The sequence below is a fragment of the Notamacropus eugenii genome, chromosome 5 (genome assembly GCF_028372415.1).
Source record: "Notamacropus eugenii isolate mMacEug1 chromosome 5, mMacEug1.pri_v2, whole genome shotgun sequence".
Taxonomy (NCBI): Eukaryota; Metazoa; Chordata; class Mammalia; order Diprotodontia; family Macropodidae; genus Notamacropus; species Notamacropus eugenii.
The window spans coordinates 151266055-151410233 of record NC_092876.1 but is presented as its reverse complement, the minus strand read 5'-3'; the positions used below and the strand labels follow the sequence as shown (position 1 = coordinate 151410233).

Genomic DNA, 144179 nt, shown 5'->3' with positions numbered 1-144179 from the left:
TTTGCAATCATTCCCCCACCAATCATCCCATTTGCTGTATTTCCCCACTTCAAAACACTCTTTTTAGCACAGCTAGGTTCATTTTTCACATTGTATGGTATTTATGACAGTCTACAGATGAGGAATACAATTCAAATTTCATAGCATAGCATTCAAAAGCCTCTATACTTTGGCTCCAACAAATCTTTAAAACTTTATATGGACTCTATTTTAAAGCGAAACAGGACACCTGACTGTTCCACATCTACATTCTATACACTGCCACCTACATACTTGTGATGTATACCATTGCTTTGACACTTTATCACGTTCCCCATCCACCTTCACCCTGCTAAAATTTTACCAGTTCATCAAGTCCCAACTCATATTTCCACCTTTTAAAAGCAATCAAGAACAAAAAGAATTGTTTTCTGTTTCTCTTGAAATATCTATAGAAATTTCTATTTCTCTATCCTTCCATCATACAGGTTCATAAACTTTGAGTCATTCTCTCCTTTTCACTTTCTATCATTCCCCATGACAAGAGCAACTGATTGGGTAATCAGTTCCTAAGAACTATCAATTACACCTTCTCAACATTTATCATATTTTTGCTCTTTTCTCCATTCACACAGCCACCTCCCTACTCCAGGGTCTCATTAGCTTTGACCTAAATTATTGTTGCAATAGCCTTCTAATGGAGCTCAAAATCCTCTGCTCCCCAATCTGTCTTCCATAGAACTGCCAAAATGATATGCCTAAAGCATAGGTCTGCCAATAGCATTCACCTGCTCAAGAAGCTCCAGTGATTCTTACTGTCTCTTGCATAAAAGTTCAGACTGATTTGTTTGCCTTTTATTGCCATTCACAGTCCAGCTCTGAATTAACTTTCCAAACAAATTTCACAATACTCCCTTGGACACTATCTGTTCCAGACAATCTGGCTTACTTTGCTATTCTCCAGACACAATATTCTATCGTTGCCTGTGAAAGAAGGCTAGTTTTGGCATGTACCTGGATCACCTAAGATAGAGTGGCTCACAGGGGAGGTCACTAGACATCTGCTTCTGGGAGCCAGAAGAACTGGTACATCCTGGACAGTCTGCTAGTCTACCACATGATTGGGGATAGCCTCTTTTCCTTGACTACTTAACCAAAAGTATCTATCTTTAAAATTATTTGACTGAGGCAGTCTATATCATGCATCTAGCAGTGAAGGACTCATTCACTCAGAGCAGGTGACACCATGTGGTAAGGGGTGAAGGAATCCTAAGCAAGATCTTAAGTGATCCAGGCATATGAAACACTCTATTATAAAAAGTATCACCTCTGGGGTGAAAAAGAAAACCTTCAGTTTGATGTTCAAAATCTTTCATAACCTATCCTCCTACATCCCTTTCCAGGTTTCTTACTCTTTACTTCCTGTCACGTATTCCTCAATCCAGTGACACTGTTCTCCTTTCTGTTCCTCAAAGAAGACGTTCCATCTCTTAATTTCTTACTTTTTCTCTGGTCATCCATCCCCCACATCTGAAATTCTCTCCTTCTTCAACTCTGTGTACTGGATTCCCTGGCTTCCTTCAAGGCCCAAATAAATTCCCAGTTTCTATAGGAAATCTTTTCCAATTCTTCTTCATTCCATTGCTTTCCTTCTATTTATTATATCCCATTTATTCTGTCTGTAGTTTGTGTGTGTGTATGTGTGAATAGATAGGTTTCTATACTTATCTACACACATGTATTTGTATGTATATACATATGTATATGTAGATATGTGTGTATACACACACACACATATATACATATATATATTTGCAGATGACAAGAAATAATTTACTTGTCCCCCTCATTAGACTGTAAGCTTCTTGAGGGTAAGGAGAACTGTCTTTTACCTCTTTTTGTATCCCAAAGAATAAAGTGGCTTCCTAATAAATGATTATTGACTGACTGATTTAAAGTTTATCTCTCATGTCTACAATTCTTTCCATTTTTACCTTTACCTCTTGGATTCTTTATGTTGCGCTAAAGCTCGGCTCAGATGTTCCTTCCTATGCCAGGCTTTTCTTGATCCTTCAATGACTTGGTGCTCTGCCTATGGAAATTATACGGTATTTGTTTGTCCATGTATATATTCCATCCCCATTCTATAATGTGCACTGCCAATGAAATGACTATTTGTTTTTTTCTTGCTTTGTATCTGGAGTTTGAGACCTAGCAAATGCTTAATAAATGCTTACTGAATTGAATCATATGTTCCATCAACCATGAAGAAACTTTTCCTTTCCTAACTTCCCCTGAAGCTTCATTGATACCTGTCTTAGGCACTCACTCGTGCTATATTATGTATTGCTATTATCTATGCACAAGCCTTCTTTGTCCTACTACAAGGCTGTATGCTACTTGGCTCTAATGGGAGGATTTTAATTATTGTAATGCTTTTCTTTGTGATAAGAATGGTGCTCTACATATAATATGTGTTTAATAATTATTCATCAAACATATGTATGAATTTGAGCATGGGACATTAAATGCAGTCTGCTATCCTGCCAATGCAAGAGTTATTTCATTGAATGTGTGGTGAGATTTGCAACATCATCCTGACTACTCAGAAAACAAATCAAAAAGGAGGCCTTTCTCATGAACCTGAAATTACATGAAGATATTCAAGTGAAAGGACAAGATGTCATGGACGGTATTATAAAAGGATCCTTTTCAAAGAAACAGAAAATTACCAAAAGTATATATTACCAGGTCAATAGTAACTATTCTCATTTAAGGTAACAACAACAATAATATAACTTGTATTTATATGCTGCTTTTTGGTTTGGAAAACACTTTACATATATTATCTCATTTGATCTCCACAATAACTCTCAGACGTAAGTACAGTTGAGGAAACTGGGGCCAAGAGAGAGTAAGTGACTTGCCCAGGGTCCTAGAGCTAATAGGTATCTAAGGCAAGATTTAAACACAAGGTTTTCTGACTCTTGGCCTGGCGTTCTATTCACAGTACCACATTAGTTGCTTTATTATCTGCAATGACTGTAAAAAATTTTCCTTTCAGTAATTTTCTGACTCTTTTTTAGATATCTACTTCTTAGATGGAAAATGTCATTATCTTTTTGTGTTCCTCAGTGTCTCTCTCCATGATCTATATCTTTATCTTATCTTATCTATCTCTCTCTCTCTCTCTCTCTCTCTCTCTCTCTCTCTCTATCTATCTATCTATCTATCTATCTATCTATCTATCTATCTATCTATCTATCTATCTATCTATCTATCTATCTATCTGTCTACCTGTCTACCTATCTATCCATCTATCTATCTATCTATCTATCTATCTATCTATCTATCTATCTATCTATCTATCTATCTATCTATTTATCTATCTATCTATCTGTCTATCTGTCTACCTGTCTACCTATCTATCCATCTATCCATCTATCCATCTATCTTTCTATCTATCTATCTATCTATCTATCTATCTATCTATCTATCTATCTATCTGTCTGTCTATCTATCTATCATCTATCTGTCTATCTATCTGTCTGTCTGTCTGTCTATCTGTCTATCTATCATCTATCTCTATTCCTGCTGTTTAGACTTGTGATTCCATTGATTTAGAGAACTCCCTGAGTGATATCTCCATTCATAACTGCATATCAACAACTCTTCTGTGACTTATACTGTTAGACAGTTGCCTGGTATAGGAGAAAGTAATTAGCTTGTATTAGAAGTAGGATTTGAACTCAGGCCTTCTGAAGCCAAGGCCAGTTCTCTTTCCCCTATAGCTGCTGCTTCTCACATCATAAATTCTAGGTGCTAATAATATTATAAGAATGAAAGTATAAATGCATTTTGATTTCCAAACTGTGTGTATGTATTGTGGATGGTCATGTACATGTATGAAAATGTTTGTATATGCATATTATTCCGATACAAATTTCTTTCAAAACTGCTGTTCAAAAAAGGGAGTTTCCATTGATTTTTAAATTTTAAAATATTTTTACTGCTTTTAAACTTATAGAATAAAACAAGGACTTACATTACAGTACAATAAAAAAGATGATTACACATGAATCTGAAAATCTACCATACACAAATTACTATTCTTTGCAAATATACAGAAAAATTATCATGTAAATTTTTCTTTTATTTTTCCTTCCCCCCTTGAGATGGCTACCATTAATACATACATGTTCACATACACATACAAACTATATATATATATATATATACATATATATATATATATATACATAGAAATATATACACACATACACATGTGTGTGTGTGTGTGTGTGTGTGTGTGTGTGTGTGTGGTGTAAAATGATTCTATACATACTTCTATCAGTTCTTCCTCTGGGTGCAGATAGTCCTTTTCTTCATATGTTTTTTATAGTTAATTTGAGTATTTATAATAGATAACAAATTATTCTCTCCAAGTCAGTTTGCTGTAAACTATATACAAAGTTCTTTTGGTTCTGCTCATTGCAATCTTCATTATTTTATGTAAGTCTTGACATTTAAAAAATCATTAAACTTATTTCTTATAGCACAGGAGGATTTCTTTTTTGTTCATTTTTTAAAAAAATATTTTCAGTTTTCAACATTCACTTCCACAAAATTTTGAATTTCAAATTTTTCCCATCTATCTCCTCCCACCCCAGGACAGTTTGTATCTGGATTACTCTTTCCTTCAATCTGCCCTCCTTTCAATCACCCCCCCCCCATCCCTCTCTCTTATCTTTTCCTGTAGGACAAGATAGAGTTCTATACCCTGTTGCCTATATATCTTTTTCCTAGTTGCATGTAAAAATAATTTTTACATTCGTTTTTAAAGCTGAGTTCCACATTCTCTCCCTTCCTTTCTCTCTACCCACCCTCATTGAGAAAGCAAATAATTCCATATAGGTTATATGTGTGTAGTCATGGAAAACACCACCATAACAGTCATGTTGTGAGAGACTAAATATATTTCTCTCTATCCTGTCCCACCCTCCATTCATTCTATTCTCTCCTTTGACCTGTCCCTCTACAAAAGTGTTTTCTTCTGATTACCCCTTCCCTCAATCTGCTATTCCTTCTATTATCCTCCTCTCTTATCCCCTTCCCCTCTGCTTTCCTGTAGGGTAAGATGAATTTCCACACCAAGTAAGTGTGTATGTTATTCCCTCCTGAAGCCATATCTGATGAGAGTAAGGCTCACATTCCCTCTCACCTTCCCTCTCTTCTCCCCTATTGTAAAAGTTTTTTCTTGTCTCTTTTATGTGAGATGATTTACTACATTCTACCTCTTCTTTTTTCCTTCTGACAGTTCATTCTTCTCAGGACTTAATTTTATTTTTTGGATACTATCTCTTCAAATTCAGCTCATCCTGTTCTCTCTCTCTCTCTCTCTCTCTCTCTCTCTCTCTCTCTCTCTCTCTCTCTCTGTATACACACACACACACACACACTATATATATATGTATATACATGTATACTTATGTATATACATATATACATATCTATATATACACATACATATTCATATGCATATACCTACACACACACATATACATACACACATCTGTATATAATACCGAGAAATATCTCATGAGTTACAAATATCATCCTTCCATGTAGGAATGTATACAGTTCAACTTTAATGAGTCCCTTATGGTATCTCTTTACAGTTTACTTTTTCATGCTTCTATTGATTCTTGTATTTGAAAGTCAAATTTTCTATTTAGCTCTGGTGTTTTCAACAAGAATTCTTGAAATCCTTTATCTCATTAAAATTTCTTTTTTTTTTCTCTTGAAGTATTATACTCAGTTTTGCTGAGTAGATGATTCTTGGTTTTAATCTTAGCTCCCTTGAGCTCTGGAATATCATATTCCAAGCCCTCCAAGACCTTAGTGTAGAAACTGTTAATTTTTTGTTTTCTTTATTGTGCTTCCACAATACTTAAATTACTTCTTTCTGACTGCTTGTAATATTTTCTCCTTGATCTGGTACCTCTGGAATTTGGCTACAATATTTCTAAGAGTTTTCCTTTTGGGATCTCTTTCATGTGGTGATCAGTGGATTCTTTCCATCTTGATTTTACCTTCTGGTTCTAGAATATCAAGGCAGTTTTCCTTGATAATTTCTTGAAAGATTGTAAGGGGCACTGACCGCCACACCATCTGGGACACTACACTGACAGACATCAGGTAAACTGAGTCCAGAGCAGGGAAGGGTGAACAAGATGGCACTGGAAGGGACGGCCCCACCCCTGGCTTGTTTGTGTCACTATAGTTCCAGCTTGTGTTCATTTGGGTTTGTTTGTGTGTGTTACCATGGTTCACTGGGCTAGCTGGCAAAGACTATATATTCAGAGTGCTTGCTTGAATAAATCGGAGTTGCTTCACTGACCTGCTCTGCCACCTCATTCTTTTACTCGCGAGCTCCACAGGATGACGAGCAGCCTGCTGGCCAGGCATAAGACTTGCTCCTCTTGGTAAGCTATGCCGTCACCATAGCAAAAGATGATGTTTAGACTCTTTTCTGATCATGACTTTTATGTAGTTCAATAATTTTAAAATTATATTTTCTGGATACATTTGCCACATCAGTTGGTTTTGTTTTGTTTTTTCCAATGAGATACTTCACATTTTATTCTATTTTTTTTTCATTTTGGGGGTTTTATTTTATGATAACTAGATTTCTTACAGTCATTAGCTACCATCTGCTCCATTCTAATTTTGTAGGAAATATTTTCTTCGTTGAACTTTTGGACCACTTTTTCCATTTGACTCATTCTGCTATTTAAGGCATTCTTCTTCTCATTTGCTTTTTGGACTGCTTTTGTCATTTGGGTTAGTCTCATTTTAAAGGTGTTATTTTCTTCGGCATTTTTGGGGTCTTCTTTAGCAAGTTGTTGACTCGTTTTCATGACTTTCTTGTATCATTCTCCTTTCTCTTCCCAATTTTTCCTCTACTTCTCTTACTTGATTTTCAAAATCCTTTTTGAACTCTTCCATGACCTGAAATCAATTCATAATTTTCCTGGAGGCTGTGGATACAGAAGTTTTGGCTTTATTGCCTTCTTCTGATTGTATGTTTTAATCTTCCTCGTGATCAATGATGTAATAAAATACCTTTTCACTAAGAAAATATCTATACTTTGTTTATTTCCCTCCATTTGGTAATTTTTTGAACCAGTTACTTGACTTTTGAGCTCTTTGTTAAGTGGAGGGCTCCAGAAGCAACTTCTCCTTCAGCAGTGGCTGCCACCACCCTGGGGTTGTGGCTGTGACTGTGACTGTGGTTGTGGCTAGGGTTAGGGCCAGGCCTGGGCCTGGACCATGCTTCCCTTTCACCAGGTGATAGACCTTTCCCTCTGACTTCTATGCTGTCTTTGGCATTTGTGAGTTGTGAAGTCTGGAAATTGTTGTCAGTGATTCAGTTCCCTAAAAGGCCTGCTCCAGTTCTTGTGGGTTTGGCTTGGCTCACACTGAATTATGCTCCATTCTCAACCTGGTGCTATAGACCCTTTCTGTTGACTTGCCAGATTGTCTTGGACTGGAAATTTGCTTTATTCTGTCACTTGTGGCTTCTGCTGGTCTAGAATTTGTTTAAGGTCATTTTTTTACAGATTTTTAAGGGGTTTGTGGGGAGACCTCAAGCAGGTCCCCATTTCTACTCTGACACTGTGACTCTATCCCCGGTACAGGAGTATTACATCACAATTATATACCACAATTTTTTCGCCATTCCCCAACTGATAATTGTCCCTAATTTTCAGTTCTTTGCCACCACAATAAAAGCTGCTATATACATTTTAGAACACATAGGTTTCTTTCTCCTTTTCCCTAATAATTTGTCTGAATTAAAAAAAAAAAATCACTAAATCTTTTGTATTTTCTTACTCATGATAAAAAAAGTAGATAGCACTCTATTTTTTCAATTTGTAGTTGTTACTACAAATTGCTTATTATAATTGTTATTGTATATTATTCAGAAATATTTGCAAAGTAAAGAAATTTATCTCTTTATACTTATGGAAAACAGGACAAAATGAAGCATTTTGTTGCTTGTATTCCTGCTATACTATCAGTAGTGGTCATAATAGGAAGCTGTATTGTACTAGGTTTCTTAAGAATTTCCTTAGAGATCTCAGTCTATAAATTTGCTTTGGAGAGCCCATTGCACAGTGTCTCCTGGGAATGGCCCCTAACTTGGTGATGATGTTGGTGACTGCTGAATTATGCAGTTTTAGAGCTAAAAGAGTCTACAGAGCAGAAATCATTTTCCCAAATCCTCTCATTTACAGTTGAAAAGTTGAGGCCCAGAAGGACTTATCCAAGGTCACTTAGATACATCTTGGCGGAATCAGGGTTAGAACAGAGGTCTTTTGACTTCTAGAGCCATGCTCTTTCCATTATGCCAGGCTGCTTATCCAGACCCTCCATTTTTTTTTTCTGGTAATGAAACTGTCATATTAACTAGTGGAGTGATTTAATCTCTTTATTCCATTCTCATTTTAATCTACATTACATACAGAATGGTTGTTTGGTTAAAGATTCCTCTGTATCTGCTCCTTTGTCTCCTTTATGAAGAACAAAACAAACCAAAACAAAACAGCAATGCTAGTCACATAGTTTTGTTTGTATGTCTGTTTTCCTTACCAGAACTCGTTTGTGCAATAGGCCAGTTGGCCTGTGGGAGTACAAACACATATGAATATCTTAGCACCTGTGGCACAAGAGGTAACTCTTAGAAAGTTACCTGAGGTATGTGAAGGTGAAGTAACTTATCCAAGGTCATAAAGCTGAGTTAGCTAATGTAAGATTTGAGCCCAGTTATCCCTGAGTCCAAGCACAACACTTGATCCACTATACCTGGCTTTCCATGTCTTTTGAAAAGATGGATAAAATCTAGCACATTAAGTGTTCTAAAAATTTCACTTTAGTTTGATACTATCTTTGGTTGACTATGGTATTAAAAATGAATTTATAATGTGCAAATCAACCTGTCTTTACTGTATGATTATTCTTTCACTTTCATTAAAATCCCTTATCCTCTGGGCTGAAATCAACAAGGTCAACAAAAAGGCAAAGAAGAAACATGATGAAATTTCCCAATTTTCCCAAATCTGCTTAATGTGTCTGTCTGAACCACACAGCTTGCATACTTCTCTAGGTTTCCATGTCTTTGAGAAGTATTGATCCTGGAATAAAATACAAGTGACAGATTTCTCCACCCATAAAACCATGCTTTGCAAAACAAAGCAGCTTAAGACACATTTTTCATCACCAAACCATGCCAACATTGAATACACATGAAGAAAAATCATTATAGGACAGAACAATTTTGTCACACTTTCTCAGCTCTAATGAGTTAATCTAGTCAAAGAGAAGTCAATAGTGTGAACTTGAAAATTTTGCTACTGATTTTTTTCTCCTATGTGGAACAAAACTTACTAGGTACCATAAAAAGAAGAGAGAAACCCTATGCCTAATTTTAGATTTTGGACTATCTGTTTAGATCTTAAACAAGTCACCTAACTTCCCTGAGCCAAAGCTTCTTCATCCCCAGTTCTAACATTCTAAAAGTCAATGGATCAGCAATTTTCTAACAGTATTTTTGTTTGTTTTGAATAATGACCATCCATGACTATGTCATGGATAGAGAACTAACCTTGAAGTCAAGAAGATTTGAGCTCAAAGTATCACCTCTCACTGTATGACTTTGGGTAAATCATTTAAGACTACAAATTGCAAAACAATTCTTGGACTGCATTGGTACAGGAAATTTCCTCATGTAGTGTTTAATATAGCTATAAAATCATCATTCCACACTATTACTACTACTACTTCTTCTCTGCCTCCTCCTTCTTCTCCTTCATCTTCTTCTTCTCCTCCTCTTCCTCCTCCTCCTCCTCCTCCTCCTCCTACTCCTTCTTCTTCTTCTTCTTCTTCTTCTTCTTCTTCTTCTTCTTCTTCTCCTCCTCCTCCTCCTCCTCCTCCTCCTCCTCCTCCTCCTCCTTCTTCTCATCTCCTCAAGGTCTGTCATACCATGAGAGGGGAAGGAAGTGGCAAAGTAGGGGAATATTATGGTGATGTACAGTAGAGATATCATGTGTTCTTAGATTCTGATGGTAGGTGCAAAGCCCAATATTTATTAATCACAAATAAAAAATGTCTGTAATTCCCCTTGTAGAAATGCTTTAGAACAGATGTGATTGACCACTAAAAAAAATCAAATCACAAGACTGTGAAATGAAATGAAAGCATGAACAATTGCATTATTTGGCAGTATTATCTCAAAAAGTGATTGCAATCTTATCTTACCAGTGGTAGGCTAAGGTTGATGATAGTTTTTTTTTTTGTTTTGTTAACAGAACACTAAGGATCAAGCCACATGTATATTACTGATCAGTAGATGGCAATCATAAAAAATAAGTGAACCTTAGAGCCAATATTGAATGCAATATGAGAGAAAATTGGGAAACTTCTAAAATCTAACAAAGAAAAAGTTAAGGTGTCACAGGTCATTGAAAACTAAAAAAAATTATACCTAATTAAAAAGAATAATACCTAAAACCTAAGACATACCCAAAAATGAAAATAGCACCAAAATTGTAAGTTATTTTGTAAAGGAAGTGAGAATATGTAGCCTGGAATGCCCAAAAACTCTTTTTGAGTCTGATGGCATGACTGCAATTATGTGTTTTTAATTGTTTTTAGTTGTATCTAACTCTTTGTAACTTCTTTTGATGTTTTCTTGGTAAAGAAACTTGAATGAGTTGTCATTTTTTTTCTCCAGTTCATTTTACAGATCAAGAAACTAAGGCAAACAAGGTTAAGTGACTTCTTAGAGTCACAAGGCTAGTAAGTGTCTGAGTGGATTTGAACTTAGGTCTTTCTGACTCCATGTCCAGAGAGCCCAGGCTCTCTCAACTGCACCACCTAGGTGACCTTACCAATTGAAACCTAAAGAAAATAATTCAGAAACGAATATGCTGTAACTATCATGAATGATCACATTGTCCTACAGAATTTGATTGGAAAAAAAATGTATTTACATCATTTTATAGTTGGAGAGAGAGAGAGAGAGAGAGAGAGAGAGAGAGAGAGAGAGAGAGAGAGAGAGAGAGACATTTACTAAGGGCTTACAGTGTGCCAGGTACTATGCTATTGTGCTGGAAATATAAATTCTCTTAAACAACAAAAAAGAAAATTCCTACTCTCAGAGAGCTTATATTCTAATAGAGGAAAACAACATGAAACAGAAGTAGAAACTAGAATGAGTAGAGGGGTGCTAACATGAGGCAAAGGTAGAAAAGTCTAGTGGGTCAGCAGTGCAGTTTGGAGATAACTTCATTGAACTGCATTGACCAGGTCACTTCAAGAAATCACAATCCCACCAATCAGAGGAGGTGGCTATGGGAGCAGAATCATCTTCAGGTTGAGAAGGCTGATGGCAAGGGGGTGAAAAGATCAGGAAAGTCAGAAAGGGTGCAGTGAGACACATTTATGACCCATAACAGGAAAAGGGAGGTATCTAATTTTCAGGATTGTGAAACAATAAAATTATACAGTGTATTTAAAGTATACTGCTTCCTTTAAAATACTATGTAAATGTCACTTATAATTCAGTAATTATTCTGAAAAATTCCTAGTAGAAATCTTGTATAATGAATGTGAAGCCTCAGAGTTATCTGTTAACAAGTTTGTACTTTTAGCAAAATGGAAGTTATTTCTCATTGAGCGACTTTTTAATATAAAGGATCATTTTTCTACGGAAATCTTTTTTTTTTTTTAAATTAGCCTACATCTATAGTAAAAAATTGACTCAGACTGTTTATTAGATGGTCAAATACTGAAGCTGAAGTACTTTGGCCACATAAAAATAAGACAAGACTCATTAGTAAAAGATTGATATTGGGAAAGATTGAAGGCAAAGGGAGAAAGGGACAGCAGAAGATGAGATGGATAGATAGTGTCACAGAAGCAATGAACATGAGGTTGCACAGACTTTAGGAAACAGTGGGGGAGAGGAGAGCCTGATGTGGTACAAGCTGTGAGGTTACGAAGAGTCAGACAGGATTGAACGGCTAAACAGCAGCAATAATGATAATGGCAATTTCACTCCCTTAGGACAATTTCACACAGACGTAGACACATGTGCATACATGCATGTCAGTTAAAACCTCTTGTATTTTAAAATCTGTCAGTACTTTCAGGCATGACAATAAAAGTAAATGTGAAGCCAATAGTTATTTCATTGTTATTGTTGTTGCTGGGTTTTTTGTTTGCTTGCTTTTCTATATTCACACCATGTAAAGTTACTTCCTTTAAGACACAATTCAGGTACCTTCTCTTACTGGAAACTTTGCATCATCTCTATGATGGTTTTTATTGTTCCATCCTCCAAGTATATATCTGGTTCACTTGTCACAGACCCCCAGCCCTATCCCAACTCACATAGAATATAAGGTCCATGAAGGTATGGGCTGTTTTTTTTTCTTTCCATCTTTATATCCTTATATCTAAATACACCTATTATAGTGTATTTAACATTTAACTTAGGTATTTGATAAATGCTTTATGGATTTGAATTGAAAGGAATTTGATCTTCAAAGTAACCTTGGAGACTACATATTCACAGAGCCAAATAATATACTGAAAAGTGACCAATTTGTCTCATACTGCTTATTGGGTGCTATGTGGGTTTGAAGTGTTGCTTGACTAGCCTAGAAGCAGACACAAAATATGGTACCTGCCTACACCTACACCTACCTACCAGTGTTGTTTGGAGGACCAAATGAAATAATAATTATAAATCACTTAGCTAAAAGTACCTATTAGGTGGTAGGTGCTATTATTAACCTCCATTTTACAGATGAGGAAACTGAGTGAACAGAGGTTAAGTGATTTGCACAAGGTCACACAGCTAGTAAGTGTTTGAGTCTGAATTTGAGGTCTTCCTAACTGTAGGCCTAGTGTTCTATTCACTGTAGCACCTACCTGCCTTGGAAAAAGGAAAAGTCTTCTTAACTTGGCATACCTTATTTTGATATTTGGTATTTTGATATAATCATCTTTTTTAATCCTATGTATTTTATTTTATTTTTTTTTTGTATTAAAGAAATTCTATGAAGAAGATCTATAGGCTTTACCAGTCTGTCAGTAGAGTCTTTGACTTAAAAATAGGTAAAGAACTCCAGTATTAGACCATCTCTAAGATCCCCTTTAGTCCTAACATCCTGATTCTATAAATATGGGGTACTGGTGGATAGGATTTGGGAAAAGTGATCTAAGAATGGAGAAGATAAATTTTTAAGCAACTGTACTTTGTTTCTGTTGGCTGAGTGCCTAACTGTGAAATGCACTTGACTACGATTGTCTAGTGCTACGATAAGAGCTGGAGACTCATATTCATTATCTTTCCAGTTCAAATGAATAGAACAGAGGAAGGCACAAAGGTACTCCAGTAGTTTGTGATTATAGTGTAATATGCCTTGAAGCCATGTATCTAAAATCAGAATCCCCAAATTGTAATACCATAATTATTCTTTTTTACTGTAGTCCCTTAAGATATGGGTTACTTAAGATAGGAGTTACTGAGGGAAAAGGCAGTCTTAAGACAGCAATGGAATTTTAAACAAATCAGAAATATTCTTTAAGCCTTCCGACTGTCCTTAAATTAGAACTAGAGAATATCAAAATTGAAAAATAGAAAAGCACACAGCAAGTACATAGGATGCCATGATTTTCAAGTACATCTACTGTGAAATATCGGGAATTATTTTAAATACTTGAATGACAAATATTCATTTTGCTCTGAATTCATTAATATTTTATGTGTATACCTCAGTAACTTGCTAATTAACCAGAAATCCTCTCCTGGTGGCAGGGTACAGGGACTACTGTCATTTGCTTTAGTTCCTTTCTCTGTAGATTCTTTGATAATCAGTTTCAGCTCAGATGGAATTATTATCCATTAGTTTAGAATGTGGATAATTACAATGATTATTACGATGGTAACAGCAATTCACAATATATAATATGTTAAATGGGCTATAAGGCAGTCCCTTTGGTCTTCTCAGAGTAGCTGCACACCTCTCCATCCAGACCAGTTTCTATTCCAGAACTTTTCTTCTCTCTTTATGTCACCCATCTTCTTAGTAGTGGAGACTATTTCACAGTTTACTAAAAAAAAAAAAAAAAAAGGCTTCATGTCATGATTCTTCTTTTCACTTCTATACCTCAGGTCACCTCAACAACGTAACCTACTTTCTTGTCCCATATTCTTATTTCAGAAGATGAAGTTGTCTATCTTGCCAAGAATTCTGATGCTACTCCCAGCCACTATATCTTCTGGCAGCTTCCCTTGTAATTCATATCACCTTCCTTTGTTTGTTTTAGCATTCAATCTCTCCTTATTCACAACTCCTTCTTTACTGACTATAAACAGTCCTGGATGTCTCTGAACCTCAAAAAATGTAAAGCCAGATGACACTGAAAAAATTATAAGAAAAGCAAAAAACTGGGGGAAAAATTTGCAACATATCTCTTATAGACTTCATCTTTCAAATATACAGAGAACTAAGTCAAATTTATAAAAAGTACAAATCATTCCCCAACTGATGATTGGTCAAAGGATCTGAAGAGGCAGTTTTCAGAAAAAGAAATCAAAGCTATCCATAGACCTATAAAATATGCTCAAAATCACAATTGATTCAAGAAGTACAGATTAAAACAACTCTGAGGTACCATCTCACAACTATCAGAATGACATATGTGAAAAAAGGAAAATGCTGCATATTGGAGGGGGTATGGCAAAACTGGGACACTAATGCACAGTTAGTAGAATTGTGAACTGATCCAAGCATTCTGGAGAGCAGTTTGGAACTATGCCCAAAGACAAACACACTGCATACCCTTTGACTCCAAAATACCACTGCTAGGTCTATATTCCAAAGAGATTATAAAAACGTGAAAGGACACGTATTTACAAAAATATTTATAGCATCTCTTTTTGTGGTGGCAAAAAATTAGAACTTGAGGGGATGTCTATCAATTGGGGCATGACTAAACAAGCTGTGATTTATGATTGTAATTGAATATTATTGTGCTGTAATAAATGACAAGCAGGATGATTTCAGAAAAATAAAACCTGGAAAGACACATTAACTGATGCATAGTGAAATAGATAGAACCAGGAGAACACTATGCACAACAACAGCAATATTGTTCGAAGAAGAATTGTGAATGACTTAGCTATTCTCAGGAAGAAAATGATCCAAGACAATCCAAAAGGACTAAAAATGAAGTATGCTATCTGCCTCCAGAGAAAGAACTGATATTGATCGAATACAGACTTAAGCATCCTTTTTTTACTTTCATTTTTTTTCTTTATTTGAGTCTTCTTATACAAAATGACTGATATAGAAATATTTTCCAAGATTGTATATATATAATCCATATCTGATTTCTTACTATCTCAAAGAGGGGGGATGGGAGGGTAAAAGAGGAGGGGTAGAATTTAAATTAAATTAAATTAAACTTAAAAAAAAATACTTTGGGGTGAGGAGGCACTGTCCCAAGCTTTAAGCATATTCATGCTACTGTTTTTAGAGCTAGTCCAGTGCGGGGGATGGGGTGTGGAGGTGGGGGAAGATGTCCATAAGTTTTAGGTGCTTTCAATGTCAGGTGACCTAGGGAAAGGTATTGTCCCTGCTCTCCTAGTCTGGGCTCTGGTCTTTAGCCAGAAAAGGCCCCTTCCACAAGTGCCTTTCTCTGTCTTGGAACTGACACCAGGGTCCCTGTTCCCTTACAACTGACCACAAATACTCTTTTCAGCCCTGGTTCTATAAGGCAGGACTACATATGGTCAATAGTTCCCAATCAGCTCCAGGCTGACCTTTTTGCGAGCAAATGGCATCCTCTAATCTCTTTCTGACCAGTTGCCAATGCCCTTATGCTCTCTGGGTTGAGAGTTCCTGAAGCTGCTGCAGCTGTTCTTGTACCAACCTCCAAGGCCTGGTGCTACTGCTGCCCCACTCTGCTCCTACCCAAAATGAGTTCTGGCCTGACCTCCACTTTGGTGTCACAGACTCTTCTCCCTGCCTCTTATGTTGTGTTAGACAGGAGCAATGTGTCACACCACCTTTTGTTGGCTCTGCCTCTCCAAAATTTTATTTGAGGTCTTATTTTAAAGTTGTTTGCAGAAGAATGTTTAGAGTTTACCTGGGTTGCCACCTATCCTTGTTCCTCCCTCCAGTAAAACTCTTTCTTCTGTACCATAAAGCATCACCTTTCCTTTCCATAATTTCTGGGAGAGTTATATGTGTCTGCACGTATGCATGTACGTATGTATGTTTGCTTATACATATATGAAAGAGTGAAAGAGACAGATACATAGAAACAGAGAGAGACAGAGATATAAACAGAAAAGGAGGGTGGAAAAGTGGAAGAGATAATTTTTTTCTTATTGATCATATATTCTTTTCACAGCTCTGTGAGGTAGATGAAATCTTATGGGCACCTGCATTAGAATCAATAAGACTCTGGTACAAATCTTACCTCAGATGCTTATTAGCTATATGGCAAACCATTTAATGCCTCTTGGACTCATCTTCCTTATTAAAAAAAGATGGTATTGGATTTGATGGTCCTTTATAGCTCTAAACTATTACCTATTCTTTGACCTCTATGCTCTATAAACTCCAAAACCTTCTTCTTTTCACCTAGGACATTTTCAACTTTTGGCCTCAGATGATTCCATTAATACAGCATGAAGGTCATTTTTAGAAAATGATCACATTGTGTATCAAAAATCACTGACCACAAAACCACCACATCAAACACCTCCACCTCCATATACCAAAAAAAAAAAAAAAAAAAAGACAACCATATCTAACTGGTGGTCTATTCACCATTCAATCAATATTATAATGCTATAAAATAATTTGGGCAGTCTCTTGTAATTGATCATCAAAGTATACAGGATGTCTTGTATCAATCATGTAACATCATAGTATATAAAGCATTTAGCTTTGTCTGTTTTTAGGTCACTAATTTTACTTTTGTTAATATCATTCAGACCTTTTGCCTATAACCATATGTTATTATGCTTGCAAATTGTTTAAATGTATTTATATTTTCCAAAGAAACACTTTATGAAGAGAATTCATATTTGGTTTCAAACTGAATTTTTGTATAAACATACCAGTAACTGATAATAAACAATAATGAGTAAGAATTTCCATGTAAGGAGGTAAATTTTATCTTGCAAATATCACTGTGACTTGTGTGATGTGAGTTACTTATTGAAAAATGTCAATATAGATAAAAAGAATGGAGAAGAGGCATTATATATTTCAGCAAGACATGCACCTATGCTTAAATCAACAGACTGATGGGGGAAGGTGTTAGGCACATTAGTGAATAATGGCGTAAGAAGCAAAAAAAAAATAATAATGATATGGTAGGACTATACTAGAGATCACTCAGCCAGAGGGAGAAAATAGGTGATGATTCCCAGGAGCAGAGAATAAAACTCTCAAGGAGGTATGATGCAGCAGTGATGGGGAACTCTACCTGCCTAAATCTGTTCCAGTCCTCTCTTTTAAATGTAGAACATGTTAATTCCTGACTATTCTTGCTGTTAATTTAATTCTTCTAAAAATAGAGGTAGGGCTACGTAGAAACCTGAATCACTGAAATAGTTGATCACTGAAATAGAAATGATATGAACCCTGGTACATTGTGAACCTGGAATTTTGTAGTTTCTGATAGTTAAAAAGGCAGAGTATTGGGAATAGTCTAATCTACAACCTTGATTTTAAGAAATATAGTGCAAAAATTCAGAGAAAGGATAAATAGCATTCTCTAGACTGAAATTCTGCAACATGTGAACTTAAGAGGAATAAGATGTTCTCAAGGGTCAAAATTCTGATGACAACTGATTTCTGACAAGGAATGAGAGGGGGAGCTGTTCAGAGATTTATACATAGGCTAAATAACTCAACTGTTCAATCAGAATTTGAAATATCCGTGAAAAGAAGATGGGACTGAGAAAAAGAAACTGAGATTGGATGTATGTTACAGAGACATGAGCACTGGCTATTAAATAAGAGAACTTGGATTCAGTTCTGATAATGCTGCATGTTACATGTGTGATGTTGGGACTTTATGATCTCTAAGGTATCTTTCCACATCAAATGAAAGATTCTATTGTATATGATCCTATAAAAAGTATACCATGCTTCTAAGCAATAGTCCCAGAAGCACTAAAGCTATTGACAGATCAAGGCTTGCAACAAATTCTAAAAACAACAAAATTGTACTTTTAAAGATATTCTGTTTTCAAGAAGGCCAGAGAAGAGTTAGGACACTTTCATAGGATGGTTGGAATGTTGATAATAGATGACAAGGAAAAAGTATAAACTACTGATTTGTTTTTGTTTTCTATACCAACGACAATTATTTTTAGATTGAGACAGATATTTTAAAAATATTGGATGGAAAATTTATATTCAGTGAATGTGAAGAGAAAGTAAGGGCTCCTAGATTTTCTCCATGAATTAAAGTTACCAGATCTCAATAAACCTCTTTCAATATTTTTTGAAAGAACCACTTTAGACATAGGGAAACTAGGCTTTAGCAAGACTATTGGCAAATTTATCCTGATATTCTCATGAATAAGTCATAGAGACATGGTATGGATGCCAGTATAGTACATATACTAAATCAAAGAGAGTAGTACAGTGGATAGAATGTTAGACATGTTAGTTCAAATACTCCCTCAATACAACTTAATCTCTGTCTGCCTCAGTTTCCTCTACTGCAAAAAGGGAATGATAATAGTTCCTACCTCCCAGTATTGTTGTAAAGATTAAATGAGGTAATTTTTTGTAAGGGTGTGAAGTGCTTGACACATAGTGGATGCTTAGCAAATGCATATTTCCTTCTTTCTTTCCTTCCTAGTGAATAGAGTTTTAAATTTTGGTAAAAGGAAGACCTGGGCTTTTAATCCTGTATCCAACACTAGATGTCTGGCATTGGATAAATCACAACCTCTCTGAACTTTAAAGGGCTTCATAAAGACCTTTGTTAGGTCCACTCACAAAGACAAAGTGATAATTTCTAGATGATATTGCTATTAGTATCCATTTCTGATGAATACATTAGAAGAAGTGTATTACAGATCGAAAGATGTGAAAGAGGGTTGTCAGGAAGGTGAAGTAAGTGGTAGCTATGACATCTAAGAATGGAATGAAGGAACCGTTCATATTTAGTCTTTAGAATATTTGGGAACATAATAGCTATATTTAAATATTTGAAGAGATGTTACAACGGAAAAAAAAAGAACAGTGGGCAGAACGTGCAAAAAGACAAAATTAATTTTAAGATAAGGGATATGTATGTATGTATGTATGTATGTATGCGGGAAGACTAGATAATAATCAGAGCTAGTCAAAAAATAATAGGATCCTTGAGATTATTGTTCATGTGTGGGTAGTTCCAAATATATGTATGTATACATGTATGCATGCACATATATATACATACATGTATATATAGAAACACATATATGCATATATGTGTGTCAGTTTCTTTTTCTCATGTTTTGTGAAATTGTGAGGGATTGGATGATGAGATTATGCCACCATGATCATTTCTTGAACACAAGTCACATATAATTGTATTGGAAATTACAACTATGTGAATATCCAGTGCCTAGATGTTCATTCTGTTCTGTAGCAATATTGATTAAACCCTCCAATTGCTGGGTTAAAAAATAGTTTCTTCAGTTTACAGAAGAAAATAATTTTGTGAAAAAAAAAACAATGAGTCACCTGAACCTGAATGTGCTCAAAGAATAATTTTAACCTCTGTTTCCATGTAGAATATTTTATAATTAGCTGTATTAGTCATGGTATTTTAATGAACATTTGGTTATCTCAATATAACGAAAATGTTTGGCTATAACACTGAGCTGCGCTGAGAGTCAGGAGAGTGGAGGTCCAGCCTCTGCTTTTGCCCTGAGGGATTTAGGGTTAATTTATTCATCGCACCCTGGAGTTCAGAGCAATTTGGATTAGATGACTTCTAAGGTCTCTTCCAGCCCAAACCCTCAAAGAATCTGTGAGTTTGAAGAATTATTAATGACCCTTTTTCCCCATCTTTAATTATCAATGAACCCCTTTCCCCCACCTTTGACCTATCAGGCTTTATTTAAAGGCTACTGCACTGGGGCTCATGATATATTTCAACGTGTGATGGCCTGAGAGCCAGAATGGAGGTTTGGGACTCTTTGTTACTGAGCAACATTAGCTATCTCTGAAATTTCTGTACATAAAGGTAATTGAAACGTTTAAATGTATTGTGTCCATCTGAGCTACATCAAGAAAGGCTGCAAGAACAAAATGCATCAGCCGCCAAGCTAGCTACAGGATGAGAACCTGAATCAATAGCATAGGTAACTCAATTACCACTTAACAAATTGCATCTAAGGCACTCTGAAAAGAAAGAACCAGGCTATAGAGTCTAACTTAGATTTTCAGTTGAAACTGCAGTGTGATTGTGGAGGAGGTGAGAGCATTACAGGGGCTGAATGAGGTGGTCAGAGATATCCACTCTACCAGGATGCCTGCTTTCTTACTCATCCTCATTTCATTATTCTGCTTATCTTTCTGCATTATTTCCTGTGCTAAAAACTAGTGCAGCCCTCTTCATAATTGTGGACCCTACCAAGGATCAGTGGGATAAAGTCAAAACTCAAAAGTATTTCTATCCTAGAGTTTGATAGCCAGCCTCTGTCAGACCATTTAATTTTCTTTAACTTTTATGTCTGAAATAGTAAAATAAGTTGAATCACTCTGACCTTCAAAGGGAGTGGTTAAGACAAATTGATTGTGAAAACTTTTAAATCATTAAGTCCTATGCTGTTGCCCTGCCTGGGTAATTCAGTACATGATACAGTGGAGCCTCTAGGGAATCAGTCATTTATAAGAAACATGTTTCATCTAAACATGTCCTCTTCATTTCGGGCATCCTCATTATAAGCTATTAAATAACTTTTAGGGGAAATTCTGCCAAGGAACATCATCACTTATTAAGTCCATTCACAAAGATAAAGTGCTAATTTCTAGATGATACTGTTATAATTCAACCAATCCATTTTCTTACTCTTAAGGTTTCTTTGTTAGTTAGAAGAAGATGTTTTAAATTACCCGGACCCCCATATAGTAACCATGCTGATTTCACATTTCATGGGCATCGGTTTACTTGTCTACTGCACTTAGTCCCTTCTCGCTTGCTTCTACGTACGCATGTGATGGTCAGACAGTTAGATCTCTCTGGTCTTTATTTCTCTGCTTGTATTTTCTCTGTTTAAATGAAATTAAAGTAATTGTTGACCCCTCAGAAGTTGCTTTCCTTTTAGAAAAACAGATCTAAGAACCTGTGCAGCAGGTCCTCCTGTGCATGCCAGGGTGCTTAATGCTACACATTTCTGTTTCAAAGGGCATAGGGACTCGACCTTGTGATTTTTTATTACAGGGAACTCCCAGATGATGGAACTCCTATCAATGTAGGTCTCCACCTTCAGGCTTCTTTGATACCAAGTGTGGATTTCTCTCCACAGTACCACATCTGCTGAGGTATCTTGTCCCACTCACTGATCTTAGCAGGTCATAAACTCAGATATCATGAAAGAGTAGAAAAAACCCAAAAGAGCATCTGGATTAACATTTACCTACTATCTATCATTCATCCATACGTCTCTTCTTTTTCTCAGGAAGATGCATCTTACAGACCTCATGCTTTTCATTCTATCCACTATGGCACCTAGAACTGATACTGACTTTGTGTAAATCTCTTTTTAAACTGAATGTTACAATCCATACTTTGCTTGAGTGAGAAATACTCAGAGAGCTCTTATGCATTCAGTATACCTTGCCTTGAGGTTATATTTTTAAGAGAAAAGAAGACAACTGCATCTTTAAATTAAGATGGAACAGTTGGAAACCACTGATTAAATAAATAATTGCAATTCTCTTTAGGGTACAAAAATATCACAGTCTTTATGGAGAGTTTAAGAAATTTCCAAAAATGTTTTATTTTTACTCAGAGGCTAATTGAATCACAACAAATTATATTCAAATTGTGTGTCTATGCCTAGGCACATACCTATGTATGCATGTTTTTATATTTATGACATGTACACATACTTATTTACACAAATATGTAGGTATATATGTATACACATATGGGTATATTATTTGCATCTCTGCACATATACATACAAATAGGTGTATACTTATATACATACTTTAGTGACAGTGATTGTGATAGTTATAGCTCTCTCTATATACATTTATGTCCACACTTGCATCTATGTCAGTTTCTGCTAGAGAGAGTCACAGTATTGCCATGTATACAGAGCTGGCTCCAGGATTCAGACCAAGACGATCTTGGTTCAAGTACTTTATCTGACCCACAAGGACTGTGTGATCAAGGAAATTCAGTGCCTCAGACATCTCTCTTAAGACCATAAATTATATATCTGATTCCATTCTGCATTTGTCGGCAGTATTTCCTTACTAGGAGTTCCTTATATGCATAAAATCAGATAGCATCTAAAAGAAAAATCTCTCTGTCTCTCTCTGTCTCTGTCTTTCTGTCTCTGTCTCTGTCTGTCTGTTTCTCTCTCTCTCTCTTTCTCCTTCTGTGTATGTGTGTGCCTCTCTTTGTGTCTCTCCCTTTTTCTCCCTGTCTTTCTGTCTTCCTGAGTCTCTGTCTCCCTGTCTCTCCCTGTGTCTCCTCAACCCTCTGTCTCTTTGTCTCCCTGTGTCTCTCTCTCACATGTCTCTCTCTTTCGATTAGAAATGTTGTTGTGTGAGAGCTATAAATTCCCTGTGCAAAAGACATTTAAGACCTAGAACTGTTTCTTAGGAGCACTCTTGTCCTGTAAAAAAATGAGTACAAATAAGTCTGTACAGTTTCTACAGAGTGGAAATAGAATACTGTCATTATCTTTTAATGGTCATTGATGCAAATTGTATCCTACTTGTAGATTCAAAATCTTTTTGCTGATTCAGATACAAAGCTGACATGTCTTTGGAGGAAAAAGTGAACAACTGAATGTTTCCTTGGCTAGCTTAATTTAGACTCTGCTGATAAAAAACCATTACCCATGTTGAAAATTTTTGGAACATTTCCCAGCCTGAATGGTTATCTATAAATTAATAAAGTTACGTATTGGCTTGTGTGTGTGGGGAAAATGTGTCAGGTCCTATAGCAGGTAATGGAAATAGCATCTGTAAAAGCCTTAAGGTGCTGTGAAAAAGGCAACCGATGGCATGGTGTGAACTGGAGAGGTAAACCTCCAGCCATCTAGGGTGAACATAACTAAGTGAATAACGAACCCATAGAAAAATCTCCCCTTCTGCCAAGACAGTGGCAGAAATACCAAGCAGTTAAATAGTTACTATTTTCTCTTTGTATCTTTTAGTAACCAACTTCATAAAGTTGTCAGACCACATCTTTAGCATTAGTCAAAGCCTGCTTAGCATAAATTAAAAAGTGAATAAAAGTCTGGAACTGAGTCTTAGATCTCACAGGTAAGGTAAAGAGTAGAAAAATAGGAAAAGTGAAAGGAACAGGGATCACTTAGTTTTTGGAGGAAAAGGCTGAAAAATGAGACAATATTTCCCCAAGTAAACACACTTCATTTTCCATTACTTTCAGATACTTAAAACATATACATTATTTTTGACTTAAGAAATGTACACAAAGGCTCCCCCTCTTATTTGTTCAATTGTTGTTATGCAGTCGCTTCAGTTGTGTCCAACATTTTTGGCACCATTTAGGGTTTTCTTGGCAAAGACATTGGAATGGTTTGCCTTTTCCTTCTCTAGCTCATTCTACAGGTGAAAAACCGAGGCATATAGGGTTAAGTGACTTGATCAGGGTGACACAGCTAGTGTCTGAGGCCAGATTTGAACTTAGTGTTTCTGACACTAAGCCTGGTGCTCTGACAACTGTGTCACTTAGCTGTCCATTATTTGTTCAATAAACGATTTTAAAGCAGTTACTATTTACCCAGTCCTAATTGGATGAAATAGAAATTTCATTTCTGTCCTTTAAATGTTTATAACTTAATTGGGAAGACAAGACACATACATGTAAAGGAGAAATATACACACATATGTATGTATGCATACTTGCACATACTTATATGGTACATCACTGGTAAATAGGCTGATGGAAAGAAGGGACTGTGCTTGAGATCTTGAAGCTTGAACATAGCACATATGATTTAATGGAGCTCTGATTCAAGGTAATCATCGTTACAGGTTTAGCCAGTGTAGAAAAGAAACATGGAAGCAAATCTTGAATTGGCTGCTGGGATGTTAAAGAAGCTCAACATCTGTTAACCATAAAAATAATAAATGACATCATCTATGGAAAGTACTTTGCAAATTTAAAGCACTATAAGAATTTCAGTTATCATTATAATAATTATTATAACTTATGTCACACTTAAATACTTTTCTTTCAGCAAATACCCATATACAAATTGCTCTTAAATGTTGAATCCTAGTGAAATAATATCAGACAAGAATAAAAAAAGAGAAATGGAATATATTATTTCTTGTAAAATACTATAGTTTATACTTCCCAGTTCGTTTGCTTACTTCTTCATTTATTTATCTTAGAATCTTAGATTTGGAGTTGGAAGAGCATTATAGATGAGCTAGTCCAATCCCCTAATTTTATACTTGAGGAAATTGAGTTCCAGAGATTTGATCAATGTGTTCAAGGCCATAAAAGTGATAAGTATCTTTTCTTTCCCTATTCTTTTAGGCCCAGGATACATCCATTTTCTTGATTAGCTTAGGATATGTCAGATGAAGAGGAGAGGGTTGTTTGGGTGGGTCTGATTGCTCTCTATTATTTGGAAATAGAACCAAAAACACTACAGAAAACCAGTGGGAAGGATAAAAAATAAAAATTGGTCCAAAAATTGGAAGAAATGGAATGAAGCATTAAATATAATGTTGTTCTTTCTTTAGACTTAATGGTAAAAAAATAGGAAAATGGTATTGACCAGACCAGTAATAAGTGATCTGAAACAGCTGATAGAAACAAGATTAACAATGGAATTTGCAAGGATCCCAAATGGGTTTTGGCCATAAAAATATCTTCAAATGTTTTTTTTTTTTCTTCTGTTAAGATTCAAAAGCTAATCACTACATTAACCAGAACCCCTTGACCAAATCTCATTCTTCCACATTCCTTGGAGCCAGAAACCTGGCTTTGTATCAATAGTGACAATGAAATTATTGCAGACTTTATGGCTGTAATTCATATGCTTCTGGGGTAGGCAGACTTTCCATCAGTCTGAAGTTGCTTGACCATAATAGAAAATGACTGCATAATTTCTCTTTTGAAATCTCTCTTCACCTCACTGGACACATATAACTTCAACCCTCTCTGCCCAATTCTGAACAGTGCAGGAAGAGTCATCTAGAAATTCTCACCAAGCTGGAAAATGTCAAGTACATTTAATTTTATGTTTGACAGTTTATGGACAGAGCGGTTCATGTCATTTGTCTTTCCTTAATGTGAAAACTTTTCTACTTGTTAATAGGTGGACCTCCATTAAAGAGATCAGCTTTATGACTTCTTTTCAGCTAAAGGTGCACTTTGGGGGCTAAATTACTTTTCCTGTTGAGTAGCCAGGTAATTTTTTCTGTCATGTCTTTCTTATTGGAAACGCATAAGACAATATCTCTTATAGTCATTTTCTGTTTCAACCTTTGTCTGGCATTATTATTGTGCTACCCAAGAAATCCAGGGTTTGGTTGATCACTTTCCCATTCTGCTAGACTTCTTTAGAGGTCAGCAACCACAAACGTTTAGAAAATGTGCTCTAGCTGAGTTCTCTGAGCCTCCTTACCAATATAAAGGCTTCAGCAGTAAATACATATTGTTGACAAGGAAATGTAAAACTCTGCTAAAGTTCAGAGGAGGCAGATACATTTTAGAATATTTAGTGTGTAAAGAGACAGTGGGAAGATTTTAGACCAAAGAAAAGACCAGAAAGAGAGTCCATTGTACAGATGAGATTGGGAAATTCTATACTTGACATGACAAAGCAACAGTACCATAGTTGGATGAAAACTGATCAGTTCTGATATTTGATGATTTTATGGACATGCATTTTTATAATTTCAAGCAATTGAATTAAATTCAGTTTAGTTTCACAAGTATGTATTAAGCACATGTTACATACTCAGTACTGGGGGATACAAAGAAGAAGTGAGTCTAGTCTTTGTCCTTGTCAACAGGGAAACACAACTTCATGAAACTTACATGAAAACTGGGTTTATTACAAGAGAAAGGAATATATGTGTGGAATCCAAAGAGTTCACAATTCATACAGAAGTTTACCTCTAATGGGTCATGGCATGGGAAGGGAAGGGTACAGTAATGGTGTGAAAAGAACAAAAAAAGCCACCTTCTTTTACCTTAGTAACTGCTAGACCATGAAGAAAGGTTGGTCTCCTTATTTACCAGGGTCCCAGCTGCACAAACCTAGTGCAGACTGTCTGACACCTGTCTTGATTCCCAAGGACACACAGGGAGTTCAGTTTTGGATGCCAACAACAAATTGTGTCAGTTGGAGGAGGTTGGTGTCCTATACATATTCAGGGCTTCCTGTGTGCTCTGGGTCTAGTGTTTCTGGGACACATAGCAACTCAAAAAGACAAGTCGAGGAGACCTTTTAACGTTCCTTAATACCCTAGAGGCAATTGTGTGACACAGTGGATAAGAGTCCTAGATTTGGATTCAAGAAGGCTTGAGTTCATTTGTGGTTTCTAACACATACTCAATGTTCAACCCTGGAAAAGTCATTTAACCTCCATATGATTCATTTTCACCATCTGAAAAAATGGGGATAATAATAGTACTTGCCTTCCTGGATTGTTGTGAGGATCAAATTAGAAAACATATGTAAAGCACTTTGCACATCTTGTGTATAAATACCAGCTAGCCAACTTACGTTTTACTGGGGTAGAGGGATGTTGAGGAGGGAACACATACATAGAAATGTACAAAGAAATGTAAACAAAATAAATACAAATAATTTTGGAAGAGGAAGAGCCTTAGCAATTTGGGACATTGGAGGCAATGACATCTGACTTGAATTTTTAAGGGACATAGATATTCCAAGAGGTAGGCATAAGGATGGAAAATATTCCTGACACTGTGGAAAGCCAATGCAAAGAGATATAGGTAGAAAATAGAAGGGGTAGGGTGGAATACTATCTAAAAGATGCCATGGATAGGGATCAATATGAACACAAAAATAATCTCCAGTGTGTTTCTGTTGTTATTTGTTTTACATACAAGAAAATTTTGTGTCTCTGATTTCTAAAAATGATGGAGAAGAAATTAACCCTAGCCATTATGTTAGTACCTTACAATCTCTGACACCCTTCACTGCACAAATAAGATCTGGGTAACAGACTCCTTAGAAACCCTAAGAGGCTACATTCAAATTACAGCTTTGCCAAGGAACCCTGGTAGTTCCTTAATATTGACTGTCAGCCTGTTTAAAACTCCTTTCTCACTGAAAGAAAGATTATACTGCCTCAAATTCTGTACAGTGTACTATTCTACAAAACCATTCTACCTCCATTATTGATGTTTAGAATTTTAAGTGAAACACTTATGAGTTACCACCAGCCACTCAATTATACTACCTGACATCTGGTTATCCAACAGTCTGATTAGTATTTCTGTGAGATTTATAACTTACAAAAGCCTGGGATGCAATATTTCCACCTGCTGTCTGTGTCTTCTCTGTGGGTTTCCTTATTTACCTAAATGCAGCTCACATTTTGAGGATTACTTGCAGATCCTTTGATCATAAAAAGCAACAATACTGAATTACTTGAAAGGTTTTCTATCTCTATCTCTGTCTCTATGTCTGTGTCTCTTTGTATTTCTTTGTCTCTTCTCTCTCTCTCTCTCTCTCTCTCTCTCTCTCTCTCTCTCTCTCTCTCTCTCTCTCTCTCTTCTCTCTCTCTCTCTCTCTTCCTCTTTCTTTCTCTCTACCCCCCTCTCTCTCCCTTCTGTTCATTTATTCTCTCCCTCTTTCTTAAGAAAGGAAGCTATCTTAGCAACAAAATTTGAAGAGTATGCATGAGTTTATGGTATCATGGGACCATAGATGTAGAGCTGGGAAATGTCTTATAGGTCATTCAGTCTAATCCCTTAATTTCATAGATAAGGGAACTGAACTAAAGGGAGACTGAGAGCATTCCTCAATATCTTCAAGGAGAACTGGGATTTAAACTCAGGTACTATAACTGAAGATCCATGAACTTGATTACAATTAGTTAATTTATTACTGTGATCAACTAATATTTTCAACATGTTAACAGGATACGTTCAATGGTATGAGAGATCAGTCAGTCAGTTATCAAGCATTTATTAAATGCCTACTATGTTCCAGGTGTGTTTTAAGCACCCACACATACACAAAGAGAAAACCAAATCTTGCTCTCAAGAAGTTTCCAGTCTAACATGACATGGTAAAAATAGCAATGACATGGAGTTAGAAAATCTCTATTCAAGTCTCAGTTCTACTATTCGTTATTGCCATGACTTTGGACAAGTCTGTTAATTTATCCAAGCCTCATTTTAATTTCTAAAATTAGGAAAGCAACATTTATACTATCTACTTTATGGGATTGTTGCAAAAAAATTTTTAGTTTTACAAAGTTCATTCAAATGGGAATTATTTATTATTTTTGCCAAAAAATATCTATTTACATAAATTATTAAAATCATTCCTATTTTGTTGAGTCAAACTTCATTGAATGGTATAATTTTAACCAATGGAGGAAGCAGAATAAAGTGAAAAATCTGCTGAATTTGGAATCAAAGGACTAGCATTTGAACTTTAGCCTTTATTTACAACCTGTTTGAACAACTTCCTTAACTTTTCTGAGCCTTCATTTCTCCACCAGTAAAATGAGATGATAGGATTTCATGACCTGTAAAGTCCCTTATATTTCCATATCAATGATTCATAATGAGTATAAATGAAAAAAATACATTTATCTAGACTGGTTACTCTTAAATTAAGGCTGCTCTTTTATCAACCATCAACCTTATGTATATTTACTGGATAAACAGTTAGGTGAGTCTGTCCCTCAATCTTTCAGTCTAGAAAAGCAAAATTCAGCTACAACCTGGGGATGGTGAAGACTCAAAAAACTGGCTCAATAATGGCAACCTGTTCTTATCAGTGATAGGGTTGGTAAATATTTGATTTTGGAGTTAAATGAGTTGAAAACCTGCCATGGATCTGCTCAGGCTTTGGAGTGGAGAAATAGCCAATCAACAATTACTGTTTTCTTTTACAGAATATGTATATCTGTTAACTGTTTAAATACACATGAAACTGCTAATACAAGAATCTTTGGCATGCAGAATATTCCCTCTATCAAATGAGTTCTTTCATTTAACTATTTGTCATTAAGTGAGCTCTATCAGTGGAACTCATGGAAAACCTGAAGTTACTATGGAAACAGATGGTGGAGGGGTGTCAAATCTCAGGGGAGACCCCTAAAAGTACAAGCCTCGTTTTTATTCTTTAGGACTCCTTGCTTCACTAGCTCATTTCCACATAAATGTTTGGAGAGTGATATTGCCAATGTATGCTGCAGGGCTTATTTTTCCATCAAAACCCTAGCAATTTACTCCCAAGTAAACACCATCAAGCGCCATTCACTTAGGCAAGCCCTGATGATTCTAATTGCCTCTTCCTAAGTATTTTATATTGTTTGTACGAAATAGCTTTGCTTTGCCTTCAAACAGTCAGTTCAATGACAGCTGCAGTAAGTGTCTCTCTTACTATTTAGTGTCAGGTGCATTCTTGTAGCTTTCCTGTTTCCCCTTTTGAAGCTTAATTACCTCATTCTCCAGCCTTTAATATTTACATTACACATCTGTGTTCCAGTTGTACACAATGGAAAGAAGGCACCTGGATTCTCTGCTTTGGGTTAATTCCTCAACTTTCCTCCACACTACCTCCTTTACTCCTACTCTTATTGCTGAAGAATTTTCTATGCATGTACAAAAGAAGTCATTTAATTTAAAAGAAGCTGAAGGTACCTAGAAATGAGAGGTATTGACTCTGACAAGATGCATGGGTACAATTGAGTAAAAAGCACATCAGTAGAATTCACTGGCAGAGAAACTAAAGCAAAGTTAACAAAGCCAAGAATCAAAGGATTTCATAGCTTTTTGTCTTGTCCAGCTTACACTCCTCTGGAAAACAAAAATCTGCTCTCTACCGTACTCAATAAGTGATTGCTTCATTTATAGTTGAAGATCTGACAAGAGGGGAAATCAACTACCTATGAAGGTATCCCAATGATTTTAGTTAACTCTAATTATAAGGAAGATTTTCTTCACATCTTGCCTGTTACTTCTTTGCAACTTTCACTTGTTGCTCCTAGTTCTGCCCCTGGGGATGAAGAGGACAAATCCAATCTCTTTTCTTTATGATAAAATTTCAAGTGTTAGAAATAGATATTATCTGTACATTGAATTTCTTTAGACTCACCATTTCTAATTCCTTTAATTGATATTCATATGTCTTGAAGTTGAGGTTAATCACCATTTGGGTTGCCCTCCTCTAGACACTCTCTCCAATTTAGCAATAACCTTTCTGAACTACAACACCCAGAAGTGCATACAATACTTTAAATGTGGTCTGAGTGGGGCAAAGTACAGGGGGCTATCACTTCATAATAATCAAATGTTGTGCTTTTCTTAGTGCAACACAAGATTGCGTTGGTCAAATCATACATGTTGTTGACTCATTCAGCATGAAGTCAATTAATATGCTAGTCCTTTCTCAGGGAAAACAAATAAACAAAGGAAACCCAAAACTGCTTTTTAATCGTGTTTCATAAAATGGTATATTTATGGTGTTTATATCTTTTTAAATCTAAGTGTAAACTTTATATATTTTTTCCTATTTAATTTCATCTCATTAGGTTAGGTCCAATGTACTAATTTGTCAGGGTCTTTCTGGATCATGATTCTCTCACCCAGTGTATTAGCTCTCTCTTCCATCTTTGAGTCAGTGGCAATTTTGATGGGGATACTATTTCTTTATTTATTTATCAAAGATACTGGCAAAATATTTTGAACAGCACAGGGAAAATCACAGATTGCCTATCCCATTGGAGACCTCCTGTTAAACTGACAACAAATTATTGTTTTGTCATTGTTTAGTCATGTTTCAGATTGTTTTTGCATTTGCATTTAATTTTTTTTAACGGTTTATATAATTTATTTATTTTCAGTTTTCAACATCCACTTCAAGATTCTGAATTCCAAATTTTCTCCCTATATCTCCTGTCCCTCCACCCCAGGACAGTGTGCACTCTACCCACCCCTTTCTCCCATCTGCCTTCCCTTCTATTACCCCCACCTTCTCTCATCCTCTGCCCTCTATTTTCCTGTAGGGCAAGATAGATTTATATATGCCATTGCTGGTACATCTTACTTCCCAGTTGCATGCAAAAACAATTTTTATCATTAATTTTTAAAACTTTACATCCCACATTCTCTCCCTTCCTATTTCCCCATCTACCCTCATTAAGAAAGTAAACAATTCAATATAGCTCATAGCCCTGCAGTCATGTAAAATATCTCCATAACCATCATGCTACAAAAGATTAACCACATTTCCCTCTGTCCCATCCTGCTCTCCATTTACTCCATTCTCTCCCTTGACCTGTCTCCCCACAATAGTGTTTGCTCCAGCCTGGCAGTTCATCCGCTATACCAGGTAGCTGCCCTAACAAGTTATTAAAGATTACTGAAGAGAGTACTCCGTCCTCGCCTCCCCCCCCCCCCGAGAGACTAGCAACATTACTTTTTGGGGTTCCAGTGGCAGGAACCTCTCAAACCCCAAGGGATTACAATGTCTCTTCTCTAATGATATTAGCTCTAGTCCTCAAGCCAGTGTGATTCCTTCTGCCAACCTATCATAAACCAGAGGTAACTTGTGACATAGTTCCATTTAAACAATTAATATCAATTAGTTTTTCTAAAGGGATATTTATTTTCAAGATATGGAAGGAAAGGAAGTCTGAATATTTACTCCAATACAATCAAAAGATATTTTTCTTGATACCATATCTGACCCTGAGTAGAACAGGACAACAAAATTTTTATATAGTATCAGTTTCACTAGGATTGTGTTAGTCCTTTGCTGCTGAAGAAGACCATGCCATCAAAGAAATGATGACATGACTTGCATTTGACTTTTTTCTGAGTGAGGGAGGGCTGTGCAGGTCACTTCTCCTACAGAGTCATCCAAATCCATTGACCAGACATTCATCATGATCACTGGAGATGACCCAGGATACACAGGGAGACCTTGGGCCAAGGACTCTGCAGGTACTCATCTAGGGTGAGGCAACATCCATTCACCAAATAGACCTGTTTAAGAAGTAGTCAAAGCATAGGCCTTTTAATAAGGCCAAGAAAAGGAAAAGTATCAGGCTGGGAGGGAAACAGCAACAGTCACTATTAAGTCTATAATCAAATAGGTGCTAAATGAGACCTTTTCTTGGTGTCAGTCTATGGCCTGAAAATCACTTCTGAAATCCCTGACCCTTACAGTTGAGTTAATTGACTTAAAAATTTGACTTGAATTTGATGCGTAGGTCTTAGAAACTCATGTGGTCATGGTCTCCAATCTCATTCATCTAAAGCAAAAGCAAAAAATCCAAGGTCAAGAACTGAGACCCATATTCTTGAATCACATATCAGTCTTGGATGCCCAGGATTCATGACCATTTTCCTTATAGCATAGTCTCTCTTCCCTTAAAGGAATGTTGAGAGGTGGAAGAAAGTTAGCCAAAGTGAAGGATGAGAAACTAGTCAGATGGTATATTTTAATTTACCCTCAGTATATGTGGCTACAGAGTCAAATAAAAAGAGCTTCCCTTTATCATGTAGTTGAAGCACCAAACCAATCAGTTAAAGACCATCTTTACATACTCTAAATTTCTCCCAGGTCCTTCTATTATAGAAGAAGCTAGGTGGAACAGTGGATAGGGTGGTGGGCCAGGAGTCAAGAAGACTCATCTTCCTGATTTATCTGGCCTCAGACTCTTACTAACTATGTGACTCTGGGCACTTAACCCTGTTTGTTTCAGTTTCTCAAGGGTAAAATGAGCTGTAGAAGGAAATGCCAAATTACTCCAGAATTTTTGCCAAGAAACCCAAACGGACTCATGCAACATTGGACATGGGTGGGAATGACTGAACAACAACAACAACAACAAACAACGACAAAGAAAACTACAATGACAATACAACAATAGCACCAATAACAAGACACATCATCATAACTCTTCTTGAAACAGGCAACCAGCTTCATACTCCCTATATACAAGACTTTGCCTTTGAATATCTCTCAAATACCCCTTATTCTCTACTCTGATACTCACAACACTACGGTACAAGTCTGTATTATCTCTAGTCTAAACTATTACAGTCATCTGTTGGTTTTCCTGCCTGCCATAATTCTTTCTGAATTCTAGTCTGTCCTCCATTCAGTACACAAAAATATTTTTTCTAAATCACTGGTTAGATAATGTCACTCCAATACTTTAGAAACTCCAATGGCTCACTGTCACCTCCAAGATTAAATATAAAATCTTTATTTGTCATTGAAAGACCTTAATAAATTAGTACCCCACCTCCACCAATGTCAATAACATAGCCAACAAAACAATAGCACCATATAATTGGTTCAACAGTTTGAGAAAAACAGCTTTGGACAAAATAAAATATTCATTCTTGTTAAAACACTAGAAAGCATGGGAATAAATGGAGCTTTCCTTAAAATCATAAGTAGTACCTATCTGAAATTATCAGCAAGTGTTATCTGTAATGGAAATGTTAGATGCCTTTCAGGAGAGAGGGAAGGATGCCAAGCACGCCCACTATTATTTAATGTTGTAGTAGAAATGCTGAGCATAGTAATAAGAGAAAAAAGGTAAACTGAAATAATTCGAACAGACAATGACAAAACAAATCTATCAGTCTTTATAGATATGATGGTATACTTGGAGAATCCTAGAGAATCAACTAGGAAAAAACTAGTGAAATATTTAATAACTTTAACAAAGTTGTAGGGTGCAAAATAAATCCACATAAATTATTAGCATTTCTATGTAATACCAGCAAAGTTCAGCAGTAAGAGATAGAAAGTGAAATTCCAGTTAAAGTAACTGTAGACAATATAAAATACTTGGGAGTCTACCTGCCAAGACAAACCCAGGAAATACATAAGCATAATTACAAAAACGTTTCCACACAAATGAAATCAGGTATGAAAAACTGGGAAAAAATTAATTACTCATAGATAGGCTGATACAGTGGGCAGTTAGGCAGCACAGTGGATAGAACACTGGAATTGGAATCAGAAGACTCATCTTCATGAGTTCAAATCCTGCCCAAGACATTTACCATCTCTGTGATCCTGTGTAGGTTACTTAACCCTATTTGCTTCAGTTCCTTGTTTGTAAAATGAGTTGCAGAAAGAAATGTCAAACCACTCCACTATCTTTGCCAAGAAAGCTTCAAAATGGGATCATGAAGTGTTGAATGCAATGAAAATGGCTGAACCACAACAAGACTGGACCAATATACCTAAATTAATTTTCTTATTCAGTGCCATACCAATCAAACCACCAAATTTCTATTTAAAGAGTTAAAAAGATAAGAAAATTCATCTGGGAGAACAGATAGTCAAGGATATCAAGGGAATTAATGAAAAAAAATGTGAGGGAAGGTGACCTAGTCATACTAGATCTCACAGTGTAGCACATAGCAGTAATTATCAGAACAATCTGTAACTGATAAGAGACAAAATGGAGAATCTCTGAAATAGGCTGGATGCATAATAGAGAGCAGGTTATTACCATAGTAATCTACTGTTGATAAATGAAAAAAAAAGTTCCAGTTTTTATGACAAGAATTATTTGAGAAAAATCACTGAGAAAACTGGAAAGTAGTTGGGGCAGGAACTCAGTATCAATCAGCATCTCATACTATATACCAAGATGAGGTCATAATGGGAACATCATTTATACATAAATAAATAACATAAATAAAATTAAAAAAACATAACATAAATAAATTAGGGGATCATATAATAGTTTACCTACTGGATGGAGAGAGGAAGAATTTTTGACCAAATGATGTAAAAAGCAATCATGAACATATTACATTAAATTTGAAAGGTTTTTTTTTCACATAATCTAATCCAGTGCATCCAGGACTAGAAAAAAAAAAGGGAAACTATGGAATATTACAGTAAATTTCTCTTATAAAGGGCTTATTTCTCAAAATTGTAGAAAACTAAGTCAAATTTGTGAGAATAACAGTTATTCCCCACTTGATAAATGGGATAAGGGTAAGAATAGACAGTTTTCAGATGATATAATCAAGGGTATCAATAGATATATGAAAAAAGCCTCTAACCACTCTTACTTGGAGAAATTAAAATTAAAACAATTCTAAGTTACTATCTCACACCTAATAGTTTGACTAATATGACAGAAAAGGAAAACAACAAATGTTGGAGGGGATGTGGGAAACCTGGGACACTAATGCACTGTTGGTAGAGTTGTGAACTGATATAAACATTCTGGAGTAGAATTTGGAACTAAACCCAAAGGGTTATAAAACTGCATATCCTTTACCCAGCAACAGCAATACTTGGCCTGTATTTCATGAAGATTAAAAAAGTAAACTTGACCTATATGTAAAAAAGTATTTATAGCAGCTCTTTTTGTTGGGTCAGATTATTGAAAATCGTGGTGGTGTCAATAATTTGGGTGATGGCTGAACAAGTTGTGGTATATAATTGGGATAGACACTATTATATTAAAAGAAAGGATTAGAAGGGTGCTTTCAGAAAAGCCTTGAAAAACTTACATAAACTAATTGAAAATGAAGTGAGCAGAATGAGAAGACCATTATAACAATATCAAAAATATTGTGCAATGATTAACTGTGAATTACTTAGCTATTATTACCAAAACAAAGATCTAAGATAATTCTAAAGGACTTAAGATGAAAATGACATTCACTTCTAGAAAAAGAACTGAAAGCCTGAAGAAAGATTGAAGCACTCTTTTTTAAACTTCTGTCTGTGTGTGACTTTTCTTTTTTTTTGTTTTTTTTCTTTTTTTTTTAATTTAACTTTTAACACTCATTTCAACAAAATTTTGGGTTCCAAATTTTCTCCCCTTTTGTCGCCTCCCTCCCCAAAACACTGAGCATTCTAATTGCTCCTATCACCAATCTGCTCTCTCTTCTATCTTCCCTCTCTGCCCTTGTCTCCATCTTCTTTTTTGTCTTGTAGGGCCAGATAACTTTCTATACCCCTTTACCTGTATTTCTTATCTCCTAGTGGCAAGAACAGTACTAGACAGTTGTTCCTAAAACTTTGAGTTCCAACTTCTTTAGCTCCCTCCCTCCCCACCCATTCCCTTTGGAAGGCAGGCAATTCAATATAGGCCAAATCTGTGTAGTTTTGCAAATGACTTCCATAATAGTCGTGTTGTATAAGACTGACTATATTTCCCTCCATCCTATCCTGTCCTCCATTACTTCTGTTCTCTCTTTTTATCCTGTCCCTCCCCATGAGTGTCGACCTCAAATTGCTCCCTCCTCCCCATGCCCCACCATCCATCATCCCCCCCACCCTGCTTATCTCCTTATCCCCCAATTTCCTATATTGTAAGATAGGTTTTCATACCAAAATGAGTGTGCATTTTATTCCTTCCTTTAGTGGAATGTGATTTGAGTAAACTTCATGTTTTTCTCTCACCTCCCCTCTTTATCCCTCCACTAATAAGTCTTTTGCTTGCCTCTTTTATGAGAGATAATTTGCCCCATACCATTTCTCCCTTTCTCCTCCCAATATTTTTCTCTCTCACTGCTTGATTTCATTTTTTCAAAATATGATCCCATCCTCTTCAATTCACTCTGTGCACTCTGTCTCTATGTGTGTGTGCATGTGTGTGTGCATGTGTGTATGTGTAATCCCACCCAGTACCCAGATACTGAAAAGTTTCAAGAGTTACAAATATTGTCTTTCCATGTAGGAATGTAAACAGTTCAACTTTAGTAAGTCCCTTATGATTTCTCTTTGCTGTTTACCTTTTCATGCTTCTGTTCATTCTTCTGTTTGAAAGTCAAATTTTCTTTTCAGCTCTGGTCTTTCCATCAAGAATGCTTGAAAGTCCTCTATTTCATTGAAAGACCAATTTTCCCCCTGAAGTATTATACTCAGTTTTGTTGGGTAGGTGATTCTTGGTTTTAGTCCTAGTTCCTTTGACTTCTGGAATATCGTATTCCATGCCCTTCGATCCCTTAATGTAGAAGCTGCTAGATCTTGTGTTGTCCTGATTGTATTTCCACAATATTTGAATTGTTTCTTTCTAGTTGCTTGAAATATTTTCTCCTTGACCAGGGAACTCTGGAATTTGGCCACAATATTCTTAGGAGTGTCTCTTTTTGGATCTCTTTCAGGAGGTGATTGGTGGATTCTTTCAACATTTATTTTCCCCTCTGGTTCTAGAATCTCAGGGCAGTTTTCCTTGATAATTTCATGAAAGATGATGTCTAGGCTCTTTTTTTGATCATGGCTTTCAGGTAGTCCCATAATTTTAAAATTGTCTCTCCTGGATCTATTTTCCAGGTCAGTTGTTTTTCCAATGAGATATTTCACATTATCTTCCATTTTTTCATTCTTTTGGTTTTGTTTTGTGATTTCTTGGTTTCTCATAAAGTCATTAGCCTCCATCTATTCCATTCTAATTTTGAAAGAACAATTTTCTTCAGTGAGCTTTTGAACCTCCTTTTCCATTTGGCTAATTCTGCTTTTGAAAGCATTCTTCTCCTCATTGGCTTTTTGAACCTCTTTTGCTAATTGAGTTAGGCTATTTTTCAAGGTGTTATTTTCTTCAGCATTTTTTTGGGTCTCCTTTAGCAGGGTTCTGACCTGCTGTTCATGCTTTGCTTGCATGTCTCTCATTTCTCTTCCCAGCTTTTCCTCCACCTCTCTAATTTGATTTTCAAAATCTTTTTTGAGCTCTTCCATGGCCTGAGCCCACTGAGTGGGCTGGGATACTGAAGCCTTGATTCTGTGTCTTTCCCTGATGGTAAGCATTGTTCTTCCTCATCAGAAAGGAAGGGAGGAAATGCCTGTTCACCAAGAAAGTAACCTTCTATAGTCTTATTTCTTTTCTCTTTTCTGGGCATTTTCCCAGCCAGTGACTTGACTTCTGAATATTCTCTTCACACCCACTTTGCCTCCAAATCCACCCAGCCAGCACTTGGGTTCTGAGATTCAAATGCTGCTTCCCAGCCTCAGGGCTTTGGGCAGTAGCAGGGCTGCTATTCAGTGTGAGATCAAGTTCAGGTGCTGAGGTAGGGGCAGGGCCGCCTCACAGTCTCTGTTCCCTCAGGGATTTTATGCCGAGACCTTCAACAATGGATCCAGGCTCCTGCCTGCTTGGGGAGCCCTGGTCTGCTCCCACCTCTGCTGCTGCCTCCCAAGGGGGCCTGAGTTATGGGGGCATCCCACTCCCCTCTCTATCTGCCAAAGAGACCCTCTCAACGACCCCCATCACCGGTGGGTTGAGGGACCCGCTCAGCTGCTGGAGATTCTGTCCCTGAAGCCTGCTCAGATCTGCTCCTCTCGGCACCAGGTGGCCAACACAGGGCTGGGCTCAGCTCCATGTCCACAGTGCGACGGACTTTTTGTGAGAGGTTTGCAGGGCTCTCTGGAACAGAAATCTCCTCTGCTCCACTGTTCTGTGGCCTCTGCTGCCCCAGAATTCGCCAGGGGTTCTTTTTTACAGATGTTCTATGGGTTGTGGGTTCTGAGCTATTATGTGCGTCTTTCTACTCTGCCATCTTGGCTCCGCCCCCTGTGTGTGACCTTTCTTTCACAATACTTCTATTATGGAAATATGTTTTCCTTAACTATACATGTATGACCCATATCAAATTGCTTGCCTTCTCAATGAGGGAAAGGAAAGGATTTTGAATTCAATTATTTAAATGAATGTTAAAATTTGTTTTTGCATGTAATTGAGAAAATAAAATGTAAAACATTAAATAATTATTCAGGGTTGCACAAACAGGAAGGACTAGACACCAAATAATTCCCCACACAAGTTAACAAGAGGGGAGAGGGAACCAGTACTCAACTCATCCCTCTCATACAGAGCATTAGTTGAGCAGTAGAATACATACTAAGTGCAATTTTGATTGAAAAATTACTGGACAAAAAAAATAACTCATGCTGCAGCATAGTCAAGATCTAACTCTTATGCAGAAGCACACTGCTCTTGCAGTACAATGGGAGAAAGATCTGGCCCTTGGCAAGAGATTTTAGATACTGTTTCTGACCAACTTGGTTATTTCCTAAAACCAAGACTAAAATATACATAAACAGAAGGAAATCCCTAATAAATTTAATAAATATTATGTGAAGACAAAATTTCAGATGAAGAAAAAATGATAATAATCGAAATGCCAAGTTTCATAGAAAAACATAATGGATTAACTACAAAGATGCCAAGAGCAGAAGGCTGAAATAAGAAAACAACTGAAATAGGTGATAAAGAATGAGACTAGCACACATGGAAAAATAATAAACACCTTAGTGTAGAAAGTAGAAATCCTTTCCTAAGTTGTAGACACTGTGGAAAAAATAGAATTGCAAGAGAATTTAAAGATTCAAGGAGACAACAAAAGTTAGAGAAATCAGTAAAAGACTAAAAAATAGGATACATGCAATTTCTACCATTGAATAAGTAGACGTTGAAAATAGAATAACAAAAGATAATTTAAGACACATTAGAATGCCTAAAACATTACCGTAAAAAACTTCAAAAGCTATGTCATGTGTGACTATTTCATTAAGAACAACTGCTCAGAAGTATTAAAATGAGAGGGCAAATTTAAATTAAAAAAAAAATCACAGGTGACATTACACAACAACCCCCAGTGAACTTACAGAGAAATGTGAAAGCTACAATCTAGAGTTTCCAAATAAAATCAAAAGCAAAACAAAACAAAATAAAAATAAACAAGAAAAGCAGCTAGATAAAAATAAATCTAATACCTAAGAACCACAGTCTGACTCACACAGAATTATTTGACAATTAATCTAATGAAAAGGAAAAGTAGGAGTGCAATACACCAAAGGGAAGAGAAAGAAGATTATAACCAAAAAACAGTGTCTTATAATATTGAGTATCATTTTACAGAGGAGAAAAATGGATTTCATCAGACTAGAGACACTCAAGAACTCTTAACATAACCAGAACTGGGTAGAATATTCAAAAGGCAAACATAAGACATTAGGAAAACCTGCAAACACAAATACACTAAAAAAAATATAATAAAGGAGGTAAGTGATAATCACACTCTTATACCCTATGAAAATAGAAGTGGTCATTTTTGTTTCAAGATCCCACTGTATTCTGCAGTAAAGGAAGGAGAAAAGAAAGACAAACTAAGAAAACTGATCTAGTTTGCCCTATTTTATTTGCTTTAAGAGATAAAGAAAAAGGGAAGGAAAAGAAATACACCAGAGGAAACATGAGGAAGAAGAAAGAGGAATGTTCTACTTCATATCATTGAAGGTGTGATTATTGCAATGGCCTCCTAATTAGGCTCCACACTTATATCTGTCCATTTCAGATTATCCTGCTCATAACTGCCAAGGTGGTTTTTCTTAATAAAATCATGTCACTTCCTTACTCAACTCCACTGGATTCCTATTACCTCTAACATAAAATATAAATTCCTCCATTTTACCTTTAAAGCAAAATTCTAGCAAATCTAATCTTACAACCTTGCTCTAAACTGTGTTCCTAGGCTAATTGTCCATTATTTCCCTTACTGTACTCTATGGTCCAACCCAAATGGTCTTCTATTTCTCACATAGCACCTTGCATCCCATCTCAGCACTTTGGACTAATTGATATCCATGCCCCAAATACACTCATACCATATAGAATCCTCAAAAAATCTCTCCATTCCTTCAAATCACAGCTTAACCTTCACCTTCTATGTGGTCTTGCTTCATTGCCCCAACTACTCATCCATTCTCTCTCTAAGTACTTTGTATTTAATTACTTTGTATCTTTTCTTTCTCTCTCTCTCCTTGGAATATTAGATCTTCACAACTTTGGGTTATTTCATTTATTGCATTTATATCCCTAGTTCATGATATAATACTTGGCACATAGTAGGTGCTTAATAAATCTTCATTGACTGATTTATCAGGGCACAAAAAAGTCACAAAAATGAAATATATTTTATTAACAACAATACAACAAAATATAATTAATAAATTTTATTTGAAGACAGGATTCAGATTTACATAGAGACTATTCCTAAACAATGTGTGAATCAAACAACAACAAATCTAAGAACAGTAAATAAGTTTACCAAAGAATAATGAAAAAGAAGCAAAGCAACAAAAGTTTTTGATATTGCCAAAATACACCATAGGGAAAAATTCATATCTCTAAACACTTTCATCAATCAAAGTGAGAAAAAAAAAACCAATGAAGAAATCAGTTAGATATACAGTTAACAAAGGTAGGGGGAAAATAAAAATCCTTAAGCAAATACAAAGTAAAACTGAAATTTGAAGGACAGATTGAAATGAAAATCATAAATTAATTGGAAAGTTTTTTAAGCAACAAAGAAAAATCATCATTTATTATTTTTATAGAAAGGAAAACCAATTTACCCAAGTCAAGAACTAATTGCAAGTGATGAAGGCAAAATAAAAGGAATGAGTAGAAATCATTTTGTCCCATTATATGCCAATTAAATGGATAACTTAAATGCAGTAGATGAACACTTATGAAAATATCCAATAATCAAAATAACAGAACAATAAAAATAATGTAAATAACCTAATCTAAGAAAAGGATATTAAATAAGTCATAAATAAACTCATGAACAGGAGAAAAACAGGCCCATATGGCTTTTACCATTTAATTCTATTAAACATTCCAAGAGTGCCACTCCAATATTACAAAAATCATTTGCAAAAATAAAGAAGTGCTACCAAACTCCTTCTTTAAAATTAATGAGTATGAGAACAAATTTGGGATAGATTAAGAAGGTCCCCCACAAAAAATCCAATCTTTTCACAAGGTCTTTAATACATAAATGAAAAAAACAGATGATAGAAAGATAGAGAAATGGAAAGATAGTAAGATAGACTGATAGACAGTTTACTACATGCTAAGCATTGTACTAAATTCTAGGAACACTCAGAATTGAAGATAGTCCCTGCTCTGAACGAGCTTACATTTTATTTAGGGTAGATAACACACAGAAAAGCAAGGTGGCCAGGGAAAGATATTTTGATTAGAATGGTAAGATACTAAATGGAGCAATAATGGGCTAGACTGGCACATTCTCCCCAAGAACAGTGAAAGAGTTGCTTTACTATAGTTCAAGAACCAGAAAGAGGACAGCAGTGATAGAAAGTGTGTGGCACCAAGACATGGAATGAGAATATGACTGGGGAGAGAAGTGAAACATGATTGGTTTCAAGCCCAGATATAGTTGGGTGATTAAGGGAACCATTAACCAGAAAAGTGGGGATCAGGATGGGAGTTTCCAGTAGCTGAAGGTTAAATCCTCCAGGTCATGGATTCTGGTCTGCAGGATGAAGTGGCTAGAAAGAAAGGGAGATGGAGTTATGCGTAAATTGAATAAAGTATATGTAAAAAGAAGAACAACATATTAAAAAAAAGATTATTTATTCTGACAAGTTGATTTTATGGTGGGAATACAACATTGTTTCAACTTTATGAAAATTTTAAACATTGATGACCACATAAATAAAAAAAAAAACAAATTCTTATAGTTGCATCTGATAATGAATGGGAGGAGGTTTGGTGGGTTTTTTTGGACATAATACAACATTTACTTATGTTAAGTACCCTGAAAAACAAAGAAATAAATGTATTTCCTAAATGTGATAACCATTATGTATAATATTAACCTGTAGTGAAGGAGAAGTACTAGAAGCTTTTCCACTGAGATCAGGAAGAAGTCAAGGATTTTCATAGTCACAAGAATTATTTAATAGAATTACAGAAAAGTTAGTTATGACAATAAAATGATAAATAAGAAATTGATGAAATTAGCATAGACAAAGAGAAGCAGTAATATGATATCCATTTATAAACAATATGATAGTTTATTTAGAGAAACTCAGTTTCAACTAAAATAAAAAGATGTAAATTAAAAAAATATAAAATAAATTCATAAAATTATCAATCTTTAGGAATTTGGCTTTAAAAAATCCACCTAGTGTTTTTAAAAAAGAAATTCCATTCAATATAACTATAAAACCTCAAGGAATTAAAAGTATTAATAAAAACTGTGAAAATTTTATTTAACTGGAGAATTATTGATTGTTCATGGTTGGGGTACATAACAATGATACTATCTAAGTTACTTACAGTTTTATTGCCTTATGAACTATTAGGACATTCCTTTATAGAAGTATACAATGTAATATAATAATTAGAGGAATCTAAAGGTCAAGAGACTTAATGGAGTTGATGAAAATATAAGAATGAAGGGATCTAGCAATATCAGATCTCAAACCATTAAAAAAAGCAATTATCAAAACCATTTTTACTGCTTAAAAAATATAAAAATGTTGATCAATAATTAGGTAAATAAAACATCTCCAGGTTGTCTCAGAAAATAATGCCATATGACAATTCAATACTACCTGCCAAAAAGCTAAGGAATTAAGGACTGTGCTTAAACTTCAATATTAACACAAGGGAGACTATCAACCTTCTAATCTCTACTTTTAGCAGGAGACGTCCTTCCATTCCCTAGTACTCTGCTTAGACTACTCCTATGCTTCTTACTATCCCCATCCTGACTGCTAAAAAACAAAACCTTCTCCCTAATCTCAACTTCCTTCTCCCTCATTCAACTCTACTAATCCAATGCCCCTTTCCAAATTGACCTGTTTATTTCATTGTGCACTTTGGAATTCTTATTCCATCTTCAACAAGCTTCCTTTCATTTTAGTAGTCTTCCAGACTTGCTTCTCTACCTTCTGCGATCTTTAAGACCTGAGACACAACTCTCTTCATGACACCGCATTCCTGGCCATTCTTTCCAATACTTTCTGAACCTTCTCTTACTCCCTCTTTTTTCACTGTTTATGCTGAGTGAGTCAGAAAACTCCTAGATTCTCATTGCTACTTCTAGACTCTGCCATAACCAAGAAAATTGTCCTCCTTTTAGTTTCATTATCTTAATTTAAAATCCAGTTCAGGTACTAGTGACTATTAATTGCCAACCTCAAGAATGTTCTTTCACCTTTATCTGTAATTCAGCTTTTGGCCCATAGGATCCTTCCCTACCCAAATTTCTTATTTCATGATATCATATTGATATTCCCTCAATAACCAAGTTCCTTAAATTATTCAGGTCCCATGATCTACTCCTCCAGTTCTTTCCTGCTACACATAAGGCTGGTCAAACTCTTTATCTGGCAGTCACTCACAGCTGTTCCAATTTCACATTCAAAAACTCTGAATTTCCTTTATCTGATGTATAGATATAGATATAGATAGATAGATAGATAGATAGATAGATAGATAGATTGATAGATAGATAGATAGATTTCCCTTCATTAGAATATAAATTCCTGTCAAACATATGTGGTCTTCCTTTTCTAATTGATCTCCTAGTGTTTAAAATGCTTGGCATGCATATAATAATTTTCAATCATTATTTCTAAATTGACATTTAAAACACATCTCATTTTGAAAAATGCTCTCAAGGCAAAGCCAGCCTTTATCAAGAAGTTTTCATTTTTTTCTCCCTTTAGACATAAAAATATCTTTACTTTACCAATTTGCCCATTTCTCATGGGCCAATTTCAGTGACCAACAGGAATTTATTAAATACTTTCTATGGGCCAAGAACTATGATAAACACTAGGGAAAAAAGCAAAGATAAAAACTCAGATCCTGCTTCCAAAGAAACTACCTTCTAAGGAGGAAACAACATACAAAAAATAATGCCCATATAAGACATATACAGTATAAATGGAGAGTGATGCCTATAATACTTCCAATATTGTGGAAAATCTACATCATTCTCTGAAGCACTTAATATTGATCTCTACCTGACAAACGTTTTGATTAAAAGGACCACAGATTTCATAAATCCTTTCTATTACATTCTTTAGGGCCTAGATGACTTTTCTTTAGCACAAATCTCTATTAATCTATCCAAATAAAAGTGGCTTCCTATCTCCTAACTTTGGTTAGCAATTATTAGCTACTTAATTCACTTGATGATGAATCATTTCTGTTTTATATAATAAGATAATGTCTGAAAGACTTAAAACATGGCATAACTGCTGGCTGTTATTGCCATCCAATGAATTTTAATATTATTTAAATATTTTATTGTTCTTTCACTTCCCATATATTTGTATCCTGTCTTTCATACTTAGGTTCTCACAACATTTTGGAAAGCTTGCACTATGGGAAAATACAATGTAACACACACACAATATATATACAACCATACAACACCTACTTTGTTTTCCTCATCGATTGCAAATATTCCGTATTCTCTTAGAAATCGATGTAAAATAAATTTCTGAAGGTGAACCTGGTTGCCCCATATTAGCTTTTAAAAAAATTTAAAATGTTTATTTTGTTAAATATTTCCAAATTATATATAAAAATTAATAATAATATTTTTAATATGATACCCATTCTCTCTCCCCCTGCCATCTTCTCTCCTTGAGAGGGCAAGTAATTTGTCATTACTTATATATGTGAATTAATGTAAAATCTATTTTCATATTAGCCATAAACCAAGAGAAAACACATAAAATAAAACAATAGAAATAGAGTAAAAGAATGTGTACTTCAGTATATATTCAGAGTTCATAAGTTCTCTCTCTGCAGGTAAATAGTATTTTTCACCATGGGACCTTTGCAATTGTCTGGATGAAAGTAGCTAAATCTTTCACAGGTGATCATCCTTGATATTCTGATCATTGCACAATATTGCTGCTACTTTGTACAGTGTTCTTCTGATCCGCTCATTTCACTTTATATCAGATTATATATGATCTTTCCAGCTTTTTCTGAAACCACTCTATTCATCATTTCTTAGAGCACAGTGGTATTTCATCATTTACATACTACAACTTATTCAACGATTACCCAATTGATAGGCATCCCTTTGATTTCCAGTTCTTTACTACTACAAATAGAGTTGCTATATAGATATTTTTGTGTGGGCAAATAATTCCATTTCCCTTTTATTTGATGTCTTTGAGAAACATACATAGTTTAATTTCAGACAAGTAACTGAATTTAGGTTTTTTTGACTCCAGATCCAGGACTCTCTCCATTGTATAACCTACTTTTTATGTTTTTCTTTTAGTTTAAACTTTTATCAATAACCTCAACTTCTAGTAGCAACTTCTCTTATTTTAAGACAAACTGATATATTGATTCAATTTACCATGTCCTTTGTCCACAACCTGGTTACTAAGTAGGAGGAATTATGCTTCCTCATTAGTGTTCAAGAACCAGGATTGGTATTTGAATTTATATCAGTTCATGTAACTTCCCATAGTTCTCTGAATTACTCATATTTGTAATTTCTTACTGCTTAATAATATTTCTTTACGTTCACATATGATAGTTTGTTCAGGCATTCATTGATCAATGGCAATCATTTTATCCTGAAGCCTTTGCTACCATCAAAAGTCCTGCCATTAATAGTTTGGCATATTAGACCTTTCTTTTGGCCTTTTATATTCTTGTGTTGTTTTATAGTGAGATCCCTGGGTCTAAGGTTATTGATAGTTTATAAACTTTTCTGACAATTCCAAGCAATTTCCTATAATGGTTGAGCTAATTCTCCACTATACCAATAGCATTTTAATGGTCTGCCTTCCTATAGACCCTCTAAGATGTGTGTTTTAAAGAATGCTTTTGTAAGCATAACTGCAATGCCATCTCTGATGTGTATTATTAAATGGGCCAGCTATAATTTAAAACCATTTTGCAAAAATAGCCTGACTAGTTGATAGATAAATATAGTATAATGACACCTTAGAAAAGTTGTTTAGATTGGCTGGTTATTGTTTCCCCATAGCAGAAAAAGTGTGAATGATTTGTCCCTTATCTATTTATGTAGATGAAACAATTACCTTTTCTTAACAATAGCATTTGATTTACTCATCTATTCCAATCCCCTAAAAAAAAGCAATTTGTGTACATGACAAAATGCATAAAGTGTGACCAGGTATATAATATTCCAGAGGAGAACACAGATATGATGCTGCTGTACTAAACTCTATTTCTGCCATGAGACAGATGTCTGGAGGTGTTTATCAATAGAAAGGTCACTGAAAGTCACGAAAATCAGAACAGTTTGCCTGTTTGCATAAATTAACCTGCAAAAACCTTACAAACACTTTTTTTATAGGTCAAAATGTGGTCTTGGGCACGTTTGTACATGGCATGGCATCTGTTCTTGTATGAGCTATTGGATGCTTTTCCTTGAGGAAATGATTATATTCCTATTGATAGATAATGCATAACTGGCAAGATGATACCCCATGAATAGTCTATAATCCATTAATTTCAGAGATTAAGATCTACAGAATTTATGTCAAAATTTGCGGCAACTAAACAGTTTAAATAAATATTCATGCACTTTATGTTTAGCTTCATTACCATGATGGAGTCTGGGCTATCTACTTATAGTAACTAATAGGGTAAAACACTTGAAAATAGTCAACAAGTTGCATTGATGAGTCCAAAGATTTTGTGCTCTTAACTCTAACTAGGTATTTGTTTTTAGTTCGGTATATTGTATATATTATCCTAGGAAGGTCCATCAATACCCTCTGGAAACTAGTTTTTATGAGGGATAATTATCACTACTTCTCACATAAATGGCAGTACGACTATACTAGATATGGGTTCAACTAACTGAATGACAAAATAAATTACTTTCTCATAATTTAGTATTGGGAGGAGACACAAATGGGAAGGAATTGATCAGGTTAATATAGCTTTCATTCAATTCAGTTTTTGGAATTATAACAATAACTGATGAGTTCATGGATTGCTCAGAATTATTAAGTATATATTAACCTTCTCAAGTGTACCAGTCAAAGAGAATTACACTTTTTGCTATAGTTGTGTTAGGAAATAAATTGACATTAAAAATAAGCATGAATGTTTATCATTCCACAGAAAGTGTATTCTAACCTGTTTTATGACTTTTAGTTTAGTCAGAGTGTTCTCTGATTAAACAATTATCCTCTGTCACAATGATTTCGATGTTAAGAGCTAGTAGCTAACTTCGTGACTTTTGACGAGTCACTTCACCGGATCTGTCTTACATTCCTTATCATTCAAATGAGGGGGAAGAGGGTAGTAATAGATGACCTCAAAGTTTTCTTTCAACTCTATGTCTAAAAAAGTATAAATGAAACCACCTAATTATATTAGTTCTAAAAGAAAAAAATCATTAGATTATGTTTTTCTAATGAGTATAAATATGAGGTAGAATTTCATTTATTCAGTGTGTGTTCGTCCTTTGTTGCCGAAGAAGACCATGCCATCAGAGAAATGATGGCATGACTTGCACTTAACTTTGTTTTGAGTGAGGGAGGGCTGTGCAAGGTCACCAGCCTCACTTCCCCTCCAGAGCCATCTGAATCCAGTGACCAGATATTCATCAGGATGACTGGAGATGACCCAGGATGAGGCAGTTGGGGTTAAGTGACTTGTCCAAGGACACACAGCTAGTGAGGGTCAAGTGTCTGAGGTGAGATTTGAACTCAGGTCCTTCTGACTCCTGCACTGGTGCTCTACCCGCTGCACCATCTAGCTGCCCCCATTTATTTAGTAATTTAGCTTGTAATGCTCAATTTTTTTTTCAATGAAAAAATTACCTGTTTAAATATTTTGCAATATAGAGAAACGGAATGGTGAAATGGTGATTGCACTTTCAGGATGAATCAACAACTTGACAAAATAATGTTTTAGCAAATAGACCAGAAATAAGAAAACCCAATGACTGCAGCATAGATTTTTAAATTACTTTCTTTTCTACTCAAGATCCATACTGATGTATTTATTTAGCTATTGCTATATATTGAGAACAGTGTTAAATATTGTGGAGTACCAATACAAAGTAAGGACAGAATTTATTAAAATTGATGTATTTACTGTTATGTTTCCTCTCAAATTTACTGAAAATATAAAATCTATGAATAGTCATGTCTCCAAGGAGCAAATAAATTGTTAAGAATAAATTTAATTTGTTTAACTCTAATAACTAGGTGAATGAAAATTCAAACAATTTTCAGGTAATATTTTATAATTTCCAAACTGGCAAAAATAATTAAAAACCTTACATTTTATTGTTGTTTGGGTAGAGGATTAAGAAATATTCTGGAGCTGTAAATATGTGAAAAATCTTTTCTAATGAAACCTGGCAATGTACAATGAAATATTACAAAACCCCATATTCTTTGAGTCCATTGATGCCATTACTAGTACTATATACCAATACTGATATTAAAATGATTCAAGTATCTATTAAGTGCTTACTGTGTGCTAGGTATTGTCCTAAATGTTAGGGACATGAACCACAGAAATAAAAGAATCCCTGCCCTCAAAGAACTTCCATTTGAATGGAGAAAAAACACATTCAGAAACAATGTATATAGAATACATATAACATGAGTACATGGTCATTTGGGGGAGAGGATGCTCTAACAGCTGAGAGGATTAAGAAAAACTTCATTAAGAAGGCCTACTGGACAAAAATGACAACCTGAATTGGAGGCATACTTACTCTAAAAAATCTGAAGTTCACATCAATCAATCAGGATAATGATTTAAAAAGCCCATAAGAAACAAAATAAGTTCCTTCCTCAATTTCAGAACTGTACAAAAGACCAGTCATAAGTCCAAGGGCAGGAAAATGGAACCTTGAACTCTATACAAGGTTAATATTCTATTGTGTTCAGAATTGGTCAGGGGCACTTATGGTATATAAGGCTCTGTGACCAGAAGAAGAAGAGTGGACAACTTCCCTGAGAAAGCCCCAAGTTGATCAGAAAACCCCAAAGAGGACCTGCTAAGCCTTTGGGAACAGACATACATACTGATCAATATGGTTCCACAGCATGAGACTTGGAGACTCTATGCTTAGTGACTTTGAGGTCTCTAAAATGCTTGAGGTGGCCCTGATGATTTGATACTTTCAGTCTCAAAAATTGAGAGGGTGTGTGGTCAAATGCTTGCAGGTGGAGTCCCAGGTAAGAATTTTGGAGAACAGGGTGACAACTAGTAAGGCTGATCACTGCATTCCAAAAGTTCAAGGGCAAATTATCAAAGTAAAGCTGAGGGTATGAGTGTATTAAAGAAAACACTATCTAGCATGAAAAATTGTTAAAAATTCAATCCCTTAACAAATGTGATCAAAGACCTGTGGGAAAAGAAAGAGATTTTCCAAAAAAATACTACATGAATATCTGGATAAAATGCAGTAAGATATAAAGCATGAAAGAAAAACTCTATAGGAAAGAATTAGCAGAATAAGAAGCTTAGCAGAAAAAGTGATAAACCTTACTCAAGAAATGGAATCACTGAAAAGAGTTTGAATAATGTCTTAGATGCTGACTAGGTATATTTCTGTAGGCAAATGATTGAAAAATTCTGAGTTATATTTCCCTTCTCTTTAAAATTGAATATAATACCAGCTCCTATTTCACAGCATTTTTGTGAGATGCAAATGTGTATCGTGTTCTGTCAGATGATATAAATATGTATTAATGAAATAAACCATCATCATCATCATCATCATCATCATCATCATCATCATCATCATCACCATCATTTATTGACATTTTCACATTGAATATTTTTTCTCATGCCAAAAAAGACTATTAAGCCTTTGTAGGATTGGAATTCCTGGATTTGCATAACCACAAACCCAATGCCAACACCTTGCAAATTAAAATGATTTAGTAAATATTTATTGTTGTCATTGATGAATAAATTGTATAGATTTGTAAATAAAGTCCCATTCAATGGACATATGGATTTCTATTCAGTGAGTTCCAAAACTGTCCTGATAGAATCAGCAACGCATCCCAGGTTACCATGGGAATCAGTGTCAAAACTAAGATTGAAACTGATTCTCTAACGCATACCTATATCATTATATTGAGCTTGCTTCCATGACTACGTCCACAGCCCTTTTTTTCTCCTCAGAGGCAGCAATTTGGCTAATTTAATCTCTTCTATATATTCTTTTCAGTTTGAAAAATGAAGCCCCTTTCTTTGATATAATAATACTTCTAAACTGTCACAGGCATTTAGTAGAAGCCTAATACCCTTTTCTCAGGCTTATTACAAAATTCAGACTAGACAGGATAGAAATTGCTTGACTTATGATCTATTTTGTTCTTGAAATAGAGAATGATTTTCCTGGTCATTGTCTAGATTACAAATTTGGATAGTTTCTTTGTTTTCCCAGAGTAGCAACTACAATTCTAAGGACCGAATAAAGGCTTAAGGTGTCAACACCAATTGGAGCAGAAGCAGGTTACAATAGCTTATAATGTTTGCCTATTCTCAACCTAAAGAGTTGTTGGAGTAACACTCTGAATAGTAGGTTTGAAATATAAGCTTTTTAAAACATTGGTTGAACCACATCTTATTTGCATTCTTAGAGTTATTATTTCTGGAAAAAAACAAATCATGGTAACTCAAAGATTTAAAATTATATTCCATATATTTTGGTGGCAATGTAAAGAAAGAGGAATTTAATCCAGCCTCTGCTGCTTGGATATGCTACAACTATTGTTTTCATTTATGAATTTTAAAAGTAAAGATGCTTTAAAGAGAATTTTCCTAATACTAGAATATATTATTGAATTTTGGAAAACTCTCACAGGATACTTAGATGAGAGACTGAGAATGGAAATTGACCTCAGAGGCTACCTAAGCCACCTACTTCTTTCAAAGATTGAATAAACTATGGTCTAGGGATTTTGTGTAACTTCCACAGAGTCACAAGGTATCCCAGATTCTTTGATTCCAGATTCAGTGCTCTACCTACTGTACAATTCCTACCTATGGAAAGAAAAAATTTATCTGAAGCTATTAAAAACATATTTAATAGAAAAATAACATTACAACAAGACAGAAGTGAACATATATCATAAAAGAATTATCTAGGAGGAATTCTGGATATAATCCCTAAGCCTAAATCAGTATCCCAGAATTTCAGAGATGGAAGGGACCATAGCGGCCATCTAGTCTAACGTATACCAGAAAATGAATATCTAGTACAGTATACCTGGCCATTGTTCATCCTCTTTCTGCTTAGAGAATTTAGATGATGGAAACTGCACAACTTTCTTTGGTTACCCATTTCCCTTTGGATAGCTTTATTTATTAATAATTTTTTTCCTTTACTTAATACAAATATGTCTCTTTGAAACTTCCGCCCAGTGATCATGGTTCTGCCATATGTATCTAGTCAGGCCAAGTCTCATCATTTACTGCTGAGAGTTTTTTCCCCAATACTTGAAGACAGCTGTCTTGGCCATCCTGTCTTTCTCCCTCACTCTTTGCCTAAACCTGACCCCCCTTTTCTTCCAACTAAACATCCCAGGTTTCTTCAACTGATTCTCACGTAACACAGACTCAAAGCTCTTTACCATGCTGGTTGACCTCCTCTAGTCATTTCCTAGCTTATCAATGTCCATCTTAAACTATGGCACCAAGAACTGAAAATAATTCTCAAGATGTTTTCTGACTGTAGGGACTATTATCTGTTGATTCCTGAAGACTATGCTTCTCAAAGCAGCCCAAGGTTTTATCAGCTTTTTTTGTGTCTCATCATGGTGTTAACTCAGATTTACCCTACAGTCACTAAGTACTCCAGATTTTTTTTAAAAGAAAATGACTGTGTCACTCTGTTCTCCAATTGTACCTTTAAAGCATTTTTTTCAGCTGAACTACTAATATTTATATTTTTCCCTCATTGAATTTGATCTCATTACGTTGGGTCCAATGCTCTAGATCATGAATGTCTTTTTCGGATTCTGATTCTATCATCCAATGTGTTAGGTGTCTCTTCTCACTTCCTATAACCTCTGAAGTTAATAAATATTGCTTCAATTCTTTTATCCAAATCATAAATAAAATGTGAAATAACACAGGATAGAATAGTGATCCTATGGTCACTCCACTTCAGAACTCCTTCAAGTTATTATTAAACCAATTAAAAAAAAAAACAATCTAGATTCTGATTTTGACCATTCAAACAGTTTTGAACCCTAGTTGTCCTACTTTCTAAGACATATCTCTACTTTAGTATGGAGTCTTATGAGAGCTCATTAGCTATTAACTAGGTCATTTGCATACTATATGAAACATCCACATATAGCCTACTTTAGCTATTTTATGACATCACAGGAGTCTAAAACATCTTTGATAGTTCCTCATTACCTACTGAATCAAGTCCAAATTCTTCCTTTCCAGCCTGCTGCTACTCTAATCCCCTATATGATCTGATCAAACAAAATTCAACTAATGAATATTTCACACCAAAAACCTACCTTGATTTTTTTCCATTTATTCCTCTTCTTCTGTTCAAAAAGGTTCTCAAGTCTAGACCCAATAGTCAAAATCCAGTAAAAGATAACTCAAATTATAGCTTATGTAGGTAACTTTTCCAGATCTTCCTAGCTGAATTATTGACTTTTCCTTCTGAATCGTTATAATACTTCTATTTTTTACTTGTCTTATGTCACTTACTCATTACTGTACCATGTTAGAATTATTTCTGGAAGAGAAAATTTTCCTTGTTAGATTTTTAGTTCCCTAAGGGCATTGGTCATATTTTCATCTGCCTTCTCCATGCAATGGCTCACCCATTGATTTGATCACAGTAGACATTCAAATATTTGTTCAATAAATGACCAAATGAATGAATTGATTAATGGTTCAGATCAAATTCCTATTTTATTATAATCAAACAGAAATAACATTCAAGGAAAATCATTTTAGGAACTAAACTATTGTGGTTATCATGTATAATTTTTTTTCTGTCCCAATGTTTCTAACAATGATAGACTAAACTCTCTAAAATTCAATAGTTTAAAACAAGTATTAGCTTTTCATGACAGAATGCATATCTATCTACTCATACAGATATATGGACATATATTTATTCATATATAATATAATTATATATGTACATACATGTATATAAACATATATCCATATATGTATATACAAATAGATATATTATGTATAAATATGCTATATGCCTATATAAAAGTTAAATAGAATTTAGTGTTTTAAACACAAGTATTGTCTTTACATCATGACATGGAAGAGTATCTAGATGCTTGCCTTGGATCCAGGGAGACCTGGGTTCAGGTGTTTTCTCTAACACATATTAGTTATGTGACCATGAACAAGACATTAACCTTCTAAGTGACTTAAGCAATTAATTTTAAACTATATGTAGAATTCTAGTTTCCTCATCTGATGAAAGGAATTTCCATACCAGCTATATCTCTAGACTGATAATCATATAACGGTACACCCCATGCACATGCATGCATATTCATACGTATATACCTACATACACACATACATATATATACGCACATGAATATATGTATATATGCATGTGTGTGTTTGTGTGTGTATAAATATAAGAACAGCAATTGCTTTTCCCTACCACTTGCAATCTTAGAGCCTGGTTTAGGGCAAATGGCTTACCTAGGGTCACACTCTCCTTAATTGAAAAAGATAGGTTATGAATTCATATTTTCATAGTTCCAAGGTAATCTTTTATATGCTATGCCACAGAAATTCAGTTACAGGATACTCTTTCAAATGAAATTTAAGAGATTAGTAAAAGTCCTACTTCTTTGAGAAGTTCACTGTTTTCTCCTTTATCCTACCTTTTTCCTAATCATTAATATAATAAAATAGGGTTTAATGATACCTATGGTTGTATTAATTCATCATGTTTCCATGCTTTTATCAAAATGACGAATCCATTCATCACTACCTATAGAAGGACATCTATACCTTGGGAGAATAGCTTGCCAGGGCAAAGAAAGAAAATCATTATCTGATAGACAGCCCTGTCTAATCATGAATCTCTTCAAACTTACCTAGGCTTGGTGTTCTCTGAGAAATTAATTGTCTTCAAACTTTAAAATTTTCCTCTTGCAAGGAATTGTTGTCTCCTAAGCATAAAGTGTTCTTCCACCTCACCTCCACTTAGTAGCTTCCCTAACTTCCTTCAAGAATCTTCTCAAAACCAACTTTCTGCCATTCCATTTCAGCTACACAGAGATAATCATACTCTTGATCATGTTATTACCCCAAGTTTTATACTCTCAAGTTTTCTACTTCCATGTTCTTGAACTGTGAAGTTCTTGGATCATTCTGTTCTCTTCCTTACAACTCCTATCATGGTTCTCCTCTCCACCCATAAACTCCAACTTATCACACCTCAATTCATTCCAAGTACTCTCTCTTAAAGTAGTTACATCCTCCTTTTTTCCGATCTCAACCTCTTGGTGAACCCGTTCATTGCTACACATACTCTTTACTTGAGTCCCTTAACCTCTTATTCCAGTACTGATTATGACTTGGCAAGTTCTAATTTTGCATTACTTATATGATACACCACTATCGTATGTTGTTCCCAGTCACATGCTGCTTGATGAATAAGACATGAAATGCTTATGAATCCCAACTTTCAGGGTGAAAAACCTGAAAGAAGCTTGGCACAGCAGACTTCCAGAGAGGCTAATTATTATAATGGCAGAGGACTGACAATCTCACTTATGGAAAATAAGGAGTTCAAACAGAAATTTGCAGTGACTTTTATGGATATTTCGGTATTTGCATTTCTGCCAAAACACTGTGACCATTATTGGTGCTGAAAGTTCAGACCTGTCTTCTTCCTAGAAGAGACCATTAAGGGATGCTACTAAAACAATGAAGAAAAGGGTATTTAAAGAGATTTACACAGATTCAGAGCGAACATATTCAATACTTTGAGAAAATGGAAGCAAGAGAAGTTTGTAAGTGAGGAAACAAAAAGACTAGTACGATTTTGTAATCATAGTATCAGAAGCCCTAAAGTTTGGCAAAAGGATATTTGAGCAAAGAAACCAAATAATGTATCTGCTTCAAGTCAGCTCAGAAGAAATACTTCTTGGCTGTCCTTGTACCATGTTAGGCACTGGGGAATTTTTTTGGGGGGTGGCATTAGCACTTTTTTCATCCTCTAGGCTGTCATTTCATTGGTAGAGAGAAATCTCAGAAGATAACCTTTCTCAACTAGATTGGAGCTTTTATCCATAACTTGTGTTCCTTGAGTGTTTTCTTGCACAAAGTTATATGATTTGCCCAGTGTCCTAAAACCAAAATTTGTCAGAGGCTGGATTTTAACCCAAGTATTTCTGACTATGAAGTTAAAAAAAAGTTAGCATCGATGTCACACAATCTCTCAGAATCTGGGTATATTAAAACAGACTAAAAAAAATCATTCATACTCTCAGAGAGCTTAATATGATAAGTAAAAATGTTATTTCAAATAAATAGCCCAAGTATAGGCATTCTGTGATATTTCAGAATATTTCCTTAAATCATCTGCCCTAATGTCAGGCAGGCTTCTTTATAGAAAATAAAAATTTGGAATCCTTCCTATTTAATGAGAACATGACAAACAAAAATTAACTGTATTGTGAGTGTATGTGTATGTCTTCTTCTACCCTTCAGCACCTAGAAAAGAAATGGGGGGGGGAGGGTGTGAAGAAAGGGAAGGGGAAGAAATGCCCTGAATCTTAAAATGTTCCTAACAAAATGTTGCTAAGAAAAAATAGTTTGAATCTTAAAATCTGAGGCCTCTTGGCATGAGGAAGCATTCCTGAGGCCCACAATGTACATTCTTGAGGTTATTCTGGAGTACAAAATCCTCAATCTGGTATCTTGTATAAATAATCATCTGATTCATTTGAGAACAAAAAAAAATAGCTACTTGACATCTGAAATGATGGCTTAAAATTTTTAATTTGTAGATTGCCAAGACCATGTAAGGGCAACTGATTAGGGCTTTTCAAATTGGCAAGCTATGGTTGTCAGGGTTTATTGCACTATGTGTGACCCAAATAGGATATTTGTAGTAGGGTGACATAGAGAGCATGGCAGGAAATGCACAGACATTGCATTCTTTAGTTTGCTTCACAAATGGCATTTATAGTTCACAAGGCTTTAAAACCTTCTGGTATTTTTCAGCTTGACTTGAAGAAGGGAGATTATTCTTTATTTCTGTGAGAAATAATGAATAAATACGTTAACTGCTAAATTCTCATCTGACAAGAGAAGTTAATCACCTGTCCTCTACAATCAGAGGACAGATTTTCACAACCATGCCTTAAAACCAATGTGGCTATAAAGTAAACAATCTATGCATAATGTTTGCTTATGGTCCTCTCTTAACTTTACCTTGAATTAGAGTGATAGGCTATGATAAAGTTGAGAGATACAGAGAGCTAGGGTGAAGTGAAAATGAGATAACAGACAAAAGAGTTGGAAATTAATAGGTGTTATGTTAAATCCTGGGTGTTACAATGTTTCTTTGATCATTAGCCAATGAGTCAATATGTAATCAACTGCATAAAATACTTACTTCTCAAACCCCTCCTTATGTGCTAGGCACTGTGATAACCACTGAGAAATGCAAAAAACAACCTATCCTCAAAGAGTTCACAGTCTAATGGGGGAGATTGCAAACAAATAAACATATATGAAGAAGCTATATACAGAATAAATAGGAACTAATTAAAAGAGAGAAGGCATTAGAATTTAAAAAGAAAAGACTGAGAGAAGTTTTCAATAAAAGATAAGACTTTTGCCCAGAAGTAAAAGGAAACCAAGGAAACTAAGAGATAGAGATAAGGAGGAAGAAAATCTCAGGCATTGGGGACAGCCAGAGAAAATGTCCACAGTCAAGAGACAGAATATCTTATTTGTACATCAGTATGGAGGCCAGTGTCACTGGATTGAAGAATGGGTGTGGGGGAAAGAGAGGAGGAATACAAGACTAGTATGAGGGCTAGAAATGTGTGTGGGGAAGGGTAGGTTATGTTCAAGGTCAAGGAATGACCTTGAACAACAAACAAAGGATTTTATTTATTTTTATTCTGGAAATAGGGATAGGGAGCCTGTAGCTTTTATTGACCATCAGAGTGACATATTTGGACTTGTGCTTTAGGAAAATCACTTTGGCAGATGAATGGATGATGGATATCAGCAGACCTTCACTACAGTTGTGGCAGAGGAGAAGGGGTATATTCAAGAGATGTTGCAAAGGTGAAATTGACAGGCTTTGGCAGTATCTTGGATATGAGGTAGGGAATGATGAAAGATAATGAGGAATCCAAGATGATTCTTCTATTGTGAGCCTAAGGGAGTGATAGGATGGTGTTGTCCTTTATAGTAATATGGAAAGTAGAAAGGGGCAGAGTTTAGGAGGAAAGATTATGGGTTTTGCTTATGTTGAGTTTGAGATATCTACAGGACATTGAGCTTGTGATGCCTGCAGGACATTTCATGAAGTGATATTGCAGTTCAGTAGTGAGGTTAGGGCAGTATGGATATATCTAAGAATCATAAGTATGATGATAATAAATGCATGAAAGCTGATTAAATCACCAAGAATAGAAGTATAGAAGGGAAGTAGAAGAAAGCCTATCACAGAATCTTGTGAGACACTTATGATTAGAGAGCATGATCTGGATGAGTAGCCAGTGAAGAAAACTGAGTTAGAGTAGTCAGAGATGTTAGAGCTGAACTAGGAGAGAACAGTGCCACAAAACTTAGAAAGAACTTCTAGGAGAAAAGGATGATAGAAAATGTCAAAGGATGTGGACAGGTCAAGAATGAGGACAGAGAAAAGTTCATTTGATTTGACAATTAGGAGATCATTGACAGTTTTGGAGAGATCAGTTTTGGTGGAGTGAGGAGATCAGAAGTTGGATTGTAGGGGTTTAAGAAGAGAAAGAAGGGAAAGAAGTGGAGGCATTGACTGCAAATTGCTTTTTTCTACAAGTTTTGCCACAAAGGGCAGAAGGCATATAAAATCATAAGGGATAGAAGGATCAAGTGAGGGGATATTTTGAGGATAGAGAAGACATGAGCATATTTGTAGACAGCAGAGAGTGATCCAGTAGACAAGGAGAGATTGAAGATATGTGAGAAAGTGGGATTGACAGAAATAAAATTATCTTGGAAAAGTTGTGATGGAATGGGATTACGTATACAGGTAGAGGAGTTTCCCTTGGCAAGGAATAGGTCCAATTCTTCATGTTAGAAGTTGGTGAAGGAAAAAATACTTGGGGAAGATATTTGAATGATATGGGAAGAAGAAGAGGGAACAACAGAATTCTTGGCAAATTCTGTTTTTATGTGAGCTATCGGACAAGGTTCTCAGCTAAGAAGATGACTGGAAGGGAGCCTTGATGGATAACTTGAAAATGGATGCAAAGTTTTGGAAGAGCTACTATGGAAAGTGGAAAAGTATGTTCATAAGGGAGATTTAGGACTGCCTAGCTGCATTGATAACTCAGGTGAAATAGGGTAAGAAAAATGTTAGTGTATACAACCAGAGCAATGGCTTGATTTGATTTTCTTTACCTATGTTCAGCAAGCATGTAAGAAGGAGCCAAAAAAGTAGACTATGGAAGTGAGTCAAGGCTGAGAATTGGGAGAGAGCAACCAATGATATGATAAGGAGGTCAAAATCTCCAGAGAAAGGAACATTATAGAATAGAACTGGTTGCCCAGAGGGTCAAGATAGGGAAAAGAGGAAAAAATGTCTAGTTTGGGATCATTGGCCTGGGAGATAATTGATCACTGTGACTGAAGGTCACAATGTGGATGAAGAGTTTGGTATGGGAAGGCAGAGAAGATGGGAAGCCAGCAGATTCTGGTTGGAGAGGGGAATTTAAGACATCTTGAACATGGGAATGGTAAGTTTGTGGGAGATGGTAAAATCAAAGGTATGACCATCTTTGCATATAGCTGAGTTGGATTCAGGTTATGAGAAGTGACTGGGTTGAGGAACTGAACATTCTTTATATGTATTGCACTTTAGTAGTTGAGGAAAGAACGATTATATGTCATGCACTGAACTTATCAAAGAAGAAAAGGGAGTGTCCTGCGTGTCTGTAGATAAGAACTGCCAGGATTTTCATTGGGTAGATGTGGAATATATCCTCCAGAAAAGGACAGGTTATTGAATGACAGAGGTAGGGGAGAAACATTCAAGGGTCAGTATGGAACAAGATATAGACCAACTCTTCTGTTTCAACCAACCTAGTTATCCTTCAGCTTTCTCATTAAATTCAAAGTCAGCAAATATCATTCAAAAATCCACTAGACATACTGTGTTTAATCAATTTCTCCTTTGCTAAGGATGCTAATCAAATTCTCCCTTGCTCCTCTAACAAGTACCCCCAGTTAATGGCTACAACATTCATTTTAGCTTTCTCCAAGTAGACTTCTGGGCCATAGTCTTTGAAGTTCTCTTCCTATTAATAAGGCTGTATCAGAAATTAATGAAGGCTCAGATAATTTTCCAGGATTATATTCTTTCGTATGTATTTTCTATGAGCATTTTAAATATTTAGACTGTTTTCTATAGTCTCCTTTCTTCCCCTCAGTTAAGTTGTCATCTAATCTATTCTCAGAAACTGATTTTAGGGGTGGAGTCAAGATAGTAGAGTAAAAATGTACACCTACTCCAGCTTTCTCCCCATAGCTCATAAAACACTTATAAAAAATTACCCTAAACAAATTCTAGAGCAGCAGAAGCTGCAAAACAACAGAATGAAAGAGATTTCCAGTCCAAGACAGCCTGGAAGCCTGACAGGAAAGGTCTATTGCGCCAGGCTCAGAGCAGAACACAGCCCATGGAGTCCAGTCCAGCCTTGGTCATACAGCACAGCAGGGACAGACCTCAGGGGGCAGAATTCCCAGCAGCAGCTGGGGTTCCCAGATTATTCAACCCACAAATGCCAAAAGCAGATTCAAAGGTCAGTGAGAAAGCACTTTCACCTGGGTGAGAAAGGAATACAGTCTGGCCCCAGCAGCCCCAGGGCAGCAGCGCTCATTGCAAAAGATCATCCATTTTAGGAGTTCTCAGCCTAAAGGCCTGGGGGAATTGCAAGACTGATCTGGATCTCAGCCCTGAGTGGCAGTCCTGGGATGAGGAGAAACTCTGGTGTGGTGGAGTTGATGGAGGTTCTGGAGAGAGAATTCTATTAACAGATCCTGGGCAGAAAAGCCTGCGGTTGCTCACAGACCAACGTGCAGGACAGGAGAGGAATAATTTCTTATCCCTTGGTTGTGCCACCTTGAAGGAACTGAGAAATTACAGATCCCTGGAGTACACCCTACTCTTGACAAAGAACTCAAAATCAAGTAACTGGCTGGAAAAATGCCCCCAAAAGGGAAAAAAAAATAAGACTATAGAGAGTTACTTTCTTGGTGAAGAGGTATTTTCTTCCACGCCTTTGGATAAGGAAAGACAATTGTTACCATGAGAGGAAGACATAAAAGTCAAGGCTTCTACAACCAAAACCTCCAAAATATATATGCAAAGATCTCAGGCAATGGAAGAGCTCAAAAAGGATTTTGAAAATTAAGTAAGAGAGGTGGAAGAAAAATTGGGAAGAGAAATGAAAGTGATGCAAGAAAATTGTGAAAAGTGAGTCAACAGTTTGCTAAAGGAGACCCAAAAAAATGCTGAAGAAAATAACACCTTTAAAAATAGACTAACCCAATTGGAAAAAGAGGTCCACAAAGCCAACAATGAGAAGAATCCTATAAAAAACAGAATTAGATAAATGGAAAATGACATTCAAAAGCTCACTGAAGAAATAGTTATAAAAATTAGAATGGAGCAGATGGAAGCTAATGACTTTAGGAGAAACCAAGAAATTACAAAACAAAACAAAAAGAATGAAAAAATTGAAGGCAATGTGAAATATCTCATTGGAAAAACAAGTGACTTTGAAAATAAATCCAGGAGAGACAATTAAAAAATTATGGAACAACCTTAAAACCACAATCAAAAAAAGAGTCTAGATATAATCTTCCATGAAATTATCAAGGAGAACTGCCCTGATATTCTAGAACCAGAGGGTAAAATAAATATTGAAAGGATCTCCTGAAAGAGAGACAAAAAGAAAAACTCCAAGGAATATTGTAGTGAAATTCCACACTTCCCAGGTTAAGGAGAAACTATTGCAAACAGCCAGAAAGAAACTATGCAAGTATTGTGGAAATATAATCAGGATAACACAAGATCTAGCAGCTTTACATTAAGGGATCAAAGGGCTTGCAATATGATATTCCAGAAGTCAGAAGAACTAAGATTAAAACCAAGAATCACCTACCTAGAAAAACTGAGTATAATACGTCAGAGGAAAAAATGGTCATTCAATGACATAGAGAACTTTCAAGCATTTTTTATGAAAAGACTAGAGCTGAATAGAAAATTTGACTTTCAAACACCAGAATCCAGAGAAGCCTGAAAAGGTAAACAGGAAAAAAAATCTTAGGAGACTTACTAATGTTGAACTATTTACATTCGTGCATGGAAAGATAATATTTGTAATTCTTGAGACTTTTCTCAGTATTTGGGTAGTTGGAGGGTTTATATACATGTAGACAGAAGGCACAGGGTGAATTGAATAGGAAGGAATGATATCTAAAAAAAAAAATTAAGGGATAAGAGAAGAATATATTGGGAGGAGAAAGGAAGAAATGGAATGGGGTAAATTATCTCTCATAATAGAGGCAAGAGAAAGCTTTGTCAATTGAGAGGGAAAAAGGGGAGGTTAGAAGGAAAAGGTGAAGCTTACTTATCACATTTGGCTCAAGGTGTGAATAACATGCATACTCAATTTGGTATGAAAATCTATTTAACTCTACAGGAAAGTAGGGGAGAAGCAGATAAGTTGGGTGTGGGGGGAATGATAGATGGGAGGAGGGAGTAATTAGAAGTAAACACTTTTGGGGAGGGACAAGTTCAAAAGAGAATATAATAAACGGGGGGCAGAATAGGAAGGAAGGAAATATAGGTAGTCTATCACAACATGGCTATTATGAAAGTCTTTTGCATAACCACACATGTACAGCCTCTACTAAATAACTTACCTTCTCAATGGGGATGAGTGGGGAGGGAGGAAGGGAGAGAAGTTGGAACTCAAAGTTTTAGGAACGAATGTTGAGAATTGTTTTTGCATGCAACTGTGAAACAAGAAATACAGGTAATGAGATATAGAAATCTATCTTGTCCTACAAGAAAAGAGAGAAGATGGGGATAAGGGAAGGGAGGGGTGTGATAGAAAGGAGGGCAGGTTTGGGGACAGTGTAATCAGAATGAACGATGTCTTGGAATGGGGGGAGGGGAAAGATGGTGAGAAAATTTGGAAGTCAAAATCTTATGGAAATGAATGTTGGAAAATAAAAATAAATTAATAAATAAAATTTAAAAAAATAAACAAAAATTACAAACTGATTTTAGTTCTCAGAACTTATGCCACATCAGCTACTCAGGACCCTCTATTTTAACTTCTTCATCATTCTTCCCTGTTTTATAGTACAAGAGAGAGTTCTGGGTTTGGATTCAGAGGACCTGGGTTAATTTATTAACTCTTTAACTGATTATATTTGGAACTTATAGTTAACCTCTCCATGCCTCACTTTTCTTATCTAAAAATGAAGAGATTTGACCAGATGGTCCTTCCTATGGTCCTTTGACTGTGATCTTTTGAGGCAGGTGATCACATGGTGGCCAGAAGAAATGATACAAGGACCCTCTCAAGGTCTATCTCAAGAACTTTGGATTTGACTGTGCAACATGGGAGACACTGACACAGGACTGCTCAGCATGGCATGCCCACATAAGAAAAGGTGAGGTGCCCTTTGAGCAAAGCAGAATTGAGATAGCACAAAGTAAATGCAGGATGCACAAATTTGGGATATCCACCCCAAATATTCAAATGGATTATCTGTGCCCAATTTGTGGTAGAGCATTCCGAGCTCATATTGGTTTGATCAGTCACAGTCAGACACACTGAAATTTCACTTTACAACGGTGATGTCACTTGGTCATCTTCAAAGAGGAAGGACAACAACCAATCAACCAACTAAATTGTACTGAACTAAGCTACTAGCTGAAGAATGAATTCTCTTTACAACTTTCCAGAATTCTGCTCACATTTCTACTGGTTAACATATCTCCAATAACAGAAGTCTTTATGGGTATTATCTCACACAGTAGTAAATTAAATCTAAGCCCAGAATCAATCATAAAAGCTCTCTTTCTTTTGTGTCTTGGTAAATGTCTACTTTAAACTAGATTTTAGAAGGACTGCATTCTACTGTAGGCCTAATACTTAGGACTCAGTCATGTGAGCTCTCATAAGCTCACTTTCTACAAATGTAAAATGGGAGTAATACCTGCCATGGCAAAGCCTTGGGGGAAAGGAAGACAGAAAAAAATTAAATAGGGGGAAAAGTATCTTTCACCTGATGGCCAGGCTTCTACTAGTGAGCCTCAGTATGCTTAGCTGGCCTGGCCATGCAACAACAGGTAGATAACCTGCATTAGCTTGGTCTCCACTGGCATAGTCTTGGGAGTTCTACATCACCTTGATGCTCTGACAAGGCTGAAGTTCCTTCTAACTCATAGTCTCTGTGATTCTACAAGACATTATTATTACTTATCATGTGTGTACATATCAGTTGTCTACCTATGATACAATAGCCTCCCTAGTCTTGTGTTTTAGTTTTTAAATAGTTTAAATATAAGATGAAAAAGAAAAAGAAATCTGTAAAACCTGAAAAATTATCAAAAACATAGAATTAATTGATCAAAATTAGTAAACATTTAATAACATTTAATTAATTAGCAAACATTTATTAACATTTATTTATTTACACATGAGCTGATGGTGCGTACTATATAGACAAAGACAAAAATCAGATAGCTTCCAATATGAGTGGGATATATACTATGTTGCAAAGATAACAAATTCTCATTTTCATTTGTTGAGTTTTATATGGCTATAGAACATACAACTTTAGATGTATAATAAGAACTTGATGATGTGGAACTAAATATCAAGTGATAGACTGGGATTGGTGTAATAGGAGTTAAAAAGCTTCCCTGCCCATTAATAGGCCTCAGGTGGTGCTACTGAGAGAGGCTTGATTGAGGGAGACTTGTTTTGTATGGGGGCCCACACCTTCTGCTGATGGCTAAGGAGGTACTAGGTCATGAGGAGTTGTGTCCTCTTGCTCTGAAAAGAGTATATATACTCTGGGTTGAAGTTTTGTTTTGGGGCTTAATTTTTGGAGGAAGTTTCCTGTGCCAGATGTGACTCTGGGCAACCCTTTTAAGAAGCCCCCCAGTTTTGAAAACCCAGATGTTGGTACATCTCTCTCTGGTAATGATATATGTATTGCTTATGGTCAGCCATTTGGAAGCCCTGTATGTTGGTCATGCTTGTATATTCTGTTGGACTATGTGTTTGATTAAAGTAGATTATTGACCCCTCAAAATTTGCTTTCCATTTAGAAAAGCAGATCTAAGAACCTGTACAACAGGTCCTCCTGTGTATGTCAGGGTCCTTGCTGTTACATAAAGGTCTGGGAATTGTCATAAGAAATGATAGTTGAACTTATGAGATTGAAGGAATTCACCAAGTGGAGGGAGAGGGAGAGGGAGAGGGAGAGGGAAAAGGAGAGGAAGCGAGAGGGAGAGGGAAAAGAAGAGGAAGAGGGAGGGAAAGAGCCCTGGGGATACACACATATTTGAGCGAGAAAGAGGATGATGTGCACAAAACTTTTATTTTTGGAAGCAATCAGGGTTGCCCAGAATCACACAGCTAGTAAAAGATATTTTTATGCAGTCTTCTCACCAAATATAAGGTATGATTATAAAATGTGACTTAAATATACATCTGCATATATGCACGCATAGATGTGAATGTATATATGCATATATATGTGAGTGCATGTGTGTGTGTTTGTATGTATGATGATAGATGAGGGAAATAGAGACAAAGAGACAAATGAAGGAGGAGGAAGAAGACAAAGAGAAAGAGAAAAGCAGTACACCATTTACAATTCTCTATGGCCACAACTAGCATAATTGAAACCACCAAACCACCAAGGCATCAAACAGGCAGGTAACACTATCTGTAAGAAGTATTATTACTGTAAGGAGGGGATGAATAACTCACAATAGATGTGCCAGGTGGTGAAAGAACTGGGGCTGATGTCTTGTATGTTTCCTTCATCTATTGATCCAGGGCTGCAATGAAGCTTACTGTGTTTTGGTGGGAGAAGAAGAGACCTTTCTCATTCCAGTAATCCACAGATAACAGAAAATAGGTAATGACTGAGCAGTAATATATGTGTCCTGACAAAGTTTAGCACATGGATCATTCATATTCAAAGGCACATGAGATTTTTCTCCCCAACCAGTTGAAGCAAACTGTAATCCCTTATAGCTATAAAGTAGATGTAAAGAGATTTATCCCTCCATTACCAATGATAGATGGTCATTTCAAGGCAATTCTTATAGAAACCTGTCCCCTAAGCCAATGAAATGTGATTGATAGATGGGTGTAGTTGATCTCTAGTGGGTCTTCACTTAAGAATTAGTATTTTGTTCAATTAGATTGATTCAGCAAATCTACTCAAGGGAATAGTTGGTATTATTTAGAGTGTCTTGTGTCAGAAAGCACATGTAGTACATGTGTCCTAGTTCTAGCTAGCAGGGGATGGAGCTAATGAGAATGAATGGGTTTCTACTTTTGGCATGATCAATAGGCTAGTTCTTTATTAACGTTAATCAAGATTGTATGAACAATAATAAGGAAGATGCAAAGGGAAGGAAATGAGGACACATCCCTGACAACTGGGTCCCTATTCTTTATTTCCCTTTAGTCTGATCTGCATTTTTTTATAGCTGCTTTAAGCATCATGATGTGCATTGGAGCAATGTCCATTCCAGCTAATAAAGTTTGGATATCATATTAAATGTCACCTGCTTTTACAAACAGCCATCCCAATGTTTTCATTCTTTTCCAACTTTCTCATTAGGAAATGAGTTTTCTCTTTAGAAACAATATCTCCCTACCAAAGTGTCCACCTGGGAAGACAAATGGAAATGAAATTGAATGAAATAAAACCTCATTAACTAGAACCAAAGGATCAGAGATTTAGATATGTAAGGGAATTTATAACTCAACTTCTCTATCATGTTAAGTGAGGAAACTGAGGACCCAAGAGATAAAGTTATTTACCAAGCTTATGTAGGTGATAAATAGTAGAACCAGGAGTGAAACACAGATCCTCTGACATGAAATCCTCCCCACTCTTAGACTATATCCCACTGCTTCTGTTGTGTTACTCTTACTAAGACCTAAGTAGTTTAACTACTGTGCTCCATCCTAGCCCTAAACAAATGAACATCAGTGAAGTCACTTGGCACCATAAGTCATACAGTACTGATCTTTATTGACAAAGCTTCTTTTCATAAAGTATGTCATTATGGTGAGAGGTGACATTCAGGTTAAGGGATAGAAGTTCTGCAAGGAGTAGGGTTTGTTTTGTCAATTAGCACCCTGGCTCCCAACATCGACCACTTCCCCCTGTAAGTAAAATCTCATTCTAAAACTCACTAAAATGCCGTCCTTGCTTCTAAGTGAGCAACGTTCCATTTTTTTGGTTTTTTATGAGACTGGTTGCAGCTACACATGAATATAATGCCCCTTCCAGGTTTAAAGGACAGCCTGCGTCCCCACGTAACTCAGTGATGTGGTGAAGAAGAAAGACATGGGAGGCGGGAGAAGATAGGCCAACTCTGTTTATTGATCCGAGGGTCAGGGAATATAGACAGAAACTGCAAGTCTACATGACATCCTGTTCATCTGCTGTCCTAGAAATTTGGTCAATCTTATTGTCTTTAAAGACTGTTAGCCTAGAGGGCATCTATTTTACATATCCTTTGTATTCTGTAGTTCTCTTGTTTGTCTCACAGAGACGGCAACTTCCGGGGGGCATGGAGAGTCATTCTAGATGCTAATGAACACAATCTCAAAGAACAGTTTCCTCAAGGTCTATCCTGAACTTGTCAACCGCACTCCATCCTGGCCCTCAACATCCAGGCTAAACTCATTGATTTTAATCTCATCATAATGCTACTCACCCAAGCTTTGATTGACACTACCTCCCTTAGCCTTCTCTCCCCTCTACTTGGAGGGCTAGAGCACCAAATTCCTTCTAAATGACTTCTTTTACAAAGGGCAAAAACTGAGGTCTCAGGTTGCTCTACTTTGCATCAGCTGCTTTGCTTAGTTTCAGCTCCACAGAATAAGATTTCCTGCTGTTTACTCCCTGCAGTCCCATTCTCCTCCACCTGCTTTCTAACACTTTCCTGCCTGCGTTTGTGTTTTGTCACTCTCCATCTCATTGTGAGCTCCTTGAGGGCAGCTTCAGTCTTTTTATTAGTTGCAGCCAGTGCTTATCCCACTGCCAGGTGCTTAATAAATATTTATTGGATTGGATACCTAGAAGACAATCTTACCCATTTCTATGACATTTTGGAGAATGCGAATCTTAACTTTCTCCAAGAAGGTCTCCTTTTTTAGAATTATTTCATCGCAAAGCCAATAGCCCATAAATTTTATCTGAATTGGTTTGTGTGTGCAAGCATAGATGCCATGTTCTTCCATTGTAAGAGAAGTGGGTTGATGTGGGGGTGATCTGCTAGCTCAGTGGGCATAAAATGATTATCAATAGCAAAATAGTAACTGTTGATGTTTCCCATCCAGCCTGATGTCTTTCTTTTTCTTGACCTCATTAAAGGGGCCATACCCTGGCTACTTCTTAAACAGATCTATTCAATAAATGGGCTTTGCCTCACCCTAAATGAGTGCCTGCCAAGACCTTGGCCTAAAGGGCCCAAGATCTCCCAGTGCATCCTGGGTCATCTCTAGTCATCCTGAGGAATATCAGGTCTCTGGATTCAGATGGCTCTGGACGAGAAATGAGGCTGGTGCCCTGCACAGTCCTCCCTCACTTAAAACAAAGTCAAGTGTAATTCATGTTATCATTTCTCTGATGGCATAGTCTTCTTTGGCAACTAAGGATGAACACAACAACAGAAGATTTCCCCCCTGCTCCCCAGTTAAAAAGAACATATTTAACTGGACCAACCTGAGACTACTATTGCCTATAGGATGTAATATTTTTGATTACAGATAATGAGCTCCTTTTTTCAGGAAAACATGTCGAACATGCCACCACTACTCTTGATTTGATACCTAAACCATCTGCCTGTTTTCTGAAAGCACGTGAATCCCAGATTTCCTCTTGGACAGTGCTTAAAATCAGGTATTCGGCAGACATTTAGAGTAATTGAGGTGGAATATGATTTCCCTTGGAGCTTACATTAGAGTCTCCAGTCTGATCCTCATCAAACAGGATGTGCAAGTAATTGCCTTCTGAGAAAGAAGAATAACATGTCCAAGGAAGAAAGCAACAATCCCAACAACAATAGCCACAAATATCTCCATGGTTTTTTCATTTCATCAAGCAAAGTATAAGGGCCATATCGAGTCAATTTTAGGTTTATTCTTGTACTTCATTATCGACAAATACAAAGCTAGGGGTTCTTAAGCTTGTTTTAAATTTTTTTGCAACCCTATTATTAGAGTTTTATGGGAGGTCTTTTCAGAGACCTTTGGAATATTATTTGTATGAATACCTTTGATATTCAATCTACAGTCCTAGAAATGCATATTTGAAGTAGCAAGCTTTTCTTAGACAACTGCTACTAGGAGCTCAAAGAACTGAAGATATTACAAGGTAGTCCTTGCACTCACAGGGATTATAGTCAGTAAGCAAGATACTCCACAAACAGAAATAACTGTATTTTATGAGATGTGAACTGATAAATGTACTAGACAGGTAAACAAAATGTTATGTGAAATCTGAGGAGAAGGTTAATAGCGAACTAGAAGTTTTTACAGAAGATATGACATTCAAATTGTCCTGGAAAAGATGTGTAAGAATTGGATAAGCAACTCATGAGACTATTCCAGGTACTGGGAGCAGAGTAAGCAAAGGCGCTGAAGTGGGAAAATATAGCTCCCAAGTCCGATTGGATAGAAAAAGAACCTATCATGTGGAGCTCATTGTGAGATATACATTTTCTGCTCTCAGTATTTATACCATGATATGAATACAAAATAAAATAAATATAATACAAATTAGTATGTGATGTGGATACTTCACTAAGAATTATTTTTTGCAGTACAAACTACCTCATGACATGAACAGATCTCTCATCAGTACTCCTAGGCAGAAAACTTGGGAGAATGCACCTTGAAATTAATATTTACTTTAAAAGGGTTGTAAGATTATTTGATCAGTCATTTCACTCACATTCAACTCTCTGTGACCCCATTTGGGGTTTTCTTAACAAATATACTGCAAGGGTTTGCTATTTCCTTCTCCAGATCATTTTATAAATGAGGAACCAAGGCAGAGTCAAGTGACTTCCCCAGGGTCACATGGCTACTAAGTGTCTGAGGCCAGATTTGAACTAAGGAAGATGAGTCTTCCTGACTTCAGGCCCAGAACTCTATCAACTCTTTCACCTATCTGCCCTGTACAACTATATAAACCATAAATTTCAAGGGCAATAAATTAATTATTGGGACCACTACAAGGAAAAAGCTAATTGTAAGCATAAATTCCTAATGATTATTCCTCCTATTCCTATCCCTAATCTGATCCCTGCTGGCACCCTAGCCCCAACAAAATACTGTTATAGGTTGCTGCTTCTGAGTTAAATGAAATGTTAATGTCACTGATCACCAACAGTTACATGAATGATTTTGATAAGTTATCGGGCACATTTCTGCAGATGAAATGAAAACTAATTAATGAGGCTATCCATGTGATCGTGGACTTAGGTCTTTGGAGATTCTGTAATCAGTTGTGTTCATGGAGTCACAGAATCTTGGCATTGGAAAAACGCTTAAAGATGATCAAATCTAACCTTATACAGCAGGCAGAAAACCCCTCATCTGCATCCATGGTTAATAGGTCATTCAGCCTGCTGGAACAGCAAAGTTAGCTATTTTACAAGGCATGCACAAACCACGTGCATTGGTCTTGTGATTATGTGATTATGTGTGTATGTATAGAGAGTGGATGAATGGTATTAGCAAATATTTGTTCAATGTCCTACACTGAATATACACATCCATATATATGTGTGTATATATACTCATATATACATATATAATAGATATTGGATGCATGCATACAATGTATATTTTATACACATGTGTGGACCATATATATATATATATATATGTATATATTGCATTGTATTATGAATTTAATGATCATCAAAAGTGCATAAATTCAATGTGCAAAAAGGAAGAGATTATGTAAGAAACAATGAGTTTCCATTTTATGCAATTTGTTAAAAGAAATGTAAATATTAAATTTAACAAGGAGTAGCAAATTCACTCTATTTATATTATATTCTTTCTGTTTCCTGCTGTGCATTTCAGAACGATTTATTGATGCTCTTTTTTCTTTATGCATCACTACCCATTTATACACCCCCTAACCTCTAAGCAGAATCCCTCCCTCATAATACATAAGTATAGTCAAAAAAGACAAATCAACACATTGGTTATGCCTGAGAATGCATGTCTGATTCTGTATCTGAAATCATCAGCTCTCTGCCATGAGGTGGGAGGGATGCTTCATCATCAGGCTTTTGAAATCATGATTACAGACCATCATTTTTTAGACAGCTTACATTGTTAGAAAGTTCTGCTGTGCATGGAGCCAAATTCTGCCTTCCTTGAACTCTCACCCACTGGTCCTTAGTCTGACCTCTGAAGTTACATAGAAAAAAATTTAGTTCTTCCACATCAAAGCTTCTCAAGTACTTCAGCACAGTTTACCTCACCATAAAGCAGGTCTTGTAACTTTTTCTCTTCTTAGAACAAAGTTAAGTGGAAGTCAGAGAATTCTAAAACTGAAAGGGAATGAGAGAGATTAATTCATGTACCTTCATATTCACAGATGTGGAAACTGAGGCTCAGAAAGGTCAAACAAATAGTAAATCGCAGGACCAAGATTCGAACCCAGAATTTTTAGCTATAAATGCAATCTTGGATCCATTATTCTATTGCTACCTTTCATACCACAGCATATGCAATAAGATTCAGTTCAATTATCTAATAAGGACCTACTTGCTGTAGAGAGGTATGAGAGAGGATAAAAATGAAATGTGTATATGTGTACATACTACATATATGTGTATATATGTATAAACATATATATATATATATGCATAAACATACACACACACACACTATATAAGAGGTAGCTTCAAGGAGGGAATGCATTCAACACATTTGGGAAGAGTTTGTAGAAAACTCCAGAGGGTGCTTAGCTAGTTTATCCATTTGGTGAATATTACAGCCAAAAGGCATAATTTAGATCAAAATATTTTTCCTTCAGACAGAATTATTCAGTCTGGCTTTCTGCATTAAACAAGGTAATATGATAATTGCTAAATGCCCACTCTTTTTTATGCTTTACAGAAGGGTCATGACACAGTAAATTAAATTACTTTAGAATCTTCATTATCTTTGCCAAAGCTTTCAGTTACTGTGAACATGTGAGGGTCTTCATTGATCATTTTTAGTATGATCACCATGAGGTGAACATCCTAGATGATTTATCTGATATTGGAAAGTTTTCCCGGAACAATATCTGTGCACATGAAGTAAAGAGGGGAAGATAAGTAACTATACAGGTAATTTAAAAGAATGAAGAGGGGAGATATCTCTTATCATATGAATCTTTCAGGTAAAAATTGTTTTTTTTGGTTTTTTTCATCTTTAGAGTTACCCAGATAGTCTAATGTCTCATTTCATTCTGACTATATTCAAGTCTCTGTATAGACGTATGTCTATATAGATATATCATCATTGGTATGACAAGGTGAAGAACACATGGGATTTAAAAGAGGAATCTTTAATTCACCTTAAAAATAAACCCTTGACCTTTTCCAAGGGCTTTTTAATCTAAGACTTTCTGCTTAAAGACAACTCGAAGAAAAGATCAAGGAAACACTGATGAATTAATCCTGTATTCCTGACTTCCAGATAGTATCTTACCTCTCATTCTAAAGGATAGAAGGGATATAATTGGATCTATTCCATCTTCCTTCTCCGAAGGATATGTTACCAATGTCATGTTGAGTAGATTGGTATCTAACCCTTTCTTAAATATCTAAGGAAGTAGCTACAACTGCTTATCTGAAACTTAATGACTAGAATGTCAATGTCAATTTCACTTGGATCCTTACCTTCCAGAATATGCCTCTAACAACTAGTTTATGAGATGGAGCCAAATAATTTTAAACAATTTACAGATATAGATATGATTAAAAATGGATTTTGGGAGGAACTGATTATCAAATACCCTTGGAAAATATTTTAGGATGGTTTTCTGCGGCACCTTTTACTGTGGTCATTGCATTCTGATACCTAAAAGAATTATTTCTGTTTTTTTTTCTTCAAGGAAGCAGGAGAAAATCTACTGAAGAAAATTGTATTTGATTTGGGATTTAAATGTTAAGAAAGTTGGGGCAGGAAGAGAGAAGTGTTTTTAAAATATATATAATGGCCTAAGCAAAGGAATGGAGATGTGAGAACATCATGCATTTGACTTTGGAAGTTGTTAGGGAACAACCAAAGGTTTATTTCCTGGAAGAGTGAAGGGAACAGATATGCAAATATTTAAGATAATTACAGCAGCAATTTGAAAATGAATTGAATAGGAAAAAGAGCAGGAGCCTCCATGAACACTTGTGCAATAGGAAAGATGGGACTGAGTAAAAATTCAGGTGAGATCTCATGATACATGTACTCTGGCCCCTTGGTAAAGATCATATGTAGCCGGAAGTTCTGAGTGTGTCTCTTTGTCCCCAAGACCTAGTTCTTTTTCTAGTTTTTTTGGATTTTTTTTTTTTTTTAGCAAGTGACATTTTTTTTTAAAGTACAAGACAATGTTTCTTCTTGACTGAGTTTGTATAACAGTATGTTTGGGGATGTTTGTACTTTCTAGGTCAATAAGTATTGAAAGCCTTAACTCCCCTGAAGTTATTCTGAAATTGAGGATTATCTAAGAACTTCAGAAAATTTATTGCTTGAAAATTTGCATGACATTCAGAAGGTCATTAAGAACAATACCAAAAGCATGCCTCAAAGGAAAATAAACATTGTACACAAACCCAACAAAAATTCCTAAAAGAAGTAAAGAATGAGATTAAAATGATCTTAAAATAAATAAGAGGAGTAGAGGAAAATGGCAAAAGAAATGTGAGCTACTTTGTGTGAAAACTGCACATTCAAATATTTTTGACCATTTACCAATTGGGGAATGACTCCTAATTTTTTTTTTTTTTATAAATTTGACTCTTTTCTATGTATATTTCAGAAATGTGACCTTTATTAGAGAAATTTTTTTTCAAAGTTATAGTTACTCATTACGTATTTCCATCCATCACATTTCCCCCATTTATCCTGTGCTATCTTTCACCCTGTTCATCCTCAGAAGTGTTTTGCCTCTGACTACCACCTCCCCTAATCTGATCTCCCTCCAGTGAGCCCCACCTCTTCTCTTCTCCCCTCCACTTTCTACTTTTCTGTTGGGTAAGATATGTTTCTATACCCAAATTAGTGTGTATGTTATTCTTTGAACCATTTCCAATGAAAGTATTGTTCAAGCACTCTCTCCTATCTCCATCATTTTTATGTGAGATAATTTGCCCTATTTTACCTCTTCCTTCTCCTTTCTTCCAGGGCACTCTTCATTCTCACCAATTATTTGTACTTTGTAGATATCATCCCATTGTATTCAACTCAAGCCTCTCTCTCTCTCTCTCTCTCTCTCTCTCTCTCTCTCTCTCTCTCTCTCTCTCTCTCTCTCTCTCTCGCTCCATATGTACATATATTCTTTCTAACTTCCTGAATAATGATAAAATTCTTAGGAGTCAAAAGTATCATATTCTCATATAGGAACATAAATATTTTAACCTCATTGAATCTATTGTGATTTCTCTTTCCTGCTTAAATTTTTCTGCTTTTTGGAGTCTTTGCATTTGAAAGTCGTTTTTTTTCTTCTTCCTCTACCCTAGGCTTTTCATCAAAAATGTTTGAAAGCATCCTATTTCACTGAATGCCCTTTCTACAGCCTAAAGCACTAAACTGAGTTTTGTTGAAGAAGTGACTTTTGATTTTAGTCCTAGATCCTTTGTTCTAAGGAATATCACATTCTAATCGATCCTATCCCTTTAACTAGAAGCTGCTAAATCCTGTGTAATCCTGAGTGTAACTTCACAATATTTTAAATGTTTCTTCAAACAATTTTCTTTTGTATTTTGTTTTGTTTTATGGTTTCTCCCATTCAGTTTAATTCTTCTATGTAGCATGTATTTAATAGGAATGTATGTTTAGAACCTATTTAAGATTGTACACCATCTCAGGGAGGGAGCAGGGAGGAAGGGGGGAATAAGGGAGAGGGAGGGGAAAAATCTAAGCCATATGGAAGTGACTGTCGAATACTGAAAACATATAAAATAATTTTATATTAAAAATATTTCTTTCTGTCTGCTTGCAATGTTTTCACATTGACTTGGGAGCTCTGGAATTTGGCTGTAATATTCCTGGGAATTTGCTTTTGGGGATCTCTTTCAGGAAGTGATTGGTTGATTCTTTCAATTTATATTTTGACCTCTGGTTCTAGGAAAAAAGAGAAGCTATCCTTGATAATTTTTCAAAGATGATGTCTAGGACCTTTTTCTTAACCGAGCTTTTAGTTAGTCCAACTTTTTTTAAATTATCCCTCCTTGATGTATTTTTCCAGATCAGTTTTTTTCTAATGATTCTTTTGATTTTTTGTTTTTTATTTTTAAATATAATTATTATCAATTTTCAACATTCACTTCCACAAGATTTTGAATTCCAGATTTTCTTATCATCTTTCCCCTCCACCACCCCAGGATAGCATGCATCTTACCAACCCTTTCCCCAACTGACTGTCTCTTCTATTACCCCCTTCTCCCATTCCCCTCCAGTCTATTTTCTTGTAGAGCAAGATAGAGTTCTATACCCTATTGCCTGTACAACTTGTTTCCCAATTGCATGCAAAAACAATTTTTAACTTTAAGCTTTGAATTCTACATCCTCTCCCTTCCTCCCTCCCCATTCACCCTCATTGAGAAAGCAGTCAGTTTGATATAGGTCACACATATGCAGCCATGCAAAACACTCTCATAACAGTCATGTTGCAAAAGACTAAACACATTTCCTCTCTGTCATATCTTGCCCTCCATTTATTCCATTCTCTCCCTTGGCCTGTCCCCCTACAATAGTGTTTGCTTCTGTTTACCCCTTCCCCCAATCTGCCTTCCCTTCTATTATCCTCCCTTTCCTATCTCCTTCCCTCCTATCTTTCTGAAGGGTAAGACAGATTTCTTGAAAGATGACATCTAGGCTTTTTTTTTTTTTATCACAGCTTTCAGGTAGTCCAATAATTTTTAAATTATTCCTCCTGAATCTATTTTACAGGTCAGTTGTTTTCTCCCTGATATATTTCACATTGTCTTCTATTTTTCATTACTTTGGTTTTATTTTAAAAATTGTTGACTTCTCATTAAGTCTTTAACTTCTATCTGCTCCATTCTAATATTTGAGAAATTAATTTCTTCAATGAGCTTTTGAACCTCCTTTACCATTTGTCCAGTTCTGCTTTTTAAGACATTCTTCTCCTCAATGGTTTTTTTGATGTCTTTTGCCATTTGGATTAGTGTATTTTTTAAAGTGTTATTTTCTTCATCATTCATTTGGGTCTTATTTATCCAGGAGTTCACTCGTTTTTCATGATTTTCTTTCATCACTCTCATTTCTCTTCTCAATTTTTCCTCTAGTTCTCTTATTTGATTTTCAAAATCCTTTTTTGAGTTCCTCCATGGCCTAAAGCCATTTCCTATTTTTCTTGGTGGCTTTGGGTATAGGAGCCTTGGCCTTACTGTCTTGCTTTGGTTGTATGCTTTGACCTTTTTTATCATAAGAAAATACCTTTTCACCAAGAAAGTAACCTTCTATGGTCTTATTTTTCCCCCTTTTTGGTCATTTCCCCAGCAAATTACTTGACTTCTGAGTTCTTTGTTAAGTGAAAGGTGTACTGCCCCAAGTTTCAGGGGTTTTATGCAGCTGTTTTCAGAGATATCTCTAGGGACTTGTAAATTCTCAGTTGTTCCAAAGCGGTATGATCAAAGGAGAGGTATTTACTCCTTGCCTGACCTACACTCTGATCTATGAAAAAACACAAGCACTCTTTTCTGCCCTGGAACTGCAAGTAGTATTCCCTCTCAACTGCTGCCACAATTCTCTCATGCCAGCCCTCCCCCTCACCCCAGTATCGCCATCCAGAACTGAGATCTAGAACGACTTCTTGATTCCCCCACCCTCAGTAGATAGAGAGCTTGAGAAGAAGCCACTGCTTCAGCAGTGACTGCTACCACACTGAGGCTGGGGCTAGACCTTGTTCCTCTCTCACCCTGATAAGAAAGCTTTCCCATTGACCTTTGAAACTATTTTTGAAGTTTGTGGGTTGAGAAGCCTGGAAACTGCTATAGCTGTCAATGATTCACCACCCTGAGGCCTGTTCTATTCTGCTCTTTGCCAGTGTGGCCCACACTGAACCATGCTCTGCTCCAAGCTCTGTGAAATAGACCCTTCCTGTCAGCCTTCCAGATTGTCTTGGACTGAAAATCTGTTTCAATTTGTCATTTTGTGGCTTCTGATACTCTAGAATTTTTTAGAGTCATTTTTTACAGTTATTTTGAGGGGGTTTGGGGGAGAGTTCAGATAGATCCATGCTTCTATTATGACATCTTGGCTCTGCTCTCCTATTTTTTTTAATGTCTAATGTAGTCATTAGCTTCTACTTGCCCAATTCTAATTTTTAAGGAATTAAGGACTTCTTTTCTCCAGTGAATTTTGTATATCTCTCCCACACGCCCCTAATGCAGCCAATTCTGCTTCTTAAGCAGTTCTTTTCTTTAGTGGATTTTTATGCTTCTTATAACATGCTTCTTCAGCTGTGGTGTGTGTGTGTGTGTGTGTGTGTGTGTGTGTGTGTGTGTGTGCATGTTTTGTCAAAACAGGTATACTAACACACTGTTAGTGAAGCTGTCAAGTCATAGAATCATTCTAGAGAATAAATTGAATATACGCCAATACAGCACAGTAGTGTCCCAGTCCACAAACTGGAACTTGTTTTATCAATTTACATTAATCTTTGTATATTTATTTTGTATATATCATTTATTTTAAAATTTTATTTTATTGTTATTTTGTTTCAAATTCTTGTTTTAAACTCAAATGCCTTCCTCTACCCTTACCCACCTATTAAGAAAGCAAGAACTACAATATCAACTATGCATGTGAAACTATGCAAAACATATTTCTGCATCAGGCCTGCCCCACCCCCAAAGCAAACACACAAATATAAAAATAAATATAGTTTAATTTATACTCTAAATCCATCAATTCTCTACCTGGGAGTAGGTAACATTTTTAATGTGAATCTTTCAGAATTATGTTAGATCACTGTATTGTTTAGCACTACTTAGCACTTCACAGCTGATTTTCTTCACAGTATTGCCATTACTGGATTCAATATTCTCTTTATTCAGCATAATTTCATACATGTCTTCTCATGTTTTCTGAAATTATCTCCTGACATCATTTATTGCAGCATAGTAGTAGTATTCCATCTTGTTCATATATCATAATATATGTAATCATTCCCCAAATGATGGACATCCCCTCAGTTTCCAGCTATTTTCTACCACTGAAAAGGTGCTAAAATATTTTGTACATATTAGTCCTTTATATTTTCCTTGATCTTTTTGAGGTATAGACCTAGTAGTGAAATTGACTGGTCAAAGTGTATGTGCAGAATACTAAATAGATGGCTAATATTAAGAGTTATGCTGGAGGACATTCTGGGAAGATGATAGAATTGGTCAGAAATTTCCAGGTTCTCCTGACTTCTTCCACAAAAATATAGAAAATTGCCATGAAATTAACATAAAGGGCTAAAGAAGCTGTCCTAGAACAACTTAAGAGGACCTCAAAAAACCCAGGACTTCTAGGGACTGAGGTTTGACATGAGTAAATTATAGACACCTACAGGTAAATATCACTTAATCAACAAGCAGAAGAACATGAGGGTAGCTCCACTGGGGAATGGACCAGGCCTCAACAAACTTCACCTCAACTTTCTCCTCACTCACTCTCTCAGGAAATTTTACTTCACAAACTTTCATCTAAGGAACTCAGTCTGGCCTAGAGTTATTGAACAGAAGTGTTCCCAGACTGCAGTTGTGGGTGAGTAGGAGTAAACACACCTACAGGCAATGTGTACCATGGGAAGCAAGAATATTTTGAGGACAATGTTGTTGGAAACCTTAACTATAGCTGGGGAAAGAAGAAGAATCCCTGAGGTTAAGTCCTTGGACAGAATCCAGAAAATAACAGCCAGGAAGACCTGAGATTTAGGGCAACATTAGTCACAATTTCGGATTCAAATCTGATTACTATAATAAGCTACTAAAATGAAAAAAAACAAAATAAAAATGAGTAAGTGAAGGGAAAAGGACCTGACCATAGATAGGTGCTTTGGTATAAAACAAGATCTGGGTTGATATTCAGAGAAAGGTAGTGAAGTTAAAAAAAAAAAAAAAAGAAAGAAAAGCTTACTACTACCACAAAGAGTAACATCAAATGATCACAGGTCCAAGAAGAGTTCTTGGAAGAACTAAAAAAAAAAAAAAAAAGAATTGAAAATCAAATAAAAGAGTTTGAAGGAAAAATTAAGAAAAAAACAAGAGCAAAACAAGAAAATTATGAAAACAGTTAAACAATTGGCAAAAGAGGTTCAAAAGCTTTGGGAAGAAAATAACTGCTTAAAAACTAGAATTGGGTAAGAGAATTGAATGACGTTGTGAGATATCAATAAATAATATAACCTGAAAAAATAGAATAGAATCTATAGCATCTCATTTGAAAAATAACTGATCTGGAGAACAGATTAAAGGGAGACAATATAAGAATTATCAGACTCTCTGAAAGTTATAAAAGTAAATCTTGACACAATATTACAAGAAATTAAGGAAAATTGTCCTAAAGTTCTAGAAAAGAGGGTAAAGAAGAAATAGGAAAAAAACCTACACATCGCCATCTGAAAAAAGATCCCAGGACAAAAATTTACAGGAATATCATGGCCAAGTTTCGAAACTCCCAAGTTAGGAGAAAATATTGCAATCAACAAGGGCGGAAAACATTTAAATACTGTGGAAAAACAGTTAGGATTTCACAAGAGCTAGCAGCTTCTATTCTAAAAGACTACAAGTCTCTGAAAACTTATTTTGAAGTGCAAAAGATCAGGGGTCGCATCCAAGAAGAATTTACACATCAAAGATGAGTATAATTCTGAATGAAAAAATAAGACATTTGACAAATTGAAAGACTTTCAAGTGTGTAACAAAAAGATTAGAACTCAATGAAAAAAGAAATGATATGAAATCCAGAAGAAATATAAGGGAAACATTAAACACTAATTATAAGGCACTCATTAAGGTAAAACTATCTACTTATTATGTATATGAAAATGTTATCAGTATTTTAAAAACTCGTCACTACTAAGATAGTTTGAAAGAAAGGTTGGAGCTGAGTTGTATATGATGGAGTGATTCTAAAAACAAAATTGAGTAGAAAAAGTAAAAGAGAGTAATTATATTATAAAAACAGGTTGTGAAAGGAGGAACAAATACAGAGGAAACAGGAGGCAGTTGAGGGCTGGTGATGTTGGAACCTTGTTTTCATTGAATTGAAGAGGAAACAAAGTGTACATTTGAAGGGGTATGAAAGTCTACTAACATGTAGAAAGGTGAGAAAACTGGGGGAAAGAGTGAGAAAGGGACTTTAAAGGGGTGTGTGGATTGAGATTTTGGAGGGTGGGGGAAGAAGATGGAGAGATTTTGGTGGAGTATTATGATGGCAAGCAAAATGGGATCTTTTGCTCTTTGTTTTAGCATCATCAAGTGCCTGATTGAATCTTACCTTTATCAATCAAGAGTCTTTACTAGGGGTAAAGTACAGAAACAAGAGTTTCTTTAACTAGAAACAGTCTTTGCTTTTGTATTGTTATGCATTTGTGTTGATAATTATTTTAATGTGATTAAAGATCTCTCCCACCCACTGGTGGGGCTGGCCCTTAAGGGGAGTTTGATTAGGGAAGATTTGTGGGAAAGCCCATGTCTTTTGTTAATGAGGCACAGGTTCTCAAGGGTTGGCATGCCCTCTGGTTCTAAAAAAGGTATAAATAGTCTGAGTTTGAGGTTTTACTTTGGGGCTTAGTGGAAGTGTTTGTTTGGCCAGATGAGGACTCTGGGAAGCTTCTAAGTATTCCCCCCCCCCCCCCTTGAAAAACCCAAATATTGGTGCTTCCCTCTCTGGTAACTATGGTCAGAAAGTTGAACCTGTCTTTTGGTGATCAGGCAAAGGAAGCCATGTCTGTTTATCTTTGATTTGTCTGTATTTTCTTTGAAGTTCAGTGTGCTGACTCCCCCGAAGTAGGTGAATGATATATGTGCTTAGTTAAAGCAATAATACATGTGATTGATTAAGGTGATTGTAAATCCCTCAAAAGTTGCCTTTTCTTTTATTAATGCAGATCTAAGAACCTGTGGTAGCAGTCCCCCCGCCCCCTTAGTGTATTGAGGTGCTTACTGTTACGGGTGTGTGAATTGAGATTGACAGTGGGTAGAGGAAGGAGGGACTCTTGAAGGAGTGGGTGAAGTGGTATGTGGGAGAGCTGCTGGATAAGAAAAGGTAACAAGGACAGGGCAAAAAGATTGAGAAAGAAAATACTGAGTAAAAATAGGATGGAGGGAAATTCACACAAAGAATTATAACTTTGAATGTGAATGAGATGTTTATAGCAGCTCTCTTTTTGGTGACAACGAACTAGAAATTACAGGGATCCTATCAAGTGGGGAATGGTTGAACAATTTGTTGTATATGGTTGTGATGGAATATTACTGTGGTATGAAAAGTGATGAGCTCAATGATTGTAGAAAAATGTGGAAAGACTTGCATGAAAAAATGAAGAGTAAAATGAGCAGAACAAAGAGAATAATGCTTATAGTAACAACAATATTGTTTTTTTAACATATAAAACCTAATTTTATTTATTTAGCTGTAACAAAGACAAAAGTATTTTCATCTTAAGTATTTTAAGGAACGTATTCCAGCCTCTCTAAATCTTCAGAGGAATCTAAGAATGGATAGCTTTTGAGGCCAATTTGTCACAACAGACCAGAATTATAAAAATCATTTTTCAGACTAAAAATGAACTGTGAAAATAGCAAAAGGTTGTCAGAAGCTCCCAGCTTATGTTAATGGAGGTTGGTGGAACATGGTAGAATAGTTAATTAGGTTACTCATAGATGTAAGAATAAGCTAATCAGGCTTTGATATTCCCTATGGGTAGTTACCTGATTGATCCAGAGCACAAAAGAGCAGAGGTAAGTCTCTGAGACCTCTTAATCTCCTCTTCTCAAGGAGCAAGTGCTATTGTACACATGTGCACACACGTGTGTGGATGTATGTATGTATATATGTATATGGCATATTCTGGTTGCACACCCTCCCACCTCCTATTCTTTACCACACCCCTGCACCATGTGGGCCTCCTGCCTTTTGGAAGATGAATACTGTGAGAGGAGAATTTAGAGGCCTAGATTCTGCAACTGGGCATAGGATTCTTGAGTCAATAAGCTACAAATATCCTCTTGGGTGAATTCAGTCATTTCTGTTAATAAAGACTAAGTTTCTGCTGGGGGTGATTCATATGGCCTCAATATAAGTCTGTCTGAAGAAAGAACTGGTTTAGGTCATTTTTGCAGAGGGGAAAAAGACGTTTCTTCTCTGCCTTTCCCCTGTGGAAAGATAGAAAGTTCCCTCCTTCAGTAATATGTGGAATCTATTCTCAGCATGAGTAATCTTCAGTGATCAACATCTGCATCCTCAAATTGTCCAGCAACAGTTGGTGTGGTATCTATCTCCGTCCCATCTTCATAATCCCTAACTGAGTCTTCTGTCTTTACTCCAGCCATGTTACATTGGATGCTCACAGACTGAGCAAGCATTCCTTCCAATTACTCCAGAGTGGCTTGTCCTTCTGCAGTTAAATGAGATAATCCTTCTTCATAGGTGTAAAATGTAGGGATATCCCCCTGTCCTTGTTCATGTGCTTCCACATCATATTCTTCTCCATCATAATCATCTGAATCTTCATCCTCAGGATCTGGATGTAAATCTTGACATTCACACATTGCAGCAAACAATGCTTCCAGTGCTGACTTATCACTTGGTACAAATCTGAACTCAGCAATTGGCCCAACATCTTCATCACTGTCTTCATCTTCTTCCCCTTCTGCCATTGCAGTTTCTTTTAGTTCTTTTGGTTCTTCTTCTCCAAATCGAGCATTGACCATAACACACAAGTGCTCCTGTGGATAGGCATTTAGGTCTCTGGAGACAGTATGTAAACTAATGGTGGGACAGTCCAGTGAAAATCCTATACCAGAACCATCTAACCAGGACAGGCAGCTCTCGGCGATGTAGAGGATGCCAGTGCCCAGGCCCCTGCCATCCAGCACCACTTTGGTGTTGGGCTGCTGCTGCCTAAGCCCATCTTCTGGGCTGGGTGGTGGGAAACTCTTCAGGAAACTCATTCTGTCAGCAGTGGTGGTGGTAGTGTCTGCCCGCCAAACTAGGGAGGGGGGCTGGACCACCGGCAAAGGAGACACACTCACCAACAATATTGTTTTAAAAGCAACTTTGAGAGAACAAGTTATTTTGACTTTTATAAATTCCCAAAGTAACTATAAAGGTCATATAAAGATGTTATCTGCATCCAGAGAAATAACTGATGAATAGAAATACGTATTGAATAATCTTACATATATCTATATATATTATATTTGTGCATGTGTGCATGTGTGTGTGTGTGTGTGTGTTTGTGTGTGTGTGTGTGTCCAATGCTATCCAATGGTTGCTATCTCTAGGATGGGGTGAAGGGAAGGGAAAAAGGGAAAAAAGGAAATTTACATGATAACTGTTTTATATCTGGAAGGAATAGTAAGTTATACATGATAGATTTGCAGTTTCATTTGCAATCATATTTTTAATTGTACTTTTTTATGGAAATGCTTGTTTTGTTCCATAAACTGAAAATAAAATAATTTTTAAAAAAGGCTGATAAGATGGAATAATAATGTCAAAAGCTGCAGAGAGATCATGGAAGATATCTGAAAAAGGCTAATTGGATCTGATGCTTAAGAAGTTTCTGGTGTTGTATGATAGAGAAACTTTAGTTGAGTGGGGAAGATGGTGGCCCAAATCCAAGAGACTCAAGTGACAATATATATTGATGACTTGGAGGTATCCAGTATATTATATCTATGAAATGAAGCAATGAAGTAGAAGAATAACTGGAATGGAATCTGGGTAAGATGAAGATTAGTAGGGGGATCAAGATGACCTGTAGCATGTAGGGTGAACCACAGCATGTGTTTAGGGAGACCTGTGGTGTGAGAGCTATTGAGGTTTCTAGGCTCCTTTCTACCTTTGACGTTTAACCAATTCACTCAACTCTCACCTGTGGCTCCAAGAAGCTGTAGTATGTGTAGCAGCCACCCACTGGTAAACCAGGTTAAGGGTAACTGAGGGATCTGTGATTTACCAGGGTATCTACCTCAATCATTGGAGACTTTCCCCAGTAGAATGAGTGGAGGAGAACAATTTGTTATAACAGCCATGAAGGTCATTGAAGCAGGTGCTGTGCAAGGTGGAGAATTTAGTTAGACACTGAAGATGTCAAGGTCATCCACTGTATCCTGAGTCATCACTAATCATCCTGACTTTCTTGCTACTGGAGATGACTCCAGAAGAGAGAGTGAGGGCAAAAAATTCACACAACTCTTTCTCACTTAAATTCATGATGGCATGCGTGCACAGGTTCTGGATAGCGCATGATACTCTCACACTTTCTCAGTCACAAATAGAACGAAGCAAGGCTGTGTGCTCATGTGCTTTATAGTATTTTCAGCAATGTTGTCAGATGCCTTCAATGACATCAAAAATGACATCAAGGTCTACTACTATGCTGATGGTAAATTATTTAACTTGAAAAAGGCTATAAACCAAAACTAAAGTAGAGGTGCATGGCTTTCTGTTCTTAGATGATTTTGCATGCAATACAGTCTTTGCAACTGAGATAAAACAAAGTATGGATAAAATGTCTGCTCATTGTGCTAATTTTGGCCTGATGATAAATACCAAGGAAACACAGGTTCTTCACCAGCCAGCACCACACCATCTATATATGGAGTCGTTGGTTATAACAAATGGAGAAACATGTAAGACTCTGTATAAGTTCACTGACCTTTACAATATACTTTCTGTTTTTTAACTGCTTGTCCTTAAAAAACAGACTAGGCCAAATAGTAAAAGAGGTGCAAAAAGCCAATGAGGAGAAGAATGTCTTAAAAAGTCAAGCTGGCCAAATAGAAAAGGAGGTCCAAAAGCTCACTGAAGAAAATAATTCCTTAAAAATTAAAATGGAGTAAATGGAAGCTAATGACTTTATGAGAAATCAAGAAATCATAAAACAAAACCAAAAGAATGAAAAAATATATGTCACTGGATAAGCAACTAACCTGTCAAATAGATTCAGAAGGATAATTTTAAAATTCTTAGATTACATGAAAGCAATGATAAAAAAAGAGATTAGACATGATCTTTCAAGAAATTATCAAGGAGAATTCCCCTGAGATACTAGAACTGGTGGATAACAAAGAAATTCACTAATCACCTCCTGAATGAGATCTCAAAATGAAAATTTTCAGGAGTATTATAACCAAATCCCAGATCTCTCAGGTCAAGAAGAAAACATTGCAAGCAGTCAGAAAGAAGTAATTCAAATATGGTGGAACTACAGCTACAGTCAAGATAATACAAGATTTTGCAGCGTTGATATTAAAGGAATGGAGAACTTTGAATATGATATTCTGGAAGGCAAAGGAGCTAGAATTACAACTAAAAGTCACCTCCCAGCAAAAGTGAGTATATTCAATGAGGGGAAAAATAGAAATTCTTTGAGACAGAGGAATTTCAAACATTCTTGTGAAAAGATAAAAACTAAATAGAAAATTTGACTTTCAAATGCAAGACAGAAGAGAACCACAGAAAGGTAAACAGGAAAGAGAAATAATAATAGACTCATTAAAGTTAAACTGTTTATATTCCTACATGGGAAGATGATATTTGTAACACATAAGACCTTTTTCATCATTACAGTGGTTAGAAGGAGTATATGCAGACAGAGACAGAGGTGTGAATTGAATATTAAGAGATGATATCTAAAACATAAAATTAAGGGGTGAGAGAAAAATGTACTGGGAGAAAGAGAAAGGGAGAGGTGGAATGGGGTAAATTATCTTGCATAGAAGAGTCAAGAAAAAGTGTTTACAGTGGAAGGGAAGAGGAGAGAAGTGAGGGGAGTGAGTGAAATTTACTCGTATAAGAATTGGCTCAGAGAGGAAATAACATGCACACTCAACTGGGTGTAAAATTCTCTCTTACCCTATATGAAAGTGTGTGTGGGGGAATGGGATAAGAGAAAGGGGATAATAAGAGTGAAAGGCAGATTGGTGGAGGGGGTAGTCAGAAGGAAAATACTTTTGAGGAGGGACAGGGGTAAAAGGAGAGAAAGAATAGAATAGACAGGGGTGAACAGGATGGAGAAAAATACAGCTAGTCTTTCACAATTGACTTTTAGGGTAGTGTTTTGCATGACTACACATGTATAACTTATATCTACTTGCTTGTCTTGTCAATGAAGGTGGTGGGGAGAGAGGAAGGAAAAGAATTTTGAACTCAATATTTTAAAAATGAATGATACAATTGTTTTTACATGTAACTGCGGGAAAATACAATACTAAGTGAAAAAGATATAGAAAAAAAATTGAATTTCAAATTCCATCCCTTCACTACTCCCTTTCTTCCTTGAGGAGGCAAGCAATTTGATATAAATAATATATGAGTAATTGTGCAAAAAATATATCCATGTTAGCCATGTTGCAAAATAAAACAGAAAAAAAAACAAAAAAAATAAAATTTAAAAAATAATCTTTAATCTGCATTCAGATTCCCTCAGTTGTTTCTCTGGAGGTTGATAGAAACCTTCAGAAATGATCTTGGATCATTCATTGTATTGCTGAGAAAAGCTAAGTTGATTATTATATTAATCACCATATAATATTGCTGTTACTCTGTATAATGTTCCACTCATTTTGCATTGCTTCTGTTCTTTGAAGTCTTCCTAGTGGTTTTTTTTTCCTCAATCCATCTTTCTTGTCATTTCTTACAGCTCAATAGTATTCCATCATATTTACCACAACTTGTTCAGCTATTCCCCAACTGGATGGGCATCCCTTCAGTTTCTAATTCTTTGCCACAACAAAAGCAAACAAAGTACTAGCATAAATATTTTTGTATGGATGGGTACTTTTCCATTTTCTTTGATCTCTTTCAGAGACAGACCTTATATTAGTGTTGATGTGTGAGTGGATATGCACAGTTTATAACCACCTGCTTATAGTTCCAGATTTCTCATGAGAGTGGATGCATCCATTCACAAGTCAACCATCATTGAATTGTTGTTGTAGTTCAGCAAGTTAGTCATGTTGGTTTTTTTGTGAACCTGTATGGAGTTTTCTTGGCTGAGATATGAGAGTGGTTGGACATTTCCTTTCCTGAATAAATTTTAAAAATAAATGAGGTTAATGACTTACCCAGGGTCACATAGCTAGTGAGTGTCTAAGGCTTGATTTGACCTCAGGTTTTTCTCTTTCCAGGTCCAGGAGGCTATCCAGTTAGCCAACTACTGACCTCCAACAGTGTATTAGTGTCCCAATTTTTCAACATCTCCTTCAACATTTGTCATTTTCCTTTTCTGTCATGTTAGCTAGTTTGATAGGTTTAAGGTAGCATTTCAAAGTAATTTTAAATTTTCATTTCTCTAATCAATAGTTATTTAGAGATTTATTTTTATTATAGCTGTATATAGCTTTGATTTCTTCTGAAAACTGTCTTTACCATATCCATATCATATTCATGACTATAATCAGTTGAGGAATTTGACTCGGTTCTCTATATATTTGAGAAATGAGGTCTTTATGACAGTAACTGGCTATAAATTCTTTCCATTTACAGATTTCTTTTTAATGTTGACTGCATTGGTTTTGTTTCTGAAGAATCTTTTTAATTTGTTATGAACCAAATTGTTCATTTTATGTCCCATAACATGCTTTAACTCTTATTTGGCCATAATTCATTGGAATCACTTTCAGAAGGCAATTGGTGGATTCTTACAATGTTACCCTCTGGTTCCAGTATATCAGGAAAGTTTACATTGATAATTTCTTTTGTAACATGATGTCTAGAATCTTTTTTTTTTTTTATCATGGCTTTCAGATAATCATTATTTCTCTGTGATTGAATTTCTAGGGCAGTTGTTTTTCCAATAACATATTATACATTTTTTCTACTTTTTTTTATTCCTTTGATTTTGTTTTATTGTTTTTTGGTAAAATGGATCATTAGCTTCCATTGCCCAATTCTAAAATTTTAAGGAATATTTTTTTCAGTGAAAACTTATTCCTCTTTTTCCTTTTGACCAATTCTTATTTTTAAGGATTTCTTCTCTTCAGTGAATGCTTATGCTTCATTTAACAAATTGCCCAATTCTGATCTTAAGTTATTATTGACATTTAAAAATTTCATTTTATTTTTAATTATGGAATAAAACAAATATTTTCTACTATTTATAATTTGCTATTTATTTTAAATATATGGCAATGTTATCCTGTGAATTTCCTTTCTCATTTTTTTCTTCTCTCCCCCACTACCCTAGAGTTGGCCACCATTAAACACAAATGGTCTCTATATATCTATATCTATAATGTATTAATTGTTTGGTTTGTTGTTGTCCTTCATTTACAAAAAGGACCAAAATGACATGATAAAGTGAAGTTTCAGTGTGTCCCAACAGTGGCTAATCAGATCAATATGAGCTCAGAATGCTCTACCACAGCTTGGGCACGATAGTCCATGTGAATATTTGGGGTGGATATACCAAATTTACGCATTCTATGCTTACTTTGTGCTGTCCCAGTTCTGTTTTGCTTATGGATCACAGCATCTTTTCTGATGTGGGCATGCCGTGCTGAACAGTCCTATGCCAGTGTCTCCTATGTCACACATTCAAATCTAATATTCTTGAGAGAGACCTTGAGAGTGTCCTTGTATCACTTCTTCTGATTACCATGAGATCACCTGCCCCATGTGAGTTCTCCATAAGGTAGTCCTTTTGACAAGCGTACATTTTGCATTTGAAAAATGCAGTCAGCCCATTGGAGCTGCACTCTGTGAAGCATAGTTTGAACGAATGCTTGGCAGTTAACCTTGAGCAAGAACTTCAGTGTCTGGTACCTTTTCCTGCCAGGCGATCCTCAGAATCTTCCTAAGACACTTCAAATGGAAGAGATTCAGTTTCCTGGCATGGCATTAGTAGACTGTCCATGTTTCACAAGCTTATAACAATGAGGTCAGCACAAAGGCTCTGTAGGCCTTCAGTTTGTTAGTCAGTCTAATACCTCTTATCTTGCAAACTTTTCTTTGGAGCTTCCCAAACACTGAGCTAGCTGTGGCAATGCATTCATCAACCTCATTGTCAATGTGTACATGCCTGGAAAGTACACTACCACGGTAAGTGAACTTATCGACAGATTCAAAACTTCTCCATTTGTTGCAACTGATGGTTCCATGTATGGATGATGTGGTGGTGGCTGATGGAAAACCTGTGTTTTCTTGGGGTTAATTATTAGGTCAAAATTAGCACAGGCAGCAGAGAATTGATCCATACGATCACATCTCAGCTTCAGAGACTATATGTGCATGTGTAGTAAAATCATTCTACACATAATTCTATTTATCATGTCTTTCTCTGGATGCAGATAACATCTTTCTTCATATGATCTTTATAGTTAATTTAAGCATTTATTATAGTCAAGTAGGAAAATATTGTTTTCTTTATTATTTTTGTGCTTATTTCTTACTAAGCTATTGAGTTTCTTTGCATAATTTTGTAGCATCACTCATTTCTTTTTCTAATATTTTCTCTATCTCTTATATGATTTTCATAGTATTTTTGATCCATGCCAGGATTCTGCTTTCCTGAAACCAATTCATAAATTTAGTTGAGGCTTTGCACATAGTTATTTTGACTTTTATGTATTCTTAAGAGTTTGTCTCTTGATCTTCCCTGTAACCATAGTAACTCTTCTATATTCAGGTTCTTTTTTTTCTGTTTGCTCATTTTTCTAGCCTATTTCTTGATTTTTTTTTTTTACTTTATGTTAAATGTGACCTCTGCTTCCAGGGTTTAGGGGGCACTGTTCCAAATATTATTATTTTTTTTTGTGCTGCTTTTTGCAGAATTAGTTCTGGGGGTTTATAAGTGTTAGGTTCTTCCAGGTTGGAATGCTCTAAGGAGGGCTATTGTCACTTCTTTTTTTTAGTTTGTGCTCTCATCTGTGGTCAGTCAGAAGCACTTTCTCTACAGTGGAACTCTGACCCTGCAAATGTTATCCCTCCTTATTTGCCTGGAAATGTGACTTAGGTCTCTGCTCTTTTACAGTTGCAAACACTAGTGGTCTTTTCTGTCCTGCAACTGTGATCCCCTGTGGCTTCCCCTTCAACCAGGAACTGTGACCCAGAACTTTTTATTGGTGATGCAATATCATCCTGTACCCAATGCCAGCAAAAGTTCCACTGCAATCTTCTTCTAACAAATTGTACAGCCCACTTCCTATCTGTGAGCTGAGTTCCTGAAGCTGATGCTGCTTCTAACGTAACCACTTCCCAGGCTTACTCCTGACTTGTCAGGGAGTAGTCTATGTTGTACCTGGCTCCTAACCTTACCACTACCTTGGTGAGACAGACTTTTCCTGTTGATCTCATAAATTGTCTTGGGCTAGAAAGTTGCTTCACCTTAAGTTTCTATTGGTTCTGTAGCTCCAAAATTCTATTTGAGGCATTATTTTAAAGTTATTTGGAGGTGCATTCGGTAGAATTCAGATGAGTTTCTGTCTTTACTCTGCCACCTTGGTTCCACCTCCAGGGCATTTTTTATTTAACTTTTTTGCTATACTGTTTAATTCACATATAAGCATGTTACCAACCACTTTCATTTTTTCTTATTTAATGCCACTATGAGATACTTCAATATTATTGAAGTTTGACATACATGTATTGCACTAAAGTGGGAGTATATGGATTGTGAACATGTATCATTTGTTTCTAGCGTAGCAACAGTGACATTGTTGCAAATATATCACAGAGAAGAGATCACCCTAGTTTTTCAATGGAAAAAAAATATGCTCTTTTTTCCTAAAGCCTTGCAATCTATGATAAAAAGGCTTTTGGTAAGGAATATTGATAGTTACATATACTTACCTCAATCTTTTTAACTTACTGGGCTTCTTTCAGAGCTTCATTCAAATCACATCTTCTGCAGAAAGACTTTCCCAAGCTGCTATTCTTCTTTTCTCAGGTTATTTTCTTTCTACTCTACATATGTCTTTTATATATCTATTTATCTTCACACTGTTTCCCCCATTAGAATCTGAGCTCTTTGAAGGAAGTGACAGGAATTTTGCCTTTTTATCTCCAGGATTTGGCATATAGTGGGTGCCTAATAAATGTTTTCTAATGGAGCACTTTTGTTGTCACTTTTGTTCTCAATAGAAACAAGATAGATCTCTTCCTTTCAATTTATCATCTATGTACAACTAACAATAGCTGCAGCTGTTAATACTGTTCTGTTGATAAAAGGAAAGATGTCTTTTGAAGGCACTTGTTCTATATTTCCTAGACTAACACAGTTAAAGGAGATTCCCTGCCCCCCTTGAAAATAATTGGAAAAGAATCTCCATGTAGGCACCTCTTGATACTGCTTTACTAAAGATCCAATTTTAGATGTTGTCACTCCCAGTACCAAGGGTGCTTTACTTGTGAAGCATAGATATTTTAGCAGGAAGGATCTTCTGATGAAAAAGTTAGGGCTATGACTTGGACATCCATGAATATTTCAAGTGAAGAGGGAAACAATATTAAATCCCACTCCTTTCAAGACTGTAAACACTATAGTGTTGTAGAAAAAACTAAAGATTTTAAGAATCTGGATTTCTGGTTTTTCTTTTTTCCTTTACTACTGAATAGTCTTTTTTATTACTGTTTCATGAGAGATTATGTACCATTTTTTTGTGTGGTATAATATATTTCTTTTTATCATCTCCTAAAAAGGATATTTTTTCATGATCTTCGCAGTTATTAACACACTTTCCCCTATTGACTTATTTTGTATTAATCTATATGTATTTTATATTTATTTACTTCTATACCACTAGCATCCCCATAAGACTGTGTAAACTCTTTGAGAGGTAGAATTGTTTCCTTTTGCTTCATCACAAATGTATAGTATGGCATTTCTTATGGAGTGGTTTCTTAATTTATTTTTTTAAATTGAATTAATTTTGGGAAAGTAATTTTTTACCACACTCAGACATGATTTCCTTAAATATAAAATGTAGGGATTAGACTACATGTTCTTTGAAAGGTCTTTGGCTACATAAATTAGAGCAAGGCATTCCCAAGGCAGAGGAGGAAGGCTGGGGGGAGGAGTAGAAAACATGGCAGCTGCCAGACTTTGAGCAGCCATTTTGAATTTTGAGATCAGTCATTTATGAACACATCACATAGAGATACCATGATCCATGACTTACTCCAACCAATAACTTCTTCCTTGACATTGAGATTGGGAGTTTTATAGCATTGCACAAATAGAAGAGTCTTGGCTAATTTAGAGGCTAAAAATGTAGCAAATCCTTTAAAGAATGAGGGCTACATATTTGCTTTCTTAGCAAAAACAGTGTTAGAGAACATTGCCTATGTGCTGTTTAAGAGTAGCAAGCCTTTTCTTTTACTCTCCAATTTCAGTGCCTGGAAACTTTGGGATAACATGCTACATATTCTATTAAAAATTCAGTCATTGGAAGAGCTGAATAAGAGTTGCTAATGCTGCAAAATGAACTCCAAGATGCTGTGATATGTTTTAGTTTATATACAAAGAACCACTGAAGCTAAATCCTCTCCTAACTAAACCTATTTTAATTTACTCACCTAAATGGGAGAATATTAAGCTCTTATGGTGCTATAATCCCACTGTGGAATAGCAGAGTTAAAAACAGCTAGCAATATACAAATTCCAGGATTTATCCTGATATGTGGAGTAGAGAACAGAACTTACTGACTAAAATTTAGCTATGTGCCAGGCATACATTAGACATTTGGACTGGTTAATAGCCAGTTCAAAAGTAAACTAAAGCAGAATGAGACCTTGTAAAAGCCATTTCAGTATAACTCCATTCATTTTCTACATCTCTTAGTATCACATTCCACTCTGATCTATTATACTGTTTTAAAGGTTCAGGCCTTTGTAAAACATAAAAAAAAAAATGTTTTGCTTTCAGAGTGAAGTCTTTTTCTTTCCTGTGTGCTCTGGGAGCTGAACAGATTTTGGAATTAATTATTTACAAGTCATTTATGAGTTGGGATTTGCTAATCTCAAAGCCAAGGGTTAGAAAACATCATTGTACAACTTATTTTATGTTATGTTGGTGTTTTCACAAGAGAGATATTATCACTGACTACACCAGGGCAGAGTGTTTCGGTATTTATAATGCCCTTCAACTCTGTTGAATGCGACATAAACTAACTATAAAGAAGTAATTTCAACTTTATATTTTCTCAATGGAAACAAGATCTCTTCCTTTCAATTTATCATCTATGTACAACGAACAATAGCTGCAGCTGTTAACACTGTTCTGTTGATAAAAGGGAAGATGTCTTTTGAAGGCACTTGTTCTATATTTCCTAGGTTAACATAGTTAAAGGAGATTCCCCTCCCCCATTGAAAATAATTGGAAAAGAATCTCCATGTAGGCACCTCAAGTGATACTGCTTTACTAAAGATCCAACTTTAGATGTAAACATCCCATTTCCATGACATGTATGGCACTGTTATTTCTATGAAAGATTATTTTGATACTTTTTATGATTAGTTGAAAATATTCATAAAAATAATATATATTTGGGCTATAAGTAGAAGATTGAAATCAATCAAATTCATTAAGAGGCAATGACCTGGAGACAAGATGGCTGAGAAAAGACAAAAACACCCATTAATTCTCCCTCAAGCACCTCTGAACACCTTTAATTGATACCCTAAAACAATCCTTGGAGCATCAGAATCTACAAAGTGATGGACTGAAATAATTTTCCAGTCAAAGACAACTTTGAAGTCCAGCAGGAAAGCTTTGTTGAACCTGGGTGAGAGTGAATACATACTCCAGTACAGGCCAGCACAGACTGAGCCCTAGCAAACTAGGTGCAGACTTTGAGAGCCACAGTATAAGCAGTAGCAAAAGCTGCTTATGGAGCTTTCAGTCCACAGATGGTGAAGGGGTCAAACAAATGGTTAGAAGGAGATTAAAGAGGGCTCTTCAATAGCACTGATGCAGACCTTTGTTGATTTGTCTATACCTGGATTCAGGTCACAGTCCAAAGTGGCAGTATCAGGGCAAAGAGGAGCACTAGCGCATGACAACTCATGGCTGAAGTGGAATGGGAACCCTCTTCACAATTTCAAGGCAGAAGAGAATGCTTGTGGTCATTCACAGAGCAGAGCACAGGCTTTGAGAGTAGTAAATACTTCTCCTTAGATCATACCATCCTGGAAGAACTGAAAAGTTACATGTTCCCAGAAATATCTCTGAAAAGGACTGCACAAAACCCCTGAAGTTTGGAACAATGCACTCTCCACCCTATAAGCAGAGTCTCATTTTCACAAAGAGTTATAAGTAAAGTAATAGGCTATGAAAATGAGCAAATGAGAGAAGCATTCACACCATAGAAAGTTGCTATGGTTAAAAGGAAGATCAAAACACACACTCAGAAGAATATAAGAGAGTCAAAGCTCCTATATACAAAGCTTCCAAGAAAAATATCAATTGATTTCAAGCCATGGAAGAGCTTAAAAAGTATTTTGAAAATCAGGTAAGAGAGGGAGAGGATAAATTGGGAAGACAAAAGAGGGTGATACAAGAAAATCATGAAAATGGGTCAACACCTTGGTAAAAGAGACACACAAAAGAGTAATGAAGAAAATAATAGCTTAAACACAGACTAGGCCAAGTGCAATAAAAATAGTCAATGTGGAAAAGAAAACCTTAAAAAGCAGAATTGGCTGAAAGAAAAAGAGGCACAAAAAATTCACTGAAGAAAACAAAAACTTAAAAAGTAGAATTGACCAAATGGAAAAAGAAGGTACAAAAGAAGAAAATAGTTCCTTAAAAAAAAAAGAATTAAGCAAATAGAATCTAATGATTTGATGAGAAGCAATAAAACAAAACCAAAAGAATGTAAAAAATGTGAATTATCTCACTGAGAATGCAACTGACCTGGAAAATACATCCAGGAGGGATAATTTAAAAAATAATTATTGTACTTCCTGAAAGCGATGATCAAAAAAGAGTCTAGACACCATCTTTTTAAAAATTATCAAGAAAAACTGCACTGATATGTTAGAGCCAGAGGGTAAAATAGAAACTGAAAGAATTCACCCATCACCTCATGAAAGAGAGCTCTAAATGAAAACTGACAGTGATATTATAACTAAATTCCAGAGTTTGCTGGTCAAGGAGCAGTCAGAAAGAAATAATTCAAGTTTGGTAGAGCCACAGTCAGGATAGCAAGACCTTTAACAGCTTCTACATTAAAGGACTGGAGGGCTTGGAATATGATATTCTGAAGGGCAAACAAGTGAGGATTACAAGTAAGAATCACCTACCCAGAAAAACTGATTATGATTCTTGGAGGAAAACAGATATTTAATAAAAATAGATGATCTTCAAGCATTCTTGATCAGAAGACTAGAGCTGAATTATAAATTTGACTTTCAAATAAAAGACTTGTGAGAAGCATGAAAAGGTAAACAGGAAAGGGAAATAATGAGCAACTTAATCATTTACATTCCTACATGGGAAGATGACACTTGTAGCTCATAAGAACTTTCTCATTCTTAGGGTAGTTAAAAGGAGTATATATATACACAGAAAGTACAGATATGAGTTGAATATGAATAGATGATATCATAACAAATAAAATTAAGGGGTGAGAAGAGAATGTACTAGGAAAAAGGGAAAGGGAGAGGTAGAATGGGGTAAATCTTTTCACATAAAAGAGATAAGAAAATGCTTTTACAATGGATGGCAGAGGGGGAAGGTTGGTGAAACTTATCTCATCAAATTAGCTCAAAGAAGGAATAATATACACACTCAGTTGGGTATAGAAATCTGTCTTACCGTACAGGAAAGTAGGAGGAGGAGGGGATAAGAAAGTGGAGGGGGTGATAGAAGGGAGGGCAGATTAGAGGAGAGGGTAGTCAGAAACAAAACAGTTTTGAGGAGAGAGGATGGAAGGAGAGAGAATAGAATAAATGGGGGAATAGGAGGGAGGGAACTACAGTTAAAACTAACTACAGTTAGTTCAAAAAATTTCAAAAATTTTGAAGCAAGTTTCTCGGACAAAGGCCTCAGTTTTCAAACATCTAGAGAACTGAGCCCACTTTATGAAAGTGAGAGCCATTCCCCACTTGATAAATGATCAAGAGCTAGGAATAATTTTCAGATGAAGTAATCAAAGCTATCTATAGCTATATTAAAAATGTTCTCACTATTAATTGGAGAAATGAAAATTAAAAAACAATTCTGAGGTACTGCCTCATGTGTATTAGATTGACTAATAAAACAGAAAAGGAGGGAATGTTGGAAAAAATGAGACACTAATGCATTGTTGGTGAAATTGTGAACTGATTTAACCATTCTGTATAGCAAGCTGGAATTATGCCCAAAGGGCTATAAAAATCATATAGCCCCTTTGACCTAGCAAAACCACTGCTATGTCTGTATCTCAAAAGATAAAAAACAAAAAGGAAAAGGATCTATATGTATAAAGCTATTTATAGCTAATCTTTCATGTTGTTAAAAAATTGGAAATTGTGGGAACTTCATCAATTGAGGAATGTCTAACAATTTATGATATGTGATTATGATAGAATACATTTATGATATAAGAAATGATGAGCATGATGCTTTCAGGAAAAAAAAACACCCTGGAAATACGTATATGAGCTGATACAAAGTGAAATGTTCTGTATTCAAAGTAACAGAAATATTTAAGATGATCAGCTAGTCCTGAATGACTTAACTATTCCCAGTAATATCATGATACAAGACAATTCTGAACAATTTATGATGAAAAATGTCATCCATCCCCAAAGGAAGAACTGATGGAGTCTGAATATATATTGAAGCACATTTTTTGCTTTACTTTTCTTGAAACTCTTTTTGGTCTATATTTTCTTTCACAAGATGAATAATATGGAAATATTTTGCATGACTATGCAGTATAGTCTATATTGAATTACTTGCCTTTTCAATGAGGGTAGTGGTGGGGAGGTGGAAGGAAGAAAAATAATTTGGAACTCAAAGTTTTAAAAATGCATGTCAAAATTGTTTTTGCATATAACTGGGGAAAATAAAACACTAAATAAAATTTTAAAATAGAAGGGGAAAAAAGAAGCAATGACCTCTGATTCCTCCTGAAATCTATTTCACTGTTGCACTGGCTGCTCAGACAAAAAGATTATTTCTATTTAGAGGTGCTGTCCCTAAAGGGTTTTTCATAAGCTTGAGGCTTCCTTTGGGCAGGGATGTATTAACCACTCCCCCTCCTGGTTCCTTTGATTTATATCTCAAAATTAACTTTTTCTATAAATTGTTCCTAGATAGTCGTAATTATTGGCAGCAAACAGAGATCTTCTGCATCCAATTCTAGGTGCAGGGAAAGAGTTGGATGGGTAAATTTGAGAAATAGCATAGAGGTGATAATTAAGTCTATTGGAACTGAGGGGATTACAGCTGTACAGTGAGAAATGAAGAGGGCCCAGGACAAAACATTGTGGAACACTTACAGTTAGAAGACATGATACAGATGAGGGTCTAGCACTGAAGATTGACAAGGAACACTGAAAGCTAGGAGCAAAATCAGGAGAGAACAGTGTCTTCAACATCTAGAGGCAAGAGTTATCAAGAAGAAAAGGGAGATTAACAATTTCAAAGGCTTTGGAGAGATTGAGGAAAACACATTAAGAAAGGCAATTGGATTTGGCAATTAAAAGATCATTGATTACTTTGGAAAGAACAGGTTCAGTAGAATGAGGTTAGAAACTGGATTAAAAGGGGTTAAGAAGAGAGTGAGAGAAGAGAAAGTGGAGGCATCTATTGCAGTCAGACCAGAAAAACTTCAATTTCACCATTTTCTTTAGGACTCTTCTGATTGCAGGCTTTGAGACAGCATATGGCCAGTGTCAATATCTCTTCAATATAATGAAGACTTTGAAGAAGCTGACATGTAAAACTTTGATCATGCCCTAATTCCCATTTGCTACACCAGAAATGTGGGGAATTTTCTCTTGGGTGTGATTTGGGACTCTCCTTCTTTATTGAGGTAAATTACCTCACTTCCACTGGGAGAGCTCCTTCAATCTATATTGTCTGTTACATGCATGTAAATACATACGTATGGAAATTCTGGTTTATATTTCATCATTGACTTAGGTGAACTAGATTCTTTGCCATTTGCTATGTTAATTCACTGAGGAACTGTTATTGAGTGGGAAATAGGTCAAACTTTTAATACAAATTGTGATCTCCCTTTCTGGTTAACAAACAGTGGTCAGTTTAGCTCAGAACTGAAAACTACATTCCCAAGATTAATAATATTTAAAGAAAGTAAGATATAATTCCAGCCCAATCTCTCCCCATTCTCAACACGCACAAAAACCCTGAGGAGAACAGAATAGCTGGTCTCCAGATGCAACCTCTTTTTTCCTCTCCTAGCTGGAATTGAAGTTTCCCTTAGAGAAAGATGATGGTCAGAGATGCTATAGATATCCTTTCCTGCCTTCCTTTGGGACACACTGAGATAGCTTCACTCCATTCGTAAAGTACTTAGCACAGTGGTTAATGCATAACAGTAACTTAATAAATGCCTCTTCCATTCTTCCTTCCTTCTTTCCTTCCTTCTCCTCCCTCCTTCTTTCTCTCTCTGTGCCTCTGTGCCTCTTTCTTTCTTTGTATCTTTCTTCTTTCATTCTAGATCTCCCTATCTCAACCATACTGGAAGTGAATGGCTGCTATTAGACCCTATTCATCTATTGATTAGCACAGGAGCATTAATATGATCTTTCTTAGATCTGTGCCATTTAATCCCTCCTTAGATAGCTTCGTGCACCTTCCTCCATACCCTGAGACTCACCATTTTGCTGCCAGATATAGTGAGTTTAATTCACTGCAGCTCAGAACTCCCAAGTTTAAGAGATCTACCAGTCTTAGTCTCCCTGGTATATGGATTAAAGAAGTGCACCATTACCCCTAGCCAATAAATATTGTCAAATAATTTATATTCTAAAGAGGAAGTCAACAAAGAGTGAATGCATTGCCAGGCTAGGGGCAGGTAGTCCAAAGGTACAGAGAGAGGAAGAATAGTATCATATGTTAAATACAGAGAATGCAGAATGCCATGTTGAATGGTTAGACCACAGAGTGGCAAGAAAAAAAACATTCAATAAGTTTGGAAAATAGATTGGTACTAAACACCAGTATTTTATCCAAGAGACAACTCTGAGTCATTGAAAGTAATTGAGTAGGGAAGTAACATGGACATATTGGAGTAGAGGCCACTAAGAGATTCCCATACAAATGGACTTTGTGATCCGATTATAAAATATCCCCTAATTTATTCTCATAAGTCTATGAGGTAGATGCTAATCATGTAAGGTAAGTAAAACCAGTACCTAAAATATTTAATGTTTAATAAATTACTTTTGATTGATTGGTAGATTGGATTCACCGAGTACCTGGCAATTTGCCTATATCTTATTGATATCAATATGTCTAAAGTTATAGAAATATCAAGATTTTCTGTAACACTGTAAAAGTTACACAGTCAAAGATACTCCTGGAAAGGCTGTTCATGGGCCAACCAAAGTGCAAGTGTTGCTGATTGTCAAGGTTTCTTTCTCCCTTTGCTTTTCTTCTGCCCAGAATGCAGTTCATAAGAATGATTTTTGACAGGCCATTTATCACAATGGTTAGTACCATGTATAAATCAATTGCAACACACAAATGTCTAACTTTCTTTTTTTTTCACAAAAAAAATTACCCCACTGAATAATCCAAAAAGCATCAAAAGAAAACTAATCAACATCTGATTCAAATGAAGGTATAAGACAGGGGAAAAGGTGATGATTGATTTTTTTTGGTACAACAGAACACAAGACAAAAGACAATATTTGATGAATTATATTTCCCCCCAAGAATTTGATATGATTTTTATATATGATTACAAATAAGTGTCTGTGTAACCAACCACCTATTCCATCTCTTCATGTCATATTTAAAAATAAGATGTTGACTTACTGACCTTATTGTGAAAGAAAAAAAAAAGATGGAAGAAAGTAATGGAAGATGAAGAGAGGGATAGAGAGAGCAAAAGAGAGAGAAAAGAGACAGGCAGATAGACTGACAGAGACAGCGATAGTAACTTTTCTCTAACTTTTTTCTCATTATTGACTTCTCTTCCTCTCTTACTGCACATAATTCCACCACTGAATGGCACTAGGCCTCCTTAAGATGGCAGTTCAGAAACTGTAGCTCTCTCATACATGTCCATAACTTTCCAACCCTCTAATCGATTCTATACACTGTTATATCTTCTTATTACCATCTTCCATTGCTTAACCTTCAGTCTACTTACATTGTATGGCTGAACAAAAACAGTGTTATTTGCCTTTTGTGTAATGAGAGGTTTCAAATTGATTCATTCCCATGGTGGAGGGAACAGGCAGAGAGTATGACTGCTGGACTATGAAGCAGGAAACTTCACTTTTCTCTGCTTATTTCATCTAGTACACCTCCTTTAGACTAGGGGTTGGGATTGATGAATAAGAACCTCAAGTATTTTGGTTGTCCAATGTTATTTCATGAGAAGTTTACCTGTGCTGTGTTTTTCAATTAATCTTTTCAGTTCAGATTTAGTTACCTCATATGTAAAAGTAATACATTTTTGTGGTTTTTAAAGTTTTTAGTTTACAGGATTTCTTAGAAAATTACTGCCCTTCCATCTTATGCATCATACTATATAATTATATGAGGGACAGGTATATTTTGGTGGCAGAGGAAGGTCAGGAAAATTCCATTTCTTAGAACACTATGGAGTATAGTAGGTGCAAACAAATGGGCACATTTGTTGAGATCCTTCAGTAGGGAATATGTTGGCAGCCTGGAAGCATTCTGAACCACAGGACATCTGGGTTGATGGGCAAAATGTTTTCAAGAAAAAGAGTGGTGAAATTATTTTTTCTTTCTACTTCACCATTTTGATTAAGTTCTGGCCTTGGCTCCAAAAGAAGTATATTTGTAGAGAAGAGAAGCAAAAAGTAAATGATCAAGGAGGAGAAAATGAACAAAAGTTGAAACTGCACAAAACTGGCTGACAATAAGGATCGATGAGAGTTGAGCAAGCCGGATAGGCCAGGAGAAAAAGTCAGATCACTGCCTTACCCATGTGTTCTGCCAAATTTAATGGTTTAGCTAGTAATATAGCGTAATACATACCTGCAGGTGGGTGAGATAATGTTACTGTTGCAAGCCTAAGTTGTGAATTTCATGAAGCTCTGTATTTTACATTTGCAATTTTATTAATGTAACCAGGAATGAATTCCCCCAGGGTTCAGGTCTCCCTCAACTCATTTCATGAATTTCTGTATCTAATTTGTTTTTGTGGTTAGTTTCCTTTCTCCCCCAAAAGTATAAATTGAAAAATGAATTGGAAAAGTAGCTGCCAGAGCTACAAATCACCTGTAGGTGACAAACTTTTTCCCCCACTTTTCTTCTTACTAATATTTCCTTTCTGAGGGATTCAGAGCCTATTTCAGAAAGCAGTTGTGAGGAAAGTACTTTCTTAAGCATGATGTGAATATTCCCCAGTTGATAAATGGTCAAAGGATATGAACAGGCAGTTTTCAGAGGAAGACATTAAAGCTATCAATAATCATATGGAAAAAAATGCTGTAAATCACTATTGATTATACAGATGCAAATCAAAACAACTCTGAGATATCACATCACACTTATCAGATTGGCTAACATGACAAAACAGGAGGATGATAAATGTTGGAAAAGATGTGGAAGAGTTGGAACACTAATTTACTGTTGGTGGAGCCGTGAGCTGATCCATCCATTCTGGAAAGCAATTTGGAATTATGCCCAAAGGGCTACAAAAATGTGCATACCCTTTGACCCAGCAATACTGCTTCTAGGGCTATATACCCAAGAGATCATAAAAACAGGAAAGGGTCCCACATGTACAAAAATATTTATAGCAGCTCTCTTTGTGGTGGCCAAAAACTGGAAATCAAGGGGATGCCCATCAATGGAGGAATGGCTGAATAAATTGTGATATATGAATGTAATGGAATACTATTTTGCTATGAGAAAGGATGAACAGGAAGACTTTGGAGAGTTCTGGAAAAACATATGAAATGATTTTGAGTGAAAGGAGCAGAGACAGGAGAACTTTGTATACAACAACAACCACAGTGTGCGAAGAATTTTTCTGGTAGATTTAGTATTTCATCGCAATGCAAGGACTTAAATAATTCTCAATGATCTCTTGAGGCAAAATGCCTTCCATATCCAGAGAACTCGATTGCAGAATGAAGCAGACCATTTTCTTTTGTATTATGTTTTGTTTTGTTTTATGATTTATCTCATTCATTTTAATTTTTCTATGCAACATGACCAAGGTGAAAATGTATTTAATAGGAATGTATATGTAAAACCTGCATAAAATTGTATGCCATCTCAAGGAGACAGTGAGGAAGTAGGGAGGAAGGAGGAGGAGGGAGGGGAAAAATATAAGATGTATGGAAGTGATTGTAGGAGATTGAAAACAAAAAAAAATAATTTTTAAAAAATAAAGTAAATCTAATAAGAAAAAAAGTGTGATTTGAATGGAAGCTATTATTCTGTAGGCTATAATGTATGAGACAGAGTAATGGACTTGGAGTCATAACAATCTTGGTTCAAATAATGCTTTGGAATAGTCACTAAATGTTTCTCTTTGATTCCTCATCTACAATATAAGAACAATAAAAGGACCTGCCTCCCAAGGTTGTTGTGAGGTTTTTGAGATAATTATTGCAAAGTATCTTTGAAAGGCAGTAGAATAAAATGTGAAGGACATGGAAGTTGTAATCAGAAGACACAGCTCCACCACTTACTGCCTTTGAGACCTTAAACAATTCATTTAACTTCTTTGACCATCAATTTCTTCATCTGGAAAATGAGAGTTGGATTTGATAAATATTAAGATTCCTTTTATAAGGAAATAGTAAAGGGCTAAATAAAGTTAATTGCTATCATAGTAGTATGGTGGCTAAAACACTGTACCTATATTCAAGACAACCTGAGTTAAAATGTGAATCTTGACAAGTCACTTATTCTTAACTTATTCCTGCTTCAGTTCCCTAATTTGTAAAGTAATGATTGTGATAGGGATCATGGTTGTTGAGAAGATAAAATGAGAGAATTTTCAATACACTTTATAAACCTAAAATGATGATATAAATGTTGGCTACTTTTGTGGTTGTTGTTATTGTTAAGCTACACTCTCAGAAGAACAATATGAAGCATCACTGAGGTACTTATTGATCATTGTCTGAATCATGGGAAAAAATGTTTGCAGATATAATCAGGGGAGCTTGGGTTAGGAAGAGCAGGGAGTAAGACTCAGGCAGCACAAGATACCCACAAGTAAAGGTAAAACTAGGGGTCTGGAGCCAGATGAAGAATCTTGAAGAGAGGCATGCCGAGGTGCTTCAGATGAGAGCAGGGAAGGCTGACAGGGGCTAGAAAAATACTGATGTCAAAGAACTCTAAAAGGCAGTTGGGTCAATATTGAGCAAACAACCAGGAATTGGCACAATACAACATATCATAGGAAAAAGAATCCTCAGTATGAAGTCAGAGGACCTATGTTCAAGACCTACCTCTGCATTTTTAAAGTCAAGAGAGCACTAGCATTTGTGGTTACAAGAGACCAGGGACACTCTCTCAATAAAATCAATTGTGCAAGCAAGGAAAGTAGGAAGAGCAGTGACTACACTCTTCCCAGTATCAAACCATCTTGTAAGCACCAAAAACAAACAAACAAACAAAAGAAAAACAAACTTGCAATTGCTCAAAACTAGCTCTGAAGATAGCGTTACACGGAGCCTGAAGCTTGAGACAGTGTCAACTCACCCCAACACAAGCAGAGCCCAACTTTTTACCATGAAATTCAAAGACAAGAAATGGACTGGGAAAATGAGTAAATAAAAAGATGAGCATAAAAAGCTATTAACATGGGGGTGAAGACCAAGACATAACCTCAGAAGAAGGCAATACTTTAAAAATAGCTACAAAAGTAGTCTCAAAGAAAAATTCTAATTGGACCCCTACCCAAAAAGAATTCTTGGAAGAATTAAAGAAAAACAATCAGAATGGTAGAAAAAATTGGAGAAAGAAATTAGAGTTATGCAAGATAATTATGAAAATAGAGTTAACAGTCTTATGAAAGATGCACAAAAATGCTGAAATAAATAACCCTTTAAAAACAGAATCAGCCTAGCAAAAAAAGAACAAACATTCACTGAACAAAAGAACTCCTTAAACAGCAGAAAAGCTAAATGAAAAAGACAGCAAAAAAATTCACCAAAGGAAAGAATTCCTTAAAAAAAATAACAACAACAAGTGAGTGGCCAAGTGGAAGAAGTTGATGTTAAGTCATTTCAGTTGCATCTGACTCTTTGTGACCTATTTGGGTTTTTCTTGGGAAAGACACTGCACTGGTTTGCTATTTCCTTCCACGACTCATTTTATAGATGAGGAAACTGAGGCAAATAGGATTAAATCACTTTGTCAGGGTCAGACAGTTAGTAAGTGTCTGAGGCCAGATTTGAACTCAGATCTTCCTGACTCCAGGCTTGACACTTTATCCATTGTGCCACCTAACTGTCCCAGTTGGCCAAATAGAAAAGGAGAGAAAAAAATCTCAGTTTAATATATATATATATATATATATATATATATATATATATATATATATATATATATATATATATATATTAGAAAATTGGAATTGGTGGAATTGAGGGGAGTTCTACAATTTGTAGAATGGCTGAATGAGTTATATAATATAATTGTAATGAAATACTATTGTGCTAGAAGAAATGATCATTCTGGAAAGCAATCATACATTTTACCTTCAAGACTATACAAATTCTACAGTATAACTCCACAGCTACTGCCCTTGCCAAATACTAAGACTGTTAATCCTACTTGTTCCAAATCATGATTATGGAGAAAATAAAGAAAATATGGATAATTGAGAATATAGTTACATTAACAAAATTCACATTAATTTAAATATTAGCCTTGTCAACAAACTTTTAAGCTGAAATGTAAATAAGAATTTTATGCTCATCCTGTGAATATTAGTGTTAGACCCTTAGTAGATAGATATAGAAATACATATTACACACATGTATGTATTTATGCATGTACATAATTACATTTACGTATGTATGTGTTTATGTTGTGTATACATATACTTATAGAGGGTTAGTAAGGTCAACAACCTAACCAGAGGCTAATGTCAAATGTACTGTTTCATTCATTATTTGATTGGACAAAAGATTTTTGTAAGAGATTTTGTTGTTACTGTTGATAAAAAAAAAAGTCAGTACTTCTCAACATGAGCTTTTAAAATTAACATTTCTTGTTTATAGTTTAGTTTCATTTTTTTGTTTGTTTTATTGTGCAGCTGGTCACAGAGTCAAAAAGTCTTGGATATATGTTCTTAAACATATGGTCATGTGATCCTGAATAAATCACTTAACCTTTCATTGACCAGACTATTCTGTTAAATAAGGATTTCTTAACTTGGAGACTATGGATCAAGAGTCTATAACTAGGTTTCAAAGAGTCCATGAATTTCACTGGGAAAAAATACAACTTCCTTCCCTCAAGAAGTATTTTGAAATCATGTGCATTTTATTTTGTGAATTCTAGAATGTTATTCTGAGAAGGGGTCCACATACTTCACTAGAATGCCAGAAGTCCATAACACAGAAAGGTTAAGAACACCTGGTCTAAGTTAATAAAGTGCAGTGTAAGTACTGACCTAAATTGAAAAGAGGAGTTAACTACTGAAAGTACCTTACATTAATGTAATCATAGGTCTAGTAAAACATGTTTCAAGTGAAATTTACCAAAAGGACAAACTCAGGCAATTCTCTGAGTAAAATATCTTTTATTAACAGGGTGACCTGATAATAAAGGATAGGTCAAATTGTCCTGTGTCTGACCAGCAGACTCCAAATTGGGGGTGCAATACAGTTTTATAAACATAGAACAAAGAGAAGAAAATATCTTATTAACCCTCATCATGGAAGTGAAAGATCATTATTGGTTGAAGGAAGCAGACATGGTCCCTACATGTTATAAGACCACTTCTCATTTTCTCTAAGCAATATCTTTGTAAATTTACAGGTCCTAGCTACAACTTGAGTTTGCTAAAAGCAAACGCTGACAACTAGGGTATTAGAGAAAGCCATCTAAATTATTAAAGATGGGACAAGGTCAGGTTGTCCTGGCTTCTCAGGATATCCCATAAACCTCATTGTCCTGGTTTTAGGGGTACTCTAAAAACCTTGCAGGAAATGCTGATTTAGTATTTAGTGAGAGTATTGAGAACAGAATTTTTCTTCAACTAAAATTCCAGTAGTGGAAAAGCTTAACTTGATATCTAGCTAGAGAGAGGAGGAGGCTAAATATTAGCACAGAGAAGAGACCCAAGCCTGTAATGTAACATACAGATACAGAATAATACCACAGAGTAAAATCAAATATAAGACACAGGATCAAGAATTAATTCCCTCACATACAAACCAAAAACCCTAACAGAAATAAATTATGCCTCATAAAGATAATTGGCTAGGACTGGATTTGGTTTACTTCTCAGTAATAGTGCAAGCCAAGTCTCTCTAAGACTATGAGCTGTAAAGCTGCAGAGTTTGCACACCAGAGGCTCCCTGCACCAATGAAACAATAAGATCACAGAGCCAGAGATGTAGCCAATATGTGTGGGTATTTGCAAGTACATGTGCATTTGTGTAATCTTTCTCTCTCTCTCTCTCTCTCTCTCCATCCATCCATCATCTATCTATACATATTCATATAAATGTATATATATGTGTATAAATATATATATATACACCTATATGTACAAATATACATATACCGGTGTGTCTTCATCAGACAATTCCACAATTTTCATATTCTATTGCAAAAACTGCATCATAAGAGAGATGTAGCCATCAGAGAAATAATTTCATTTTGTAGAGACTGGCCTTGAAAATATATGAGAACAGCATGGCATAATGGATAGAAAGAACATGCAAACACATGCATGTAAAATGTATACACACATACATATATCCATAGAGATCATATACACACACTAAATGCTACTCCCTGTATCACTCTCTCTCTTGATTTCTGTCTCTCGCTCTTCCTGGTACAGAGATTTATCATTCTGTAATAAAGCATTTTATTGCTATTAAAAATAAAGGCATATTTTTTTTTTTACTTTTGTGGCAAAAGTTTTGAAAATAATCACCTTCAATTAAAGACCAAAACAGTGGGAAAATATCTAAAAAGTAAGATGTCTTCCTTTTTTTCAGAAAGAATGAGAAAAAATAATTTTTACTTTGGTAAACCTACAACATTGGCTTCATTCATTATAATACTATACAATGTGAATACAAGCTAAGGACCTGCTTGTTGAAGAGTTATTATAGTTGAATTCTCAGATGATTCACAGACATGTGGGGGGTGCCTTCTCTCTGCTTGACCCTTAGATGGTTATTAAATAAAGGCAATTGAAAAGTGGGGAGTGAGGTTCAGTCTCTCAAATGACATGTGATACAAAGACACCAATGCAAGTAGAAAGTAGCACTCTGCCATTTTTATGATACAGTTTTAGTAGCTGAATATGAAAAATGTGAAAGAGTTTGATGTGAATCAGTACCAGCCACTGATATACATTTGCAAGGACTGACTGAATATCAATTTTCAAGGTCTAGCAAATCAACAAAGAAAGCTGATAAAATATACTGCTCGAAGATGCATGATATAGAGCCCCAACATGATGGAATAAATGTAACACATAGCATCTTTTGCCTCCTCTTATCTATTTTCCTTGTTATTTCTCCTTGATATATATTGCTATTTGGATATTGCAATCACTGGTAGCTGGAGGCAAACAATATTTGAAATACAAACGTTGCTCTCTAGGATACTCTGCTGCAAAGATACCTAAATATTTTCTGCTCAAGAATGTGTGAGGGAATACCCAGAAAAATAAAATTGCTACCCAACCTCTAAGAGTACCAGTTGTAATGGTCTTGGTATATAATATTGACATGTAGCCAAGTATAACTGGGAAAATATTTCTTATCAATGCACAGTGTCCAGGTCTTAACCATCTCTTCTATTGCTATCTATCTTTGATGTGATACTTATTATTTCAATATATAGGGTTTTTTAAAAGGAACATGTGAGCATTAAGTTGATCAGAGAGTAACTTAGCTATTTAGTATAAGCCTGAGTCTGTAACTTGTATATTTAGAAGTAATCAATGTTTCCAGTACGGATGATTTCCTTGGAGGGCACCAGTACATATCCTAGTTTCTATTTCATAAGCAGTAGAGCGTTGCTTGAGGCACTGTAAGGTTAAGTGATTTGCCTATATCCCTAAAGATACAAAGTTTTAAAGTCAGAATCTGAAGGAATATTTTTTGACTTTATGTTTTTTTTTTTTTAAATAGTCATTAGCTTCTATTTTCTTTGTAATGTAGGTAACTAGACCATATTCTGGGGGTCTTGTGGGCTGCTATATACTACTAATGTTACATTGGGCATTATTTTTTTTTTATTTTTTTTATTTTTTTTTATTTTGTAATGTTTAACAATCACTGCCATACAATTGCGATTTTATCCCTCCCCACCTACTCCCCACTACCCCCCTCCCTCCCCACGACTGCATACAATTCTGTATAGATTCTACATATACTTTCCTACTGAGTATATTTTCACTATAGTCATGCTATGTAGTCAGACTAAGATAAATGAAAGAAATCGTATAACAAATCAGAACATGATACACAAACACATACACATACACAAACATGATCTGCTACAATATGTGAGTGACTTCCATATTTCTCTCTCTGAGTGTGGCAGGCATTTTGCCTTGAGATCCTGCATTGGGATTTTTTTTTTTTTTTGGTAAGAAGTTCTTGTGTTATTACAAAAATCTAAGTCTACCAGAAAAAACTCTCACACACTGTGGTTGTTGCTGTGCATAAAGTTCTCCTGGTTCTGCTCCTTTCACTCAGCATCAGGTCATATAAGTCCTTCCAGGTCTCTCTGAAGTCTTCTTGTTCATCATTTCTTATGGCACAACAGTACTCCATTACATTCATATACCATAATTTATTCAGCCATTCCCCAATTGATGGACATCCCCTTGACTTCCAGTTTTTGGCAACTACATAGAGTGCTGCTATAAATATTTTTGTACATGTGGGACCCTTTCCCATTTTTATGATCTCTTGGGGATATAGTCCTAGTAGCGATATTGCTGGGTCAAAGGGTATGCACATTTTTGTAGCCCTTTGGGCATAGTTCCAAATTGCTCTCCAGAATGGTTGGATGCGCTCGAAGCTCCACCAACAATGAATTAGTGTTCCAACTTTCCCACATCCTCTCCAGCATTTATCATTTTCTTGTTCTGTCATGTTTGCCAATCTTATAGGTGTGATGTGGTACCTCAGAGTTGTTTTGATTTGCATCTCTCTAATCAATAGTGATTTAGAGCATTTTTTTCATATGATTATAGATAGCCTTAACCTCTTCCTCTGAAAATTGCCTGTTCATATCCTTTGACCATTTATCAATTGGGGAATGACTTGTATGATTATACATTTGGATCAGTTCTCTATATATTCTAGAAATGAGGCCTTTATCCCCGAGCTTAGCTGTAAAAATTCTTTCCCAATTTACTACATCCCTCCGGATTTTGGTTGCATTGGGTTTGGTTGTGCAAAAACTTCTCAGTTTAATGTAATCAAAGTTATCCATTTTGCATTTCATAATGCATTCTATCTCTCCTTTAGTAAAGAATTCTTCCCTTCTCCATAGATCTGATAAATACACTATTCCTTGCTTCTCCAGTTTATTCATGGTATCAATCTTAATGCCTAAATCATGTACCCATTTGGACTTTATTCTTGTGTACGGTGTCAGGTATGGGTCTATGCCTAATTTCCACCACACTGTTATCCAGTTTTCCCAGCAATTTTTGTCAAACAATGAGTTCTTATCCCAGAAGCTGGGGTCCTTGGGTTTATCAAACAGAAGGTTGCTATATTCCTTGCCTACTGCATCTTGAGTGCCAAGTCTATTCCACTTGTCTACCTCTCTGTTTCTTAGCCAATACCAAGTGGTTTTGATAATTGCTGCTTTATAGTACAGTTTGAGGTCTGGTAGCACTAGGCCACCATCCCAAGCATTTCTTTTCATTAGTCCCTTTGATATTCTGGACCTTTTGTTTTTCCAAATGAATTTTGATATTATTTTGTCCAGCTCTAGAAAGTAATTGTCTGATAGTTTAATTGGTATGGCACTAAATAAGTATATTAATTTGGGTAGAATTGTCATTTTTATTATATTAGCACGGCCTACCCATGAGCAACTAATGTTTTTCCACTTACTTAAATCTGACTTTATTTGTGCAAAAAGTGTCTTGTAATTGTGTTCATATAATCCCTGGGTTTGTTTTGGCAGGTAGACTCCTAAGTATTTTATACTGTCTACCCTAACTTTAAATGGGATTTCTCTTTCTATCTCTTTCTGTTGGACTTTGTTGCTAATATATAGGAATGCAGAAGATTTGTGTGGGTTTATTTTGTACCCTGCAACTTTGCCAAAGTTGTTTATTAATTCAAGTAATTTTTTACTTGAATCTCTGGGATTCTCTAGGTAAATCATCATATCATCTGCAAAGAGTGATAACTTAGTTTCTTCTTTGGCTATTTTAATTCCTTGGATATCTTTATCTTGTCTAATTGCTACAGCTAACATTTCTAGTACCATATTAAATAATAGTGGTGATAATGGACAACCTTGTTTCACCCCTGATCTTATTGGGAATGCATCTAGCTTATCCCCATTGCATATAATGCTTGCTGAAGGTTTTAGATAGATACTGCTTATTATTTTATGGAAAGTTCCCTTTATTCCTACATTCTCCAATGTTTTTAGTAGGAATGGATGTTGTATTTTGTCAAAAGCTTTTTCTGCATCTATTGAGATAATCATGTGGTTTTTGTTAGCTTTGTTGTTGATGTGATCGATAATGCTAATAGTTTTCCTAATATTGAACCAGCCCTGTAGTCCTGGTATGAATCCTACCTGATCATAATGTATTAATCTCGCGATAAGATGCTGTATTCGTTTTGCTAGAATCTTATTTAAAATTTTTGCATCTATATTCATTAGGGAAATTGGTCTATAATTTTCTTTCTCTGTTTTGTCTCTTCCTGGTTTGGGTATCAAAACAATATTTGTATCATAGAAAGGATTTGGGAGGACTCCTTCTTCCCCAATTTTCAAGAATAGTGTATGTAGTATTGGAATTAACTGTTCATTGATGGCTTGTTCAATTTCTTTTTCTGAGATGGGGTTGTTTAAGTATTCAACTTCCTCTTCTGTTAATCTGGGCAATTTGTATTTTTTAAAATATTCATCCATCTCGTTTAGATTATCGAATTTGTGGGCATAAAGTTGGGCAAAGTAGTTTCTAATTATTGTTTTAATTTCCTCCTCATTGGAGGTGAGTTCACCCCTTTCATTTTTAATATTCTTTTTTTAAATCAGATTGACCAAAGGTTTATCAATTTTATTAGCTTTTTCATAAAACCAACTATTGGTTTTATTTATTAATTCAATAGTTTTCTTAATTTCAATTTTATTAATCTCTCCTTTGGTTTTCAGTATTTCTAATTTGGTATTTACTTGGGGATTTTCAATTTGTTCTTTTTCTAGCTTTTTCAACTGCAAGCCTAAGTCATTGATCTCCTCTTTCTCTATTTTATTTATGTAAGCATTCAGAGATATAAAACTTCCCCTAATAACTGCTTTTGCAGTATCCCATAAGTTTTGGTATGTTGTCTCACTATTGTCATTCTCTCGAATGAAATTGTTGATTGTTTCTATGATTTCTTCTTTAACCCAACCCTTCTTTAGAATTAGATTATTTAGTTTCCAATTGATTTTTGGTTTCTCTTTCCATGGCCTTTTATTACATGTAATTTTTAGTGCATTATGATCTGAAAAGGATGCATTGATTATCTCTACCTTTCTGCACTGGATTGTGAGATTTTTATGTCACATTTTTATGGTCAATTTTTGTAAATGTTCCATGTACCGCTGAGAAAAAAGTATATTCCTTTCTATTCCCATTTAATTTTCTCCAAAGATCTATCATATCTACCTTATCCAGAGTTTTATTTACCTCCTTAACCTCTTTCTTGTTTATTTTGAGGTTGGATTTATTGAGTTCAGAGAGGGGGAGGTTGAGGTCCCCCACTAGTATAGTTTTGCTATCAATTTCTTCCTTCAACTCCCCCAACCTCTCCTCTAAGAATCTGGATGCTATACCACTTGAAGCATACATGTTTAGTAATGATATTGCTTCATTGTCTATGGTGCCTTTTAGTAGGATATAGTTTCCATCCTTATCCCTTTTGATTAGATCTATTTCTGCTTTTGCTTTGTCTGAGATTAGGATTGCTACTCCTGCCTTTCTTACATGAGCTGAAGCACAATATATTCTGCTCCATCCTTTGACCTTTATCCTATGTGTATCCCCCCGTTTCAAATGTGTTTCTTGTAAGCAGCATATTGTTGGATTATGGCTTTTAATCCATTCTGCTATCTGTCTCCGTTTTATGGGAGAGTTCATTCCATTCACATTCACAGTTATGATTACACTCTGTGTATTTCCCTCCAACCTCTTTCCCACCATTTGTGCTTTTAGCTCTCCCGTCTCCCTTCCCCTCCTCAATAGTATTCACTTTTCTCCCCCTCCTCCTGCAGCCTTCCCCTCCTTCTTTTGACCCCCCTCCCTTTTAGTTCCCTTTACTCTTATTGCTTCTTTCCTCCCTTTTAGCCACCCTCCCCTTTCTTCCCCCTTCCCCTCCTACTACCTATAGAGCTAGTTAGGATTATCTACTTAAGATTATTGTTCCCTCCTTTGAACAAATCAGATGAGAGTACCTCTCAAACATTGCTCATCTCCCTCCCCTCCTTCCCTCTACTATAGTTTTGTACTTCTTCCTGTGATATAATTTGCCATTTTCTGCTTCCCCCTTTCCACACCTCCTATTACATTCCCTTCTCATACTTAAATCATATTTTTGACATGACATCGTTTACTTTATGCCCGTTCCCTCTACATATATCCCTTTTATCATAATAGCTGCACAGTTCTCAAGATTAACAGGTATCATCTTCCCTTATAGGGAGGTAAACAGTTTGCCCTAATTGAGTAGCAAGTTTTTGTTTTTGTTTTTTCCCCTCTGTTTACCTTTTTATGATTCTCTGGAGACCTGCATTTGAAGATCAAATTGTCTATTGAGTTCTGGTGTTTTGGTCAGGAAGCTCTGGAAATCCCTTATTTCGTTGAATGACTTTCTCCTTGCCTGAAATGTTATGCTGAACTTTGCTGGGTAGTTGATCTTTGGTTGAAGTCCCAACTCCTTTGCCTTATGGAATATTGGGTTCCAATTCTTTTGATCTTTTAATGTAGAAGCTGCAAGGTCCTGTGTGATCCTGACTGTGTGTCCTTGATATTTGAATTGTTTCTTTCTGCCTGCTTGTAGTATTTTCTCCTTCACTTGATAGCTCTGGAATTTGGCAACTATATTTCTTGGGGTTTTGAGTTTGGGATCCCTTTCAGGAGGGGAACGGTGGATTCTTTCAATGACTATTTTGCCCTCTGAGTCTAGTACTTCTGGGCAGTTTTCCTTGATGATTTCCTGGAAGATATTGTCCAGACTCTTTTCTTCATCATGGGTTTCTGGCAGGCCAATAATTCTTAGATTTTCTCTCCTGGATCTATTTTCCAGGTCAGTTGTTTTTCCAATTAAATATTTTACATTTTCTTCTATCTTTTCATTCTTTAGATTTTGTTTGACTGATTCTTGTTGCCTCATTGAGTCATTAGTTTCTATTTGCCCAATTCTAATCTTCATCGTAGTGTTTTCTTCAGTTAGCTTTTCCATCTCCTTTTCCATCTGACCAATTTTTCCCTTTAAGGAGCTATTTTCTCCATTTAATTTTTGTACTTCTTTTTCCATTCAACCAATTTTCCCAGTTAGGTTTTGGGTTTCCTTTTCCATCTGATCAATTTTCCCAATTAGGTTTTGGGTTTCCTTTTCCATTTCATTAGCTCTTCCTTTTAGGAAATTATTCTCTCCAGTTAATTTTTGAACTTCCTTTTCCATTTCTTCAATTTTCTTTTTCAGGGTGATGTTCTCATCAGTGAATTCTTTTTTTATAGTTTTAAAATCATTGGCCAGTTTTTCTTTTATATCCTTCTTCAGACGTTCCAGATAATCTAGTTGTGCTTGCGAGAAATTCATAGTCCCATCTGAGGTTTCAGATGGAAGTACAGTCTCAGCTCTAACCTCTTTGGTGTTTATGTTTTGGTCCTTATCCCCATAGAAAGATTCTAAGGTTTTTTCACTTTTCATCTGCTTTTTCCAATTCATGATGTTGGCTGAGTGTTGTAGCTTTTGGTTCTTTCAGTCAGAAGGTACAGATCTTTAAGTTGAGCTGATGTGTGTCTGGGCTAAAAGCAGGCTTTTGTTTTTTGTTTCCCCGATCAACCCTGGGGTTAGCTTGTTAGGTGTGTGGGAGGTGTGGTCTGGTCTCAGGATATCTCCTCAGCTGACTTGAGGCAAAGGCAAGGTCAGGGGATGGTGATCCCAGCTTCCCTATTGTCTTCCCTTTTCCCCTGGAGGGCTGGGGCATGCCTAGAAGCTAACGCATGTTCCCGCCCCTCCTGGGGCTCGTCTACCGGCTCTGAGGCTTGCCTGGGTCTCAGTGCAAATTTTCTCTGCCCTGGGTTGTCTGTCCCTCCAGATCGCCTCCACCACAGTAGGAAGAATCCCCCTTTGCCACTTTTCCAGCCTCTGGTGTTATGAGACCACTCGCCCCCTTCTGCTGTTCCCGCTGATCCTGGATTAATCTGGGGAAGAATTTTATGGTTCCCTCACGGTCATCAGGGGGGAGGAGAGAGCACTTACTGATCACTCTGCCATCCCAGTTCCTGGAAGTTCAAGTAGTGACCCACCGAAGTCCATCTTCAGGCTGAAGATTTCAAGGGCTGCTGCGCTGATGTCTGGCACTCAGCGGCTCTCACCGGCTCGGCCTGCCTTATCTCCTGCTCCGCTGGTCTCGCCCGCCACTCTCGGGCTCCTCTGGTCCCCTCCGCCCTGCCGCGCCGACCGCGCTGTGCTGTGCGCTGGGGTCTTACCCCCGCGGAACAGATCCCTCCCGTGGACCCTCCGGTCCAGCCTGGGCTCCGAATCCGTCAAAGTCCGTCACCCACTGGATTCTACACCTCCAAAGTCTGGTCAGACTCTCCCCCCAGAGATATCCAGAGGAGTTTTTCCAGGAGCTTAGGTGAGTCGTTGCTTTCACTCCGCCATCTTGGCTCCGCCCCCTACATTGGGCATTATTAATCTAAGAATTAGTCATGTTTTTATTTTCGGTGTTTTAAATTTTGTTTTGTTTTGTAATAGCTGTGGGTTGAGAGGATTTTTCTAATACATTTCGATACTTGAAGGAAGTCATTCTTGCTCTTGTTTCACTTTCCTTTGGTCACTGATTTGACCCTGTAATTGACTAGTTCAGTACAAACTGTCTCTCATCCCTGAATCTCTTGACAGTTTGAATTCGTTTATCTTTTTTTCATTTATGCCCTACCTTCAACTTTATCTTCCCTACTATTACTCCTGTGGTTCTGATTGCCACTAGAACCAATTGTAAAACCATGTCCAACTGGGTCCAATGGAGATTTTTGTAACTGTTCTCAACTAGACACTCTTAACCATGCAGTATCATGAGTATTCATCCTTGATTAGTTATTACAGCCCTTGTAGAAGCTAATACAAATCTTTATACTTTATACTTAAATAATTTTTACAAGTGATTTTAAGATTTGACTTATATCTTTCACAATCCAGGGTTGGATTTTGAAGCCACACAACTTCCATAATCCTTTTTATTTTCCCTATGTACATCATATTTTATAATCCTGAGAATGTTACTATTCTGAGTAAACTCTTGGATCAATGTGTAGAAAATAAGAGAAGCTAGCTATTTCAGATCATATGTTTGAATTTAGTTGGTCATAAGAATGGTATCAACAGTCTATACGGTTGCCTTGTTTCTTTTTTTTTTAACTCTTATTACCTCTGACATGTGATATACCTGTGGTATATTGGAAAGAGAGTTGACCTCAGTGCAAATTACTCAAATATTTGTTTTTTTGGATTCTTGTCTAAGAATGTAGATTGTAGAGTGGATGTCAATCTACCATGGTCATGAGTTCTTTACTGAAAAGTCTCTACAGAAGACCTGCATGCACAATTTGGCAGTAGGTAGGGGTCAGAATTAAAATAGGCTAAATTTCTTTGGGCCACAGATAAGTTTTGAGTGGCTCAATTTTAATGGAAATATGTAATTAGGGATTAGATTATTTCTCAAAAACACTTTTAGAAAATCATAATGCCTGACACCATATACAAGAATAAAGTCCAAATAGATACATGACCTAGGTATAAAGACTGATACTATAAACAAATTAGGGGAGCAAGGAATAGTATATTTGTCACATTTATAGAGAATGGAGAAATTTTTGACTAAACAAGAAATAGAGAACATGATGAAATGCAAAATGGATAATTCTGATCACATTAAATTGAAAAGGTTTTGTAGAAACAAACCCAAAGCAACCAAGATTGGGAGGGAAGCAGAAAACTAGGAAAGAATTTTTGCAGCTAGTGTCTGTGATAAAGGCATCATTTCTAAAATATATGGAGAACTGAGTCAAATGTACAAGAATAAAAGTCATTACCCAATTGATCAAATAATATGAACAGGGAGTTTTCAGAGGAAGAAATTAAAGCTATCTATAGTCATATGAAAAAATGCTCTAAATCACTATTGATTAGAGAGATGCAAATCAAAACAACTCTGAGGTACCCCATCACACCTCTCAGACTGGCTAACATGACGGAACAGGAAGATGATAAATGTTGGCGAGAATGTGGGAGAGTTAGTACACTAATTTATATTTGGTGGAGCTGTGAGCTGATCCATCCATTCTGGAGAACAATTTGGAACTATGCCCAAAGGGCTACAGAAACATGCATACCCTTTGACCTAGCAATACTGCTTCTAGGACTGTATCCCAAAGAGATCATAAAAACAGGAAATGGTCCCACATGTAAAAAAATATTTCTATCAGCTCTCTTTGTGGTGTCCAAGAACTGGAAATCAAGGGAATGCCCATTAATTGGGGAATGGTTGAACAAGTTGAGGTATATGAATGTAATGGAATACTATTGTGCTATAAAAAATGAACAGGAAGATATCAGAGAGGCCTGGAAGGACTTATAAGAACTGATGCTGAGTAAAAGGAGAAGAACCAGGAGAATTTTGTACACAGCAACAATCACACTGTGTGAAGAATTTTTTTGGTAGACCTTTACAGCAATGCGAAGACCTAAGAAATTTCCAATGGACTCTTGAGGCAAAATGCCTTCCACATCCCGAGAAGGAAATATGGAATTGGATCGCAGAATGAAGCAGACTATTTTATCTTTTGTTATGTTTTGTTTTGTTTTCGTGGTTTCTCCCATTCATTTTAATTCTTCTATGCAACCTGAGTAAGGAGAAAAATTTATTTAATAAGAATGTATGTGTAGAACCTACATAAGATTGTACTCCATCTTGGGGAGCATGGGGGGAGGGAAGGAAGGGGGGAAAATCTAGGATATGTGGAAGTGATTGTAGAAAACTGAAAACAAATTAATTAATAACAAAAATATTCAATAGTCAAGCTTGGCCTTCAAAAATAAAAAAATAAAAAGATAAATTTGTAGTGGAAAAAAATAACAAAAATAAAAATCAGGACATTATTCAGAAACTGAAATCAGCAAGCACTTCCTTATAAAGTCACCTTCAGTAAAAGATTTCCCAGCAGCAATAATTTCTTTAGAAATCGAAAACTAGCCTTAGTAGCCACCTCATTTTCTGAGTTTACTTTCTTGAAAAACTATCATTCTTCACTGAGATTTTTCAACTATTCGAATGTTTTAGTTTTTCATGGGTGTACAATTTGCTTAAGTCAAGATATTTTGAATGGAAATGGCAATGAAGATTGTATTCCTTTGGAATAGTTATTACTTCTCAGCAAATAAGACTTGCTATTTTGATTCTTGTATAAGTAAGCAAGTAATTATCTGTCTGCTCTGGATTAAACACTCTATGATCTGATTCTATCTTCTGTTTCTTTTTATTCCCCATTTTACAAAGTTACCCCCAAAACTTTAATGTTAGAACAAAAAATCACCACAGCAACTGCCCACATCTAAAGGAATACCGAACTGAGCATCTGTCCTTGGAGAGAACACCGGACCCTAGTGTAACTTGGAAGACAGCTGTGCAGCAAGTGAGGGCAAGAATCCCTCCCATTGTTGCTGCACACCTCATAGCAGGCATCAGTTGCATTTGTATGTGGATGCACTCACTTTGACCCTATTCAACACCAATAATGACTGAAAACATGGCAAAAATAAATGACTTCTCTCAGACTAGAAACAGATTGACAATGACTGATCTCTGCAGGGTCATGCGACAAACAAGAGAGAGTGCTCATTGACAACTCATCCACTAAGTTACATGATGGATACAATAGTGACTAGTGGAAAATAGGTTCAGTTGGGCACAGACAAAGCACATGCTACATCTTTAATTTCATTTACATCCTCTACATGTTTTGTGGTCTGCCCAAAGTATTTTGGTGGGCTGCAAATGGACCATGGCCTGTATGTTGTGTAGGCCTGCTCTACAGCAATAAAATAATAGGTCTAGGCTTCTCCTTCCCCCCAAAAAACTGTTATAAGCTTTAATAACAACATGGTGTCTAGATCCAGAGCCATAAATTGAACACTGGTACCTGAAATCAATATGTATGAGCAGGGGTTTCATGTCAGAGTCCTAATTTTTGTTTTTGTGGGGCTGAGATAGATTGTCATAGACAGAAGTAATGGAAGTTCTTGAGGCTGAGGTAATAAGAGAATAAGCATGGTAGAAGGAGGCATAAATCAGATGTGGAAAAGACTGTGGGCCAGGTACTGAACCTGCTGGGGCTGGAGGAGAAAGAATGTCTTGGAGGGCTATAAATGAGAGCAACAAGGATATAGCCACATTGGAGTAGATTTTAAAAGAAGGGAATTAGTTACTAAATAATGGTAGCAGGGGTGCTGAGGGTGACTCTGGCAATCAGCATGCATTTCTTAAGTGCTCACTATGATCCAGACATTGTTTTAAGTACTGGAGATAGAGAGAAGGGGGGAAAATTCCTGCCTTCAAAGAACATACATTCAAATGCAGAAGACAAGATGTAAATAACTACATAGATGCAAAATTTATACAGTATAAATGGAATATAATCTCAGATAAAAAGAATCAGCAGAAGAGAGCAGTACCAGCGGATTAGAGAAAGCCAGGATTACATCAGCATCTCTTGGAAATATTCAGACTTGGAAAGAATGCAAGGATAAATGGAGTCTTCAAGATACAGCTTGGTTTCTGTGAGAAGCAAGGGATGGAAGCAAGGTGAAAAGAAGAGGTCTGGGTTAGATATTTCTTTTACAAATAGAGGGGGGTGCCTCAGGGTATGATGGAAAGGAAAGGCAACCCAGGATAAGAAAGAAAGAAATTTTGAAGATAGAAGAAAGCAGGTGGACCTCAAAAAATATTCTGAGTGCAGGTATCATCTTGATGGGGTGGAGGGAAATCTGTTTCTTCTTTCTAATCCCATGACTTCTATTGTCAGTGACTTCATACCTTCAAGCTTTCTCAACCCTCTACCACTATGAGTACAGTAGTCTTCAGACCATGGCATAGAGGAAGTGGCATTGCTGCTTCTCCCCCACTCCCACTTATCAGTGCCAGAGGTCAACCAGCAAAGCTAGAATTGCTTTTTTCCTAATAATACAATTGTCCTGATCAATACTCACAGTAGCATTATATTTATATCCTGGTCTTATCGTATTAGGAACATTGCATTATTTAGGTCAGGAGTGGGGAACCTGTGCCTTTGAGATCACATGTGGCCCTCTAGGTCCTCAAGTGCAACCCTGTGATGAAATTCAAACTTCACAGAAAAAATCCACTTGATAAAAGACTGCATCCAAGGATCTAAAAGTCCATATGTGGCCTTATGGGTCATCTTTGAAGTTGTTGAAAAAAGTTTTTGTTATTACCAGCCACTTATCTTGAAAAAACACTATTAGTCTACACACTGTTTCATTTTGTGCTCTAAAGTCAAACTTGCCAGTTATTCCAATTATCTTTGATATTTTCTTTAACATTACAATAACATTCCAATGTGACATCTTTGATGAACGTGACATCTATTTTGTGGGGTTTTTAATATAAAATATTGTAGCTTTTCATAGAATTGATAAACTTTGGCATTAGTGGTTGGAGCAAAAACTTGTATTACTATTGGTATTAAGTGGTCTGTCTGGTATGTTATTCAGTCATTTTTGAGATTATACCCCAGTATTGCTTTTCTCACCTTTTTATTCACTATGGTAGCTATTCTATTTCTTCTAAGAGATTCTTGCCCACGGTAGTATATGCAGTAATCATTTGAATTAAATTCTCTCATTCCCATCCATTTAAGTTCACTGATATCCAAGATGTCAATGTTTAATCTTCCCATTCCCTGCTTGACTACATTCAGCTTACCTTGGTTCATAGACATTACAGTCCAGGTTCCCACGCAATATTGATCTTTATAGAATCAGATTTTCCTTGTCACCAGAAGCATAGACAGCTGAGCTTCCTTTTGACTTTGGACCAGGAATTTCATTCTTTCTGGATCTACTTGTACTTGTCTTCCGATCTTCCCCAGTAGCATATTGGACACCTTCTGACCTGAGGGAATCATCTTCTGGTGTAATCTCTTTTGTTATTGTAGTCTTGCCCATGGGGATTTCTTGGCAAAGATACTGGAATGGTTTTCCATTTTCTTTTTCAGTGGATCAATATTTTTCCAAACTTTCTACTATGAACTATCCATCTTGGGTAATTCTCCATGACCTAGTTCATTGTTTCATTGAGCTAGATAAGTCCCTTTGCCATAAAAAGGCAGTGATCCAATTCTTAGCTACCCTTTAACTCCATTAAGCCTGATTGTGCATAGGTATATACAAATATAATGTGTCATACATGTAAATACAACAGACATGATCTTATATGGGGCATAGGAGTGTTTATCATTCTGATCACAAAAAGTAACATAAATTCTTGTGCCCTAGGTTTTATTAATATATATGAAATGAATGGCATTTTATGATGTAAGTTTTTGGGTTTTTTCTGTTATCAATTATTATTGCAGAGGGTCTTTCTATTGACTTCATAAAGTGGAATATCATCTATTGGATTTTTTTCTGGTGGCTCCATGGGAGCAGAATTAAGGTAAGGGAGTAGAAGCTATAAAGAGGGGAATTTAAATTTGGTGTGAGTAAAAATTTGTTTTTAAGAATTTAAACCATACAAAAGGACTTCCGTGGATAGAAATAGATTCTCTCTCATTTGCTCAGTTGTAGTCTTAAGGCAAACATGGGATGAGTGTAATGAAATTTATACAGATTCTTCTTCAGTTATGTGTTGATCTCATAGGTTCCTTACAACTCTGCTTTTTTCTTCTTTTTCAAATCTATCTATTCTAAATAGTGATTTGGTATGAGGGGGGAAATGAGGACCACTCTTTACAACCCTCACAATCTAGTTTAGACAATTATCCAATGAAATAATGATAATTACTAAAATATCAGTCTATCTATCCATCTATCTATTCTGTCTGTCTGTCTCTTCATCCATTTGTCTGTTTGCTTGCTTGTTTAGGAATGTTGTATGTCACTCTTTTGCCCAGACTGAAAGTACATGAACTACTTATGGGCCGGATACCACTTTTAATTGGCAAAGAAATTTTTACTTGCTCTGTTTCACACCCTTTTTCTTTTCTTTAGGTAATGTGGTGTCCCCCCGCACCCCATGTTCCCATATGCTGACCAGAGTGATGCCAAACTTAGTTCAGACATTTGACCCCACTTAATACATAATTTCTAAGCTCAAGAATACACTAGCTTCAGTTTCAGTGCTAATTTAGACTGCATCTACATATCACCATTCCCACTCGTAACTTTTCTTCTACAAATACCCTCTTAAATCTGCCCACTGTGTCCATGCAGAAAATAGTCTAATCTTTCTTCCCAATGACAGCCCTTCAAATGTGAGAAGCTTTTTAAACTAATAATCATTTTATATGGACTCCAGACCCTTTGTCATTCTATTTACTCTCTTACCATCCATTCATTCATTCAGGACAGATTCCAGTTAATCAATGGAAACCTAAAACTGTGCTGCCCAGTACTCAGCAAAATATTCTGGATGTATTTTAACCAGGACAAAAATATATAAATGTTAGAAACTCTGCCTGTCTCATTGCGTATCATTATGACACTTGGGTTTCTGACTGTTACATTACATTGCTAACTCATATTGAGATTGGAGGCCATGTAAACAACTAAATATTCTCCACAGGGCTATTATAGCATTCATTCTTTCCTCATCATACGAAATAACATTTCAGGTGGTTTCTTGAACCGTTGTAAGACTTTACAGTTTTTTCCTCTATCAATTTAATTGTTGTTGTTCACTCATTTCAGTGATGTCCAACTTTGTGACCCTATTTGGGATTTTGTTGGCAAAGATCTGCAGTAAGATCAGCAGATTAACAAATGGTTCTAACATGGATATACTAATTTAAAGTTTTATTGACAACTTTGAGATAAACTGGATATGTTAATGAACTCATCCTAAGGTGGCACAGATAAGAGTTAGTCTGTTTCCAAAAAAACCTCTTCAGAATGAAACCTCATAGTCCTGGTCCCCCCGAGCATTCTTCCATCTCCATGCTGCTAATACTTGCAACTCTAATCCTAGTAATATAAAGAATTATCTGTGCCTCTGGTTCTCTCTTTCTTCATCTCTTCCCTATCACTGCCTGCCTTCTTATACCACCTTAGTCCCCATTCCCATAACTGCTGCCTCTGCACTCTTCTCCACTTTTTCTCTTTTTCTCTGTTTTTTTCTGTGCCCCTGCACCCTCTATGCCTTATTAAAGTATGATCACATCCCCACTTCCCACTGCTATTGTGGTCTTTCCTGGCAAGTATCCAAAGAACTGGGTTTGTTGGCCCCATTGAATGATTTCATAAATTATTTATTTCTTCATTTAAGTAAGAAGCTGGCAAACTATGGATGTCAGGCCAGATCTGACCAGGGAGTATTTTATTTTTCAATTTTAAAATGCAAATACCATTTTTAGTTCAAGAGTCATACAGAAATGAGGGTGGGGAAGCAAATGTGTTCTTTGAACAATAGCTTGAAAACTCCTGATCTGAGTCACAGAGAAAAATATTCAACATCTCAGGACAAAGCCTAATTTCATGGGGTACCATGTTAGACATATCTCATCATGTCAACAATGGGCCAGTAAAACTACCCTTGGCATTTGAACATTCAACTAGTTCTGAATCCATCTAATTTTATTACTTTCTAGTCCTTAATTCTCCTTTTCCACTACAAGAATAATATGAAATACTTTATAAATGCTTCATTACAAAAAAGAGAATGGACACAGCCTGTCATGACATGTTATTGAATTCACCATGTTGGCTTTTTTTGTAACTGGTTCCTTTCTGGATGTTTACTAACAATGACTTTAATTATCCATTTGAGGATTTTCCCAGCAATCAAGCTCAAGCTGACATTTGTCAGTTATTTTAAGTCTCAAAAATAAGTTCATCTCAGCCATGTGCCCTTGATGACCTCCTTACTGATTTGTCCCATGTTCACCTTTTCATCTACTACTGTTTTCTCTTTCTTTTGCTCCTCTTACCATCAAACCACAACTTATAGTAAATACTTTTATTTTAAAGAGAAAAATACATTTGTCAAAACCAATCATCATATGTTTTTATATTATTTTTCATTTTTAACACAGTTCATATCACATGAAACAATTCCAACTTTTGTCAGGTGATATTTCTTTTTAAAGCATTTACAATATGGGGCACAAAAGAATTTTTTTAAACATTAACCAACTGAGACATAAGTAATATTTATGTATGCTAACTTCTCAAGCCCTTGACCTAATTGTCTCCACACTATTACTAAGAATTAAAGGAACCTAACTTATTGTTGTTGGTCTAAAGTCTTAAGCCTAATAGCTTAATTTTAGATGACCTTGGGTGTTCCCCTATCAACAATTTATAATTTAATAGATCTGGTATTAAGCTTACAAACGTTTTAACTATAGGAAATTGCCACTAAGAATAGGGACATTGCAGGGAAACAATATTTCCCCAACTTCATGTCAGTTCCAGGCAGGAGTAGATTGTCAACTTGCATTCAGTGAGGTTTAGAGTCTGCCAGGTGTCAGTGGAGAAACTGAGTCAGGAGAATCCTACCTTTGCCCAGGCTGAACAGCCACTCTCCCAACCTTCCCATGAGAACACTTTTTGCAGTTCATACCAGCATCTCACAGGCTTATTGGCCTCAGGGATTGGAGGCTCAGACCACCTTTGTTGCTATCCATACCTGGAGTTAGACTCAGAAGAACAGTCAGTTAATAGTCCCATAGCATCTTAAAATAGCAAGTTCCAATAACCAGGTTTCAGATATGACTATAATTTCACATTGGCTAAGGAACATCTTTTGAGGCAAGTCTTAAGTGGCTTACATGCGTTTCTACACCTGTTCTAGTTTCTGCTTAAATAATAATCATAAAATCAAATTTACCATTAAAACCTTAATTTTTCCATCAATGCCAAATTTTGCCCAAAGTTACCTGCCTCTAGGAAACTTAGACTAAAGTTCTTTTCCCCAAAATAAAGATGTCTCTGATTTAGTCTCAGTAATTAATTCAGTCAATTGTTTTAATCCTAATTGCTTTTACATCACTTTGTAACTTGTCCAATTTTTCTCCCTGTCTCTCCCTTCCTCCCACCCCCTAATACCTTGCATTCTGATTGCCCCTTCCCTCAGTGAGCCCTCCCTTCTATCACACTCCACCCTTCCCTTATCCCCATTTTCTCTCTTTTCTTGTAGGGTAAGATAAATTTCTATACCTCATTACCTGTGTTTTTTATTTCCCGGTTACAGGCAATAGTAATTCTCAACATTCGTTTCTAATACTTTGAATTTCACCTTCTTTTCCTTCTTTCCTCCCTACCTATCCCCACTGAGAGGCAAGAAATTAATTACAAGCTATATATGTGTTATTTTGCAAAAGACTTCCGTGATAATCACTTTGTGTAAAACTAACTATATTGCCCTCTATCCTATTCTGTCCCCCTTTATTTTTTATTCCCTCATTTACCTTGTCCCTTCCCAAAAGTGCTTTTATTTCTAGTTATCCCTTCTCCCATTTGCCCTCCCTTCTATCATTCCTGTCACCATACTTGTTGCCTCCTCCCCTACTTTCCTGTAGTGTAAGATAGATAGAATCACCTACTTAGCAAAACTGAGTATAATATTTCAAGGGAATAAATGGTCATTCAGTGATATAGAGGACTTTGTAGCATTCATATTGATGAAAACATCAGAACTGTATAGAAAATTTGACTTTTAAACATAAGAATCAAAAGAAGTATGAAAAGGTAAACAGGAAAAAAATCATAAAAGACTTTCTAAAGCTAAACTGTTTACATTTCTACATGGAAAGAAAATATTTATAACTCTTGAATCTTTCTGGGTAGGTGGAGGGATTGTACATACATACACACACACACACACACACACACACATACACAGAAAATACAGGTTGTGTTGAATCAGAAGAGATGATATCCATGCAAAAAAATAAAATAAAAATTAAGGGGTGAGGGAGGAAAATACTGGGAGGAGGAAGGAAGAAATGGAATGGGGAAGGCTATAACTCATAAAAGAGATAAGAAAAATCTTGTTCAATGGAGGAGAAAAGGGAGAAGGGGAGAGGGGAAAAGTGAAGCTACTCTCTCCACATATGGCTGAAGGAGGGAATAACAACATATTTTTTAAAAGCTTATGTTAACTGAAATGTTCCACACATATGGACCCTAATCTCTAAAAGAAGTGGTAAGAGGTTTCTTCTCATATTTCTTCTCCAGGGACAGCTTTATTCTTTATAATTTCACAGAATTTGGTTTCAATTGTTTATGACTTTTGTTCTTTCCAATTTTATGTTTGTATTCTATATCTGTATTATTTTACTGGCTCTACCTCACTTTGGACCAAGTCATTTAATTCTTCCCATGCCTTTCTGTTTTAATCATGTTCATTGTTTCTTAGAGCACAATAGTATTCTCTTACATTTATGTACCACATTGCTTTTTTAGCACAGTTTGTATGAATTTGATAAAATCATTTAACTTATGGGTATACTGAGATGACTCTCTAAGACTTTAAGTTGCAGAACAAGCACATATCTATATTGGTAGAATTTTTGTTTTAATATACATGCTTAAAATTTCAGTTTCAGGCAAAGAATCACAAAAATTATGATTTTTAAGGGAATGCAGAAATCATTCAGTCTACTTGAATAAAAATCTCTACTATAACATGGAAGAAAAAGTTTTATTCAGCTTTCACTTGAAGCCCTGAATTAAAGAGAATGTTTAGTACCTGAGATAGCTCATTCTACTTTTGGCTAACTCAAAATATCAAGAAATATTTTTTCCCTGAAAAATTCCTCCCTTTGAAATGTCCACATCCTGTCCTCTCTTATTCCCTTCCCTTTCTTCCCATCTTGTCCTCTTCCTTCTCCTATTTTCTTTGGGGGAGGGTCCTCCTTATCTCAAGCCTTCTCAGACTGGAAGTACTCACAGGTTGATCCCAATACTGATTGGCACAAAAGTTTTAGCATGTTCTTTTTTTTAACCAACATTAGTCAGTTTATTCATTCTTAGGCAATCTGATTGGCCTTCTGCTCGCCAGGGACTCACCATAATACTGGTAGATACAATGTGGACACCTGATTGACTTTAGCCTTTCTACAACTCAGAACTCCCAAACTCAAGTGATCCACTATTCTCAGCATATTGATAGAAGAGACTATAGGTATTCACTACCATACCCAGTTTTCCAGTTCTTCTTTCGGGTCCCAAACAGAAGAAATTTATGAAGAAAGCTATTATGTGTGCCCTGCTTTCTTTTTCAAGGTTAACATCCCTGATTACTTTAGCTGATTCTCATGGGATATCATTTCAAGTCCTTTTCCCACCCTTATTTCATTGCTCTTAGTGTTCTCAAGTTCATCAATGTCTTCACTAAAAATATTTTTTATAACTAAGTACAATTCTTCACATGTGATCTTGTCCGGCCAGTTTTTCTGTAATAATCTTATTCTTAGAAATTGTAACTGTCTTAAAGTAGCCTGGATTGCTCTAGCTTTGTGCTAATTTTCATATTTTTTTAAATAAATGGTTTGTGCAACTCTGCCAAACTCACTGAAGATAATTGCAGCCTATTTACAAGTATATGAAATCTGTCTCCTCGACTGGTTTTGACAAGTTGCTGACACTGATCGACAGAAAGAAGTGAGTGACTAAAATAGAGAGTAAAGAAGCTTTGCCTAGGGAAGGCCTCTCTTAATGCATGTTATTTGAAATGAATCCATTTAAGTTAAGGAATCACTTTTTAAGTGTGTGCTTTCAACTGGAAACTTCAGGGTCTCTAAAACATAATAAAACTTTTTACTTACAATATTGAAGGATGAAAAATGATATTATAACCATTAATATTCTCATGGAATCAGAGAAATTTAGCTTGCTAGATTGCATAGAGAAATTGATCATAGTCAAGGCCAGAGCCCTCATTTGACAATTCAGAAACCAAAGGTCAGGAAACAGAAGACAATCTAACCAAGTAAAAAAAGTCATTTCTTTGTCACCTCAGAGAATAACAAGGGTATAACTTATTAGTTTATCAACCTTTCTTCACTCTTTTCTACTAAAACTATGTCTATATGTGGGCAGTGACATAGCAATCATAATGAGCTGCATTAGCTTGTATATAATGAAGATGATGAACTATCTTAGTCACTACTTAAAACTCTCCATATTTAGCAAGTCAATCAATAATAGCAAAATAAATTGTACACTTAAATCAGGAGACATAACAAAGAGGCAATTTAAATACAGTAATAATACATACAATAAATAATAACTGTAAAGGAATCAGAAGGCTACTCTTCTTGCTCACACTTTGGAATTCACTGCTTCTCAAAGTCTGATGTGCAAAGATTCAGCTATGGGACTGACGCAAATCATCAGTTTATGATGAACTATCCAATTAAATCAGTTCCACTGATTCAGTTAAAATCTGAAGGGGGGAGTAAAAGCACTCAAACAATATGGAGTAGCATTTGTCATTAAAGGACAATGTCATGTAACATACTTACTTATGTCAAAGAGTAAAAACTCCAAAGTCTATTTTCTTGAAAGCCCATTTTGAAAACTTGAATCAGGTATAGGAAGAATGATATTAAAAAAAAAAAACAAAAAACAAAACCCGTGTAGTAAAAGTGGTGGTATGCATTTATAGAGAAAGAATTGTATGTTCAAAAACATTCAGATCTGGGGGAGCACATATAAAAATAGTTCTGCTGTAATTTTTCTGTATTTAGAATGAATGTTAGATTTCCTGTAAGTTTTCCACAGGAGTGATTACTACTTCTTTTCTTTTTATACCGAAAGTTTATGATTGGATTAGAAAAATCATTGAATATGGAAACTACAGCTCTTGTCAAGTGGTTTTAAAACTGAGATTGACTGACTGGGAAAAAGGCTCAGACTACTAAAATTCAAAAGAAGAAAGAAGAGAGAGAATCAATGTATCTATGTTCAGTTTTTGCTCATTTTAATAGAAGAAAAAGACAAATGTTCTCTCCATTGGAAAGAAGATAGATGAGCCTGAGTATAGGTGGATGTTTCCTTTACTTTGGTAGAATTGCAATAATAAACTGGCTGAATTTTCAGAAGGCTGACTTCTGCCTGAGTAGGTTTTATCAATGGGCCTGTCACCACGCTGAAATAGAGAAAGTCTTGCTACTTTGTTTTATAAATCAATTTATCTCAGATGCATGTTGTCCCAGAAAAAAAAATGCATTTACAGCAGGTCTAAAATAGCATCCTCACTTCCCAGTTAATTTTTAGCTGTATTCTTTAAATTACCATATTTTCACAGAGTCCCAAAGATATTCCTCACTCAGTCTCATAATGGAAAGAGAGAGTTGTTATTATCTATATCTAGAACACTGACAAGTTGTTTCAAAATTAGACATTGTTTTTGGTTCGGGTAGAACCAATTTTCAGAGAGAAGATAGGTACTGCCTATATGATCAGATTGACAAGGAATCAATTTTTTTCTAACTCCCCAGATAACTCTACTGTCCTTTTGTAACTGCTTCTTGAGTTCTACCATTACATTTCATTCCTTTGTGTAAAATCATTGTTCCTCAAACATTCTCTGCAAATTTGTGAAGTACCTTGGAAAGGAAATGAACATTATAGATTGTTAAATTCTTAGCAAATAAGGTAAACAGATAACAAGGAATAATGTCTGAAAGTAGGGAGCACAGGCTAAGTGAATGAAATGTGACATGGAAAACCAATGAGGAGAAGTAAGGGGAGACAATATTCCAGACTCCAGATCATGACTTTGTGGAAGGGAGACCCTGGTGAGACATCATGCTGCAGGGGGTATAATATGCATGAGCATGACGTCTCCTTAGAACCGTTGAACCAAACTTACCACTTCATAATTTGGAGAGTATTTCTTCATTAATTTTTTACATAATTTTACATAATTTTCTCCTTCTAACCCTATCACTCAAATTTGCATAATGTACTTAATTTGATTGGGTTCATCCTTTGTTGCTGAAGAAGACCATGCCATCAGGGAAATAATGACATGACTTGCACTTGACTTTGTTTTGAGTGAGGGAGGGCTGTGCAAGGTCACCAACCTCACTTCTGCTCCAGAGTCATCTGAATCCAGTGACCAGATATTCATCAGGATGACTGGAGATGACCCAGGATGCAATGGGAGACATAATGCTTTAGAGAATGTTACCAGGAATCAATAATGCACGGAACTTGAATAACAATGACAATGATCTATCTCTACTCCCTCTAATTTCAGTGGCAATGGACAAACTCTTAGTGAATTCCATTTTAAACTAATCAACACTTGAAATTCTAAACATTTGTTGCTTCTAACCATCTGTCTTCAGTCTCTTTCCTCTCCCCTAATATCTCCCAAGGGAGTTCATTCATGCTTAGCTTCCTTCAGTGGTATTCTTAATGTACTCCTTAGAGGTCACAAATAGTTGGGTTTTAAAAACTCTTGTTTTTAAATATATGGTGAGGTCCTTGTTTCTAGTGCCAGTGATGACCTCAATGTAAGTACTAGTCTCTTGGAATTCATTCAAAAATGAACATATTTTCTTCTTCATTCATTCTTTGCTTAAGAACTCCCATTGAGGGGAAACTTACTACTTTCGAAAGCAGTCTTCTCCATTTTTAAATAGCTCTAATTGATAAGAAGTTAATTCTTACATCATTTCATTTTATTTATAACTCCTAATACAGTGCTCTTCAATCTCTGATGCCTAACTAGACTGTTCTAATCCATTTCTACATGGTACCTCTTTAGATATATTTTTTAAAGTTAATTTTTTTCAAGGTTAAATTCCAAAGTCCATTTGAATTCTTGAAATCCCTTACCATCCTTCTTTTCCTTCTCTGGATATTCTCTTACTTATCAATGTCTTTCGTAAAATTTTAGCCTGGAGTTGACACAAAACTGAGGTGTGACCTGACCAAAACAGAGTAGAGAACATAATGATTCCTTATCTCAGTGCAGGATAAGATCACATATGCTTTTTTTTTGGATATATGGAGACATGGGTATATATATCTACATATATATATGCATATACGTATAGATACATACACATCTATATACCTATACATTATATGTGTGTAGTGTTTGTGGGTATAGTGTGTATGTGTGTGTGTGTATGTATAATTGAGTCATATTGAGTCCTTAATCTATTAAAACCCCTAGGTCTTTTTTTCAGAACAATTACTTTCTAACCATGTTTTCCTCTTGTATTTATGAAGTCAGTTTTTTGAGCTATCAGTGCTGTAGCACTGGCTGTGAATTTTAACCTTAAAATATATGAAGACAACATTATAGCAGTAAGACAATTAGGAGATAGATGAAATATGAAGTGTTTTCTCAACTCTCCAGAATATCATTTAAGAGGGTAAGTCATTTTGTACAAACCTTTCCTGAAACAGCTTCATTATTCCTCCTGCCAGGCTAAAATGCCGAAATACATTGATATAGACTTTATGAAAATAAGCAACTTCAGTTGCCAAGAGTTCTTCAATTTGTCCTGTTTTTTTTATATATTTATACATTATAAATGATGCCCATCACAGTTCCATTATTTATAACATTAAAAAAAAAGAAAAGAAAAAGGTGAGTTAGGACCCAAAGCATGTATTTTAGTTTTCATACTAAACCTTACATTTGTCATGGCCCATTAAAAATTCCATTAGGAATTTGTTTTAATTTGGTACTGTGGAATTTTAAAACACAACATAAAAAAGGTGGAACTGGAACATATGATGATCTCCAGCTAAAAGGATGAGTTTCACCCAGAATGGTATGCTGTTTTTACTGATGGTTGATGGTTTTACTGGTCCATTTAACAGATATTAGCATACTATTCCTCAACATATGCTAATGACTCTTCAATCTGTGAAGTTGATGCCAATTGTTTGAGTTTCCAGATTTTCTTTTGTAATGGAAATGATCCTCTACAAAATATTAGCCACAAATTCTCCAAAGGGGAGATAATTTTACTTTGCTCCTCTTGAGGTAGGAATGATGAAGATGAATGGGAAAGAAATGTTGAATTGTTCTACCAAGGTGTAATATTGTAGATCTCTTCCCTTTGGCTTACATGACTAAAAATTATCAATTTGGCTGTGAATAACATCTGGCATTTTCCATCTAGACTTAATGTCCCAGCACCTTTCTAAGTGCTTTCTAGAAAATACACCAAAAAAGGCTTTTAGAAACATTAATTTATTGTTATTGTTCATTAGTTTTTGAAGAGGATCATTGATATACAGTAATGTGCTGACTCATACCTGATTTATATTTAAGTGAGGCAGACATGCAGTCTTCAACCTCATACTCTCTTCCAGAGTCATCAAAGTCCAAAGGTTAAATAAAAGTCAGGATGACTGGTGGTGGCCTGGGATGCAGTGCATGACCTTCATGTGTTTAGTTTCTGACTAAGCCCTATAGTGCCTGTTTCAGCCACCATCATGGCCTTTGGAACAAATTGTTGTCATGTACCTCTTCTTCCAGAAGTCTTTACATGCTGAGGTAAACCTCCCCTTAACTCATGGATGGGTTTGAGGCTTATCAATTACCCTCAATCTGGTTTAGCCCATGTGTTGAGATGGCTTACCAGTGTGTGGCCTCTCAATATTCTCTAACTTTTGGAAGCCACAAATGAGAGTTAGATGAGAGGTGGATCCAAAAGGTGGATAAGCAGCCTGAAAAGGGCTGAGTAAACTCCTATACCAATGGTGCTAGTCCTCCCTGAATATCGCATACATCCGAATAATTTAATAAAGTAACAAAACACCTTTCAAAATTAACTGCATTATTTTATTTATTGGAAAATTATGATCAGTTCTCAGCTTTGTATCCAGTTAAGAGGTAGTCATGTGTACTCTTGGCAATAGCAGGGTAGAGTGTTACTCTGTTCTCCTTTAATAGCCGCTGTTTTACCTTGGCTTATTCTGTAGGTCGCCCCTGATAGCCTACTGGTCAGCCAGATATTCAATTTTTGTTGCAAAAGTCTATGAAGAAGTAGAATCACCCATCGAGTGAACCCCACAGTACTCAATAAAAAATATTTGTCAACTCTGGATAATTTATCTTTTACCAACTTTAAAATTTCTTCCACTTAGAACCACAATGTTCATAAAGAAGAAAGGGGAGAATATTTTCTCTTTCAACCAAAACTTCCCATTGCATATGACACATCAAAAAAAAAAATCAATTCCATAAATAGTGAGAAAACTGAACAAAGGAGATGCATTATCAGAGGTTAATACAATTGGTTTGAAGATAGTTTATCAACAAATGATTTTCATTTCAAAGATGACTATTAAGCTTATTTGAGTTCATATCATTTGAACAAATATGGATGAGCTAAAAGTTGTATTTTTCTTGGTTATCTTGTGTTTCTGGTTTTGCACCTAGTTTACCGTTGATATTGGTGCTATTTTTAAACAAGAAGAAAAACCTGGAGAACAGAGAAAGTAGAGGCCTCTCATTGCCCCTCCTGCACAAGATCTCAACATCCATATGGTGACATTGTTGTGACACTGTCAAAACTTGTTCATTCTTAATTTGATGTTGTTACTACAAGATATGTCCCATTCAATCATGCTGACTTCATCTAATTTCACTTTGCTTACTCCCATAAATAAGGTCGACTGTTAATACATCGTTCCTCAGTAATCATTTTGACAAGCTATGCAGATGTAATTTAAAAAAATAACTTTTCCTCATTAAGCAACCTGTATAATTAAGTACCATCATAAGACTTAAAACTGGAAGGAACCTTAAAGATCAACTTGCTTAACCAATCATTCATTTTATAAATAAGGCCTAGAGTGTTGAAATGACCTGCCCAACATTTTTAGATAGCACCTAATCCAAAGTTCAAATCAAATTTCTCTGATTACTAATGGATTCATCATTCTACCTTTAAAGATGGGACAAATAATATGGTTAACTATTTCTAAATACCCTACATTTTTGTTATATTTTTTAAGATAATGAAATTCCTGAAAAAAAAAACTGTAAAGATTTATACCAAATTCTCTTTATTTACTATAAAGGATAAAAGATTAATCAAACTTTACCATTCCAATATTGACTGTGTCTTATGACAAGTGGAAATAGAATTGAAGAAAACAGACATTCAGAAAACAGCTAGACTAGGTCAAATCAATCATATGGAGATGAAGTCTATTCTGGAAATACCAGAAATGTGAAGGTAATGGCAAATTTCTCAATGTATCTGGAAGGGGAGAAGATACCAAAAATTTGGAAAGAAATCATCTTGGCTCATCTTATTAACCTGAATATGTGATTAAGAGAATATTTGTAATTATTGACACATGGGTCAACCTTACAATCACTACAAAAGTATTTATAAGGCTAATCTACTAAACCATAGAGCACTTCCTTGGGGAAGGAGTAAGAATGAAATAATCAGGGCTTTGCCAATGAGATGCTATAATAAACATATTTTTTTACTTTCAGGACTGACTAAAAGAGGGAAGAGAAGGAAAGATTTCATTATGTTTATTGTTTTGTGGAGTATAAAAAAAAGACTTGAAAAGGGGAAAAAAGGTCTCTCCTGAAGACTCTTCTTTAACAAGTGGTGATCTGCTTAACAAATAGCCTGTGCCTAGTTATTAGTGCTTTCTCCCTCTTGTAAAAATGGTATATGCCTCTCCTCCCTCACCAACGGGAATGTAAGCTACTCAATGTCAGGAAATGTATTTGATTTGTTATTGTTTGTTTTTTAACATTGTCTTTGTATCCCTACCTCCTAGCACAGTGTTTCCTCACAGATTTGATTGATACTTATTGAATAGGATTAATTTGGATCCAGTTTAATCTAATTCCCTTTCTATTGCACAGATCTCTTATAGAGTATCCCAACATCATCTAGCCTTGAACACAGCCTTCCCACTGGCAAATTTAAAAGATCTTGACTTAATTACTGTCTTTCTCCTAAAGTTCTAGCTAAATTATTTATGCTTCTCACTACTGCTTTAATCCTCTTGAAAGTTCCCAAGTAATACAATCTCCCACAGTCATTACCTATTGGGTAGACCAGGGAAGACACTCAGCAAGCTTGTGTTGTAGTAGAATGAAAATGGCCACAAAAGTCTATTCTGAGAAGAGCAAAATCACTCCATTAAAATTTTCTGGGCAACTTACCTTCAGCCCTCACTCTTTTCATCATCAAACTTTATTTTAATGAGTTAAATGAGAACCAGCTAGATAGCTAATTAGAGGAATTTACTTCCATAAAACTGGACATTTGTTGCTGTTAATGCAGCAGGGAAGATTAAAGCATGTTTCTCTTTGTTTTCTGTTTTGATATCCAGCGTTGACTGGTTTCCTGTAAATGTTGCAATATCCTTAATAAATAAAAACAAAAAAAAACAGTTTAAGATAAAAGCAGTATATGTAATAAAAATGGGTTTTGTCAATGGACATCTGGTCAATAACTGCTGTGTGTGTGTGTGTGTGTGTGTGTGTGTGTGTGTTTTCTGGCATTCTTATTGTTGGTGTCTTGTTGTAGAAGATAATTGCTTTTCAGTCTGGCTTCATGAGTGTAGAAGAAAAAATCAAGCACATATATCCAAACAGCATCTGGTTTTTGTCATCCTTTTTCCTCTAGTCCAACAATATATTGCAGGGTAATGGAACTGTCTCAATATTGTTACCATATATGTTCTTTATTTATTGTTTTTTCTCACCTGCCTGTACTTGGATTGTAGAGACTGTTCAACACTGCACATTTGCCCTAAAGAATAGTCACAGTAGACAATGCCAGATTCTACCTAAAGAAAGCAGAGAATAATAAGTGAGGCAATATTGACAATAAATGAAATAAGATGAGCACAAAAAAAGGCAGAGAAAAAGGTAGGGAACATTATCTTGCTGGAAAAAAATAGAAGAATTAATGGTGAGAAAGAAAATAATGTCTCAATCAAAACTGGTTTGTTTTTCTCTTAGTGAGGAACTTAATATGCCAAGAGAATCAAATATTAAGTACCAAGGACAATGATGCCATAGAGAGAAATAAACTCTCCAATGTTATGGAGTAAATATCCAAAATTTAATAATGTAGGCAAATTATGTTAGAAGCAATTAATGTAATTAATTCAGTTCCCTTGGAGTTATGCTAAATTATTGCATCAATATCCCTGTGTGAGGAGAGTGGCCAATATTCCATTTGTCACCCATGATAAATCATGTGGACTACATATTGGGTCTCTCTTCAAGTGTGTACCTTACCTGAAGAAAGCCAATAAAGTATTTGATCAAGGATTTTTATTATATTATGCATTGGACTTCATATCTTCTAAATCCTATTTTAACTGAGCTACACATGTACAAAGAGCCATACCTTGAGCTGAACACAAGAAGTGTGTGTGTGTGTGTGTGTGTGTGTGTGTGTGTGTGTGTGTGTGTAGGGAATGATTTGGTTGAATTTTCTTTAGGAAATTGAAAAGGTCTTTTAATTAAGTCCAAGCTTGCTCTTGTTGTAAAGGCCTATATTTTTAACCCCAATATTCTCAAAGAGATATTGTATGACTGATAGTCATTGAATACCTCAGTCTTCAAGGAAATGAAGATAAGGATGACTAAAAAGATAATGAAGAGGTGCATGGTAGGTGTAAATGAGGAGAAATACATTAATAATAAGCAGTTATCCTAGAGAGTCAGTATAAATTATGCCGTCATAGAAATTAATAATTTTAAAAAAAGATGAAAACAGAGGGAATAACACGTAGATAACATATTCTAAATGGATTCCCTTTTCAAGAGAATGAGGAAGACTGTTACTATATAAGGTGACTCTCCTATAATGAACTTGCAGGAAGATATCACTGAAAATCTCACAAAATTAACAGGTACTTTCCATTCTTCTCTAATGGAGACTCCTTCCAGAAACTTGGAGTCAAAAGTTTGGCCACTTTGCTTTCCAAAGAGATAGTGGTGGTGATGATAGTACTAGACTAGAAGTATCTCTACCTCTTTAAACATTATTAGTCTTAAAGATATGATCAGGTTTCATCTAATTTCTGATTACTTTGTCATTATTATTGACAGGAAGGGGGATTCCAAGCTAAATATCCAAGCCTGACTCCTTTCCCTCTAAATATCAGTTTCACAATGAATCCACATAGTGAATGGCAAAGAGAATTTATTTAAATTGGTATTATTGTGGTACCAATTTAAATAAATTTAAAGACATATATATATAGATAGATAGATAGATAGATAGATCATCTAATTTCTGTTTTGTATCAACTTAAATATGCATAAATAATAATAAACTACAAACATATAATTTAATAATAAATATAATTTGGCAATATATAATTTATAAATAAATAAAATTATATATGTATGTGTGCATATAATATATAATGTAATATATACATATATTATATATGTATATGTATATATATGTATGTATGTGTATATATGTATATCTCTTTATCTATCTATCATAGTGTGATTGGACCTGAAGAGATGAAGACCCCTTTAATTTTAAACACGCACACACACACGTAAATATATTTGTAATGTAAATTACATGTGTGTGTTGAAACAGAGATTTTTTAATGCTAATTCAAGCCCCAGTGCTTTTTCCACATAACCACAGTTGCTCAGTTATTGATTTCAAAAGATGATTCAGAATCCTACTACTCCTCTTCCCTCCCCACCAATAGTTAAAGCTTGTAATGAAAAACTGTACCAAATGAGTCTTTAAACAGGTCACTTTATTTTTGTTTGTCAATCTTGAAGATATAATGCTTTTCAGAAGAATTAATGTTTTTAAAGTGCGTTAAGATATTCAGAGTAAGTTTGTTATATGTACTCAGAATTTCATCATTTTCATCTGGTTTATTAATAGCTAAATCATTAGCTGACTTTTGTTTGCAAAAGCATTAAGGTCAATGAATATACATATAGTAAAAGAAAGGAGACTAATTCTACCAGAGCTTGAGGCATACCTAGGAAGAAAGGAAAGGACCCTTTGGATGCCTGAGAAAGATTAATCTCTGAGTAAAGAAATGAATGAAAAATTTGATATAATTATAACTAGTTATTTTTACTATAATTACATTAAGTTTGTGGTGGTACTAGAGTGTGCAAACAAAGCATATTTGGTGCTACAACCCTAGCTGCAGAATTTTTTTAAAAAATTTAAAAAAATAAGATGACATTTCTGAAAAAATTTTCCTCCTATTATTATAATTTAACATGAGGGATCAACACTTACCATGAAGGAACACTCCTTTCTTTGACCTTGAAATGATAGCTGGGGTTACATGTTCCTGCAGTCAGTGAGTCAGTCACAGGCATGGTATTTCTCCTCTGCTATATAAGCCTCATAACGGTTTCCCAACAGCAGCAGACATTCAGGTGTTCTCTTGGCACTGAACATTTCCTCATTTATGCAATGAAAATATCACATCCATTAATATTTCAGTTCCCAATGTTCTTGCTCTATTAATTCAAAGGAGAAACAAAAAAAGTTCTTTTATTTTTGAACTTTCCTTTAAATCTCCAAATGACAAGGTGGAAGGAATTAAGGCATAGCCAGTTGGTCAACATAGTTCTTTTCTTTTTTCCTTTCCTTTTTCTCCCTTTTACCTTTCCTTTTCCTTTTCCTCTCCTCTTTCCTTCCCTACCCCTCCCCTCTCCTCTCCTCTTCTGTCCTCTCCTCTCCTCTCCTTTTCCTCTGTCCACATAGGTTATCATATCCTTACCTGCTGGTGCCCTGTCTAAAGAAATATAATTTTTTTTTTCATAAGAATCATGCCTTAAACTCAAATCACTCTTGCTCTCATTGATTGGCCAAGAATAGGTCCTAGGCCAAGACCCAGTTGGTCATTGTTTGGGGCCTGATTGGCTCAGAGTGAATGCAAATAGCAATTTTTATTCTGTTTTGGCCAGAGACCCTGAGGGTCTTTGTCCTCCCTGATGGATCTTTTTGTGACTAGATAAAGAGGCTGTTCTCATTTCTTGCCTAGCCTTTATCACTGAATGGTCACTGTCTCAGTCAAACTGAGATGTGTTAAAGACCTTATCTTAAAAAGGTCAAGGTCTCCCACTACATCCAGGGCCATCTCCAGTCATCCTGATCTACCTGGACAAAAATTTCTCTGCAGGAGAAATCAAGGTTAAGGACTTTGCACAACAGTCCTCCTTCACTTAAATCCAATTCACTTGTGTGTCATGGCATCAAGTCTCTGATGTTATGGACAAGAACCAAGGACAACAACAACAACACAAGTATCATAAAACAAAAAAAAATGTATAATTTTGCTATTAATAATAACTAGCATTTATGTTGTGCTTTAAAGTTTGTGCAGTTTGACATATGTGTAACAATAAGCACCCTGACATACATAGGAGGGCCTGCTATCACAGGTTCTTTGATCTGCTTTTCTAAAAGGAAAGCAACAAGCCCATATATCGTTCGCTTAGTTCAAGGGGAACAGTCAGCACCCTGAACTTCAGAGAAAATACAGAGAAATCAAAATCAACAAACAGGGCTTCCAACTGTCTGACATAAGCAATACATACATCATAGATCAACAGACAGGTCCAACTGCCTGACCATTACATGCATACAGAGCTACTAGAGAGAGAAGCACCAATATCTGGGTTTTCAAAGCCAGGGGGCTGCTTAGCTGCTTCCTATAGTCTCATCTGGCCCAACAAACACTTCCAATAAGTAAACTCCAAAGTAAAACCTCGTCTTTATACATTTTTCACAATCAGAGGGTTTCACAACCCTTGAGAACCACCACCTCATTAACAAAAGGTGTGGGACATCCTACAAATCTTCCCAGGTCCACTAATGGGTGAGGAAAATCTTCTTTGATCACATTATTCCATCAGAAGCACTTGATTATACTAAAACAATAAAATGCATTATCAATACAATGTGCTAGCTCATTTGATATTCAAATAAACTTAACAAGGAATGCATTCAACTGAGGCAAAATTTAGATGGTTTGTCCCAGGTCAGAGAGCTAGTATATGTTGGTGGAAGGATTAGAACTGAGATCTTCCTGATTCTAATTCCTTCTCTCTGTTCACTGAACCACCATGGCTAATCTTGTGGATAAGAAATATCACAGAAGTAGACTGTGAAGCAAAAAGCATCATAGACTTAGTGCTAGTAGGGACTTTAGACCCACTCAAGCATAATCCGCTCATTTTCCAAATGAAGAAATAACCCCAGAGAACTTAAATAATTTGCCCTGAGTCATACAACTACTAAATGTCCAGGGTGGTATTTGAACCTAAATCTTCCTGACTCAAAGTCCAAAGCTTTTTCCACCACATCTCACTATAGAGTCAATTTTTATTCTTCTCATTTTATGGGTGACGAAACATGCTCAGAAAGGTGAAGTAACGATTACAGTCAGGTAATCAGTAAGAAGCAAAACACTCTCATGTTTTCTGACTCCAAACCCTGGACATCAAGATAATCAGAAATTAGAAAGCATATTGGAAATGTTAACACCAGGATTGGGCAATTAAGAATACATAGCTCCATAGTGGTTTAAGTTTTGCAAATCACTTCCCTCAATATAATTCTGTGAGGAAAGTAGTAGAAGATTCATTCTTCTCATTTTATGGAGAAGGCAGGGAAAGTATTAAGAAGATAAGAGATTTGCACAGTGAAGAAGTTCCTAAGGAAAGATTTTAACTGATGTCCCCTAACAATAAGTTCAGCAGTATTTTAATGATGCAACACTCACAGCTTTTCAAAACAGGAGAAACCATAGAAAGATATGAAGTTTGATTATATTTGAAGGCAATGTTTTAGGAGTGTTTCAGAAATTAAAAAAAAAAAAATCTTGTGCATAGTAAGTAAACATGTAATAAGCGTTTGTTAGATTTAAGGGTATTGAGTTTTATTTCAGAGTTTTGAAGTATTTGAGAAGTGGTGGGCAAGGTGGGAATTGACTCCAGGCAGAATATGATGCCAAATGTAAATGTGACAGCAAATGTACAGTAAAGGATTATTCTGTTTCCTATTAAGAACAAGGAACTGCGGCCAGGCTTGAAATGTTATGGGTATTTTTGGTATTGTTGCAGTAGAACACCATACGGCTACTAATCCACACTGCTCTATTAATTCTTCATAGCAGGGAGAAAAAAAATGCGTCTAAGTTTAAGAGCTAAGAATATTTCAAATGCCATGTACTCTGAAATATTTCTCAAAGATAATCTGAGTTGTGAAATTGTAATCATATAATAGCCCTTGTATGATGCAAACCATGGAGAAAGTGGATTTACATGAACATGATTCCTAAGAGCCCAGTCAGATGGTCCAATCATTTTGATCTGCCACATCCTGTCTATGTAGCCCTGAAGACAGAAGGAACCTTGGGTTACCAGTTCTTATTACTCTTAGCTCTGTTTTAATGAGCCATGATTAATCAGACCAAACTTATATCTTCCTTTCTATCACATTGACATGAGCTAAATAAAGAATCTATAAATAAGAAACTTTCCTGGATTCCATTCCTAATACGACCCCTCTCTCCTCTTTGATTCTGGAAAAATGATAAAAAAAAGATATTTAGAACTACAAGATTTCTTAAAAATAAACTCAGTACAAACTCTGTTGCTTTGTTTGTTGGTTGATTTGTTTGGACAGACCATTGAAGGTCACTGAGTTACTGGAAAGTCACACAGAAATAATTTAAATGCAAATTTCCCAAATTCCAGTTGAGGGTAATTTAAAATTTATTTAATAAGTCCATCAAGTAATACAATATTTCTTTTCTATATCTTTTAGTCCAAGGAAATAGGATGATCATATTTAACTTTTGAACAAAAACGTGCTTTGTGATCTTTGCAAGGGGATGTCTGACTCATGAATAACACATGCTACTTTGGTTGTTTTCTTTTTCCTATTAGCATGAGGAGGGGAGAGGAGTGTATGTATATATTTGCATCCATATACACACAGATACCCATGAATATATGTGCACAGATGTACTTATATAAATATAGTACATTTTACACAAAAATATACAGATATATGGATATACATGCACAGATATTTGTGTTAACATGCACAATATAACATGCACGTATGTGCATATTACACATAAGCATATTATATATATATGTGTGTAGTGAACATATCTATGTATTCATGCATGCATATAATACCTTAGGAGAAATGTGCAACATGTTGGTGGCATACAGTTACTATGTCAGAGTTACATTTTTCAAACATTTTAAACAGAATTGAATTAATAGGAATTACTGAACTTTGGAATAACAATGAGCTTCACAAAAATTTCCTGTCGGATGATCACTTCATTTGGAGAGTTGAGTTAAACTGATTAGTAGGTAGGAAGATCTTCACCTTTCTATTAGATACACTGATATGTTGTAAACACAGTCCTATGAAGATCTGATGAAAAATAATCTAATCATAATGTGTTCTTACCCTCTCATTTATCACCTGAACAGTTATGACAACCTTTCTCGGTCTTGCCCCTTCTAAACTGGAGTCATGAGATATCAGAGGTAGAGAAGACCTTAGTCATCATCTAGCTAAATCCCCTCTTGTAACTTATTGCTGTATTTGCCTATTTCACAATTATATTTAAACCACTCTGTAAACTATAAAGTACTATAAAGATGCCAATTTTATACAATATTATACAAATATCTTCAGAGGAAATGGTTTTGCATCCTCATTCTGCTAGTGACTACTTATGTGATATTGAATAACTTTCCTCAGCCCTCTCAGTTTGTTTTCTCATTTGTCAAATGAAAAGACTGAACTAGATTGTCTAATGTTCCTAATTATTCTAAGTATTTTTATCCTATGTGAATTAGAATTATTATAATTTTCTGAGTGTTCATCAACATTAGGTTGCTCAAATTCTTTTCTAATGTAATGCAATTAA

The 144179-nt window shown here is 35.8% G+C and overlaps 1 long non-coding RNA gene and 1 pseudogene across 1 annotated transcript; one reads left to right on the top strand and one right to left on the bottom strand.

Moving 5' to 3' along the window:
• The first annotated feature begins 63682 nt into the window (after positions 1 to 63682).
• LOC140505347 (uncharacterized) lies at positions 63683 to 137678 on the top strand. The gene is made up of 3 exons (XR_011967458.1): positions 63683 to 64199; positions 66605 to 66686; positions 135736 to 137678. It is a non-coding gene; the product is annotated as an uncharacterized lncRNA (long non-coding RNA).
• Positions 83458 to 84213, bottom strand: LOC140508944 (methylosome subunit pICln pseudogene; annotated as a pseudogene).
• Positions 137679 to 144179: the final 6501 nt, after the last annotated feature.